The sequence below is a fragment of the Spermophilus citellus genome (assembly GCF_964194105.1).
Source record: "Spermophilus citellus genome assembly, chromosome: 2".
Taxonomy (NCBI): Eukaryota; Metazoa; Chordata; class Mammalia; order Rodentia; family Sciuridae; genus Spermophilus; species Spermophilus citellus.
The window spans coordinates 22,164,971-22,276,314 of NC_138183.1; the positions used below are offsets into that span (position 1 = coordinate 22,164,971).

The 111,344-nt window shown below is 37.0% G+C and overlaps 1 protein-coding gene and 1 long non-coding RNA gene across 2 annotated transcripts; one reads left to right on the top strand and one right to left on the bottom strand.

Annotated features, from left to right (window-relative positions):
- Positions 1–377: 377 nt before the first annotated feature.
- On the bottom strand, positions 378–38,144 carry UGCG (UDP-glucose ceramide glucosyltransferase). The gene is made up of 9 exons (XM_081281648.1): positions 37,501–38,144; positions 17,854–17,995; positions 10,616–10,718; positions 9,475–9,576; positions 7,841–7,953; positions 5,306–5,484; positions 4,265–4,351; positions 3,381–3,570; positions 378–2,913 (listed from the first exon to the last, which is right to left on the bottom strand). The coding sequence occupies exons 1-9, from the start codon at positions 37,596–37,598 to the stop codon at positions 2,743–2,745; spliced, it is 1,185 nt and encodes a 394-aa protein (XP_081137774.1). The 5' UTR covers positions 37,599–38,144; the 3' UTR covers positions 378–2,742.
- Positions 38,145–38,636: 492 nt separating this feature from the next.
- Positions 38,637–61,498, top strand: LOC308642663. Its single transcript, XR_014020603.1, has 3 exons — positions 38,637–38,865; positions 39,941–39,990; positions 60,224–61,498. It is a non-coding gene; the product is annotated as an uncharacterized lncRNA (long non-coding RNA).
- Positions 61,499–111,344: the final 49,846 nt, after the last annotated feature.

Consider the following 111,344-nt stretch of genomic DNA (forward strand, 5'->3'; position numbering starts at 1 on the left):
TTCTTATTTTTTTAAAAAAATAACTTTATTTTGTTTACTTTTATGTGGTGCAAGTGCTTTGCTACTGAGCCACAACCACAGCCCTAGTGATTCTTATAGTAGAACCAGAAGTTCAGGCTCCTCCCAGAATAACTATCTCTATAGGCAGGGCCCAGGCATCTATAGTTTCTAAGAAGTTCTCCAGGTGATTCTAACATACAACCAATGTAGAAAAGTCCTACTTTAAGTTACAGGACTGCTTACAGCACAAGTAAAAGAAAGATTTCAAAATCAATACTTGACAGAATCCTTCTAGTAATTCTGATGAGAATGGTGGACCATGTTAGATTACTTATAAAAATATAAAAGGAAAGAGTAAGCAAAAAAGTACACTTGAGAATGATTTGATTGTATTCAAATTTTTATTTTTTGAACAAAAAACTTAAGACAACGATTTTAAATAATAAAACATGTATATTCTAAACACTTATTGGGTTTTTTTTAAACACAGTTATTAAATTTGGACTCCTACAGTTCTGTTGTGATGCTTTCTCCAACATTTGTATTATTTTTTTTACCATTTTATCTGCACTCCAAAATTGCTAAACAAAGAATCAACTCTGCTAACATGGAGTATTCCACTGCCACACAGAATACATTTATAGAACAGTCATTTTTATATTTACAAGACACAAGAAGTCTGTCCAGCCATTTTGGTTTTGTTGTTACTTTGCCCATACTGAGATCAGCAAAAAAGCTACATAAAAGCAAGATTTCACTTCAGCGGTGCAAAGGATGGCATCAACCAAACTTCATAAAACACACCAACAAATGACAAACATGGTCAAGCAAAGCTCATCTACGAGTGATTGAAAAAATAAAGTAGTGGGTCACAACTAGACTGGTTTTCACTGTGCAACTTTCCTTAGGGAACAAAATTACTCATTTCACATAAAGAAAGGAAAATGCATCCAAGCCTTTGTTCGCAAAGAAAATGCCCTTCAAACAAACTCATCATAAGGCAAAAAAAAAAAAAAAAAAAAAAAAAGGCAGTTTGGCCCAGAGAAAAATTTCAATAAAATGTGTATGTAGAATATACACATTTATAGATATATTGCAATTTAATGTGTATAGTTATTAGACAATTAAATGAGTTGGCTCAGTAAAGTGAAGTTTCTATAAATATGTAGTTATTGCTAATATGCTACTTTTTATGCTTTGACACGGAACCTGTAGTAACTTAGAATTCGAAGCTGCCACATTGCCAGTGTTAGCCCTGCAGTAGGCATCATATAGACAACATGCCACCCAATCCTGAAGAAAAGCAGACCACCATTACCAAAATAATAATAATAATAATAAAAAGGCTTATGCACTGTCCCTTATATTTTTAAACAAAAACAAGTCCAGTTCACCACAAGTTAAGAACAACCTGACAAGCAAGTTTAGCTGCAAGACTGGGAGAGAAGAGTGAAGTACAGCATGCATTCACAACTAGCACTGATCTAGTCTATTTTGTCATACAAACTGGAATACAAAAATCCAATTTAAATAAGACTAGACTATCATAGTAAAAAAAAAAAAACACACAGTAGACTTAGTTTGATACTGATTGAGTTTAAGAGTAAAACTCATCCTGTCCCCTCTTAATTAATACTCTACTGCAATTTATTTATTGATGGCTAGAATATTTACTTACTTAAAAAAGATATTAAATACCTGTATCATGAAATTACATTCTTATTAACAATAAGACATACTGTGTAAGAAAATAGCTCATGTGTGAAATGTATCTGAAATGCATTTTTCCTGACAACTATCAAAACATCCACTCATACTAAAACAAAATCACCCCAACCCCCCCCTGAAAAAAAAGTTAAGGAAAGATGGGGTGGGCCCAGCAAGGAGCAGGGAAGGAAAGATTCAGCTATACTAATTACAGCACAGTGATTAACAATGGTTCAAGACAGAACCAACAAGAGTTGGTCAAAAAGATGCCTTCAATACATGGCTACAATTAAAAACCAAACTCAGCCCCTTTTGGTTCATTGCAGTGAGACCAAAAAAAAAAAAAAAAAAAAAAAAAAAACCTCTCACAGATTCCATATAAATACTAGTCTCCAGCTCTTTTATTATAATTATTTTTAAAAGTTTTCCCATTTGTTTCTGTAAGGCCTAGCTACCTTATTACAATTTATATTTGCTCTGCAACAACTACAAGAGGTAGGCATAAAGCATGAAAAAGTTTCTCAGTTAGTACCTCACCATGGGTGGTTCACTGCATGACACCATTCACTTAAGATGTGAAAGCTCATGGCCTTTCTAAACCCTCAACAACGCTGCCATCTGCTCATCCATGAGCTGAGAGAGAGGACTCAAATAAGAAACTTTCTCTACTGAAGGATACTGTCATAGTGTCTGTTGCAGAGCATTCATATACATATATGTGTGTGTATATATACATTTATATATATTTATTTGTTTAAAAAAATAAACAACAAAAAACAAACCAAGGTTCCTAGAACCAATTCTCTTGATTCTCTACTTCCACAAAATAAAGAGTACCATTTGGCCAAGACTACAGATGTGTTTTTTTTTTTTTTCCTTTTTCACAGATGCAAGTGCCATGCAAAATAAATTAAAGAACAGATACGAAAACATACATGTGATAAAACTACTGAAGGTAGATCTTTAAAAGCATTTATATAAACATAATTTATAATACTTCTCTTTTTTCTTTTATATACAGTCACAAAGCCATAGTTATACATCTAGGATTTCCTCTGCTGTACCTCCACAGCGCAACCTATAGCGACCAGTTCTCCAGCTTATAGTAGGGTCCCATAATGCCGACAAAAAAATGTATATTGTCATGGATTCTCGGATGAACCAAGCAACTGCATAATCAAGTTTTGAAAAACACAGTGTGCCACCCTAGGAATTAGAAAAGAAAAACCAATACATAAACTAATTTCCTCATTGTCAGACTAAAGACACAGTTTTAAAATGAAATTTCTAAGTATATGACATAAAATCAAATCTGTTTCATTAGGTAATTTAACTGCCATGCAATACCATTTAAGAAAATGCTGATTATCAGTAAAAGCAGCATTAAAATAACTACTACCCCACTATATGCTTTGTTTCAATATTTTATTTACTGATTTCCTTATCATGATTTTTTTTCTGGAACTTAATAAAAGTAATTGTATAACCAATGGAAAGTTGCAAATCAAGTTAAATTTTGCGTAAAAACATTCCACTAGGGAAAGTAACTGTTATTAACCTTCACGGAGAAGCTGAAGAATGGCGCTTAGATAGACTTCCTTCAACCTTTTCTAGATTGAAATAGTTTTAGTTCTACCAAATGAATCATAACTTTTTCATGTCTGTCCACATACCTGGACACCCCTGAGTTGAATGTAGTCAAATATAAACCATGCCAGGCAATGACACATGAAAAATACCATAATGTCCCATCTGAATACATGGTGGGCAGCCCATCCGATAATTAAACTGGCAACAAAGCATTCTGAAATTGGCTCACAAATAATTGTAGCAGGAAGCATGTTAATTCGCAATTTGGTCCACCTAAAAAAATAAAAAGGATTTTCTCTAAGACAACAGGCTAGTGACAAAAACTAGTCAATTATATTTCCCAAAATAATCAACTTTTCACCCTGTCATATAAAAGCTTTCTTCTTTAAAAAGTTTTGTGTGAGGGGAGGGTATTTGGTTTTGTTGTTGTTGTTTGTATTTATGAATCTCTCTTTATTTAGTATATCAAAGAGAAAACTATAACTTCATTTGCATGGCCTACACTTTGATGAATACAGATTATAAAGTTTAATTAAAGTACTGAAAGTTAGACAACAGAAATCAGCATATAAAAAAATTCAAAGTTTCAACATCTTTTTTTAATATTTCAGTGTTATACTGGGCATGGTGGTACATGCCTGTAATCCTAGCAGCTCGGAAGGCTGAGGCAGGAGGACTGCAAGTTCAAAGCCGGCCTCAGCAACTTAGTGATGCACTAAGCATCACGTAGAGCTCACAGAGAACCACTCTAAATAAAATATAAAAAAGGGCTGAGGACATGTAATCGCCAGTACCACCCTCCCCCCCACACACAGATACCAAAATTCAGTGTTACACAGTAAAAAAATTATATTTAGATTCAATTTATTTTAATAAAGAACCTAAGCCTATTTTCTGGAAGCAAACAAAAATCTCTCACTTTCTGCCTTTCTTTTAATAAAGTATAATAAGACAACAGTTGATTTACCTGATCATTCTGGATTGAAACTGAGAAATTGAATATGAACCAGAGTTTTGCATTGCAACTTGAGTGGACATTGCAAATCTCCAACCTCTGAAAATGAAGATAATTATAAAATGAACCAGGATGATGAACACATGCAAGCTTGACTGAGTATGCATTCACTAATCACCATAAGAGTGAGCAACTGCTGGCATTCAGGGCGAGCCCAGCCCTCAGGATTAGCACACTACTCACGGATGTTTGAGCAATTACATCGGCCCAAGAGAGCACCATCTACAAACTAGAAGAAACTATAGCCCTCTTATTTCACAGTTTAAGATAACATAAAGGGCAGTCATTTGGAAAGTACTTAATGGAGAAGGCTCTGTATTTGATAGTTTAGTCCCTGACCACTACTTCCTGCCTTCCCCCAAAAGGCATGTCTGTATTCAAGAAGAAATATAAACAAAATGTGGCATTATATATCTCATGGGAGACATTAGGAGACTTTGAACCACATGAACACCATTGTGAGAGAATTTTTAAAAAACACTTCAATTTTAAAAACCACATTTTAAATAAACTATCATGCAAAGCAGTGATGTCCTTTAAACAAACAAGCCTTTTGTGATACAGAAATGCTAAGTCAATCATATGAACCATTAGAGGTTTCTTAGCAAATCATCAAACAATCTGCTAAGAAATTTCAAATGCTGAACTGATACTTTAAGCCTAATGGCTTATGATTACACTGATAGCTTAAATTCTTTTAAAAGAAATTTAATTGAAATTCCTATCTATACTAGTGAAAATGCACAATCACAGAGAAGCTTCCTGTTCACCACTTCAACTGTACTAATTTGAAAATAGAGAAATCAGAATATGTATTTGGCTTCATTAGTACATATCTATGAATAACTAATATAGATGCTTTGCCAAAATTATTAACATATCTTGTACTCAATGACAAAAGATAAAATAGCTCTAATCCATGATTTGAACAGAAACATTAAACCAACAAAAGTTAGGTATTAAAAGTAGTACAGCTTAATTTAGCTTTCTTACCGGTCAGCTATTGCTTTGGCCATAAAGTAATCTTCAGCAATGTACTGAGCAAAAGCTATAAGTCCTCCTGCTTGATCTAACACATCCTTTCTCATTAAACAAGACATGCCTGTCACACATTTGAAACCAGTTACATTGGCAGAGATATAGGACCTTGGATGTGAAGTTCCAAAATACACCTGTCCAGAAAAACACAAATATATATGATTAGAACTTGACATTAAAAATATGGTGTTCATAAACTTTTTTTCCTAATGATTTTCTCTGATTAAGTGAATATCCTATTATTCTTAAACTACCTGAATACAAAGCAGGATATGAGTATTTACATTTAGTAGATGATAAGTATTTTATTTGGTTGATTAGTTTTGTTACCACTATTACAAAGAAATCTTTACTTCTAGAGGGAAAAGCATATCTTAAATACTGCCTTCTAAAACTGAGACTCAAAAATTTATCCAAATAAAACTTAATCTGGATATTAAATCAAACAGGTACAATGTTATTAACTGGCATATAAGTATTAATAGTTACTTAATGTATCATGTTTTTAGGATGTTTAAAAAAACCTACACGTCTTCTTGTTTTATTTGATCAGTGTATCTATATATACATATGTTTCCATGCACACATGTACAGGTATGTGTGGGTATATACATACAGAATTCTACGTATACACACATCATCTATAGTTGCATGCATACAGGTACAGGTGCATGTGTGTATATACATGCAAGTCTCCTGGTGCCAGGGTATGGTCAGTTCAAAAGTAGGTAACACCAGTATATACAAGTCTGCATGTATATACACGCATTATCTATAGTTTTATCAACCTTCAGGACAGTCCTACTTCTTAATTCCTTTTCTGGCAACCTTTCATTGCTAGCTACTTTCTGTCCTGAATCAGTGAGATTCTTCTCAATTTCTACAATTTTGCTTTTCACTGTACTTTTCACAAATAAGGTGGATACTAACATTCTGTCTTCTACATCTTACTGCCTGTTCTTTACATAGGCTTTCTTGGTACACATTCTAAGCCCAGAGCATACTGAAGCCATGGTGTAAGACTGAATCAAACCTAACTTCTGAGACCAGAGGCACACATCTTAATCCTTTAAGCAGTGAGGTTTTAGGGCTAAGTGGAACTTGGGACTGGGTTGAAGATTTCTTTTAGAGTCCAGAAGGACTTCTCTGACTGATCTTCACTCATTCTAACTATGGCAGAGTGACTTTTATGGATTAAACCTACATAGAGAGTAGATGTGTTCTGGGAAATGTTTATCACTGACATATACATCAACTTGGATATTTCTTAAATGAAAGTACAATATGGCATAAAAGAATATACAGTGTTTTAATTTAACACAGCTACACACAGAGTTTCTCTTACTAACCAAAAAAGCTCAGGAATTTAAAACTAACAACCTCCTGCAGTAGGAGAAACATTCATAGGCAATATTAAGAAAAAGATCATGGCTCAAGTTGCCAAAGGTCAAATGCAAGTTCTGACAATGTACCTTTACCCCTTCAGATCTGCAGCTATCATAACACTGCAATTCAAAGACTATAAATGCAGATATATTTAAAGACTGAAACCATGTATCCTTCTGTATAACATGAAGATAAGTTTTTCTTCCTAAATGTTTATTGGTAGAGGAATTTACATATGATAGACTATGATACAGGTAATAAAATTACCTTTATAAAAGATAATTAAGTTATTCAGATGGAAAAGGCCTATAAAGTGACAAAATGAAAATTACTTTTAGAATACTATCAACTTTGTTGTTTAAAAGGCACATAGAAAAAAATTAGAATTCAAAGTACTAAAATGTTAAAATGAAAACAAACTTTAATTTTGAAAAATATTCCCTCTAATTAGTTGAGTGATAAACTGTTTGTTGTTATTGTTTGTTTACTACTTCAACTTTTCTATAGTTTACAGTTGCCTACACACAAGTTAATATTTCTTTTATAAGTTGAAAAAAAGGGCCTGGGAATTTAGCTCAGTGGTAGAGTACTTGCCTAGCACACAAGGCCCTGGGTGTGATCTCCCGCACCAAATGCAAACAAAAAGTTGAAGCAAAATAGGGGAAATCAAATGGATTGTATAAGGACTTGTACAAACACCTTTTTTGTATATATGAAATACTTCATGATATGTAAAAAAGGATTTTTCAGTTTGAATCTTTGAAAGAAGATTCTTTTATGTAAATCAATAGTCTAGAACAACTTGTGGAACTAGGTGAGGATCATAAGAAGAATATACTGTGTTCAGCTGGCAGAAGGAACACAGGGCATTTCCCGGGCACAGCTCCTGGTGCCAGGGTATGGTCAGTCCAGTAGGAAGTAACCCTAAGGGCCAGAGATGTCCTCACTAAAGAAACAGCTTCTCTCACCTTGAGGATTCTAGTTCTCAGCAGGTTCCCAAGTAGATGAAACTTCAGGTAGCCAATTCTAACTCTCAGAACAATCTCAAGCTTCTAGGAGATTAGTGATCTGATAACCAATATTATTTATAACCACCATACTTACCTGTTCTAACGTGGCGGCAAAGCCCTGTCTGTCAGCTACATAAGGCAGCCCATGAACCAAGCCTACTTTTTCTGTCATTTGATTAACCATGTCAGTTAGTGTGTCTGGAATTACTAAAATTAAAAAATAAATAAATAAATAAAGATGAGGAGAAGGGAGAGAAAAAGTTACTTTTTAGTAAAATGCTCATTAACGTAAAATAACTCTTATGAATTGTTATTAAATTAAAATAAAACTTAAACATTTGGATTTAATAAGATTAATCAATCACTTTTCTACGAGCAGGACACAAAATTTTGAAAAGGCATACTTTATCATAATTTCCTCTATACATATTCAGTACAGTATATATCTAATACATATCACACTCTAGGAATACTTTGCAAATGTTCCCCCACTCCAAAAGGAATAAGGGCAATGTGTTCTATGGAAAAGATTCTGGAGGAGGTAAAAGGACTGTAGTTCTGGTCTCTACTCTCCAACCCATAAGAAGTGGGACCTCACCCTTTCTCAGTGTTATTTGTACCTGATCTCTTAGAACTGCTAATGGGAATGGAGTAAGAGTATATTTAACCAAGATTTGTACTTTGAAAGGCATAACAAAAATATGAGTTAATAACATAAGATGGCAAATGTGAAGAATGAGTGGAAGAAGCTGAAAGAATGAACATAAGGACTCGACCAGGTGTTGACAGGTTTGTAATGATCCTGAAATTTGTAGGAGTATCGCATGTGTTAATTTTCAAATTTGCATTTAAGCTAATAAAAAAATGTAAGTCTTTGCCCTATTTTCAAATAGCAAACATCTAATTTTTCATGACCTTAAATGTTTCCTTCTAGTGTTTTAGAACTAAACCTACTATATATAAAACAAAATTGTGCTTGGACCTTAAACAAGAGGTCAGTGTTCTCTACCAGGAGCAATTCTTCACCACAGGGGATTCTTGACAATGTCTGGAGACATTCTGGGTTCTTCCAGCTGAGAAGTGGGTTCAGGGGGCATTTAGTGGTTTCAGGCCAGGTATGCTGATAAAACATCCCACAGGACAGACCCCACAACAAAAAATTACTAGGCCTAAAATGTCAATAGTGCTGAGGTTGAGAAACATAAGGTAATTAGAATATGGCAAAATATTGTAGTAACTAATGTAAGTATGAGTGTTTAAAAGTGCAAATTATAATTTCAGTATATAAAAGGCTTCTTGTTAAAATCATCTAAGAACACATGGACAAACCCTAATAAGTGTACTCTAGTACAACATGCACTTAGTGGATTTCTGTCCCTTTGTGTGAGATAGCGTATTATGCAAACCACGACAGACTGAAGCAGAAGATATGCCTCACACAAACAAGTGAGAACTACACACGAGATAGTTCGTTGATTGTATAATGAACTGTAACCACTTTTTTTAATGGTTGGAATTTTCTCTTCAAAATGAAAACACTTTGATGTGTATAATATTCTGGGTTAGGATAAGAAAAAAATCAAAATCTAAGTATAATAACTGAACATACTATCATGAGATAATGATGAAATAAATTATTAGGCAAACAAAAAGGACTGATCAATTTAGTTTTAGATTTTTTTTAATCATTAAATGAATAGTTTTATAAAATAAATAAGAAAACCTCACCTCTTATTCCACTATCACAAATCCATATAAGATCATACTTTGCAACTTCATATCCTGGCATTAAATTATTAATTTTAGGATTAATGCCAACCTTTTTGCCACCTAAGAATGTAAAGGTACAACAGTAAAAAAAATTTATAATACTGAAAATATTTTTATTATAAAGAAAGATGGTAGAGAGAAGTTAAAAGTATTTTCATATTTAATAATTTAAGCAAACATACTTCTACATTTTTTACATTTTCTATTACTCATAATATCTAAAAGACATGTTTCATTTTCAAAAGGAAAATTATATCACTTAGCTTTGAAGATTCACTGTTTTAGTTTAGTTCTTAAATTATTACATTAATAATATGAATCAATATTTAGTAGCAACTGTACAACATGATAACTATGGTTAAAATAACAAAGTGTTGAATATTGGAAAATTACCAGGAGTAGATTTCTCACCACAAATAAACAAGAATGTGAAGTAGTTCATAGGCTGATTAGTTTGATCTAGTCATTCCCCAAAGTATACATACTTCAAAACATCATATTATACACCATAAATGCATATAAATTCCTGTCAATTTAAAAAAGTGATAATAAGAAACAAAAGCTTTAAGACTCATTTTGAAGCTATTAAAACAGCATACAGAAACTGACCATTAGGATGAAACAGTGAAATAGAATGGAATCAGACCTATGTTTAAAAATAAAAAAAAAATTAATGGTAAATATACTTCTACTAGCCTCAAGAATAAGCCTATAGGCTTTTGCAAAAATATTCATTTTGCAATATAATAAAATGATTTGTTTTGCTTACTTCCAATTACAGTCAATGATACCCAGAAAGGGTTACACAATGAAAATATTGCCAAAAGAACATTCAAGTGTCTGGTGAGTAAAATGTCATTTTTTTTTTTTTTGGTATGTTTTGTAAATCACAGGTTTTGGGAAAAAAAACCAAAATCCTTTGTTTTGATAACTTTTCTCAAAGGAATGTAAACATCTTTCACTCCTCAAAACACATGCTTAGAGCAAACATGCTAATAACATCACTGGGTGGCAAATACATAATCCATAGTTTAATGCAGAAAAGACTAAGAATATTAACAAAACAAAATGGTTGGTGTAGAATTAACTTGTTGCTTACCTATAAATAATCTAGCATCAACATTTGGATATTTTCCAAGTAGCTTCTTACATACATCAATGGCTGGATCATCATGATCTTGTACACAAAGGAGTACTTCATACTAGTCAAAGAAGATGTTTTATATAAGTTAACCTCTTCAAAAATAAGCAGTTATTGATAGCATTTACAAATGATCAAAAGCATAAGAAAAACAATCATATATACAAAGTTTACAAGTTAATAGAGTATTTGCAAACACTGATGGTAACGAGTGTTGCTTAATGGAGGGAAGATCATCCAAGACAGGGACCTATTTGCAAGCTGAAGGAATAGGGCAGAGGCTGGCAGTGCCTAAAGTTGAGGTCTTGCCCATTCCCAGACAGGCAGGCTCTAGTGGGTAAACTGGCTTTTCCAGGGCCTTCGTCACTGAAGGCTAAATGCTCACAGGGCACCAGCAGAATAAAAAGCAACATTGAAAGGAAGCAATATAAATACATCCTCTATCCTCTGGAAGCTGTGTCTTGAAACTCAATATTATTTCATAAAGGTGCTATAAATTACAAGTAAAAGCCCATTATGATACACTTAAAGGACAAAATGAGATGAGATCTTTTTTATTATATAATTTTTTTGAAATAAAATATAGTTTTATTTGATTGAACATTTACTATCATGAAAAATCATGCTTTGCCAGCTTTATAACTATGAAAATACTCAGGATTTCATTTTGCTCAGTGCTACGTTTAGTCAGAAAGTCGTTTCTTCACACTTGAATGGCTGTGTCAAAATTACCCTAGGACATTTATTTTAAAAAAGAGGATTGGGTCCTATTCTTAGACTTCTGAACCAGAAGCTCTGGGGGGTGATTCTGATGCGTAGCCAGGTTCATAACATATTGAGCTGAAATTCTCAGTTACCGGTTAGTAAACTACTAAATGTGAAAAGTGCTTGCTCTCACATATAAAGATGTTTATTTTGTGGGATATATATTCTAAGTATAATATTACCATAAGTGGTGATAAATTCATGCTGACTCAACGACAAATTTCCTACCAGATTCTCTTTCTAAAACTGGTTGAACATTTTTAAGCACAGAAAGGAAGCTAATTATGTCCATGAAAAAAATTACAAAGCTGTGTGTTCTAAAAAACAAAAAGAGCTACGGACATAACATTTTAAGTGTCTAATACACAGGAACTAACTTGGATTAGACATATAGGAAGGACTATTTTATTTAAGTCTACTGATAAGTCTATTGATTATTTAAGTCTATTGATAAGCACACACAAGTAAAAAGTGGAAATGAAATGTTCACAGTACTGTTGAGCATAATAATTAATCACCACTTGCTAAATACACCTTATTTCACCAAAGGTTGGCAATAAAGAAATTTGCAGGGCTCAGGATGTGGCTCAGCCTGAGTGCTTCCCTATAAGCACAATGTCATGGGTTCAACCTTCAGCACTGTGGGGCTTAAGCCCAGAAAGACCAGGACTAAGGTCAGTGAAGAAGGTTTAGCTAATATATATATATATATATATATATATATATATATATATATATATATATTTTTTTTTTTAAGGGACGTACAGCTGAACTGTATTTAGATGCAAGGTTTAAAGTTTTAAATTTTTATTGATGACACCTCTTAGGCTTAATTCCAAAATATAAACAAATACCTTCCGATTAACCAGAGTGCAAATGAAACTCAAAATCACATTATCCAAAAAATGTGCAGACTCTTAAGACACATAGATTTGTATATGTTTCTGATATTAAAAATAACACCAAATTGGAAGAAGCATTCCAAGTGTTTTCTAAAGTATCAAATTTTAATGAGGACTCTTTGCTTTTCAGCTATGATAACCACCCCTTTGTCTTCAGTTTATTTGATTTGCTAGAAATCTCTGTATTAAAATAGTTAAATCATTCCAACTACACTGTAACTGACACAAGATATTAAATTGGTGAGAGGCTTTTTAGCTCATACAAAAATAACTTTCAAGTATTTTTACACGCTCTAAAGGATTAGGTATAAATATATATGTTAAAAAACAGTGTCTATTAAAAAACACTTTTAAGGTGTTTCAAGAAAACATTTACTTTATACATCTGCAAGGGATCTAAGAAAGTAGATTCTACTTTAAATAGATACTGTTTGAATACATGAACTCTAGACTTAAAACTCCAAACGAGGCATAAGGTTATTTTCCATTAAATCTTTAGTAAGATTGCTATGCAAATAGCCAAACAAAGTAATTCCCCCCCCCACTCTGTTTTCTTTAAAAACAGTGAAATGACTAAAAAGCTGAGAACAAGATAGGCATAAAAAAATCCACAAGCAAGAACATCCAGTCTTTTAATGTTTAAGAACTGAATATATAAAATTGCAATAATGATGACTTTTTTGCATTTATGAATATATTAAGCTGCATAAGTAACATTTAAATGTACAAATATTTTAAAAATCCCATTGATTCAGTCTTGTAGACATTAGAAAAGTAAACGTTTTACTGTAATAAACAGGATAAAATATCTCTTTAAAATAGAAGTTTTGTGTTTTTTGTTTGTTTGTTTTTTGTTTTTTTCCAGTGCTGGGGATTAAATCCAGGACCTTGTGCAGGTTTACCATATGTTCCACCACTGAACTACACCTCCGGTCCTAAAAAATGTTTTTATGCATGGATCAATTAATTGAATTATCAAGTAGAAATACCTTGAAATAGCTTAAGTTATTATTTACAAATAACTACTTCTCACATCATATTTAAAATTTTGTAGTATTTGGGTTACAATAGAACATGGATCCTATGACAGAAGGTACTTTAACCCCAAATGCCTAGAACATTTACTGGCACAGAGTCAGTGGTGAATAGATTTGTTAAAACATTTGTCTGGGGTAACTTCTAAACAAAACAAAGATGCCAGAAAGAAGATGTTTTGTAAGAAAACTGCTCCGAATTCAAAGTTTTGACAGGTAAGGTTGAATATTTGTTATCTAGTCTCAAAAAACAGATTGTTGATACAGTTTTTCAAATTCATTCGATAAATTCTTCATCTTTCAGACTTCATTTTACTACATGTATTAACAACACTTGTACTTGAGCTTTCAACTGATCCTATTTTTAAGTCTTTTTCTTAAAATATTTTTTTTAGTTATACATGGACACAATATCTTTATATTGTTTATTTATTTTTATGTGGTGCTGAGGATCGAACCCAGCGTCTCTCATGTGGGAGGCGAGTGCTCTACCATTAAGACATAACCCCAGCCTCTATTTTAAAGTCTTTTAATTCTTTGTTAGATGACTACTGCATTAGAAAAATATTCCTCATAAGGATAACTGCACCACCGACAATGAGGAATCTAAAACATAGCTCTGAACTTGTAACATTTTAAACCAACTCTACATTTGCAAAAGACAGAGAGAGAAGAAAAAAAGTCCAATTACCATAGCTATATTGTTAAAAACTGACCATTAATTTTAAAAGTGTTTACATGGCTGAAGTGAAGCTAGCAAGCCACTTTAGATGCATAATGCTGAATCCTTCTGCTACTGCTGGATCTCCCCCAAACCTCTCCTATGATGATGCCAAATGAGCATTCAATTTTGCAGAAAATGAATTGTATCATTTCTTTTTTCATTTTTGTATCTTCTCCTAAAGAATATGCATCAACATGAAGGTGGATTTATAAGACATTTCAAGCACAGAAATCTTTCAGGGCAATTAGTATAATCTTACCAAATTGAAACCTAGAAATTCAGAACAAATACCACTAATAAATATTCTTGCAAATGCCCAAGATTAAATAAAAAATTAAAACTTCAACATATGTTCTACCCTTTTTCCCCAAAATGGCCCATGAGGTTCCAAATCAAATAGCAGAGGAAAAACTTATGTCCAGAAGGAAGATATTTCCATACTTTTGTAAAATGACCTTCACACTCAACAAAAAGCAAACACTAAAGTGTGCTGGGCCTGGCCGTCATGTGACTGTTTATTTTGTGATTACTTGCCTCCGGTGACACAAGCACTGCATCTGTTCACACTCAGAATTGTGATTTCAGTGGTCTAATTTATTACTGCAAATGTTTCACTACAGACAGAACAAGTAAAACGCGTGACCAAGCACAGTAGTACCTAATTCACACGCACTTTGCACTTTTCCTCTGGTTTCCAAATATTCTATTTACACAGCTTTTATAATTATAAAATAAACTTGTTTGCCTTAGAATAGGAATAATCTTCTGCATATGCTGGTTCTCATTTCATAAAGAGCACTAAAATAGTTTTCTCTTCAACTAACTCAAATACCTCAATGATATACTGCAAATGGTAAAAGACCTAAGTGAAACTAGAGCTTGAAATAATCCTGAATTATAACATTTTTTAAAAATTTCATTCAGAAGAAATCAATTACAGATTCACCCCAAGTGTTCATAATTAATGGAACATATGTTCCCAGGGTTATTTTTAAGAACATGTTCTATAACTAAAGGCTGCACAAACTTCCTCAACTATTTAAATCCCATGACTTATCACCTCAGAAAGGCTGCAACATAAAAATTAAATAACCAAGGCTTAAAAGTGATTGAAGCAAAGCAGTCAAATCAATGTTGGTTGAGGCAGCATTTCATGTATAGATCAGAGGTGACTTTGCACAAAACATAATCTTGTTTTTAAGCCTGGAATTGAAAGGTTACTAGAATTCTAGAATTCAAACTCCTTTATTTACACTTGAACATGGTCTTAGTTATTAAGTGACCTGCAGAGAGACAACTACAGTAATTTAACAAACTTAGTACTTATTCTGGGCATTTTATGATTCAGTGAATTGGAGCAAACCACTTATCCTCCCTGTACCTTGGTTTGCTAATCTGTCAAATAATATTATCATTTGCTTACAGGACTGTATCATATGTAATGGTTGGGAAAGAGCTTTTGGCCATGTGAAGGCAAGGTAGTACTATATTTGGTCAAAACCTTTTTCAAAAACAAACAATTTCTAGGAAGTAAAGCAAGAAAAGAATGAAAACACTATGTCACAACATATCCCACTATTATGTATAATTATGCATCAATTAAACAATTGCAATGCATGGAAAAAAAAGAGTGACTCAATGTGGAGGAGGGTGGGATGATTGAATGGGGAAAGGATAAGATGATGGTTAAGAAAGTAAAATATGAGATCACATTCCACATCAATAAAGGTATATGATTTGTAATTCTAAGCTTTGCCCTAATACTTATTCATAATGAATGAAAATATTTCATTCAGAAAAATAGATTTTCCTTTGCATTTACTTATATAATGTGGGTCTTGAAAACTTCCATTTTTCTTCTTGTAAAAGTTACTTTATTATTCATTTAATCTTATTTCTACCATTTTCCAATTTGCATCTCTAGTCAGAGGGGGAAAAATATAATTATCTTATTTTTTGAAAATGACATATTTATTTGACTATATAATATACACATGTAATTCAAATCTCTAAATTTTTAAAATATAAACACACAATAGGCCAGAAGAAAATTTTGCTTTAATTAGTTCTCAATACATAAATCTAAAACTCACAAAGTTATAATATAAAAATAACACTAAAAAACCTGAAAGATACTCATGTCCCCATACTTACTAAGAACTATATTAAGGCTACCATAGCTGTGTCTTTGCTATTCTTTTCATTGGTGCTGCACCAAGAAAAATAAGGGCTAAAAGAAAGAGCATGAACACTGATCCCCCTAAGAAGTGTGGTATGTTCATCATCACCTGATAGTGCAGATTATAGAGTACTAAAGAAACAGCAGGGAAGAGCCTCCAAGTAGCAAAAATAACTAAAAAAAAAAAATTTGAGGAAATGGTAAAAAATCGAGGCAAGTGAGTACTGACAAAGGGAAAATTAAGCTGTACTGAAAATCAAGCATGTAGAAATTTAAAGACACTTTGTTCTTACAAGTAATCTACACCCTTTGAAAAGCAGTGTCTCAAATAGGCTATTAAATGATTATGATTTTATTTGTTCTTATTAGTTATACATGACAGTAGAATATATTTTGACATATCACACACACATGGAGTATAACTTCCCATTCTTGTGGTTTACATTATTTGGAGTTACAATGGTCATTATTCACATAAGAACATAGGAAAGTTTTGTCCCATTCATTCTACTGTCTTTCCTGTTCCCATCCCCCTTCTCTTCCCTTCATTTCCCTTTGTCTAATTCCATGAACTTCTATTCTTCCTCCACTTATTGTATGTTAACATCTGCATATGAAAGAGAACATTCCACCTTTGGTATTTTTGCGATTGGTTTATTTCACTTAGCTCAAATAGGCAATTTATAAACCTTCAGTAAAGCTAAATATGAAAATTCAACATGTATTAAGTTTTCCTAAAAAACTCAAAGTGAATACTAAAAGGAATCTATAAAAATAATACAGATCTATCTTAAGAAAACTGGAAGTTCTCCAATGAAGGGACACACTGAGTTGTAGATGCAGAGTATACAGGTAAGTGATATGAGCAATACAATTAAGCATTAAAAATCAGAATAAAAAAATTAAAAATTAGGTAAGATGAGACCTCTGCTTGCCACTAATCATATCCCCTTCTAGGCTAAAAGCCAGTTTCTCAAGGGGATTCATGTTAGTCCTAGCTGTCTTCATTCCATTTCAGACCACTACACCCTGTTTCTCACTCACATCCTCCTCTTCCTTCTGTTTTCATATGAATCTCACGGAACAAGAATTTTTTGGGGGGTGGAGGTGGGAGGTACCAGTGATTTAAACCAAGGGGCACTCGGCCACTGAGCCACATCCCCAGCCCTATTTTGTATTTTATTTAGAGACAGGGTCTCACTGAGTTGCTTAGCGCCTTGCCATTGCTGAGGCTGGCTTTGAACTTGAGATCCTCCTGTCTCAACCTCCCAAGCTGGGGATAACAGGTGTCCATGCCCAGCTGGAACAAGATTTTTATACTCATACCACCAGCACCTGACCATGTCATAAGTTCCAGGAGGCTCACTACTTTAGATGGACATACAGGTGCTTAAGACAAGGAATTTACACCCCTTGGTCATCCCTACCGCTGTCCTGTGACAACTCCTACTGAAGCTTAAATGTTATGAGTCCAACATCTCGTGAATTTTCAAATCTTTCACTGTATGCAGTGTGAAAATTCCTAAGTGTTTATGAGAGAAGAATAAACACATGGTCCAGCCCATTTCTAGTGAGTACAGTGTTGTACTTACTTTGGGATAATCCAATTCAAAGAATGTTTCCAAGTTGTTGATGAGGTTAGGATCTACCCCTTTCAGTGGTTTCAGAAGAGAGACACCTGGAAGCTTGCTATATGGCTGTTTGTCTGTCGCCTTCTTATTGAGGTGTAATCGGCTGTAAAGCAAATAACACATAATTTATTTCTAGAGAATATATTAGTGTCAAATCAAAATAAACCTCATTGCAAACTATCAATAAATTACTAAATCCTAAAATGAGATTTTTAAAAGCCGACACCTTTCCAAAAAAGAAGACCTGAAAATGAAGAAAGTAGAACCAATTAAGCTTTTGGTTTAGGAAAAACAGAACTAAGCAGAACAAATGTTCCAATGAAGAACTCAGATGACTCTCTGTTTATTGTTGTGTTCTCGGTGCTTAAGAATTATGCTGGGCATAGAGGAATGACATGGTGAAGAAATGAGTGACAGTGATAGCCCACATGTTATTGCTCTTCCTCTTGAACTGCCATCAAGGTGGGCAAAGAACTGTAGGTAAAATAAATAGCAGGTAAAATAAAATTCATTATCTATGCCAGAAAAATATGAAACAAAACAAGAAAGTTTTGAGAAAATTATAAACAGTCCAGATAATATATAATTGAAAGGAACGTCAAACATCTTAAGGGGAAGAAGAAAATGGGAAAATGACTTTTGATACTAATAAGCTCAGAATGGCAGGAGTAGAATAAGGGAAATTGAAAATAGGAGAAAAATTCTCAATGAGAAAAATGTCTGTTAACAACACTGGAAGATATGCCAGTGTCAAGTTGGCCAAGGTTCTTACTAGTGGTGCTTCAGCACAGGGCCCTTGCTGAAAAAATTCCCTGCCAATCAGTGTTCCACTGTACCTCAGGCTGTCGAAACAAAAGATGCCACATGAGACAGAGTGGTGAGGTTTCTAAAGCAGAACACTAAAGACTTCCTCTCTGCTTCTCATAAGTACATTGCAAGTACTTCTCAAAAGGAAGTCTCCAAGTGTTAACAGTAACTAGATGCTAGAACAATCATGGGTCCCCTGCAAGATATCCTCAGACACATTTTCCCACATTTTACTGTGTCTAAAATTAATGGCATCTTATAATTGCTGCCAACCAGAGGGCAGTCCTGACAGAATTGTGAAAAACAATAATAAGACCTTTGAGAAGATCAGTAAAACAAAACAAAACAACCCCCCCCATACACACACCTTGTGTCAATGCATCTTTTAATCAAAGAATTACACTATGACCCTATGAATGACTTGGAAGCTCAGCAGGACGAGCAGCCAGCTGCAAGCTCACTCCCAGCTATTTAAGGCAAGGATGTGCTAGGATAAACACCTCATGTTTCAGAAATGGCCACGGAAACATCTTTACAGGAAGAAAACAGGCTACATACAATGGAATAATTTTTAATTGGTAAGAAATGCATAGAACACGGTGGTGTTAATTTCTGATCCACAACATCAAACACCAGAAAATACGGAACATCCTTTACAGCAGTGCTATTCAGAGTGTGCTCTGGTCCACCAGTTGCCTTTTGCTGGTCTGCAATGAGAAGAAACTAACAGAAAGCTTAAGAAACGTACAACAATTTATTTTCACTGTAGTTTGGCGAACTTATCAGTTCACGGCAGTCTGGAAAATATAAGAATGAATCTTTTGCCACAGACAGTGGGGAAACCACTCATCTCCAGAGTGCACCTAGAGGGCCACACAGAGGCAAAACTAGGATCTACGGAGCTGGAATACCACAGAAATCACCCTTTGCCCATTTCCAATAAAACAGCAGACCAGCAGTCTGGGAAAACCTACCCGAAACAGGAATTTGGATGGCTGAGGGGTAAAAAGTTCGTATCACACATTTTGATTGATTAAATCAGTAACATGTTCATATGGTTGAAATCACTAAAAATATTAAATGTTCTCCTGAAAGAAGTCTCCCCGTCACCCTTACCCCATCTGCCCCATTCTAATCATTACTTCCCCCGGGAATATTAGTTTCTTACTCATCCTTCCAGAGATTTAAAAAATGTGTATAGAAGCCAAAACATCCAAACTGTGTGTATGTATGCATGTATGTATGAACAAAATATAATTTTCTCTCCTCCCTTTAAATTCAAACATGTTAAAAATAAATCATGTTTTAAAATACATGATTGAACTGTTAGGAAAATATTTAAAAGGCCTCCTATGTCAGAAACAAGAACTTTTCAGTGAGTATGTGCCGAGACCAATGCTCACCTCCAGGCCATCTGCTGGTCCTGGGTGACCTAGAGATGGAGACAAGCCTGACATAAGAATGACAGGCAATCTGTTCTGAAAGCCTGGTATAAATCTAGCATCCCTGAAAGGCAAGGCAGAAAAAGCCTGGCCCTAAGAGGAAGCCGGGGATGCTGCTTATCTTAGATTCAGTCCTAAGTGTTATAAAATAAAAGGAAAAATCTTTTTGGAAAGCACCCCATCATGTGGGTTTGGGGCCCAGAATGCAAAGTATCTGTGTTGCCTGAACAAAACTCAAGAGAAGGAATGAGAAATCATCAACTAGGACCACGAAGCTATGAAAAGAACCACGCAATACCTAAAAAGGAAAGTTGTCTCGTTGACATTAGGAATTCAATGGACAGGTTAAGACAGAAGTTCACATACACCCAGTGTAAGAGAGAACTAGAAACTAGATCTGTAGCAATCACCCAAAATACATCACAGAGAGACTAAGAGGCAAACACACAGAGAATCATGAAAGAGTTTAGGAGTGGACAACAGAACTCTGAAATCTCATTAGTTTTTATCCATTTTCCCCATTATGTGACCATTAAATAATAAGAAACTGTCTCAAAACACTTACATTAAGTGCTGACCAATTTATAGTGAAACCCAGCCCACTGATAATTCCATTGCATTTGGCAGACATTAAATTAAGAACAGAACAGCAACAAGGGCCATTTAAACTACTCAGCAGTCTTACAGTTTTCAATTTGTGAAAATGTTGAGAGTGAATCCTATTTTCCTCTTCTTCTTCCTCATCTTAAAATATTTTACTTCAAATATTAACATAGATGCACCTGCTATCCTTTTAAGAGCTTTTCATATTGAGAATGCAGTATTTTATCATAAACTCATTCTGACCCTCCAAATAGCAGTGAAAGCTTGTGGGTAAAGAGAATTGATAAGTAGTATATCTGAAATTTCTACTCAAAAATAGTTATAGGTCAGACTATATGGCAGAACCCTCAAGATTCTCATCTGCAATCGCTCTTTAGTAGGATTTTCTTTCCATAGCCCAAGGGTGAGCTTGTCATGTACCCCCCCATGATATAAGATTCTACTTTGCAGAATACTGTTTTGACTTATGAAATAAACTGACAGAGGCCCATAATACAAATTACATAAAATGTTTACCAAAATAATGAAAGAATACCCATTAAATCACAAAGCATGTGATTTTGATTAAATTACAAAACTTGCATGGTGTTTGGCATATAGTGATGCTCCACGTTATTTAGAGTTCACTTAGTGAAAAATCTATTTTGAGCCCATTCAACATTATCCTATAGACTGGAGATACAATGAAGAACAGGCAAATTATCTACAGTCAACAAATTGTGGTTTAATGAGGGGAGTTGCACAAATTCTTATAAAATTCTTCTGGATGACAAGAAAGCTATGGTCTGGAGCAAGGATGTAGTAACTCTGCCTGCCCCACACAGAAACGAGACCTTGGCCATGATCAGTGTGTTGTAAATCAACCTACAGCTGTATGTTTCAAATTGTGATCAGCAGCCCATTTATACTTTTCTCAAAAGTGGTCTATGGGGCTGGGGATGTGGCTCAAGTGGTAGCGCGCTCGCCTGGCATGTGTGCAGCCCGGGTTCGATCCTCAGCACCACATACCAACAAAGATGTTGTGTCTGCCGAGAACTTAAAAAAAATAAATATTAAAAAAATTCTCTCTCTCTCTCTCTCTCTCCTCTCTCACTCTCTCTTTAAAAAAAAAAAAAAAAAAGTGGTCTGGGGTGGAGTCCTCCAAGTGGGCCATTTTTGATTGACTGATTGATTGATTGTTTTGTACTGGGGATTGAACCTAGGGGGGCTTTACCACAGAGCTACATTCCCAGGTTTCCCCCCCACCACCTTTTAAATTTTTTTTTTTTTTTAATCTTGAGACAGTCTTGCTAAGTTGCTGAGGCTGGCCTCAAACTTGTGATGCTCCTGTCTCAGCCTCCTGAGTTGCTTAGATTACAGGCATGCACCACTGTGCCTGGCTCGCTTGAGCCAGTTTCATGAGTGTTTCTGACAAAGTATTGCAAGGTTTACTGGTTTTGAACCAGTTTTTATTTCAGTATCTCAGATCAGGACTTCCGCATTAGGTACAGTATGAACTTGAGCCTAAGGCTCCTACACGTTGACAGTTTTTCCTGGTTACCCGTTTCCACTCTCAGGCTAGCACAGATGACTTGCTTTCTGCTAGGATTGTGGGCACACACTGCTCTCTTGACCTTTTTATTAAGGGGTACTTTCTTGTTGAAGTACAACACAAGTAAATTTATAGTCTGAAGAATTTCCCAAGGTAAAACTCCCTGTAACCTGAACCCATATCAGGAAAAGAAAGTCTCACCAAAACCCCCAAAGTTCATGCATGTCCACCTCTATGGACTCCCTCCTCTCCAAGTTAATTGCTATCCTGACCAACAGCAGATTAATATTGCCTGATCAAATTTTATATAAATGGAATCCCTTTAGATATACTCTTTGTGTCTGGCTTCTTTTGCCTAACAGCATCTCTGTGAGATTTATCCACATTATTACATTCAGCTAAAATTTATTCATGCTCAATACAATGTAGTATTCCTTGTACTGATATGCCTAACTTTATCTACTTTTGGTTAGTGGACAGTTGGGCTGTTTACAGTTTGGAGCTATTAAAAACAGTATGCAGACTTGTGTGCTTACACAAGTACTGCACAAACATTAAAAAACAAGGCCCCCTTCTTCCAGACTTCAACTTTTGGACAAGATGATAGATTAGAGACTAGATTACTCTTCCACTTGAAGCAACAAAAAACAGAAAAAAATCAGGTAAAATATAGGGAAGGATGTCTTTGAGATACTGGACATTAGATAGAAGAGCACATTCTAGAGACTGGAAAAAAAAAAAAGTGTGTGGGAGGATGAGCTCTGCAACTTACCCTGTTTACTGCTTCAGGCCATTTCCAGGCCACAGTACAGGAAAGGGGAACCCAGGCAGAGTCCAGCGGACTCTACCACTCAGAGGGGATGGTATGAGTCCAGAAAAACATTCAGCACCCAACACGAAGTGAAATCCGAAACACGGGGCATCTTAATAAAAAATTGCCAGATATACAAGGAACCAGGAAAATACAACCAATGATGAGGAGGGAAATCAATAAATAGAAGCCAACGCAGAAATGTCACTGAGCAGGTGACATGAGCAGGTACAGCAGACAAACTGCTCTGCATTCCTTCTTTGTTTGTGAATCCTGATGGAGATTTTCCTTTCTTATTTTCAGGGCTGCGTGTGAACGCGCATGCTCATTCTCAATCGAGCATGCATGTTATATGACCACAACATCATCTCCATGTGTTTAGAATAGGATTGGTGGTTGTCTCATTTAAAAGTAATTTCTGCCCAAGTCTCTGTACATACATGGTACACGCTATCATTAAAGTATGTTTAGGCTGGGTGTGGTGGTGCATGCCTGCAATCCCAGCAGCTGGGGAGGCTGAAGCAGAAGGATGGCAAGTTCAAAGCCAGCCTCAGGAAAGGCCAAGGTCCTAAGCAACTCAGTGAGACCCTGTCTCTAAATAAAATACTAAATGGGGCTAGGGATGTGGCTCAGTGGTCAAGTGCCCCTGAGTTCAATTACAATACCAAAAAAAAAAAAAAAGTATATTTACACACCCTGGAAGGAGAGAGAGGGAAGCATCTAACATTCGACAGATGGCATTCCTTTAAGACTGTCACACTCCAAGTGTGGTGCACTGACCAGCAGCCCTGGTAGCTCCTGGAGCTTGTGAAAATATCTGTCTCAGCTCCCCTACCCCTCAGAACTATTGAAACAAGATTTTAGCAAGATCTCCAGGTGATTCGTGGGCACATTCAAGCTTGGGAAGAAATACTTTAAAATTCCTTTGTACTATAGCCTCTTCCTCCACTTCACAGACAATGCTGAAAAGGAGCCCAGCCTCTTGGCAAGAAAAAAACATGAAAGACTAAAAGGAAGATAACAAGACTATTTTTGTATTCATAGAAGAAAAAAAAAGTACAAGTATGGGAGAAGGCAGGGGGCAATATTCTAAAGGTCCCCCCCCAAAAAAAAAAAAAAAAAAAGACAGGTACATAAGCCAAAAAAGCAGCAGAGGGAAGAGCAGGAAATAAAAAGTCAAGGGAAAAATGAAACTTCAGAATTCATGGGGTCTGGCCAATGTTCAATGAGGGGTGGAGGAGGTGATGAGGACGTGCACAGATGACTCTCAGGTTTGGGCTTGGGTAACTAGTGCCATTCATAAAATTTGGCCACAATCACAGATGGAAGAAAGCAATGAACATTATTTTGAACACAATAAAGTTACTCTTTAAGACATGAAGTGGTATTCTCTTTCTCAGGGGGCTAGTAGTTGGCCACTGTGAGTAAGCTCAGTGCCCACAGGAAGTGAACACAATTTAATGAACTAGCCTGAGCCTAAGGTATGCATTTTCCTAAACATCCAAAGTGATTCTAACACAGGATGACACTGCACAAGAGAAAAACCACAGTAAACTATAAATTCTCCAGGCCCCAGCAAAACAATGTTAGAGAGTACACTCTTGGTATTTCTTTAGGTTGTTGAATAGATTACAGGTAAATAAACAGATCCAGAACTCAAAAGGTAAGACTGGTCTAGAGACAAAAATATGGGAGTCATCCATATACTATCTACAGGTGGTCAAGAATGAATAAAATATCATGCTAATCGAAATAAGCCATCCCAAAAAAACCAAAGGCCGGAATGTTTTCTCTGATACTCAGATGCTAACTCACAATAAGGGAACAAGGGGCTAGGGAAGAATAGAGTTACTTTGGATTAGGTAGAGAGAGAAGTGAAGGGAGGGGAGGGGTATGGGGATAGAAAAAGTAGTAGAATGAATCAGACATTATAACCCTATGTACATCTATGACTACATGTCGGTGTGATTCTACATCACGTACAACCAGAAAAATGAGAAATTATACTCCATTTATGTATGATGTGTCAAAGTGCATTCCACTGTCATGTATAACTAATTAGAACAAATTTCTAAAAAGAAGTAGAAAAATTACATGAAAAAAAGATGAATATAGCTTATATTATCAAACTAGTAATGTATGAAGCAGATCAAGAGTGAGTGGTGATCAGAGGTAGAAAGACAGCCAGGATGAAAGTAAAGTAACAGAAAGATTTATGTGGGTGGCTGTTTTCTTCTTCAAGGGATCAAGAAAGAACAATATTAAAAGTTGCCAAGAGGTCAAGACAAGAACTGAAATGTCCACTAGATTTAGTATGTACTTGATGACCTCTGAGCACTTTTGGCAGGGATGGACTAGTTGATGGAGCCTCGGGGTACACGGGCTACAAAGGAAACGAATGGGAGGTGGGACATGATGATAGTGAATAAGATTAGTTCCCTGAAACCCTGCAGGGAGGGAAAGGGCCAAAGAGTGACTAGATGAAGCACAAAGATTTGTTTGGTTTTGTAAGAATGCCTGAGGACACAGGCTAAGGGGAGAGAGCTTGTTAAAGAGAAAGAAAAGAAAAAAAAAATTAATGGCATGATAGGATCCACAGTGTGAAGTAGGAATTAAGATAAATCTGCCAAGAATGTGGTAGAATGGTGAAGATTTAGAAGAGGTAATGGATGACAGAGCTAAATAAAGAAACAAAGTACTGCCAGATAGCACTGTAGGCTTGGCTGAGATCTGAGACCATGAATGTGTAGTAGTACTAATCCACATGGCGTGTGATTACCCTCTGCAGGATTTGAAAGTTGAGAAGCTATAAATTATTGGATGGATTCAGGATAGCAGGGCAGACTGATATAAGGCCAGGCAAGGTGAGGCGAGGCAAAGCGCAGGATAATAAAGTGATGAACTGCAGGTTCGGGCTACGGGGAGAACTAAATGAAGCCAAGAGGTAGCACATGCAGGAAACAACTGTGGATCAACAGTCTAGGGCAGCTGTTCTCGGTCCAAGCTATACATCAAAATCACCTGAGGAAGTTGATTTTTAAATCCTGATGCTGAGACCAATTAAATCAGAATCTCTTGGGGTGGGGTCCAGGTGGCAGTACTTTTTAAGCCATTCATGTCATTCCAAAGTGCCATCTGGGTGGAGAACCACAGACCCAGGAAGACTAGGTTACTACTGTAAGAACAGAGGAGGGCCCAGGTGGAAACTTAAAGACTAGCAATTATGGGATGGACTGAAAATGTGAAGAGTAGGAGAGGTGAATGAGCAGGGGCCTTCTCCACCATAATCTAAGTGTTTCCAATGCCACAAACTAAGACAGCAAGTGGAGAAATCCTCATTTAGATACCCTATCCCTATGGATTACTTCCGGGGTTATTTTGAAGTCACCTCTGGCAGTATATAGCATAGTGATTTAAGAGCCTGGGCTGGTGGCAGACTGCCTAGGTTTCTATCCCAGCTTACTAGCTGTGCCCTTGGGCAAGTTACTTCTTTAAGTGTTTTTTAAAGTGTGTATAATAGGCCACAAGCCAGGTAAGGTGGTGCACACCTGTACTCCCAGTGGCTTTGGAGGCTGAGGCAGGAGGATGGAGAGTTCAAAGCCAGCCTCAGCAAAAGAGAGATGGTAAGCAACTCAGTGAGACCCTGTCTCTAAATAAAATACAAAATAGGGCTGGGGATGCAGCTCACTGGCTGAGTGCCCCTCAGTTCAATCCCTGGTACCAAAAATAAAAAATAAAATAAATAAAAGTGTGCATAATAGTACCTATCTTACAGGGAAGCTGTGAGAAAGACATGAGATTAAAGCCACAAAGAAAAATATACCTATTACTATCCATAACTTTAAAATAAGACCTATGCTATAATTTCAAAGACTTTTCCACCAAAATATAATTTCTCTGAAGTATCATAGTTTTGATTAGGGATTTAGAGACGTCAAATATTGCTGAGACATATGCCAAATTGGAAAGACTAGAAATTCATATTTCCAAAAGATTCATATATATTTATATTAAGCCATTATGATGATTTTTTGTTTTCATTTTTTTATTTCTTTCCAAGTATAATCCTTGAATGCTTTAAAAAAAAAAAAACATAAAATAAACTTGTATGTACTAAGAAAGATTAAAAGGGGAGAAAAAAATTATCCAAAGCCCCCAATTATGGTTGAAACAAAATTAAGTCAAAACATGGCATAAAACACACCTAATGTACAGTTTAAATCATGCCCACTATTTAGGTTAACATTGTATGTAAAGCTAAAGTCACACCATATATTTAGGAAATTTAAAGTGCTATAGACATCCAGAAGCATAAAACCATGCAAGTTTAAAAGTAAGGAACACTGAATATCACAAATTATTTTCCAACAAAAATGGCCTGTTACTGTTTTGCTCATTTGTTTTTTAGCCATGCTCTCCTCTTAAACCATGAGATGGGTTCTTAGCTGGGCAGAGATGCTGCATAGTCCTGGCTTCTCTTAATGCTCCTATCCTCAGAGGCTGACTCAAGACACTGGGTAACAAGAACCCCTGTCCCTTGGCTAGTACAGGCAGAAAGTGGCACCCTCAGAGCTAAGACCAGCAAGGCAGAACTGTTTCCACTCTGCAGCAGATACAAGGCAGAAAGCAACTGCTAGTTATTATGTAACTTCAAGCTACTGCCTTTTAGTATGAAGATGTTGAAAAAATTCCAGAAGATACTGTAGCGACTATGTTTGTTCTATTGACCATTATATTCCAATGTCCAGCACAGCCCCCAGAGAAGCTACCCACCAGCTTTCCCACCCCACTCAGGGTGGGAGAAAAAGCCCCTTCCCCTAGTCTCTAACACCTAGAAAGCACTCCGTGGCAAGGCAAGCTCTCAGGCATTTGGACCACAAGTGTTAAAATCATTTGTGATTTTTAACAACATTCTTAGTTCTCTTGAAATATAATCTGCCCTCCTAACACATATATCCATTTAATTTTCAGAAATTTGATTTTATTACACTTTCAGAAATGCAGTGGGTATATAAAGGGCATAGCCTTCCTATACAAATCATCAATGACTTGATTCCATTTTTCATGAAGAGTAAAGTGATCCTGATACAGGTAGGCAATTCTGGGGAGTTAGAAAGCATAGTAAAATTCCAATAGATGTATCGTTTTCCCAAGGAATTGTTTTTAAATTAAATTTTAAATCAGGAGCTAGATTCACCATCTAAAAAAAAAAAAAAAGGCATTCATGTGTTCTAAAGACATTAACACCCCCAAGGACAGGGACAGGTAAGTAAGTGCTCAGGACTGGAACTGCCAACACTGGTGACAGAGGAGGAGTGGAGGCACCAGAGTGGTGCTTCCTCAAAGCAACCTAGTTCAGCCTAAAGTCCAAAGGTGGTGAGCCATGAGTCAGAGGCAAAAGAGAGAGACCTTCAGGGTCCTGCTTTTTCCATTGTGAGCTAGAAGGACATCTATCTATTCAGGGAAGACTTCAAAGAACTTCAAGTGACAGTAAGAAATATTCAGGGGTTCTGCCAGCATTATACCTGCCTTAGCTTAATGATCCTAACTGCCTCGGAATTGATGGGATGGCCTTATGTTAGTTTAGTTGATTCTCCAACTCCACCCCCCCCTTTTTTTTTTCATGGAGAAAGGCAATTTTATTCTTTCAAGAGAAGATACCAACAGAGGTTGAGAATAGGAACACCTAGCCCTGTCCCCTGTCCAAAGCAGGAATCTGAGATAAGGTCATACCAGAACAGTTTGGGGAAAGCCAATGGGCTTTCTCCCTGTGGCAGTGGAGAGGGGAAGGCAGGCCCAGGAGTGGGACTTTGTTCTGTCAGTACTAGGAGCAGCCCACACCTAGACTTGATGACAGGACAGAGTGTGACCCTTCTGTTGCCACCTGAGCAATCTGAAGAAGGGCTGGCAGAAGGCTCCTTATAGGTCCCCTAAGTATGACTCTCAAATCAGACCTCTCCACCCATCTGCCCCACTCCTGCAAACATGAGAACAGGCAGGTGCCCAGCTTTGTTTTCATTTCCTAGCATCCAAGTCTCTAAAATTGTTACTTTTTCATCATGTTAGCTGATTGTTTAGTCTTTTCATCTTTTTACTCTCATCAACCACGATGATTTTTCAGTTAATGCTTTGTACCATTTTTAACTGGTTTCTTTTATAGTTTTCTATTCTAATTTAGTTTCAGCAAGAGGGAAGCCTGATAGAAGGGGAAGCCCTTGAAAAGAGAAGACAAACTTGAACCATGGCAGTGGTGGGTGGTGCTCTTTCCCCTTCAGGTGGCTGGCAGCAGGCTCTGCAGCAACCTTATATAGCTCTTCTCCACCAGATGTGGAGCACAAGACTTGCATTTAACAATTCCAAGAAAGAATATGGATTCCACAAGGACAAAGGTCACCTTGCTTAACAGATCCAGACTGCTATTTTATAGTTCTGCTATGGAATTCAGTTAAAACAATTTATCTAACCCCAGGAATTTATCTCCTCTGCTCCACGCCACCACGTTGGTTAATATTTCACACAAAATTAGGTTGATTCTGATATCGGCAGGCCCATACTATACACAGTCCATGTCAGCAGTTCCCAGTGATTAAAGACTAAAGGCCTTTGTTGTTGTTGCTGTTATGATTTTGTTCTGGAAGGTGGTGGTTATGTGATTCTGGTTGGTATGTGTCATGACTAATATTATTGACACAGTACTTATCATTTTAAAATGGCATTGCAACAAAATGGGCTTCAGTAGCAGCACAAAGCATACCTTCCAGTGCAACCTTGACTCTCCGGACAAGATTCCCCAGAGAAAGAAAAATAACTGACAATGAGTTAGCTGTACAGGAAAACACAACTATTTCCACTGGACAATAAACACCAATATTACAAAATATAAAGGAGTCCACCACCATCGAAAACAAAGAGAAGATCCTTATTAAGTTCTCAAACAGGATCATAAGACCCAATTCAATAACCCTTTAGTGACAACAGAATTAGCTCCAGTGTATAGAAAACATGTAGAACACAGCATTTTGCTGATTCCTTAGTAGATCTGCACTTCAAAACACAGCACCCACAAACACACCACAGGCCCAAAGTCACCTTTGCATCAAAAGGAAACTAATGAGACTGTCTCTATACTCTTCTACAAAATCCCCTAAAATTACTCTTTTAAAGTGAACTTAGGGCTGAGGCTGTGGCTCAGTGGTAGAGCACTTGCCTAGCATGTATGAAGTATTGGGTTCGATTCTCAGCACCACATATATAAGTAAATGAATAAAAGTAAAGGTCTATACATCAAAAATATATATATATAAAAAAGAAAAAGTGAACTTAATGTTTAAATTAAACTATTCATGTATAAAATAAAATTCCATGACTGGAAAAAAAAACATTTGTGATCCAAATCAGGATAGCCCTGGGCTATGACTGCCCCAAAGACAGATCTGAGTATCAAGATTATTTATGGGAAAGACAACCAGTCCATTGGAAAAACCTTTGGAGGAAAATTCAGATTTAACGAAGAATCTGAAGGTAAACAAGTTATTGATGTAGCCCTATTCCTATTTTAACTTGTAACTAGTTAGAAATAGTGAGTTAAAGATTTTACTTGTGGGGCTGGGGTTGTGGCCCAATGGTAGAGCACTTGCCTAGCATGTGTGTGGCCCTGGGTTCGATCCTCAGCACCACATACAAACAAACAAATAAATAAATAAAGGTCCATCAATAACTAATAAAAAAATATTTTAAAAAAAGATTTTACTGTTCTAATCAGTTTCATTAAAATCTATGATCACTGAAAGCATCCCAAATTCTATGATGTACCTCAAACCACAATGGCCATCAGAGACTGAATTAATGAATAAATAAAAATCCAGCATTGCTACTGGAGAAACCTCAAAGATCATTCATTTAACAGGTAGTAACTGAGTACTTAGTAGACCCTGAATACACAGTAGTAAATAAGACATCATCTCTATCCTCAAAAATCTAATGAGAAAAGAGACATTTATTTACAATTTAGATGAGTAAATCCGAAGTACTATGAAAAGACACAGAGGGAGCATCTAATCCAGTAGGGAGCTACACATAATATGACAAGCCAGGGAGCCAGGCACAGTGACACATGCCTGTAATCCCAGCAACTCAGTAGGCTGAGGCAGGAGGATCACAAGTTTGAGGATATCCTCAGCAATTTAGTAAGGCCCTGAGCAAGCTCAGTGAGATCTTGTCTCAAAATAATTAATTAATTAATTAATTAATTAATGGTTGGGGTGTGGCTCAGTGGTAAAGCACCTCTGGGTTCAATTCCCAGTACCAAAAAATTAATTAATTAATTAAAATATAAAATGACTTGAATGAGCAAGAGTTATAGAAAAAGGAAAAAAGAAGAGAGAGTTCTACAGAAAGTCCATCGCATATTCAGACAAACGCCACCAACTCAAAAAGAAGAAACAGGTAGGTACAAGGGCATGGTATGCTAAGGAGCTGTACATGTCTTGTTAGGGAGTCTGATTTTTAACCTGAAGGCACTGGGGAGTCACAGTAAGTCTTTAAGCATATGAACCAAGATTCGTGTTCCAGAAGGATAAACTAGAAAGAGAGCAAGGATGTAGGTAAAGATACCAGTGAGCAGAAAGTTTCCATAATCTAGGGTAGATAGAAAGGTGTATGGGGGACTGGGGTTGTGGCTCAAGCAGTAGCGCGCTCGCCTGGCATGCGTGCGGCCTGGGTTCGATCCTCAGCACCACATACAAACAAAGATGTTGTGTCCACCGATAACTAAAAATAAATATTAAAAAAATTCTCTCTCTCTCCCTCTCTCCCTCTCTTTAAAAAAAAAGGGTGTATGGAACTAATTATGTAGCAAAAGGGAGGGAGAAATTAATCAATAGAATTATCACTGAATATTGAAACTAAATTATAATTTTCATTCTACTCCTTAAAGGTAATATACGATTGTTTCTAGGCTCAGGTTAAAGAGGCTGAAATGTTTAATTCATTCATCATGAAGTGGTCCTGCCACTTTGACTGATCAACTATTTTTTTTCAGGTACTAGGGATAGAGCACTCCTGGGTTCAGTCCCTAGTACCTATCACTGAGCCAGCCCTTTTTATGTGTTATTTTGAGATAGGATCTAAGTTGCCAAGGCTGGCCTCGAATTTGTAATCCTCCTGCCTCAGCCTCCTAAACTGCTGGAATTACAGGCATATGTCACCACACCCAGATCTGATCAACATTTGACCAAAGTCCAAGCGCATCTTCAGGTTTAAACCAGAAAAGAAGTTCTTGATTTTTATTTCATCAAGGTTTAGAAGACCAATGTATATGTGAATTTAAGCCCCAAATCATACCACCTAAATATTCTAAATACTAAAATTTAGATTAAAAACACAACTAGCTTCTGACAGGTAGTTTATTGCAATTGTAATCACAATGAACACATAACCTCCATTCAAAAGTTATGCAAATGGTATAAAATGCTCTTAGAAATGTATTTGTACAAGGCAGAATTCACTTGAAAAAACCTCCAGGAAAAGGACCTCTGCTTTACTAGGACAGTTAGTACCTGTGGATACAAGAAGTTACTACCACACCAGCCTGGCACCTCTAGTCAATGAACAGGAAACAGAATCTAATGCTAAACATTAGGACATTACAAAAGAGGGGGAAAGTGATAATCAGAGGGTCAGAGTTGGGTGGGGAAAAGAAAGGAGAAAAAGAATAAAGGGCAGTAAAAAAAGGAAAGGTGTCCATCCTGCTTAGATATCCTCATCATCCCGCAAGATGGCTCTGAGGGGCTAAGAGGGAAGAAGACACCTAGTTTCAGACCTGTGTTTGCTTTCCCCTCAGTCCCCAACTACCAATGAAATGGGGGGGACAGCGCGAAGATCACCAAATAACTCGGCCTGCTGAGGCTCTCGTCATCAACTATTTTTAGGAAATCAAAAATCTTGGGAATAAGACCCTTCCAACAAGTATCTGCCATCTAAAATGTTAGGAAATGACTAAGCCTCGGTTCAGTATTAAAATTGGAAGGAGCAAAGCGGCTGGTGGAGATATTGTCACGTGAAGATGGTTCTAAACACTGGAAATATTGGTTTTCTAGTTTGTAAGTTATCACGGCTTTTAAAATTGCAGGGTTACAGCCTCAGCACCTTATGGAGGCCCTAGTCTAAGGAAGTCTCTGTCTCAAAATAAAAATATAAAAAGGGCTGGGGATGTGGCCCAGTGGTTAAGCATCCCTGGGTTCAATCCTGATACCAAAATTTTTTTTAAATTGCAGGCTTAAATGAACTGTAAGACATCTGTAAAATCAGAATAACCTCACTAAATAATAGTTGTTTATTGTTCTAAACAACTTCAGCTCTATTTTTTTAAAATAAAGCCCAATCCTTAGCTCTTTATTTGAAAGAAGATACAAAAAAAACATCAAGACTAACTTAAGTAGATGCCATTATACACTGATATACATGGTGTTTAATATTTCTAATATAACCAGTTTTTAAAATGCTTTAATTTTCCTTGTAATCTCTTTACAATATTTATATTACTTACACATTTTGATTAAGGAGAAGCCATGCTCCTTGATCTGACACCTAGATAGAGAGCCATAAGTTTTTAAGAATAGGTTCCATTTCTACCAGTGGCAAGCATACATTTTCAGAAGTATCAATACCTGCTAACTGGTATGCTGCCTTACTTTAAAAAAGGATTTGAGGGGATATAGAATATGTATTCAGAAAACATATCCTTTAATAAAATATAAACTATCTAGCACAGTATTTTAACCAATATATTGTTGCCAAAGTTCTTTAACCTTATTTGTCAAATGTTGAGATTCAACTGCAATTTTACTAAATACAGGGAGGCATCTTTTAAGTCAATAAAAAAAAGTATCAAATCAAAAATCCTGATGGTGGAATCAGACCAGAAAAAAAAAACACAAAAACTTATCAAAAAAGATGAGACTTAATTTATACACAAATTAATCTGTTGATTATCTACCTTCCATCAGTTATTTAATCATAAAAATATTCACAGGTTTACTGTAATTAACAAGGCCCTCCAAACTGTAACAAACTAATTTTGTTTTCTTTGATTTTCACATGCTTTTCAGGAACCTGTTACTATCAGTAAAAAAGGCAGTTTTGTGGGGCTATAGACAATACAAAGCCTGTCTACATTATCTCAACTAAGCTAAAAATTTGCCTAAGAGTAAAAAAACTTAAAAAGTATTTTAAGAAAACATCTGTTGTTTACCATTAAGCCAAAGGAAATAAAAAAATTCCAGAGTGGTCTCAAGTTTAAGAACATTTTCAGAAGCTTATCTGAAATGGGGTTAATTTTAATTAAAGAGGTATGATATTTATAATTACAAATATATAATGGAGGGAGGCAGAATATCATGGTCCCATGTGGAAATTCAGGCTTTTCCAAATGAAGCTATAAATTTAATTTCAACCAAAACAATAAGAAAAAAGATTACTTAAGAGTCTGAAATAAAGACTTTAAAGTTCCCCTTTAAGTAAAAATGTGTACCAATTCAAAACGTTTTGCAAAAGAACAAGGAGAGGTTTGCCTCACCAGTTAATAAAATTTCATTAATTAAAAATGAAAACTAGATTAATAAATCTGTGAAATGCCACTGAAAGCCCTCTAAAATACCCAAGTATAAAGAAGAAAATATAAAGATGGTATTTTCAAAAGAGTGGAATTATCAATAATTTGAAAAATGATTTTGGGACAAATCAAACTAAAATAATCAGGGCTCTAGAATCTCATAACAAAACAAAATATCAGGTGCACTAAAGAGTAAAATTAAAAATTTAAGAAAGAAGCAAGGCATGGAGGCACACGCTTTAATCCCAGTGTCTTGAGAGGCTGAGGCAGGAGGACTGCAAGTTCAAAACCAATCTCAGAGACTTAGCAAGACCCTATCTCTAAAATAAAAAAGTACAAAGGGCTAGGATATGGCTTAGGGCTTAGGTGCCCATCCCTGGTACACCCCCCCCCCCAAAAAAAAAAAAAACAACTACTTAGGAGCAGGTAGTATATAAATACATGAAAAATATTTGACAGGACTGGTAATTAATAAAACAACAAAAACAAAACACAGTGAAAAGCCTAATACTTTGTAAGAGAAATGGGCACCATTATACAATGTTACCAGGCCTATGAATAGATACAACATTTTTACAGAACAATTTGTATTACAGTTTAAAAGATACACCACTTCTACTGGGTGTGGTGGTACACTCCTGTAATGTCAGCTACTCAGAAAGCTGAGGACCACAAGTTCCAGGCCAGCCTCAGCAACTTGGTGAGACACTGTCTCAAAATAAAAATTGAAAAAGGTCTGGGGATGTAGCTCAGTGGTAGAATCTTTGCCTAGCATCCATGAAGCCTTGGGTTCAATCCCCAGCACCAAAAACAAAAAACAAAACAGTGTTGTTTTATAAACTGCAAACAACCTAAATGTCATCAATAACAACGAATAAAAATGTTAGACTCTCATAAATCTATTAGAAGTAATGCAGAGATGGGTGCAGCGGAACACTCTGTGAACCCAACTACTTAGGAGGCTGACACAGGAGGATCACCAACTTGCAGGCCAGCTTGGGCAACCTGGTGAGACCCTGTTCCAAAATACAAAAATAAAAAAGGGACTGGAGCTGGAACTCAGTGCTAGAGTACCCCTGAGTTCAATCCCCAGTACCAAAAAACAAATAATTTTAAAAACTGCAGAGATATTAATTATTGACATAAAAAGAAATGGTCATGACATTTTACATGTCAGCTCCACTTCAACAATGACCTTGGATGTTTTATTTCTAGCACCTTGAACAGTGCTTTGTACTAAACTGACTCTCATAACCATTTATTAATTAGATGAATTTGAAAAGGTTTCCCCCTTCTTTTCTTGCTCTCGCTGTCTCTCTGACACACAGAGAGATATAACTGGAATGACAGTCACAAAAGATTAACAAGGTAATGTTTGGGTATACATATTTTTAACTCTATTCCTCTCCATATTGCCTAAATTCATTATATAGTGAGCATTTTTATTTTTATGATTGGGAAAAGTAACACTTTTTTTTTTTTAAAGAACCCATACATATACTTAAAATGAACACCAGTACATGTTCAGTACCTACAACTCAAAAACTCCAAAAACCAATATCAACAATATGGAAGTGGCATGTTTTCTTTCACTTTCAAAGAAATATCAATGTATACTGTACAAGGAGCATCTTTCTATAGCCATCAGGAAGTGCCACACTCTATTAATAAAAAGCAATGTTTTCAAAAAGAAAAGCACACCTTTTTTTTTTTTTTTTCTGTAGTAAAAAGGGGAAAAAAACCTAGAAGAAACAAATTTCTTCAAGTCCTCTGGTCTCCTAAGAGACTCCCTGTTAGGATAAAGTTTAAAAATGTTCTTTGTTTTTACTTTTTTCCTCCCAAGCTAAAAGCCAAGTGCATCCACATCAGTAATGTGCGCTACACAATTCTTTCATTTATTTACGCAGCAAACTTAATTTTAGAGACACTGAGTGAAATATCAAAACTAGCCACAAATCGCATGTCTCCACCTTTTCACCCTATTCTGTTTTATTCACAGGCTTTATAGCTACCCGGAATAAACTTCTTTGGATTTTTGTCATCGTATTTTCCTTCAAGAATGTAAGCTCCATGAGGACAGGAATTATGTCTTGCTCACCAAATTATGTCTTGCTCAACCAAGAACAGTAAATGGTATCTTGTCGGCCTCAAGAAGTATTTGTTAAATACTGTAGAGATAAGGAGGGCAGGAGAAGGGTACAAATCTACACAAGACAATAAAACAGGAACTAGAAGAAAAAAAGAAAACCATACTGAAATGTAGACACTAAGAATGACTCAAAGCTATAACAACCAGATCGGAGGTTTAGTGGACATTTTTCAAGGTGGACAGGTGCTTCACACCTATCAGAGCGCACTGAACACTTCCAGGAAGAAGAAAATCCACAGGAAGATCTCCAGGTAGCTGTGAGCAGCTCCAGTGGAATCGATCATCACCGTAACAGAAATGTGGTCCATGCCGAGAGAAAAAAACAATACACCATACATCTTGGCCCAGATGAAAAAAATCACACGAATCCCAGTACAATCAGTACAAGCAACCTGATATGTAAGGAACAGCCTTCTTTCCCCCTGGCTTTTCAATAGCCTGCAACCCCTTCACTGGTCACTTTTCCTACCCAAGGACCCTCGCTCCTCACCCCATCCTGTATAAGGGAAGAGGGGATGGAGGGAAGCGTCTGAGAACTAGCTTTCTTCACCCCTCCCAAGCACAGTCCCCTCCAAAACACAAATACCTCCCACTCCTGCCTTTCCCCGAGGCCCAGACCCTAGCCGCGAGCCCCTCCGGCTGCCCCTCACTCACGTGTAGATGATGGCCATGAAATGCATCAGCCACAGCACCAAGAAGAGGACGAACCCGAACACGGCCATTCCCTCCAGGGCCAGGTCCAGCAGCGCCATCCCCCGGCCCGCCGGCCCGGCCCGGCCCGCTCCGGCTGCCGCCGCGGACAGCGCTCCGGCCGGAGGAGGACAGGGTGGGCGCCCGGTGCGGGGGCGCGGGAAGCGAGAGGAAGGTGGGGAGAGGAAGGGGCGGAGGGGGGTGGGGACGGAAGGGGCGGGCAGTGCCTGCGCGCCCCCGCCCGCGGGCACTCGCCCGCGCGCTGTCCTCGGCGCGCTCGCGGCTGCGGGCGCTGCGGTGGGCGGGCTCCGTGATCTGGGCTGCCGCTGCCCGTGGCTCTGATTCGTGTGTCCAGACCTTTGCGGCCGCTGGCCGGACCCTGCGCACCGCCGCCGCCCTGCCTCCCCGCTGCCCTGCTTCCTCGCCGCTGGGCTCCGGGCGGTGCAGCTCCGCCGTCCTGCTCCGCCGCCGCGGCTCCGCGCACTAATCGAAACCAGCGGATCGCGCCCCGACTCCTCGGCGGTGCTCGCCCCGCCCCCGCCCCCGCCCTCCGGAACCGCGGCTCCCGCCCCTCGGAGGGGCGGTGCACCCTCTCCTCCCCGCCTACCCCGCCGCTCGCGCGCCCGCTGCGTCGCCGGCGCGAGCGCGCCCCTGGGCGGCTTGTGCTGGACTCGCGCCGGGCTTTCCCCAGGCTGCTCTGTCCAGATGCCGCCCACCTAGCCTCCAAGGCGCCGGGAGCGGGCTGCCTTACAGCTTGAGCTGTGCTAGTTCCTTGGCGGCGGCGGTGACTCGGGAACCGGGTGCCGGGTTCGGAGGCTGCTCCTCCTCTCTCCGGCTCTGCAGTCCCGTGGTTCCCCCAGAAAAAAGACACGGTTAGCTTCCCGACCTTGTCTCGAAATTCATCTCAACGCCGCGTCTGCAGCCTCCCCACCCGGCGTCGCTCCGAGCGGCTAGGCCCTCCTCCAGCCGTGTTCAAGGACCCGAGGGTTTCCCCTAGACTACCCCACCACCACCGCGCGTCACCCCCTGCGCTTAATGCTTAGGAATTTTGGTTCCAAACGAACCCAAGAATTAAATCTCCGTGTGCCTCACAGATCTTTAAGCATCTTAGGGACATTATGTAATAAAATTCTCAAACTCAAAATGTACAGAATTAGGTTGAAATTGAAATCTCGCAGGACTGCACTGTTGCGGACGGTAGCCACAAGAGGTTAAGTGAGCGCTTGAAATGCAGCTGGTTCGAAAGCGGTTGTGCTGTTAGTGTTGACAATACACCGTGCATGTAGATCATCTGGTTAATAAATCTTATATCGATTACACGCTGAAATGGTAAGTTTGGGATATATTGCGTTAAGTTAGTTTCACTTTTTAAAAAACGTTTTTTAAAAAAACGTGACTAGCTACTAGAAAAATTTTATTGAACATGTGGATTGCATTGCTTTAGAATGGAAAAAAGAGTTACTTCAGAAAATAACGTAACTTAGTGTTTATCCTAAGTCCAGGGAGGTGCTAGTAATAAATGTTTCCGTTTATTTCTTTAGCCTAGATGAGTTTATATTGTTTTCGATTGTTCTACATTTAAACAGTGTTTATTATTTCAAGTGATTTCCTTTTAAATAATCCATGACCTCCCTTGAGAGGTTTTAGAATTGAATTCAGTTTCGAAAAGTAGTTATTTATTTCATTATTACTACTTATTGTAGTTACTAGTGATAGAGCTACTGCAATCTTTGATTAAATGATAAACTACAGTTTTTTACAGATTTACTAAAAATAGTAAATCTGTGTTGAGAACCAATGCTGAATGCTCGATGCCCTTTGTTCTTCTAGTGTAAAGAGAGACCAGTGCTTAGAAATTAAATTTTTATTGTTGAGAGCTACTGGTTGATAAAGTTATAGCAGAATAAAATCCTAACATTGAAATAACTACAAATAGAAATTTTAGCCTGTAATCCCAGCGCCTGGAGAGGCGGAGGAAGGAGGATTGCAATTCAAAGCCAGCCTCAGAAGTTTAGCCAGGCCCTAAGCAATTTAGCAAGACCCTGTCTCTAAAATAAAAGATAAAAAGGACTGGGAATGTGGCTCAGTGGCTAAGCACCCCTGGGTTCAATTCCCGGTAACCCCCCCCCCCCCAATTTAAAATGTCATTATTGTAGTTAATCGGGTCTAAGACACTTTTTTTAAAAAAATGTATTTTAACATTTCTGAAATGCGAATGCATCTCACAGTCAATGGCATCTTACAAAAAATAGGATATTTTCCCCCTTTCTAATGTGCATCTTAGTGATATATATAATAATTTTGCATCTTATAATTCATGTCATCTTTGATTTGGTGAACTCCATCAGTTGCTCCGTTTAAACATTTTGTTACATTCTGCATTTTTCCAAAATGTTTTCCGCAGACTTAAAACAGAGTTGAACAATAACACAGAAAGTGAAGCCAAAGAAAGTTGTAAGTAGACGTGCTTAAGAGTTAACCAGAATTGCTGTAATGGAGTGTAATCAGCTAGAGATCAGCTTTATCATACTTGACCCTAGTTAAATTAAGTCTGCCCAAACCTGGTTTTTAAACAACAGCTTTAGAATAATAATCCTAATATTCTGTAGATTATGTACTTTCCAAAGCCTAAATTTCCTCCATGTAGTGTGGCAGCAAAGACCCTGATTGCTAATCTCCCGTGGGACAGTTAACTTTTTAAAAATATGTTTGTTTGTTTGTTTGTTTAAAGGGGCTTCCATTCCAGAAAAACAATTCCATCAAGTTCAGCACTTCTGACTTTATCCAGTGGTGATTCAGTAACATTTGATATATATTAGATTGATGTATATTATAGAGCAAACAAAACCCAAGTTCAACTCTTAATGACCATAGGTAGTTTATCAAACCTTAATGAGAAAATAATTCAAAATGTCTGGTTCAAACCAAGTGGTTGAAGAACATTTTTGGCTTGAACCAAACCCAAACCAAAATAATTTAATTATAACCAATTCTAAATTGTAACTGAAATGAAACTGTATTGGTTTAATATCCCAGAAAAGAGAACACAGGTTCTGGGAGAACACAGGTACATAAGTTATTTCAGAGAAACAAAACAATTTAACCTGCCATTTGATATGTAGTTACATTTTGCCCAAAGTGCCTATATCATGTTATATTTTTTAAAGGTTATCCCATTTTGGATAACTAGGATTCTTGATTTGGGATGTGTCTAAGAAAAATATCATCTGTGATAAGATTTCTAGAAAAAGCCAATATGAAAAGTTTATACATACCATATGATTTCAACTATATGACTCTCTGGAAAAAAAAAAAGCAAAAATATGGAGATAGTAAAAAATTAGCAGTTGCCAAGGGGTAGAAGGGAAGGGAGAATAAGCAGAGCACAGAGGATTTGGGGGTAGTAAAATTATTTTATGTGAGTCTATGATGGTGGATACATGCCATACAGTTGTCAGACCCCCAGAAAGTACACCAAGAGTGAATCCTAATATAAACCATGAACTTTAGGTGATAATGATACATTGATGTAGGTTTATCAATTGTAACAAATATAACACTTGAATAGGCCATGTTGATAGAGGAGGCTGTGGGAGAGGGAGGTATATATATGGAAATGCTGTAATTTCTAGTCAGTTTTGCGGGGAACCTTAAATCTACTCTTAAAAAAAATTATTTTAAATCATAGTGGCCCTTGCCTGTAATCCCAGTGGCTCAGGAGGCTGAGGCAGGAGGACTGCAAGTTTAAGGCCAGCCTCAGCTATTTAGCAAGGCTGTAAGCAACTTGGTAAAACCCTGTCTCAAAATAAAAAATAAAAAAGGCTGGGGATGTAGCTCAGTGGTAAAGGGCCCCTAGGTTCAATCCCCAGGACAAAACAAAAGGGGGGTATTTTTTTTTAAATTAGTGTACACTTATATACATTATATAAATAATATTTATCATATTTAAATATTTAACTTGATATTGTGTGTGTGTGTGTGTGTGTGTGTGTGTAAGTGCTGCAAGTGTCTGAATAAACAAGATAAACTAGTTTACCATGAGATCCCAGGGCTTTGCACCTTGTAGACACTCAAATATTTGGTAAATGCTTGAATAAATAAACTAATCTACATTGACAAAAATCAATGGGAAAAAATTTCACCTTGTAAACATTTTAAAAGTTTTTCTTTGTGAAAAAATAACCATTAACCACCATATTCCCTCCTTTAGCTTACAAAATTAAGTCACAGAGATAGAATAGAAGTAACTGTATAGGAGCTGGGGACTCTAGGTTCCATCCTCAGCAAAATAAAGTAACTAGGCATCTGTTCACTTAAACTCAGCCTGAAGACCTACAACAAAGCTCCTGCTCTATCTGACAGAGTCAGTAGCAGTGTTCATTTCAATATTGGACATATTTTCCATCTTTGTTATTATTATAAGAAACTTTCATATAAACATTTTAGAAATCACAGTTCAGTTTCTTACATTTAATCTGTTGTTTTAAAAAGGTAGGCGTGTTGTAAAACTTCAGCCCTATAAAAACATTTTAAACCAAGGTAAAAAAAGGTGATTCCCCAAAAGTGAGTAAATTTGAAGTTTCAAAAACAAAATGAGAATCAATTGCAAAGAGAAACAATGATTCTTGTCTTGCATTATTTTCTAGGCATGTTTGGAATCAGTAGAAAAATACCTTATCTATGTATCAGCTCAGGTGATTAACTTACATTGGTTTGTGGTCCATGAAGTAGTATCTTTGTAAAAACCTTCAGATCCAAAGATAAGTTACTACCCTGATCACCCTTCAGATGCTACAAAAGTTCCAGGCAGGTTGTTGGTTCAGGGCCTTATCTTGTTGATAAACACTTGGTGCTGTGTGTTTACATTTGTGGGCGTGGTCCTGGGCAGAGCCTGCAGGTCACTGCAGTTCACATCATCCTAGGCTGCTTTCCCAACTCTTATCCAAATGTTCCATTGAAATCTATTTTACCACATACTCATTTTTCTTTTAAAATGTCATATTTGAGGGCTAGGGATATAGCTCATTGTTAGTATTTGTCTAGCCCTGGGTCCAATCCCTAGCACCACCAAAAATTTTTTTAAAATCAGATTTGATTTCATTTTACCCCACAGTTTACTAGGTTGACACATTTATGTTCTTTCTTAAAGGAATCTAAATTTAAAAGATTTCCAAATATGACCCACATAAATATCAACTACTTTTTTAAAGATCTTTTTAGATAGATGGATAGTTATGCCTCAGTCCAGTTTATTTAGTACAGTTCAGAATGTTAGAATTGTCACCTTGGTTGTGTGTGTGTGTATGCGTGTGTGTGTGTGTGTGTGTGTGTGTATGCGTGTGTGTGCGCGTGCGCGCTTTGTGGGGGCTGTTAGGAAAACAAATAGTAAACTTATTGTGGAGAGAGAAAGAGACAGGGGTGGGAGAGAAATATTTATTAAATATAAGAAAAATTACTATGTGCCAGCAAATTAAAAAATATATTAACAGTCATGAAATGTATAATTAGAAGCTCAAAAGATTAAGTAAACTACCCAGTTGATATATCGATGGAGTTTGGACCCAGGTCTGTCAGACTTCGAAGTTAATGGCATATAAGTAAACATGACAGTGTAGAGTTAATTTAAACAATATACAGTAGATGTTCATCCTCAAAGTTCCATTTGCAAAGTAATGCTGTTTAGCATTTGTTAGTTTGGTAAGCAATGTTATATATAAGTTAGTGTCACTATCTGAGAATTAGGAAACTATATATTTAAATTTTTTTTTCAGCTAAGATGCACTGTTAATTTAAACATCTTGTTCTTTCCTTTTATCGCATCATTTACTTCAATTAAAAGGAATTTCATGAAATATATTATCATTTTAAAATAATTCATCTAAGAGAATAAGCAACAAATGGAAGAATTTTACAAAAGGATTTTTTTCACAATTTTTTTCATAAAATAATTTAAGAAAATACCAATAAAGCTGTTTTTCATTACAATATTTCAAAGAATTACCAATAATATGGTTAAAATGTAAATTTAACTTTTACTAAAGAACAGAGCTGTTAAGGTAAACTAGACTTCCTGAGTTTAGAATTTCTACAAAATATCTTCTATTTTAAGAATGTTTTGTTTTAGGATACCATGCAGATGCTTCGTTAAGCACATACTCCTTGAAGGGCAGACTGGCTGGGTTTAAATCCCAGCCCTGTGGTGGGCTTCATCTATAATCTCAGCTGCTCAGGAGACAGAGGCAAGAGAATCCCTCAAGTTCAAGAGTTCAAAGCCAGAATTTTATATATATATATATATATATATATATATATATATATATATGCGCAATATAGTGAGATCTTATCCCCAAACACTGAAGCTCAGTTTCACTGCTTACTAGTTACATGACAGAGCAAACCACTTAACCTCTTACCCCAGTGTTCTTGTCTATAAAATGAGTTGTTAACATATGTAAAAAATAATAGCCCAGGCTCATGTATATTCTATGAATTTCATTATTATTTCTTAATAAAGAAGATTCACTCATTTGGCCTCATCTCAATCACTCACTTTTGTTTTCTTGAATTCTTCCTTTACTATTTCTACCTGTTTTTAAAAGTTGGCTATATGTGCTGGGGTTGTAGCTCAGTGGTAGAGCACTTGCCTAGCATGTGTGAGGCACTGGGTTGGATTCTCAGCACTCCATATAAATAAATAAATAGGGGCTGGGGATGTGGCTCTAGCGGTAGCACGCTTGCCTGGCATGCCTGCGGCCCAGGTTCGATCCTCAGCACCACATACAGACAAAGATGTTGTGTCCGCCGATCTCTCTCTCTCCCTCTCTCTCTTTAAAAAATAAATAAATAAATAAATAAATAAATAAAATAAAGGTCCATCCACAACTAGAAAAAAATATTGAAAAAAAAGTTAACTATAGTTCTAAGGATATTTTTTAGCAAATCAGTTTCTCCATGATAGAAACATAGAGTACTTCATAACTCTTGTTTATTACACAGGCAGAATGTCCTATAGATTTCTTCCATTTGATAATATACCTGATTTGGTCAATCAGAAACAAATGCAATTAGATGACAATTGATTGAAACAGGAGAAATATAATTAAACAGTAAGGAACAAACAAATAGACTTTTATTCCATGGGAAAACTAAATTTCAGGCCTGAAATTATACTACACAACTGAAGTATAAGATTAGAAAGGTATACAAGTACTTTAAAACACACACACACACACGTATATATGTTGTAGATGGACACAATGCCTTTATTTTATGTATTTATTTTTATGTGGTACTGAGGATTGAACCCAGTGCCTCATACGTGCAAGGCAAGCGTTCTACCACTGAGCTATAACCCCAGCACTACAGGGACTTTTTGACATACAAGAAACAGTGATATCAAATAGATGTTAAAATTATTTTGGGTAATAAATGCCTTAGGAAATACTAAAAATAAAATATATCAGAATCAACACAAGGCAAAGTTTTCAGAGTCAAGTTTATACAAACTCTTTTCTAGTCCAGAATTAGCAGAAACCAATTAATAATATTTATATGAATGGTACCAAACAATGAATTTGTGAAGAATAGAGCCCTCTCTCAAGTCTCGTGATTTTAGGGTTCAAAAATCATGTCTGGAGGGGGGATAGTATAGGATAGGAAAGGTAGCAGAATACAACAGTTACTAGTATGGCATTATGTAAAAATGTGGATGTGTAACTGATATGATTTTGCAATCTGTGTTTGGGGTAAAAATGGGAGTTCATAACTCACTTGAAGCTTATGTATGAAATATGATACGTCAAGAGCTTTGTAATGTTTTGAACAACCAATAAAAAAAATCATGTCTGAGGGCTGGGAATATATCTCAGTTGGTAGAATGCTTGCCTCACATGCACAAGGCCCTGTGTTCAATTCCCAGCACCGCCAAAAAAAAAAAAAAAAAAAAGCCACAAAAAAATCATATCTGATTATTTTAAGCCTTGTGGTTATGCATTGTAGTATCATCTCCAACATGAAAAAGCATGCAACAATTCATTTTGCAATTCAAAGAAACAGGAACAATTATCAGGGCCTTGTGGATCATGTAAGTTCATTAAACTCAATTGCTCATCTGAACAATTTGGGATCATTTAGACTTGGGAGCCTTCTTTAATGGTCAATCACTATACAATAAAAAATATTGAGTAAAATTATTTAAACATTCTATTCAGATGATGAAGCAAAATAAATGAATGGACTTCTTATCTAGTTATTTCTTTTCCTTTATTCCTTGACCAAAAAAATATTAAAATGTATTACATTTTAGGCACACAGTGTTCTCATGCTTTGTGTACAAGTTAAAAATGATATAGTCCCTCCCCCCCAAAAAAAACAAAAAAAGTTCACAGTCTGCTGTGGAGGATAAATAAAAACATTATTGTAATGCAATGAGTGTTAATATAGAGGTATGGATGAGGAGAATTGTTTTGGCTTTGGGAATGATTGCTTTTATTTTGAAAAGTCTAGAAAGACTTTATGGAGAAGTTCACCTATGTCCCAGGAAAAAAAAAAAAAAAAAAAAAAACTTAAGATTTCCAGGCAGAGAGAGTGAAAGCAGATGTCTCCTGTGGTTACTTTTTGAATCTAAGTAACTTAAATAACTGAAGAATTCAGGGAGCCTGTTGGGAGCCAGACAGAAAACAGTCTGAATGGACACAATTTGAGAAACAGTTGACCTTGGTTAACGTTAACTACTAAGTTAATTGATATGTAGCTATAAACCCAGTTAGAGGGAACATGACCATATAAATTATTTATCTAAAACAGGATACTTTTGAGAAAGAAAGGGGCACTATTAACAATTGGGCTAGCAGAACTATTGTAAACTGAGACTGTCCCAGGCAAGCTAGTCATACAGTCACAGTCTATTTAAAGGACACAGGAGTCAGGCATGGCTCACCCGGGCTCTTGCTCCATTTTCTTGGGTAGTCTTGCCTCCCTCCTTCTCTATATATTAGCTTTGTCTTTCACCTGACTTGCTCATGGTTTAAAATGGCCACCAACAATTACACGTACTTCACAGTTTTCGCTTCATATTCAGGAAGAGAGAATGTGTTAGTTATTCTCAAGTATCTAATAAAAATCTTAATTTTCTTTTTTACAAATTTCATACCCTTGAATATCATTTGCTAATTAGCTTAGTCTATGGCAAGCAAGTTTAGAATGGTCAAATTAGGATCAATTGAAGCATGGCTGTAATAGATGAGGGATAAATAGCATTAGAGAGGAAACCACCAGGCCCACAACACTGAGTTTATCCAAAACAATGGAGAACTTGTAGGACATCTTAAATACAAAGATCTCAGGTAACCACTTTTGACCTTTGTATTTTGTTTTTAAAACAACAGCTTGCTAGGTGTGGTGGTGCATATCTATAATCCAGTGATTTGGAAGGCTGAGAAAGGATTGCAAGTTTAAGGCCAGCCTCAGCAATTTAGTGAAGCCCTAAGCAATTTAGCAAGACCCTGTCTCAAAATTTTAAAAAAAGCTGGGGATGTAGCTCAGGCCCGGGTTCAATCCTCAGTACCAAAAAGCTAATTAATTAATTAATTAATTAAAAAATAAACCATCTTTATTGAGATAGTTACACAGCATGAAATTCACTCTTTTAAAGTATATAATTCAGTGACTTTTAGTTTATTCAGAGTTCTGCAACCATTACCACCTATGTTACCCAGCTTTTGTCACTGTAACCAAAATACTTGAAAGCAAACTTAAAATGGGGGAAGTTTATTTGGAGCTCACAGTTTTGGAGACCCCAATCCATGGTTGGTTGATTCCTTTGCTCTGGGCCAGAGAGAGGAAGAACATCATGGAAGAAAGGCATGGTAGAGGAAAGGTGCTCACTGCATGGCAACCAGGAAGGAGAGAGACAGAGACAGAGGAAGGGGCCAGAGACAGAGTCCAAGGCCATCTAAGGCCATGCCACTTGGATGGCCAGGCCCCAGCTTCCTCCAACTAGGTCTACTTTCCTAGTAGTCCATTCAGGTATTAATGAATTATTCCAGCAAGTAGATTAATCCACTAGTGTAGTCAGAATATGAATCATTTCCTAAAAGCCCCACCTCTAATGCTTGCTGTATGCTTTCTCTCTGTGAGCTTTTGGAAACATTCTAGTTCCAAACCATAATATCACCTAATTTCAGAACATTTTCAATCCTGCAAAAAGAAACCCCACACCCCAAAGCAGTCATTTCTCATTCCCATTACACCCAGGCCCTGGAAACCACTAATTTAATTTATCTTTATAGAGATTTGCCTATCTTGGAAAATTCATAGAAATGGAATTATATAATAGGTAACTTTGTGACTTTTGTGACATTCTTTCACAGTATAATGTTTTTAAGGTCATTCATTCTGAAACATGTTATCAGTACGTTATTTCTTTTTATAGTCAAATAATATTCCATTGTATGGAAATACCACATTTGGTGTCCATTCATCAGTTGACTTGAATTTGGATGGTTTCCATTCTTTGGCTATTGCAGATAATGCTATGATGAATGCAGGTTTTGTGTAGACATGCATTTTTATATTTCTTTGTAATATAGCTAGGAGTTCTGGGTTGTATGGTAACTTTATAACCTTTTAAGGAACTGCCAGACTCTAGTTCTAAAGTGGCTCTACCACTCTACAATACCAGCAGCAGTATATGTCAGTTCTCATTTCTCCCCATCCTCACCAAAGTTTGTTATAGTCATTGTAGTAAGTGTGATATGGTATCTCACTGTGGTATTGATTTCATTTACTTAGTGGCTGATAACATGGATCATATTTATATGTGTTTATTTGCATTTGTATATTTTTTGGTAAAATGTCTATTAAAATCCCTTGTTGAATTTCCAGGGCATTTTTATCTTTTCATTATTGAGTTGTAAGAGTTCTTTATGTAATCTAGATACAAGTTCCCTAACAATTATATGGTTTGTAAATACTGTCTCCTATCTGTGGGTTGACTTTTCCCTTTCTTGATTCTATCATGGGAAGCACAAAGCTTTTTGTATTGATAGTCCAATTTATCTATTTTTTTCTTTTGTCACTTGTGCTTTAGTGTCATATCCAAGAAATCATTGCCTAATTCAAGATCACAAGTTTCACACTTATGTTTTCTTCTAAGAACTTTGTAATTTTAGCTGCTATATTTAGGTCTTTGTTTCAGTTTCAGTTGGCTTTTACATACAGAGTTAGATAGGGGTCCAACTTCATTCTTTTGAATGTGGATATCTGATTTTTCCCTAGCACTATTCTTTCCCTACTGAATGATCTTGGCACCCTTGTCAAAAATCAGTTGAATATAGATCTAAAAGTTTATTTTTGGACTTGAAATTCTACCTCATTGATTTATATATCTATCTTTACACCAGTACCACATGATCTTGATTTTTGTCAACTTGTAATAAGTTGAAATTAGGAAGTAATAGTACTCCAACTTTGTTCTTGTTTTTCAAGATCATTTTGATTCTTCAATGTCTCTCACATTTCAGTATGAATTTTAGGGTCAGCTTGTCAATTTCTGCAAAACTGCTGGGTTTTGTTGTTGTTGTTGTTGTTGTTGTTTGTTTGTTTCGTTTTGTTTTACAGTGGTTGCATTGAATCTGTAGATCAATTTGGTTAGTAGTGTATCTTAATAATATTAGATTTGACCCATGATTGTAAAGACTTATCTCCAGCTTTGGCATTCTATTAGACAGTTTCCATCACTGACAAAATACCTGAAAAAATCAACTTGGAGGAGGAAAGATTTACTTTGACTCACAGTTTCAGTCAAGGGTCAGCTCTTTCCATTGTTTCTGGGCCTGTGGTGAAGCAGTGTATCATGGTGGAAGGCCGTGGTAGGTCAAAGCTACTCACCTCTTGACTTCCAAGGAAACAGAGCGGGAGAAAGAGAGCCAGAGAGAAAGGGAGAGGAGGGAGCTAGGGAGAAGAAATACCCTTCCAGGGCATGCCCTCAGTGGCCTGCTTTCTCCAATTAAGCCCCTTCTCCTACTCTTTTCTCTACCTCCCAATGTCATCAGCTAGAAAACAACCAATGATTGGTCCATTGATGAGGTCAGAGTTTTCATGATCCAACTGCCTCCCAAGAGCCCTACCTCTGAACACTGCTGCACTGGAGACCAAGCCCTTAGCTTGTGCCTTTGGGGGACATTTCATATCCAAGCCATAAAGTGTTTTCATACTGGCTAGAGTTTATTGGAAATTCTGTTTAACTAAGTTCTAGGTGTAGAAAAATAGTGGGTAAAAACAGTTCAAAATAGTTTAAATAAAAATAGTTTAAACAAATCCCACTATTATGTATAACTATAATACACCAATAAAACTTGGAAGTTATCGTCAATTAAGTTTAAAATATACTGTTTATTTTTCTTTTTCTCAGCCCGTTAGCCTCACTATTTATACTCTAAGGGTAAATAAGCCTTTAGAAAGTTATTCTAAGGGTTAAAAATGATGATGGTAATGATTTGTCCAAATCCATCATGCTAAAGGAAGAGGAATGAATTCTTATATAATCTAGAATGCTCGCATATAGATCAGTTATTTTTACCAAATTTCTTTTATGTGCACATTAGGCATAATTAATAAGTTGTTAAGCAATTTTCTATTTAGGTTGCCTATTTCCACAGTTGTGGTCCATAGGGAGGCAATCTTATTCCCCACAGCTCAAAGCAGAGCCCCATCATTAGGCCTTGTATTTATTCCTTTATAAGTTATTTTATAATGAGGTAGATCAAATAGATTAAAGTGAACTGTGTGATGAACTGTATGACCATTTGACAGGGCAGTGAAAGAGGAGGGGTATTACAAATAATCCATAGAGTTGGCAACTAGAGGTTTTTGGGTGCCTTACTGACATATTAATGAAGCACAGGGGAGTAAAATAATTTACCCAAGTTCAAACATAATAAATAGATATGAGGCTTGGATTTTTAAAAATTTGTGAATTGATAACATCATAGCAAAGAGGGTCTTATTTTAACAACTTGAACTCTCTTCTGGGAGAGTTTTGAAATTCACTTTGGCTCTTCAATCCTCATTATTGCTGCTCCAGGCCAAAGGTTCTCAGACTTCAATATGCATGGGGGGAATCTGCTGGGGACCTTCACAAATATAGATTCCAGTTCCATGGGTCTGGGGTGGAGCCTGAGATTCTACATTTTTATTAGACACCCAAGCAATGTCTAAGCTGGTCTATAAATCTTACTCCAAGAATTGAGGATCTAGCCACCTGTATTATCAACATCTGGATTAACAGTAAGATGTTTCTAAATGGTCTGCCTTCCAGGTGATCAGGAGAATTTTGCAAAATGTTTTTTTTCCTGTTTATTTGGGATTTTTGGTTTTGTTTTACTTTCTCAAAGTTGCTCCCAGTGTCCCCTCATTCCTATTCTTATGTTTCTCTTTCCATACTCCATCATCCAATCTTTCTGTATCTATGGCATGTTGGCATTATAAAAAGAATGTCTTTTTCTTTTTTCCATGCTGGGGATTGAACATAGGCCCTCACACATGTTAAACAGGTACTCTACCACTGTTATATCCTTAGCTCCTAAAATTTGAACTTTATGTTAATTTGGGATATTTTACTGGCCACTTAGCATATGTGGAATAGTGATCAATGTCCTAATGTAAGGCTGACAAGGAAAGAAAAACTTTCACTAGCATTTACAAACTCCTTGATTTATTCCTTGATCTGTAGCACTAACTAGCCTTTGCTTGTACATACATTTAACAATGAAACTGGATTCTTACCAGAGGACTATAAAATGTACAGGCAAGAAAGAGATAGCAAATAACCTTACATTCTAAAGAAACAAAAAGCTAGTCATTGCAATATGTTCGGCAATTCACAATTGTACAAAGACAGTCTGTTATTAAATCACTAGGCAAAAATGAATGAAAGGTAAATTTGAAAAATTTATGCCTTTCTTTGATTTGCATTTGAATTACTACATGACTAATGTTAATGAAGCTTCTGTTCCATACTGAATCAAATTATACCCTAGAATTTATTGAACATCCTTTTTTGGCTCCCAGTGTTGGAACACCCAACAGACTGACTAAGCCCATTTGTTTATTTATTACTTCAACAAATATTTATTGAGAATCTGTTATGTCATAGGTACTGTTTTGAGTGATGAGGAAATAGCAGTAAATAATACTAAGTTCCTATTCTCATCTCATATTCCAATGGAGCAGGTAGGCAATGAAAAATAAATACCTAGGATAGTGTGAAAGAAAGAATAGAGAGCAAACCTAGATTCTGTAGTGATAAGTAGGGTTTTCTGTAGAAATGACTTTTGAGCCAAGACCTGAACAAAGTGAGGGACAGAAGTCTGAGTAGACCCCTCTCAAAAATAGGTAATAAGTGCAAAATATATTGAATTGCAAAAGAAGTTAATTATATTGGAATATCATTTTACCCACAATTCACTAAATTAGTATGTATGGGTATAGATATACATTCACACACACTAGCACACATATTACCCAAATAGAACATTTTATCCAATGAAATAAAGACAATCATTAGATTGTTTAATCAAAAGACTAAACAAAACCAGAAGTCATAAAATGATATATTTAAATTTTTTTTTGTACTAGGGATTGAACCCAAGGACATTCAACCACTAAGCCACATCCCCACATTCCCAGCCTTTTTATTTTTTATTTTGAGACAGGGTCTCATTAAGTTTCTTAGGGTCTGGCTAAGTTGCTGAGGCTGGCTTTGAACTTGTGATCCTCCTGCCTCAGCCTCTCAAGTCACTGAGTTTATAGATTTGTGCCACTGCGACCAGCTTAAATGTATGTTAAAAATTTTATTTTAACTCAAAATCTTTTATTTGGATTTGAATTTATTGATTAATCTCATGTTCTGTTTCTTGCATCAACTAGGCATAAAATGCATTTTCTAAGCCCCCCATTTAAAATGAGACTTTAATTTTTGAAACATTATTTATGATTTGTTAAGTAGAATGAAGAAACCTGAACAATTAAATAGCTTGAAAATAACCTCAACACAAACTCATTTTTGACTTTTTAGTTTTCCTCCAAAAATTTTTAGTTGCTTCTCTCACAGCTAAAGAAAATTTTTAAAAAATCACATTTATTAAGTTTTTCCAAAAAATTTTTTAATAAATACTGACCTTTTTGCACTAATTTTGATCAATTTATGTACAATTTATTAAATTACTTGAATATAATAATAACAATTGATACAAAAAGATTCCGAATAAACACAACAGACTTGGAAGCATGAAACTCACCCAGTAGAAGTGGACTTGTGGATGCTGTAGTCTTTCATTGTGTGTATTCCAGAGAAAGTGAACAGTGGTGGTTAATCTTATGAGTCAGCTAAGTGGAGGTTTGCTTTAGAAAGCATCTATTTTGAGTAAAGGTATATGTTTGTGTGTGTATGTGTTTGTATATGCAGAGAAACTTTCTGGCTGGATATTCAGGAAATTGCAAACTATGGTTGCTTCTAAGGAGGCTGACCAAAGTCTGACTCAGCAAAGAGAATTACTTCACATTGTATACTCACATACTGTTTGAATTTTTTTTCCATGTGTACATTTATTTTTCATTTAAAATGTTTTTAGAAATTATCTATATTCTATTACAGATTGCTGCTTTTGTTAGTTAGACATTCTTTCTACTCCTTCCCCTGGTAGGACACCCTGAAACTCTTTCCCCATCCCATTCATTCTGTCATCCCCTGTGGAGAGTGACTGGTGCAGGGAAGAACATATGATATAGGTCAATTATGACTAGGCCAATCAGATTCTTTCCTGTGATTTTTTTCCTAATTAAAGCATCTTTCTGGTGAAGAAGCAAGTCCCAAAATAACATAACTCCCACTATCATAACCAAAAAAAAAGTTCAGATAATCTATAAAACATGTCTTCTTGAACCTATCATCACATAAGCCCAAAAGGAAACTGAATAAATTTAATTCCCATAGTGACAAACTCCTTCAAGGGGAGATGAAACACAAACTCTTCCACCTTTGGCAGATATTAGAGAAAGAGGTTGCTGCCATAAAAACAAATAAGAAGAATTTATCTAAAATGTTAATTCTTAAAGGACGAATGTGAACTAGTATATCATTTTGGAATGGCTAGATATTGGAGGAATTTGTACTCACTGGCAAAACCTATTCTATGACCTCCTTTGATTACTCACAAGAAAGATGAGTACAGAGCAGGATACTTATGAGAGCCCTCTTACGTGTTCCAGGCATGAAGAAGATAATTAGCTACTATTAGGGAACAGGTACAAAAATCTAACCTAGTTTCCTAGATCTTTCTCTCAAAGGAATAAAAAGTCTTAAGCCATTGGGAAGGGATAGTAATTTGTGGAGAGTGGTGATTTGGACCAGAGTCTTCTACTGCCTCAGAGCTGTGGCTGCACTTTTCCCTGGGAACATTCTGTGCAAAGGTGTAGGACAAGATTTCCAAGGAGCTATAGCAGTGCCCTGCCTGAGGAAGATCCATGCAGAGATGCAGAGTGTTTCATGCAAAGGCATGGAACAATAACAGTCTTAACCTTGAGCTCAGACAGCAGCTGCCAGGGATACAGAATTCTGAGCATAGCAAGATAACCACAAGATCTTGCATGTGCTGCAAACTTCAAGCCTGTCTGCTTTACAAAAATTTTCCCACAAATAATCTTTTGATGATAAAACCTATATAATAAATGTGCTGTAATAGCTCTGGGTCACTGTTCCTCCATCAGAGGTCATAGTCCCACCTGGTCCAGCTTTTTCTTTGTAAATGCTTAGGTGTCTTTCTTAATCTGTATCGCCCCTCACTGGTTTCTAGGGTTTGGCCACACAGGTTGCGGCAGTAATTCTTTTTCTTTAATTTTATTTTTAATTGGAAAATGCTAATTGTATATATTTATGGAGTACAATGTGAGGTTTGATATATGTTTACATTGTGAAATGATTACATCAAGCTGATTAACATATACATCACCTAACATATTTATGTTTTACGGCAAAAACATTTAAAATCTACTTTTCTTAGCAATTTTGAAATATAATTATTTACTACAGTGGCCATTCTGTGAAATAGGTCTCTAAAACTTATTCCTTCTATCTAACTGAAAGTTTGTACCCTTTGATCAACATTGGTTTTTTTCCCATCTACCTACCTCCCCCAGCCTCTGATAACCACCAGGGCCAAGAAAAATACCATTGCCACTGGGAGAGGAGTAGAAGAAAATCATCTTACCAATAAGACAAAGGCAAAGACCTATTGCTGAGGGGGAAGGGATAGAAGCAAAAATTCTTTGCCCTTGAGGAAGGAAGAGAAAACTTCCTATGGGCTTATTATTGTTCATTGAAATGAGGTTGAGGTCTGCTACCCTTAAGAAAGCACCAAAAAATTCCCTCATTCCCAAGACCAACCATAGATACAAGGTAGAGTTTAACTGGCATGGGAACTCAAGGCAGAAATAGGAAGAAGAGACAGGAATGTGAAAGAACTAAAACTCTGAGCACAAGAGCTTAGGGCCTGGCTGAAATGGAAGCTGGATCAGAACAACAGAGAATGCTGCTTGCTCCTATGAACCTAGTGTCAAGTAACAAGCAACAGCAATCTACCTCTTAGGGAAGTACAATAGCGTAAAGAGAGACCCTCTCTGGGCATAGGCTGTACCACTTGCATAAGGTAATAGCAACAAACTGCCGGAGGAATATGAAGACTGTGGTTCAGCAAAGATACTAGAAAAAACAACAAAATCCAAACTCAGCTCAATTCAAGACTAGGTTGACTCAATTCTCCATAATATTAGCCTGACAGAAGAAGAGCTATACCCACTTTTTGGCACATGTACCATCAACTCATTCCTGGCATATGTACCATTAACTCATTCTTTTCTATGCACAGTGACTAGCATTAAATTTTAAAAAAATGTGGATTACATGGAAATCAAGAAATTAAACTATCCATTACCCAGAAGTAAAACACTCAACAAAACCAGACACAGAGATTACATAGATCAGATGAAACTATCATGTAGGGACTTTAAAACAACAGGAATAATTATTCAAGAATCTAGTGAAAAATGGTACACAACATGCATGGACAGATGGTAGATTTCATTAGAGAAATGGAAACACTAAGAAGAAAATGAAGAATTCCTTTAATGGTTCCAGCAGCAGACTGAATACAGCTAAGGAAAGAATTGGTTAATAGAAGACATGTCTGCAGAAATTGTCCAAACTGAAACATTGAAGGGGAGGGGGAGAAAAATACAGAAGAGAGTATCTTAGAATTGTAATATCAAAAGCTTAATATAGGGGCTGGGGATGTGGCTCAAGCGGTAGCGCACTCGCCTGGCATACGTGAGGCCCGGGTTCGATCCTCAGCACCACATACAAAACAAAGATGTTGTGCCCGCCGAAAACTAAAAAATAAATATTGAAATTCTTTCTCTCTCTAAAAAAAAAAAAAAAGCTTAATATATGTGTAATTAGAGTACCAGAAGAAGAGAGAACAAGGCAGAAGAAATATTTGAAGAGATAATGGCCAATAGTTTTCTGATAACAAGACATAGATCCACAAATCCCAGAAAAACCACAATCAGGCCAATAAAACCCTTTATAAGTCCTGGTAACTTCATAGTCAAACTTCTGAAAATGAATGGGTAAAGAGAAAAATCTTGAAAGTAGCAAGAGGAAACAAATTGCATTCAGAGTGTTAAAGATGAGAATTACAAGAAAAAAATTTAATTAGAAAAAAATTACAGCATATTTATCATTAAAAACTATGAAAACCAAAGACAACGAAACATCATGTTTAAAAAGAAAAGTAATAGAAATAGAACAAAACAAAAAAACAAGAGTGTAAGTCTAGAATCCTACATCCAGCCAAAATATCTTTCAAAACTAAAGGCTAAAGACTTTTTCTCAAGAAAAAGGATGAAAGTGTTACTGCTGTTTACCGGTGATGAGTTCTTGCTTCCCCAATGCTGAAGTATAACACCAGAGAAGCAAGGCAAGGTTAGAGTGGAAAATAGAAGCTTTATATTAAAGGACAGCAGAAAAGACTTCTTCCCGGAGGAAAAAGGGGACCCAAGAGGTGGAATCCATGGAAGGGGGAGGTCTTCCCTCTTTTATAGCTAAGGTCTTCTTTCAGCTTTCCCTGCATTCCTGTCGCCTGCGTTTCTGTCCTTTGTTCTGTTATCTTGCAGTGATGAAATGTAAGTGGGAAGGCCCAAAAGGTGAGGGACAGATGGGCCTGAGGAATAATCTGGGCAGGAAGGGCCTGGGGCTGTGGCTTTTGATTAGCACCTTTTGCTAAGAGGTTTGCTGAGAGCTGCTTCATTAACATTTCCTTAGGATGGGCTCTGGGCCTTGGGAACATTAACCTTTCAATTTCCCCAAGTGCTGCTCTGCTTTCCTGGGCTCCATTCTCCATTTGTTTACCTAACTACACTAACTACCTATCTTTAACTCTGGCTTCAAAAGGATTTATTGCCAGAAGTTCTATGGATTAAGAAATGTTACAGGAAGTTCACCAGATGGAAAAAATATGATACCAGATGAAAATCTGGACCTACACAAAGAAATGAGTATCAGAAATGATAACAATTATGATAAATACAATATTTTATTCTTGTTTTTAATAACTTTTTTTTAAAAAACAATAAGACCATTAGTCCACAACTGCTGTTCATTTTCACTGGAGAGGCTTAAGAGAATAGAATCAATAAAGAGTAAATAAACAGAGATGACAGATGGAGAGGGACTGTGTATGACAACATTCAATTGCTTTGCTCCAGTGACCCTGAAAAGACAAACGTCATCTCTTTCCCATGATTTTGTTATGGGAGCTCATAAATTCTTTTTCTGCTTGAGCTAGAACAGGTCATATTTCTGTCACTTATTTATTTATTTATTTTTGGTACCAGGGAGCACTTAACCACTGAGCCACATCCCTTTTACATGTTTTATTTAGACAGGGTCTCGCTGAGTTGCATAGGGCCTTGCTAAATTGCTGAGGCTGGCTTTGAACTTGCAATCCTCCTTCCTCAGCCTCCCAAGTCACTGGCATTTCAGCATGCACCACTGAGCCTAGCTTTCCTATATATTTGTGTTTTTTTTTTTTTAAGAGAGAGTGAGAGAGGAGAGAGAGAGAGAGAGAGAGAGAGAGAGAGAGAGAGAGAGAGAGAGAGAGAGAGAGAGAATTTTCAATATTTATTTCTAGTTCTCGGCAGACACAACATCTTTGTTGGTATGTGGTGCTGAGGATCGAACCCGGGCCGCACGCATGCCAGGTGAGCGCGCTACCGCTTGAGCCACATCCCCAGCCCTTTCCTATATATTTGTAGCAAGGTGACTCTGGGTAAGACTGGACACCAAGATTTTTTAATATTCAATAAAAAAAGGATTGAAAAGGAACAAAGATAAGTTTTACAAAGACTCAGAGATGACTGATGTTGAAACTATTAGACTACCAGACTTCACCTAAACTGAACACTGACTTCCAAAATATAAACATTTTTTAAAGAGGTAGGGATTACAGACTTTGTGCACTGTGTCTTATTGGTTCCAAAGAACCAGATCATGCCTATGATTCCCTCCAGGCAATCCACTGACAATTGTCCACTGACATTTATGTTAGGAAAATGGTGTCCTTTTTTCAGTTAAATATAGAAGACATAGGGCTAGGGATATAGCTCAGTGGTAGAGCAGTTACCTAGCAAAGCATGAGGCTCTGGGTTCAATCCCTAGTACGTCCACCAAAATAATAATAATAATAAAGACAAGGAAGACTTACATAGTTTTTAACAATGAAATTGGAGGGAAAATGGCCCTTCTTTCTGAGGCTAGAGGGTCAGTTTGGCCTTGACTTTGAGATGTGGGATGACCAGGAATAATTCCAGTGGTAGAGCAAATTAACCCTCCAGACACAGAGGCAGTACTGAACCAAGCTTGAAGTTAGTCCTGTCAGGAAAAAAAGGCCTCAGGACAGATTTGGGTTTGTAACAATGGTTATAAGTTGTTCTCATTATTGCACAACCTTTCCACAATTCCTGAACCTTAGTCCTGTGCCATTAAAAGTCACAGACTCATCTCTGAGCTGTGGTAAATTACACAATTTCCAAAGTGTGTTCTGCACTTTAGAAAAGTGTTCCTTACTTTGAGGGTCTCCTGGTGATACCAGGTGTGATTTCCAAGAAAGTACCCTGTATACAGTGGCTCAGCTATTTAATAAGAGTTGTAGCACAGGGTGCAGTGTGGAAAGTTTAGGAGGGGACCACAAGGAAGATCATAATAAGCCTGTTCCTGAGCACTCTGGAGCCTGCTCAGTGATTATGAAGACTATGCTTCCTTTCAATGGATGCCCCTGAAAGCAGAACTTATAACTGCGATTTGGAGGCAGGAATCTTATTTGAGAGATGATCCAAGGGAGCAGGTAGAGTGAAACAGAGCAGGCTTATCTGTACAATGGGGTAAAATTTGATTTAAAATAATGTGGGCTATTTTTTTTCTCTCTCTCTCTTTTGCTCAGATCATTCTCCCCACTATCCAAGAGCAGGAAGAGATTTTTACACACACACACACACACACACACACACACACACACACACACACAAATTACTTAGATTTGAGCTTTTGAGGAGTCCTTTATAAATTTATAGCAGAGACAATTATCTTGACAATTACGGTTTTCAACTTCATAAGCTTGATGCTTAAGATAAAAAAAAAGTATAAAAAATTGGCCTTAAAAAACAAAGGCAAAGCTCAGGGATTCATGGTAGAATTTTACCATAAAACTTCTATATCATTGGGCTGGGGATGTGGCTCAAGCGGTAGCGCGCTCGCCTGGCATGCGTGCGGCCCGGGTTGGATCCTCAGCACCACATACAAAACAAAGATGTTGTGTCCGCCGATAACTAAAAATTAAATATTAAAATTCTCTCTCTCTCTCTCCCCCTCTCTCACTCTCTCTTTAAAAACAAAACAAACAAAAAACTTCTATATCAATGTGGGATCAATAAGGATAAATTTAAGAGCTGTTGGACTGATTAGCAGAGAAGGAAGGGGATGTGACTAGACCTCAGATATTGAGTTCCTGGGAAGTTTCCTAAGAGTACCTGTTGGAGGTACAATGTTGGTGGTGGAGTAAAAGAAGGCTCAGGGCAGGAAACCCCTGATAGGGTTAAGGATATCCCTGAAGAACCCAGAAAATGCAAATCCCATAAGGAAACCAAGAGTCCTGTGTGGGATGTAAGAGGCAGTTGAATGGGAAGATGAGCCTGAGGGTAGTCAGCCCCACCTTGATCCTGCCCTCTTCAATGCATACTGGAGAAACTAGGTAAAAGGTCTTGAGTACTCAAAGGTGTTGCACAAGGAAGTCCTGAGTTAGGTCACTATTCTAAAAAGGGCTTGGAATTAGTGGAAATGGGTGTAGGGTAGATGAATGACCCCCCTCCCAGGTCATCCCTCTTTCTCAGGTCAACCCATATCCAATGGCTGATATGGAGATATGAAGACCCAGCCCTCTCACCCCAACTTGGATAATTCTAATGGTTTTCCCAGTTTCAGATAGAAACAAAATGGCAGCTTAGGCCTTTGTTGAGACTATATCACAGTGTAACTTCTTCCTCTGTTCAGTTTACCTTCTTCCCCTTCCCTTCACAGATGAAACATGCAAGAGGACTCTGAGAAATCTCTGCATGCTCATCTCCGTCTAAGTCTGCTTCCTGGGGAATCCATTTGGCAATAGTCTTTCAAGCTGCTATGAGTATGAAAGACTTCATAAATCAGATGAAGGGTTTGGACTTTATTTTGAGGACAATGTGGAGTCATTGAAGGGTTTTAAGTAGGAGGTGGAGGGATCAGTTTGGGGTATTAGATCACCTGGATACAGCATGAAGAGTGGACTCAAAAGGGCCTGATTGGAGGCAGGATCACCACATGTATGGCTACTGTATCACCCAGGCAAGAGAGAAGTGGCATGGATTTGTAGCTGTGACAATGGAGATGGAGATAAGCTGACAGATTCTCAAAATATTTAGGAGGTTCAATCAAAAGTACTGTTAGGTGGGTTTGAGGTGGCTGAGGGAACAAAGCACCAGGCAACCCGTGCGTGAAAGTGAAGTGGCACCCCCTTTCTCCACAGAAAAGTCTTAACTGTGCCTCTCCAGAAATCTTCACCCAGACTGATTTTAGGACTGTCAGCAAAAGGCTCTCTGCAAAAGAGTCCATTGTAGATAAACTTCCTATTTTCGTGTTGCCCTGTTTTAATTGGCCACTGGCCAAGAAGATACCAGCACTCCAGGTACTGGAACCCTTACTAGTTTTTCACAAACATATCCAGTATAATACTTTGAAGAAATGTGCAAACAAGGCCTCTGGCCTTGAGCTGGGGCTTCACAGAGATGTCTATGTTTTTAAGATAAGTTACAATTGGGCTCCATGGTAACAGCTGGCAGTGGGAGGAAAGAAAGGGGAGAAGAAGCTCTCCCCTTCTCAGATATTGTCTTTGAAGGTTAACTTGCCCAGAATAGTGAAAAAAAAAAAAAAAACAACTGCTTTTATGTGACCTTCTGCAGACTGTGAACTTCTGAGCCCTTCCCCTTACATGCTGGGTATAAAATTTTGAAACTCCCTGGACTCGGGGTTCAGGGGATTGATTACAGCAAAAGCTGTGCCCTCTGAACCTGGCTGCAGCCAAATAAAGCCTTTTTCTGCTATCTTCGGTGCCTTGCCTCCTCTGTCCCTACAACAAAAGACCAACCAATCAGGGGCCGACAGACAAGCAGTGATGGTGCCTCATAACCACCTGTCAATCAGCGAGGTCTCCTGACCAATCCTAGAAGGACATGGATCTCAGCAAGATCCCTCAATGAACTCCAGGAGGATAAGGGACCCTAAAAACCTCCCTTTCCTGTCTCAAGCCCTCCCTTCCTGCCCTAAGCCCAATAAAATTCCAATCTGGCTGAGCCTGGGCCCCATTCTCCTGGACCCGCTCTCTTGGACTGGAGGGTCTCACCGGGGAGTGAATCTCAATAAAGCCTTGTTCAGCTGCTTTTAATCTGCCTCCTTTTGGTCACCAGTGCCTGACCTTACAAGTACTAACTGATTATATGTAGGAGTGACAGAGAAGAGTCAGAGATGATGTTCAGGTTTCTGAATTGGGCAACTAGTGATGCCATCATTGACTCCAATCCAAATCACAGCTCTTAAAAAGGGAAGGAGGATACTTCCTACTTGTACGGTGTCTGAGCCCAATAATTTTCTAGGTCTGTATGTGACAACTTTTCCTACTCATTCCTGATAAGAGGTGTAGCCAGAGTTCCTCCTTCTACTGATCCCTGCAACTAGCAGAGAAAAGTGGGAAAACTGAGTCCTACTATTTAAAGCCTCCAAAACATACACATAATTTTTTATGCCAAGAAAAGAAAGCTAATTCAACATATGGGGAAATAGAAAAGAAACAATATAGTATAGAAGTTATAAGCATACATTCTGGAGTTAGTCTGTCTGAATCCAAAGCTTGGTTTTATCATTATGACTTATGTCAATTTGGGCAGTTTAGTAATTTCTCTCTGCCTTAGTTTCCTCCTTATCTGTGAAGTATGGGTAATCCCAAAGGATTGTTATAAATCTTAATTAACACAAGTAAAATTCTTAAAACCATGTCTGCCATTTAGTAATCACTTTAATAAATGCTATTATTTCACTACAATGTAAATGCTATGAAGATAGAGATTTGTCCTTTCTCTTTTTCCCTTGATGTTCAGAATAGTGACTAACTAAGGCCATATAATAAATATTTGCTAGATGAATGAAATACTTGGGAGGAGAGTACTAGTTGCCTACCTCAATATGTATTCTCCCTTCACTCCTTAGAAACAGAATCCAGATTTTTGTCTGGGCATCTTACCACCTGGAATTGTTTTCCAGCTCTCCTTGAAGCTAATTTTGGTCAGTAAAATGTAAATTTTTAAATTTAAAATCTGAAATTTAAAAAAAATATATTTATTTTTTAGTTGGAGTTGGACACAATACCTTTATTTTATTTATTTATTTATATGTGGTGCTGAGGATTGAATCCAGGGCCTCATAGGTGGTAGGTGAACACTCTACCACTGAGCCACAATCCCAGCCCCTAAACTGAAAATTTTTAGTGGAACTTTCATAAAGGCCATTGTAAAGAAAGTTGTCTCATCCCTTAATTACCCTTAATTGCCCTTATGCATTTTTCCTTCTTCTGGCTAAGCTAAGACAGCTAAGAAAAAAATGCCTGGAGCTGTGGCTGCCATCTTGAACTGCAAGGTAACTTGAGGATGAAAAACCCAGATGGTGGACAGAGGACATACAGTAGCTTAAGATCCTTATGTTACTAAAGAGCTGCCAGGCCAACCTAGGAAGGCCTGCATCCAGACTTCTTAATGTAAGTAAGGAAAACATTTCTGCATTTTTGAATCACTGTTGTTTTAAGACTTTTGGTTAAATGCCACCAAACTAATCCTGATACATTTTAAAATTATTTTAGACTATAGCATCAAGACCAAAGATTCAATCTCTGGGTCTTAAAAAAGTAGCTGGGCACAGTGGCACATGCCAATAATCTCAGTGACTCAGGAGGCTGAGGCAGGATTCCAAGTTTGAGGCCAGCCTCTCAATTTAGTAAGAGCCTGTTTAAAAAAATATTTAAAAGGACTGGGTATATAGCTCAATGGTAGAGCAGCCCTGTGTTAAATCCCTAGTAACACAAGTAGTAAATAATAATAATAATAATAATAATAACCCATCTTTAATAGCACTTTAGTGGGAGAAAGATGAAAGTTCAGAGATGAAATGGACAAGAACAAAAAGACTTCCTACAATAACTAAGAGTTACTCTTTTTATACTATACATTAGAGGGAGAAGATGACTATTTGACACAATTAGGAAAGATTGTAGAATAGAATTTGGAAAACCAGACAGAGAAAATATAGTTGTCTATGGAGAAGTAGTTGGAGTAAGTCATTACCCTTCAGGATTGATTACATGACTTGAAAAGGGGGCACACACTTTGTACATAACAAGAGGAAAGGGGAGCTCCTATATGTTGAGTATTCATACATGAATTTGTTTAAACACCATTTCTAGAAAGGTGGGTATTATTTGCAACATTTCACAAAAAAAGGGGAGGGAATATGGGTGTTTGATTGATAGGATCTGAACCTGTCTGGCTCTGAACCCTCATTCTTCCCCACTACTCCTCATGCTAGACAACCATGTAAACAGGTGCATTCTCAAAGGCTCAAGAGATGTGTTCCTCACCATTTAGATAAAGATAGTATATTTCTTTCCTCTGCTATAATCTGCCCTTACCTCTTCATTACCTGACATCTAGGAAAATTTAAAGCCTATTGCTTTAAATCCGTTCTTTTTCACAGACCTTGTTTTCAAAACCAGATTTCTATTCACAAGGTGACAGTGACTCCTTAATATTTCCCTCAACTACTCCAACTGGCTCAAGCCTGTTCTTCCAGTGCCAATAAAATATAGCTGACTTAAATTAAGATTATGAGCATCTCATCAGACCAACTAGAGAGAGTGGATGGCCTAAGTTGGCCACACCCAGTTTTTCTTCTTCCCAGAGTTTTTCTCATTGACTAAATATGAATTCAAGCCTGTTTTACCTCCTATACTCCCTTTTCCAGAATGTCATCGCTATCCATCCTGTTGCCTAAGCCAGGATCCTCTGAGTCACTCTTAACACTTCCTTCCCCCTCATCCACCATGCACAGGAAGTGCCAAGCCCCCTTTTCCTTACCTTTTTCTGTGCAAAATTCACCCATACCATCAGGCCACCACCATCTCTTACTGAGATAACTGCTACATTTTCTCCTTGCCTTTCATCTATTCTACAATTAGAATAGCCACTCTAAAAAGCAAACTTTGCTATTGTCTTCCCCTTTTTATTTTTATTGAGGTAAAATTTATGTATAAGAAAGGGCCCAAATCTAAAATTATGGCTTGATATGTTTTTAAATATGTATATCAGAGCAAGTATAGAACTCCAGAAGTTTTCCTCCCTATGGAATCATACCCTACCCATGAGGTAACTACTTTTCTGACTTTTGTCATCATAGATTACTTTGCTTACTTCAAAAATTCATATAAGTAGAATTATATAGCATTCACATAGTACATGGCATGTGCAAGTAACTCAGTATTTCTTATTGCTATGTAATATTTCATTCTATGAATAAATCTCAATTTACTTGCCCTTTTTACTGTTGATGGATATTTGAGTCATTTCTAGGTTTTTAGATTTTATGTTATGAATTTTTTTTGGTACGTATTTTGCTGGATACCAGCTTCCATTTCTGTTAGGCACATAATCTACAGAAGAATAGCTGGGTCATAAGAGCATTAGTAGACCTAGTACTAATCACAATACCTCCACAACCTCTTCAGATCTTGGAGTGTTCAATCTTCTTAGTAGTAACAGTTTCAGTGACTTTTAAAATCTTTCTCTGACACTCTACCTGGATAAATTCCAAATACTACAGCATGATACACAAGGCCCTTCATGGTCTGACTTTTACTTACATGTTCAGTCTTATCTCTAATCATTACCCATCTTGAATTTTAGGCTGTGGTCACACTCAATACTTGTGATCTTTGAGTGTTCTTTGCTTGTTTGATTTTGGGCCTTACTCCTCTTGCCTTTGCAGTTACAGTTCTTTTGAGTCTTATCTTCTTTTGGTCTAAGTTCTTCTCATTCACCTTAGACCGTGCCTTGAAACACGTTCCCAGTCTCCAAGATTCAATTAAATGTTCCACATGCTTACTCCTTTCTTCATGTGGGTCACACTATATTGTAATTCCCTGTTATCTTATCAATTTTTCCTGAGGGCAGTGACTTGGATCTTGTTTCTTTTTTGCATCCTCAGTGCTTAGAAGAGTATAGGCACATAAAAGATGCTTAATAACATATTGATTTAATGAACAAACAAATAAATGAAATTACTGTCTCAATAGAGTTAAAGTATTATTGTTTGTAGGAACTAAATTATCAGGACTCTTCAAGATTATTAATTTCTAAATTTGCATTTCTTAGTTTGGGCTTTTGATAAGGAAAAAAACCAGAAAGACTTATTCAATCCATAGAATTAGAAAATATTAAATCTTATTTTAGTAAACAAAGCTTAACTAGTTGGAAGGGATGGGGTTTTTCAAAATACACATGCCTCAATTCAGTTCCTGCAATCCTCAACTGAGGCAGAACATTAAAATAATTTGGGAGCTTTAAAAAAATACCTATGCCCAGAGCCTCACCTCTAAATTTTTTGGTTTAAGCTGGAGTAAGTATTTATAAGGCTTATTCAAAGTAAAACAATATGGTCTGTGATCAGAAAGTTCTGGGAAGAAAATTGAGTTGTTGGTCACACCCAAAGACATAGAAAAGCCAGTAAAAATTCACCTTTGAGTTGTTGGTCACACACAAAGACATAGAAAAGCCAGTAAAAATTCACCTGGCATGCTATGAAACTATAGAATCTGTTTAGTTCATGCTGAACCCTCATTTCCCATTGGAAACCTCCTTTAATGTGAGGTCAGGTGGGAAGAAGAGAATCATTTATGTAAGGGAATATTGCAAACATCTTTTCTTAAATTGGAATGTCTGTTATCAAAATTAAAAACTTGGCTGTCCAACTGAGATCTTGAGCTTGATACAGATTCTAAATTTTTAAATGTGACATATTCTAAATGGGCCAAATAATAACCTTAGGTGTGGACCTCAGAGAATTGGGCCCCCAAGTATTTCAAATAACTTTGTTGAAGTTATGGTTGGTAGCAATCTGATCAATTCTTTCTTCCTCCAACTTTTCTTTTGGATACAATTAGAATGGACTTGCAGGATTCTCTCCGCTCTCTTCCGTGCAGCCCACAGGACATTCTAAACAGGATGTATAGCTAATTCTAACCTGGATCTCAGATGTGACCTTCCTGATCCTTGAGAACCAAGCAAAATAGATTCATCTGTCCCCATTCCAAAGGACAATAAGAATCCAGAATTCTTTGTAAGGTTTTTGAACAGCCCAAGAGGATTACTCCTCATAGTGTCTTCTGCATCCTGGGCTTCTGCCTCCTCTGTCCCATTTTTCATTATGAGCTGACCAATCTATACATGCAATTCAGCCCCTCCATTGGCTTCCACACCAACCCCTCATTCACTCGTAGAATTTATTTTAGAATGGAGTTTATGGGGGAGATACTACATCACAGAATACATCAAACAACACTTAAAATTCATGTTGGACATTCCTGTTTTATTTAAAAGTCTTTTGGGTGTCCCTCCCCATTTGCTCATTCAGGGGATCCCTCTCTCGCCATTCTCCCCAAGCAGAACCTGGTCTCATGTCTTCTCCAGGTTCTCTCTTTTCCCTTTTCCATCACAATTAGCTGTTTTATTCTGTTTTACTGTCTTCTCCAGATAAATTCCCCTCATTGACTAAGGTAGCAAGATTGATACTACAAGCCCAGATACCAACTGATACATATGCCCTTAGTTAATACCTTCTCCATTGAACCATTTGGAGATACTTTCACTCTCCAAATTTTTCCCTTAGGAATTCAGGTGCCAGTTGTTAATTTAATATTGCCTTCACCTTATTATAAGACTTTTCTGGATTAGAGGTGGGCCTGAAATAGAGTGACTTTGCTTTGCTCCCCCTGATTAAGCTTAGCTACCAAACTGTTTCTCTTCCTCTCTCACACATTCTCCACTATAAACTGTGGAGAAGAGGAAGAAAGGGAAGAAAGAGACTTGAGAGGACGTTAAGGTTCTCAGGGGAAAACTGGTGCTCATAACTTGGAAAAGAAAAATGAACACTACAAACAGGAAGTGTGCTGTTCCTTCTTGCTGCATGTGGCCCCACTTCTTCCTTCTTACTGATTCTCAAGCAGTATCTGTGGTCCTTAGACCTTTACTTTCATTGAAATTAAATTTTGACATTTTGTTCATCATTTTTGTGTAATTTTTTATAACAGCTTTATTTTGAGATATGATTCACAAACTATAAAGCCCATACTTTCAAACTGTACAATTCAGTGGTTTTTAATTTATTCATAAAGTTGTGCAACCATGGCTACTATATAATTTTAGAATATGTTCATCCCCCCAAGTATTCATTTTTATTAAAAAAACACATTAAATATAATAATTTATCTTGATTACTAACAGTTTGGATATCTCCTTAAATTATGTGCCTAAGAAAAGTACCCCATTCATTTCACCCTAGTCTTGGTCCTTCTGGGGTCCCCTGGCAGATGAAGTCTGGGGTGTTTTCTGCCTTCAGTGACTTTACTGGACAAATGGTATTTGGCATAGCAGGTAAAGGTAAAAAAAAAAAAGTATGTGTTAGAGAAGGAAATAGGACTCATATTCACTTACCTGTTTCTTCTGGGCCATGTATTTAACATATACTATCATTCAATTTTTATAACTTTATACAGTAGTCAGTATTATAATGTTTTATAGATGGAGAAACCGAAACTCAGAGAAGTTAAGCAAATTTCCTAGGGTCATGAGGTAAGAGATGGAGCCAAAATTTACAGAAATATCTACTTACTTCTAAATTATGTGTTCTTTTCCATTGTTTCACTTTTTGAGCAGGAAGAGGAATAACCTTGGGATCAAAGAAAGCAGAAAGGAAATGACAGATAAATTAAAAAGGTTCAGAGAATTATTATCTCTAAATTCTCTAGCTTAGATCTGAAGGCCATTGTAAAGAGTGAGGGCAAATTGGAGAGGCAAAAAGGACAGAGGAATCCTATTTCTTATTTTTCTATTTTTTCTTAGGCATATTGATTCATAATTTGGGAAGATCAGAGTCTCATCCTAGATCACATACTGATGCATTAAAATGCTTTTTCTATACCACCTGATATTTTTATCCATTATGAATGCATATACCAGAGTGTCTTACTAATGTCATAATGCTCATCTTTCAGTGTTTATTGAAACTCAGGTAGTATATTTATGATCTCCCCCATGCCCCACATTTTAATGTAGTACATCATTGTCTTTGTCTAATTAACCTCACAAAGAATGCTTCTTTAATTCAGGTGCTGTCTTCAGGGTTGGACAAACTAAAAAATGTTAATGAGTGACCAGGTGCAGTGGTGCATGCCTATAATCCCAGCACTTGGGAGGCTGAGGCAGGAGGATTGTGAGTTCAAAGCCAGCCTCAGCAAAATCGAGGTAATATGCAACTCAGTGAGACCCTGACTCTAAACAAAATACAAAATAGGGCTAGGGAAGTGGCTCAGTGGTCGAGTGCCCAAGTTCAAGCCCAAGTTAACGAGTAACAAAAGGTTACTGTCTTCAATGGTGGCTCAGAAAATCTCAAGGTAGCAAAATCCATGCTGATGACAATGCTGTTTTATCTTGCCTGGATACCTACCCTTTCTGGTTCTTAGGCTATCTCTTCTAGGAGAGGGCTGGCCCAGAGCAGTATGGTTTTTCAATTAGAGGAGGAAGGAATGACATCCAAATGATGAAAGGAGCGGGTTTTTTTTAAAGAACTGCCTGGAACCTGAACCATCCTCCCATTCCCACTCTCAATCAGTCTTAGATTCTGTTGTAGTCACTGTCCCTTCCCCTGTTATCCTGAATGGGAACCAGTAGCTAGAACATCTCTGAGGATCTTTTTGGATCCAACACACTATGGGCCCAGACATTTTCAGGACAGAAGTGAATAAAATTTTAAGAGAAAATTTTGAGAGAATGATGGCACAAAACCTCTGGGTGAAAACATCTTGGGGGCATCCTCTCCACCCACCCAGGGCAGAACTGAGGAAGCGTGGTGTTGAAATCTCCCTGCCCACTTGTCTGTTGGGTATGATTAACCCATTGGGAGGGGGCTGAAGGTCCTCTTTCATTAACAATCAGTACAATGGAAATAGAATAAGCAGGTCAGAGAGAGAGAGAAAAAAGCACAGTTGTGACATGGTGTTCCTTCTAGGGTCTCATTGTCACTATGAGGTCTGCACTACACACACATTTACCAAACAAAGTTATCATAAACACATTTGTACTGATCTACCACTCACCAATAGGCTCTATCTGCCACACATATACTTTGTCCTAACATACTTGTGCATTAGTGCATACGAACACATGCACACACACTCTCTCTCTCACACCTTGTCCAAAGCATATGACCTGCCACATAAAAGTAACTTTTAAAAAACATATCCTATCTATAATTAGGCACAAACATCTAAAACTACTCCCCCCACCAACACAATTACACTCTGTTCAATTCAATACACACATTACATCAAATCCTCATTTCTTTACATACCCTGTCACATACACTTGCAGACTTTGTCCCCACTTCACACTTAGATTCCACCAATAGTTTTTCTCTCACACACAAAACACAAACATGCTCACACCAAGCCCATTCACACAGACATTCCTCTTTTATATTACACTCTTAGATTCCCACACCATACCTACCCCACCCTTATATAAATCCTGACCACATATCCATATACTTGCCCCCCATTCTATCAGCACCACACCCCTGGTTTCTTCCACCATCCTTATTCTTACACATGTATATATACATTTACTCAGTGCCCTTTGCAGCCTTCACAGCTGACACAGGACATGCTGAGCCACCACCAATTCCTCATCCTAAACTCATGGACATCACACCTCTTGCCCAAACCTATATACCTCCATGTGTACCACATGCTCTGCTCAAATATGCACAGGAACTTCACCCCATATCACTCTGCCCCTTTCCCTCATGTATTACAACATTAAAAGAATGGTGAGAGACAGCTGTGATACCAGTGGCTCAGAAGGCTGAGGCGGGAGAATTGCACGTTTAGGCCAGCTTGGGCAATTTAGTCTCACTAAACGTGCAATAAAACTTACAAAAGGGCTGGGAGGTGTGGCTCATGGTAGAGGACCTCTGGGTTCCATCCCCAGTACTACAAAAAAAGAAAAAGAAATGGGGAGATTTATAAAAATTTCAGGATTTTTTGGGGGGGAATGATTATGCTTATCACACTTACAAATTTTTCCTTCATTGAAGGACTACCTTGGGGTTTCCATTAGTAATGATTTTTTTTGTGAGTGTGGGGATTGAACCCAGGGCCTTGTGCATGGGATACAAGCACTCTACTAGCTGAGCTATATCCCCAGCCCTGTTAGTAACTATTTTTGAGTAACACTCCAAAATATAACATTTCCCCTACAGGCCCATAGTAAATTACCACACATTTTCAATTGTTACACCACTTTTGTTTTGAAAAAGGCCAAGAGAAACCTGGCTACACACAGAGTAACACATAAATCAAAGATAATCTGAAAAGTTAAGGGCTCTTTACTTCTATTAACAGAAACCACTTCCTTGACCTTGTGTTCTATGAGATCTGAAACCAAAGATAACTGGCACATCACGAACATACGCATGAACCTATTATACATCCCAAGTCTCAGAAGAGTAGGACTCAGTAACACACAACCTTTAAGCTGGAAAAAAAGAAATGGCACATGTGAGGAAGTGCATTAGCTTCCTTGACCCAGGCTCACAAATAGTCTAACAATCTCACCATCCCCTGTCTAGGAATTCAGTCTGTGGTAGTAGCTACACACCAGGTAGAAATTCAGTTTCCTCCTGATGGTTGCGGGAGCAGGAAGCTCTAGATATTTCAACACCTCCCTTGACCTCTGATGCTTGGCATTGAAGTCAAAATGGTTTTCCTGGTTACTAATGTTTTTGGCCCAAGTTCTTTGCTCTGGGATAAAATAGAACTGTCTGTTCTGTCTGTCCCAACAAACAGTCTGTAGAGGAATTATACTTTAATTAACTCATTCAATCAATTGACAAATGTTTACTAACTCCACTGTATTCTATGTACGTTAGTGGTTACTGCGGATAATAATGGCGACAAAACCAGTTACCATCAGTTGCAAAATCTAGTAATAGTGGCATCTCTGTGTATACTTGGAAGTAGAATTATGAAAGTCAAATTGAGTAAATGGGAAGAATTGGTAAAGTGAATTGGGGAAGATACATGATTGTTCAATAAACTCATGCTGCTAGTCATTTCTGCTCTCTTATTGTAATGGAAACTAGAGAGGAAGCAGAAACTGTAGGAGCACAGGATTTGCCATTATATGAGGCCAAGTGACAGGGTTTTTTTTTTGTTTGTTTGTTTGTTTTTTTTTTTTTGGTCTTAAAGAAAACTGAAGAGAGGGGCTGGGATTGTGGCTCAGTAAGTAGACTACTTTCCTGGCACGTGTGAGGCACTGGGTCTATTCTCAGCACCACATAAAAATAAATAAATAAATAAAACAAAGGTATTGTGTCCGCCTACAACTAAAAAAAAATTTTTTTTAAAGTAAAGGAAACTGAAGACGTGGCAGTGGATGCTGAGAAGAGCATGTAGTAGGCATCTCCTGGATGTTTGGGGTCTTTGTGATGCTAGGTTTCCAAGATAAAAATGCAAAACATTTACTATGTTTGAATTTCAGGTAGATAAATAACTTCTTAGTATAAATATGTCATAGAGTATTTGAAACATATGCTAAAAATGTACCTACCATTCTTCTGTATCCTGTTTTTAATTAGCTGAACATGACAAACTCACATGATACCAACAAGAGCTAAGGAAGACAGCATTCTCCAATTTGTGTAACAGGCCTTTTCAATTGCCTAGAAAAAATATACAAAGTAAATGAAATTACACTGAGTAAGTCAGAGCCCAGAGATCTCTAGTGGGTAGAAAGAAGTAGAAGGAAACAGGAAATTGACAAGATGTGATGGAGGTAGCCACGACTGTATTATCTGGACCCTTTTAACTATGCCAACCAATTGCATTTTTGACCAGGTTTCAGTTTACTTTGTGATTAATCTGAAATTTTATTCTTGCAAATTATAACTGTAGCCCCAATTGTTAGCTTGCCACTTGATTTTAATAATAAACCCTTTTTGGAAAATTAAATTAAGAAAAATATATTTTTTAACACCCAGTACTGACAATATAATATGTGGGACTCATGCAAAATGAAAATGTCAGATTCGTTGTTCAAAACTTATCAAGAATTTCAGAAAGTTTCAAGAACTTTGTGACTATAGTTAATAACAATGTACTATAAAACTTGCAGATGGCTGAGTTGATTTTAGCAAAAAAAAAAAAGATAAGTATGTGTGGCAATAGATATGTTAACTTGATGTAGCCATTTCATAATGTAAATACATATTAAAACACCACACTATCTGCCATAAATATATACAATTTTAATTTTTCCATTAAAGAAAATAAGTTTTTAAGGGAAGAAATTTCAAGAAGAGATTAAGCTGGGGTCCTTCTAAGTTTCTGTGCAAAGCACAGACCAGCATCTATGAAGCTGATCCTGTCCATACCTTGGTCAAGTTAGAGAGATAAATTTGTATACTCAGAAACAGAGATGATGATGGGAGAAATTTAGACTCATTTCAAAACTCACAGGAATAGAGCTAGGCAGAGAGAGGAAACACAGGTAGGAGAGAGAGGAAGGTTAGCAGAAGCTATTGCTATGTTCTTGATCTGTTCTCTGGCTCACACTGATCTTGGAATAGTGAAGACATCTAGCAGGTCTCCTTCTACTTGTGTTTTTCCTTTCATCTGAAATGTCTCACAGACCTTCTTCTAGTTTCATTACTTCTCACTGGCCTTTCCATCTACCTACCTTCCCTGTTCTGCCTCACCACAGATAGCCATGTTTCAGATATGATACTTTTAATTCACAGTCTGATAATATGTTAATCTTTTCAGCAGCTTTTTTATGTTTTGGGCTTATACTAGGCTAACAGTCTAGTAAAACCTATCAAACTTATGTAGGATTTGAATTTTTAAAGGTTCTCTTTAAATTCAGCACACTAGAATATATATCTGCCTGATTTAAATTTCATATTGTTGATTTCATACAAGAATTCTATCCAGTTGAAATCATTTTGAAAATTGATTCTGTCATCTCAACTATCCTTCCTGGCTTTCATCACCTATAGATTTGGCAATTCTGCTCCTATGTCTTCATACACATTCCTGTTTAAAATGCCAAACAGGACGGGACCAGGGATAGACTGGATCCTCCACAAGAGACTTGCACCTGAATGACACAGAAGAAATAATCCCATCATTCCAGGTGTGGCTCTGTCAACCGCAGGAATATGTGAGAAATCATAAAAAGAAACTATGACCTTCCTCCTAAAATGAATAATCTGGAGAATTATTTGAAATTGTTTTTATCAAATGTTTTAGAAAACCAAGTATCAAAAAAATTTTTAAATGCCCAAGGAGAAACTGGAAGTTATAAGACATACATTAAGAAATTTTTTAAAAAATGGACCAAAAAAAAGGAGAATGGGCAAAGAGGAAGGAAGAAGATCAAAAGGAAGGATAGAGAGAGATCAAGAGAGATAGATGGAGAGAAACTCTCAGTATCCTCAGTTTAAAAAGTTATGTGGCCTTGTTAGGATTGTCACTTCCTGCCTCTGAATGCTAAATATGACTAACAGCAAGTTCTTAAAGAGCCTTTCTTATGAATATAATAAATTTGACTTATGGGCCACATCAGATAAAAATCAGGATTCCCTGAGGCTGATCCAAGATGATGTGGAGCTCTTTGAGGTTTGGAGTCCACTTGACTCAGCTGGTCATGCTCCCCTATCTTATGAAAAATAGAATTAATTTCCTTCTGATTTGCATGAAATACTGCCAGGAAAATCAGCTGAGAATAATTGAGAAATTATTCCCTTGACTATTCCTATTAATAACTATTGCCCTCAGCAAATAGCAAGAGTAACTGCCAAATGAAAGTTAAACAGACAAAAAATTTCCTTTGAGTTTTTTCTCCCTGAATTTGGTACTTATACTCTGCTGATTAAATGACAAAGAATCAGATTTATTTTTTTTAAGCTTTTTAAGGATTCTATTACCGAAGAGGATTAAGTAAGGGCTAATTTAATTTTACTGAAATATCATCATCAGAATAAGTGACCGGGATTCTCCTATATCTACATGCACATATGCTCCTGCCATACCACCATTTACAATTTCCTATATACTATCAGTCTCCCATGGGGTTGCTTGTGGTGTCTCTTCTGTTGCCTACATGGCTAACTCTACTCACACTTGGCTAACTCTACTCATCCTTTAAAAAATGAGTTTAAGCATCATCTTCATAGAATATTTCCTCACCACCCTGTTGAGTTAAGGAATATAGATATCCTCCCATCTGGTTCCTTGGATGCAGAAATATCTCCTTTTTCCTGTACTAAGGCTTAAAAGCAGACTTGATTCCAGTTCATTATTATATCCTTAATACTTAACATAGGACCTTGAATATTGTGGGTACTCAGTAAAGATTTGTTTAAAGAAAAGGAAGAACAGAGCAGAGGAAAAGGAAGAACACAGCAGAGGAAAAAAGAAAGGCAAGGGAATAGAAATAGATTAATACATCCTCTTTTGGTCTTATAATTTTAGTCTATCTTTTTATTTATTGGTTATCATCTATCTTAGCTTTTTATGACCTGTGATTCAAAGAGAAGACAGATGATCATTTGGCAGAACTGCACTGCAGATATTCAAGAACACTCAGGCACGTCATTCTGTTAGTTCAAGGAAATCTTCAAGTTTCCGATGAATGTTAAAGTGCACTTTGTGATAGTATTTAAAACCAAAGTGTGTTAGAAAAAGAGTGTGTTGATTATGGTATTTGAATCAACAAAATTTTAAAATATGTAATGAAGCCATTGAGATTGACAAAGGAATTATCCATCAGAGAAATCAAGTTCAACTTTATCAGAGGGAATTTGGAATATCATAAACTTTCCTGAAGTAGTTTCAACCAAAAAACAAAGGCATGATACCCAAGAATTCATCGGCTCTTCTCACCCTCTGCCTTTCCCTGATGTAGAAGTAGCAAGTATTCTGTTAGGAGCTCACTTTGACTCTGGGAAATAGTAAAGTCATTCTCTAAAGAGTTGGGGGAGCCTTTCTTTTAATAAATATGACTTTCTTTTGTCCCTAAGTGGTTTCCCAGGGATGTAAAAATATAAGAATTTCTAATAATGACCCAGAGTAACACCCTCTATCCTTTCTTCTTCAGTCATAAGACTGGAGAATTTCTTCTGGATTTAACACTTGGAAGTGGGGATGAAATTCAGAGTTGTAACATCTGTGTCTTCAACATCACAGAAATCCCATTAAAATAATTGTGTGTATATGCCCCAAACTTAAAGATCCTTCGGAGAAAAAACTCATGGAAAAGAGAGAGAAAAACACCTAGGTATACTCCATCTTAGTTACATACCTTTTTTAATATTTATTTTTTAGTTTTTGGCAGACACAACATCTTTGTATGTGGTGCTGAGGATCGAACCCGGGCCGCACGCATGCCAGGCGAGCGAGCTACCGCTTGAGCCACATCCCCAGCCCCTTAGTTACATACCTTTGATGTACCAAATAAAAAAGTTGGAATTCTGAAGAAAGTTGAATGCCCAGGGTTTATCTTTCTCCTAGAAACACATGTGTGTCTTCAGTCCTCCTATTTGACATGTCCACAGGAATGGCTCATCAAACCTTGCATTTAAAAAAGTAAAGTCCCAGTTTCTAATTTTCATTCTTAAGAATCATTTCCCTTTCTCCTTTCTTCTGTCAGTGTTTCTTCTGAAAAAATACTTCAAGAGGATATTTCCCAGGCATGGGAAAGACCCAGTGAACAGCAATTTACCTGGGCCAGATGCTTCTGAGAGGCAAGTGAAGACACCAGCGAGTTAGTAATGCAATTGGGTCTATGAGAGAGGACACAGGGATAAAATCCTGGAAAAAAAGTGAATTTAGTTGTATATTAGAGGAAGGAGGAAAGGACTTGAATGGATCAAGGAATTGAGCACTGGAATTGAGGGATAGACTTAAGGTAATTACATTTTAATACTTCATTTTCTCTGTGAGGTATTAAATGAGGCCATCTTAACAGAAGAGGTAGGGTGGGACACAAAGGGAGGGAGATTGAAAATTTTGAATAACTGGGATAGGGCAATAGAAATAAAAATGACCAGGGCTATACATTTTGGAAAGCCAAGATGTTTTTCCAAGTGGGTTAGACAAAAGGTTAAGGGGACAAAGAAAAGATGGTTTTTCCAATACAGTAATTGATCTGAAGAACCAGGAATTCAGATTGGATAGAGGAGGGATAAAAAAAAAAAAAACAACTAGAAGACAATGGAAAAATCAAAGACTGGACAATTCACAAGAGTTAAATTATGGAATCAACCCAAGTGCCATTAATAGATGCATGCATTAAGAAATTGTCACACACACACACACACACACACACACACGCACACACACAATGGAGTTTGCTGAGGGCCATTACCAAGTAGGAATGACGCATCGATTTCCTTGCCAGCGTACCCCATGTTAAATTTGCTGTGACCTTGCATGTGTGTTTGAGAAAGATGACCCTACTCAAGGACGAGGGTGGATCCAGGTTTAGGGTGTATCCTGCAGTTTGAGGAAGTATAGTATCCCGGTCCTTGGGTTTAGGGCGTTCCCAGTTTAAGACCTTGGGTTTTAGGGAAGTTCATGTTGAGGATTATTGCTGCTGGAAATAGGGCGTTCCTGCTACCTGAGCTCCCGTTGAGTTCTCGTGAGATTCAGAGAGCATTTTTGGGAAAAAAAGCCTCGTGGAGTAGGTGAATTGGGTGGCAGCAGAACTGGGATTGCCCCAGAGCGTGTGTGGAGGCCGGTGTGAGTTCGGGAATAAAGAATTGCTGTTTGAATCTACAAAGCTGTGTGGTGGCTCGTGATTCTGTGCCCAGCCAAGACTGCGGCATTTGGTGCCAAGACTGCGGCAGGAGTTCTATTCAGCCATAAAAAAGGAATGAAATTATGATATTTGTTGGTAAATAGATGGAAATTGAGACTATTACACTAAGTGAAATAAGCCAAACTTAGAAACTCAAAGATTGGATGTTTTTTCTCATATGTGGAAGCTACAGTAAAATAAAGGAAAGGGAGAGGGAAGGATAAGATACCATAAAGATAAAGGCAAACAAATAATGTAGAAGAAGGAGATCAAGAGGCAGAGAAGGGAGGTAGGTAAGGAGATGGAATGCAGAATGAATTCTTTAAAAATCATGTTATGTGCATATACAAATATACCATACAGAATTTCACTTTTATGCATAAGTAAAAAGAACCAATCAGATACAGATAAATAGAAGATTGAAAGGAAGTCTAGTAGAGGAAGGAGAATGGGGGAGGGGAGTAGAAGGAGGACAAAAAAAGGAGGAAAAGAACAAGGAAAAGGGGACTCATAAACTGAAATTGAATGACATGCATGCCGCGTCCGGCGAAATGGACCGAGTCCGGCGGGAGACGTCGGGATTAAAAAAGACACAGGAGTCCGAGGTCCTTCATCCAGGGGGAATCTGACTTTATTATCTCAGCTCATACTTATATATTTCTTTCAGATAGAATGGAAAGTCACTAGTAGGCGGGAGCAAGGAGGAGGGGAAAACAGGTGGTTCATGTCGACTCATAATGAGCCTTCAACCAGGAACCTTATCAGACCCAAGCAGGTCAGGACGTTCCCACATGACCATTATAGGCTGAATAATATGGAAACAGACACCACAAATCCTTCAAGGCCTTGTGAGCTCCTTCAAGGCCTTGTGAGCTGGCCTCTTTGACGTGCACAACAAGAAACCAGGGCTGGGCCCAAGCCCCGGGGGCCAGGGGGAGTCCGTGCCAGCACATGCATATATGAGTTTTTGGGGGGTGGACCCAACTACTATGTATAACCATAAAGCTTTAATTTAAAAAGTATAAAAAATTAAAATCAAAGGCTGGAAGATGTTAAGATTGAAGATAAGGTTTAGAAGAAGCAAGGAGAGAGAAATGGAACACTAACCCAGAGGGCAGGATACCACAGTTTAGAGTGCTTTGAGGTAATGACAAGATCGAAGATTTGTCCACAGACAGCAATGACTGAAACTGCACGGAGGTCACACCACTGAGTAGGTCAAGGAGCTGTTGGACAGGCCATCGGCCTGGACATCATGATCACTCATGATGATTGTGGAGCTGGAGGAGAATCAGGGGCTGCAGGTAAGGGTGAGGGAGGGGCTGGTAAGAGAGTAGTCAGAATCAAGGAAGGGAGCTAAGGCATAATCTAGTGACCTGAAATTCAACAGGGGAAATGTTTTTACTTGAGGGCATAAACCTTCTTACTAAGAAGAAGGTTTGGGGATGTAAAAAAGAATACCCGCCTTTCTTCTGGGCTTTTCAATAGATGGAATATGGAAAAAGCAGTAGGAGAAGTAGTTTCCTTTGATGAGAACCTTTCAGTTCTATCAGGAAAATGTTGAAGGTATAGAGGGCTTTAATTTATCATGGCATGGATGGTTCAGGCGTGGGACTGAGGGGAAAGTGAGAAGCTGGCCTTAAAAGTAGAAATAGAAGGCTGAGGATGTGGCTCATTGGTAGGGTGCTCGCCAGGCAAGCATAAGGCCCTGGGTTCAATCCCCAGTATCACAAAGGAGAAGAAAAGAAGAAAAAGCTGTAGAAGTAGAGTAATGACCATTTCCTGCAGGGAACCTTTCCCAACCCATCCAGTCTTTATTTATCCTTCATTCTCTGCACTTCTGAAAATTAGTATCTTCAAGTTCAGAAATTAAAAAGGGCATGCCTCAGTACTGAGATAGCCTGAGTCACTGTAGAATGCTGCCTCCTAGATTCTGAGTTACACAACTCCCTGACTGCAAACTGTGAAAACCAGCTTTCCTCACTGGTCTTGCAAGTTGAAAAGGATCAGGATGGGCAGTGATTGCACACTCTGACCGCCAAGAAACCTCAGTCGGTCTAACTCATCCTGATTCTTGTTTTTCCCCCACTTCCATTCTTTCTTCCTTTCTCCCTTCTTTCCTTCCTTTCTTTTATTTTTTATTTCTTCTCTTTTCCATTTGGCATGGCAGAATAAACCAAAAGTTAGAGATATCCTTGCCAACAGTTTCTCTGCTTTGTTCTTTTTGAGGCCTTCAGCCAAAAGCAAGTGTGCTTTTATGACTGGTTAAAAACATTTGGGCCTTTCATAAAGCATGTCACTGGTCATTTTTCTCTCCTGTTTCCCCATAGCAGTCATTTCAAAATTTTCTCTTAAAATATTCTATACCCTTTATGTTATACCCTTCTTCTTCTTACAAAAAAAAATGGCTTTACTTAATACCTTACAGGAAAAAAAAGTATTAAGGAGTAATTAAGTTAAGTCTCTGTCCCTCATTTCCAGTATACAAAATAACCTTGATCTGTTTGAACAGATCTCTTTTCTCAGATTTAAAGCTAATCTAAAGTTAAAGTCATTTGTACTCTGAATTTTATGCCTAGAATTTGTGTGTGAGGTTACAGCCAGAACCTGACCTTTGCCTTTTCCTCCAAAAAATCCTCTCTATTGTGGATTGGGGATTACTGAAAGAAATTGCATGTACCATGCACAGCAGCAGACTGAGGTAAAGGCTGTGAACTAGAAGGTGTAGGGGATGGTTGGGTCGTAGCCATCAAACTAACAATGCAAAGATAGCTGATGATCAAGAATTCACAGCCTTTCTGTGCTTGGGTGTCCTACCTGGCAAGAAGAGGAACCTGGGCTCTCTCACATAATAGAGCAAGAGATTAGCAGACACGAAGCTACCTTTCACATTGAATAGTCATGTCTTCCACCTGCTACCAATTTTTTTTTTTTTTTTCTAGTGACAATGGAAGCTCCGGTTTCTGGGACCAGTAGCTGGATGTATCTCTGAAATGGGTTGTTTAAGTTCTAGCTACTGGCTCCTTTCCACCCAACCTGTTCTGCTTTAGTTAACCAGGCCATTCTCAGCTTTGTTCTAGAACATGATGATTTATCATGTGAAGAGATCATTATCATTATTAATTATAATAGACACTTATAAGAAATTACTATGTACTCAGATGCTTTATATATTGACTCATTTGGCCTTCACAACATACTTGCCAGGTTGGTGCCATTTTCCAGTTGAGGAAAAACTGAGAAATTAACGAGTTTACTGAATGTTGCAAAGCTAGCAAGTAGCACAGCCAGTCTGAATTTGGAGGCCTTGCTCTTAACCAGGACATTATACTAACTTCCTTATTTTATATAAAATAGAAACTTATGGTTTCTGCAGGTTGTACATTTCACTAAAATAAAATTCTCCACAGATGCTGGAAGACTTATCAGAGGGCTCTGAGGTTGAAACTTATGGGTACTTTTCAATGTCATTTGAGTGGACCTATTTATTGTCTTTTCCATGTACACACATGTGGAATTATCATATCCAATATAATTGGAGGTACCCACTATTTAAGAGAGAAAATACAATTTTTTTGTCATACTAATGAAACATCTCTTCAGATAAAACTTACAATGTTACGAGTGATATTTTTCAAGCTGCAGACAGTCATGTCTGTGTCATGTCTGGGCTTGTCATTAGCCAATCTACTCTGCTAGGGTGCAAAATTGTAATAGTTCTTAAAGACATGTGCATGCACTGGTACACTGGCGGGGGCGGGGGGGGGTAGAAATAGAGAAGTGAGGGAGCAAGAGGAGAGAAAAGGAAATTAAGATGTATCTGTTGGGTCCTGCACTAGATGTTTTTTACACATTTAATCCTTACAGCAACTCTATGACATATGCATTATTATCTCCACTTTATAGATTAGGAAACCGAGAATCAATCACATAACTAATAAAGGGTGGGACTAGGACTTCAAAGCTTCTGGTTTTTACTGTAGCATTCTGCATACTCATGACCAGGTGGAGGGATGGTAACTTCCACAAGGGCTTAATGAACAAAAGAAGAAGCTATAGGTGAAGTAAGTACAGTAATGTTTGGTATGCCAAAGCCAATTATATCCTTGATAAACTTGTCATGAACTAAACTAAACAGGGAGGGGACATAGGGCTTTTTGTCCTGGTGGCTCAGTCATGATCTCTTGATCTCCTGCAACCTCTTCCTCCTACACGTAGGCTATCCCAGGGCTTTTTTTTTTTTTTTTAATACTTCCAACCTCTGGAAACCAAATAGGTATAATCACAGCATTACAGGCAAGCCCAATCCTTTCATCATACAGATCAAGAAAATGAAGGACAGAGACACAAAAGGATTTATATAAGAGCAGGCTTTATTCATGCCATGACTGGAACCTAGATCTTTTTTTTAGGAGGGTTTTTTTAGGAGATAAGGTTGGCCCTGGAAAAATCAGCATTCTATACTTCACCTCCTTAAATTCTTAGTGTAATCTAGTTGCAACTTTCTGGAATTCTTTTTTCTTTCTTCTTTTTTTTTTTTTTTTGTACTGAAGATTAAAACCCATGGATATTTAACCATTGAGCCACATCCCCAGCCCTTCTTCCCTTCTTATTTTTTATTTTGAGACAGGGTCTCACTAAGTTGCTCAGGGCCTCATTAAGTTGCCAAAGCTGGATTTGAACTTGCAGTCCTCTTGCCTCAATCTCCTAAAACCTCTGGGATTACAGATGTGTACTATCATACCCAGCAATTTTCTGGAATTTTTTAAAAAAATTTTTCTTAGTCGTAGATGGGCACAATACCTTTGTTTTACTTATTTATTTTTATGTGGTGCTGAGGATCAAACCCAGTGCCTCACATGTGCTAGGCAAGCATACTACCACTGAGCTATAACCCCTTTGGAATTCTTTAGACCTTTCCCAAAAGAAAATTTAGTGATGAGGAAGAATATATATTTATTTCTATGAGATATATTTTATTTGGGAGATAAAAAATCAATAGGACTAATTAACGAGGAGTGACTGAGAAGAAAACAGAAGACCCATTATGAAGATGGAATCACGAGGTAGAAATGTTTCAGGATCTTATGAGGTATATTCATAAAAACCCTGGCACCTTCTGTTTCAAAGCAGGGTGCTGGACACGGATTTGTACTTTCTATCTTGCCTTGAAAAGCCTGCTCCTCTGTGCCATGTATCTACACTGTGGTTTGTAATCCTGACTTTCCCACCAGAGAATTACTATCAGAGAACAAGAATCTACTTCTTAGAACATACAATAATGAGAAATGAGAAAAAGGTGTCCTGTCCTCTGGGCCCCTAACCTCATGATTCTGTGAACACAGTATGTGCTAGATTTCTTCCCTGACTCTCCTTTGCATGGCCCAATTTGTACAAGCATCTTGGGCAATGGCCCTTACTATTCTTCCCTCAAAGAGTGCAGATGAAGCAGGGAAACATTTCCATCTCCAAACTTATGATTACCCACAAAATCCTATCACCCAAATCAGACGTAGGAGAGGGAGTTATGCAATTAGATGCAACCTTGATGGGAATTACTCAGTTTTAATTGACATTTATTGTTTTGTTCTTCTAGTGGAGTCTGACAAAAACTCACCTCATCTCCTGGTATTGGGGTTTTTCATATGTTCCTAAATTTAAAATTGGCATAAGATTTTTGACATCTTACTGGAGTACTGTCTGGCACACACAGTTTAAAAGAAGAAGGGAGGAAGAAGGAGGATGAGGGAGGAGAAGAGATGGAGGATTCTCTGCGACAAATACCATGTCTTTGTGATAAATTATAATGGAATTCTACAATCAGCCTTAGGCCAGGCTGTATTCAGACAGCTGATGCATGATTAATTGGTCAAATGGCATGTCTAGGTGGCAATGATTTCCATATGTATCTCCCCACAACCCCTGAGTGCAGGTCTGCAATTACCAGACAATGTTTCAGTGGATGTATTTGTCATTGAAGAGACAAGAACACATGATTTAATAGCATGCTTTCTGCACCTGATGCTTTGCTTGACTAGTGAGTATTAATAGCTCCCTGAAATGTAGGTTCCTCCCAAATACATGGGTCACTCTCAAACACAGCACCCACTACTGAGTGGAGAGAATTTAAGTTAGGACTCTCAAATCTGATGAGATATTAGGAAAACTCACTTTGGGAGATGGAATGATATGATGAGAGTGCAGAAAGAGGCTCTATAGCTAGTGTTAAGCCTAGTGTCCAGCCTTCAAGGAAGTTGGCAATGACATTGTTGACATGCCATTCTGGAAAAATCAGGGTGTTGACTCTTCACAAAGCTCCAGTGCACTGACTTCAGGAGTGACAAAACAGACTCTTGCTCATCTGATCATTGACACTATCATAACCATTATCATCAACAACAACACCAACGTCCACAAATATTTATTGGGCTCCTTCAACTATAAAATTGTCATCAAGGTCTTTGGACCTAGGCTCTGAAAGGCCTGCTCATCCTAAAAACCTTACAGAGACAGTCTTAAAAAATGAATAAGATAGGGATGGGGTTGTGACTAAGTGGTAGAGTGCTCAACTGTCCTGCGTGAGGTACTGGGTTCGATCCTCAGCACCACATAAATATGAAATAAAGATATTGTGTCCACCTAAAACTAAAAACTAAATATTAAAAAAAAGAATAATATGTAGGGGCTGGGGTTGTGACTCAGCTATAGAGTGCTTGCATAGCACGTGCAAGGCGCTGGGTTTAATCCTCAGCACCACATTAAAAAAAAAAGTATTTTGTCCATCTATGACTAAAAACTATATATTAAAAAAATCTTCTATCATATCAAATGTATGATATGTCAAGATCATTGTACTGTCATGTGTAACTAATTAAAACAAATAAATAAAAAAATATTTTTGGGAAAAAAAATCTTCGCCAGGTCACCCACAATTTCTGGCCAGGCTTCTGATTTATTAATCAAGAATAAATCCTAGCTGGGCCTGGTGGCGCACGCCTGTAATCCCAGCAGCTCCAGAGGCTAAGGCAGGCAAGAGGATCACAAGTTCAAAGCCAGCCTCAGCAAAAATGAGGCACTTAGTAACTCAGTGAGACCCTGTCTCTAAATAAACTACAAAAGAGAGATGGGGATGTGGCTCAGTAGTCGAGTGCCCCTGAATTCAATCCCCAGCACTCACCCTGTCCCCCAAAATAAAAGAATAAATCCTAATGATTGTTGACTGCTGCCTCCTAGCAGGGAAGCAAAAATTCAAGTGTGTCATTCATGATAGGAAGGATCCCAATACCAATGGCCTCTGTGTTGGTTGATCTGAGAATTTGTGGTTGTTATTGATAATGGTAGAGCCAAAATGCCAGTATTAAAACTAAAAAACAGGGACCCCCCCACACACACAGAAATCCCATAGAGATGTAATTTTTCTCTAGTCATATATACCCAATGGTTCCATTTCATCCCCAACAATTCATTCAGGCTGCATGAGTTCTTCTGGATAGGAAAATGAAGAGCAGCCCAGGCCCAAAGAGAAAGAATTATTCTGTGGTACAGCTGCTATATATTTAAATTCTTTTTAATTTTTACTTTATTGAAATAACTTACTGATATGCTCATCAAATAGTTCTGCTTATGAAGAAGTTACTACTCCTCTACTTCAACTCCAGTTCTGTTCTCCAGAGGCAGCCTATTCTAAGAGTTTAGAACTTTTACTAACATAACTTCATTATGTTTTGTGTACATTCTTACACCTCCTTTTCTTGATTCATCAATTTTAGGCTTTATCTCTTGATTCCATTTTACATTTATGTCAATTCCTATATTAATTCCTGTATTGTTTCTTCCCCCTTCCACCATCTGTCTTCACACTTTTATTTTTACTTTGTCAAATTGTTAACATATGCATTCTGCCTGCAACTACAAACAAGGCTTCCTTGGTTTTCTTTTTTCCCCCTGAGATGATGCTAAAAGTTGCAAACCAACTGACAGTTGTTTTGATTGTGTAAATACTGTCCAGTGCTGGGCCAGGTAGCATAATAGGATTATATTTCTCCTCCAATGTACCTATATACAAGGAATTGTCATGGTTAAATAATATCTCTTTTCCTGCAGTACCTTCAGTTAAAATCATGTCACATTTTGGCTTGACTTAAATCTTATTTGTCTTATGTTAGTATTGGTACCCTAGTTTTTATAGGGTTAATATTTAAATAACCTATTTCCATCTACTTATTTCCAGCCTTTCTGGGTAATTTTGTTTTAGATGTGTTTCCCCAATTAATCAAGCAATTTTTTTATATTTATTTTTTAGTTATAAGTGGACACAATATCTTTATTTCATTTTTATATGGTGCTGAGGATCAAACCCAGTGCCTCACACATGCTAGGCAAGAACTCTACCTCAGAGCTACAACCCCAGCCCCTCAAGCTAGATTTTTTTTAAAGACATACTTGCATACTTTTTGTCTTTATATGGTGAGTTTGATTCATTTATACATTTTGATTGACATTTTTAACTTAATTCTACCATCTTAATTTGTGTCTGCTATTTACTATTATTTTTCTTGATTTTTCCTATTGATATTTGATGGGATTTCTGATGATTGCCTCCCCTCTATTAATTAATTAAATAATTATTATGGATATTTCTATTCTTAAAACTTTCCTATACATCTTGAATTATAAATTTTTCTAAGGAAGTCTATAGTAATTCAACATTTCTATTATACTTCTGACCCAAACACAGTTCTTAGGTTGCTTTAATGACCCATTGAAAACAGCAAACTTCTTCTTCTTATTTTTTAGAGTTGTAGTTTTAACTTTATTTAAAAATACACAGAAATTAGGGTTTTTTAAAACAGGAAATAGTTAAACTTATTGATATATTTTATTCAGTTTTAGCAGATATTTTTATTTTAAATGATATATAATAATTGTTCATATTAAAGGAGTACAGAGTGATATTTTATGTTAATTTTTGTGTGTGGGTGGTACCAGGGATTGAACTCAGGGGCACTCGACCACTAAGCCACATCCCCAGCCCTATTTTGTATTTTATTTAGAGACAGGGTCTCACTGAGTTGCTTAGTGCTTCAGTTCCTTATTTTCAATTGTGTCCCATTTAGAATTATCCTTAAATATACTATTTTTTTATTCCAATGATGATATAATCTTTAACAACTTCATTGTGGTTTAATTTACATAGCATTTATATACCATAAAATTCACCTAGTTATAAGTGTAAATTTGAATATTTTTAGCAAATATATAGAGTTGTAGTTCCTTCTCCACCATCCAGTTTTGAAACATTTCCATTATCCCTAATAGATCTCCTTGTGCTCAGTTGTAGTCAATTCTTGTTCCATCCCCCAACCCCAGGCAATCATCAATTTAATTTGTATCTCTATAGATTTGCCTTTTGGGGACATTTCATATAAATGAAATCAAACAATGTATGGTCTCTCCATCTGGTTCTTTTCATTTAGCCTAATGTTTCTGAGCTTCATCCATGTTATATATTTATCAGTTTATTCCTTTCTAAAATGATTATTGTATTTTTTAACTTCCAGATTTTAAAATTGTTTCTTTTAGATAACCACTGGCTTTAATTTCATTTCTACCTATTTTGTTTCATAATCTTGTGATCTTTTAATAGGAGAAATTACATTCTAACTTATATTTTTAAAAAATCTTCAATATTTTTATGATTAAGGCTTTGTCAGACCTTTCCATTAAGAATTTACCTGGATTGAATTCCTCTTCTAATTGTTTATTTATTTATTTATTTTTGGCTATCTTCATCAGCAGTTAAGTGTGTGTTGTGGAATTTTGTTTTACAGATTTAACTGAGAATTTATTATTTGTCTCTGTTTTTTTCTTTACCCCTCTCCTGTCTCCTCACTCTTCCTTGTCTTTGAGTTTTTAATTAACTTCCTTATCACTCTGGGTCTATAATTCAGAACTATGTCTCACAGTAGTGGATCAGAGGTGATATTAAGGATAGGGCGGATCTGGTTACAACCATTGGTGTCTTGGCTCATCTCCTGGTTACAAAGCCATGATTTTGACCTTGCCTCCTAAAGCCTGCAGCTCACTAGAAGTTATGTTTCCCAGACAGCAGTTAGGAGCACCTCATTTTCATTCTTACTTCACAGTTGTTGAGGGTCCCCACCACTGTCCAGGCCTTTGAGCTGTGTGCCTGTGCCTGGCTCCAACTGGAGCCTATGCCTTAAATAATATTCAATCTCTGCACCCTACAAAACCAAACTTCCAGCTGCCCCACCTTTGGTCCTTTTCACTGTTTTTTGTTTTGAGTTTCTATTCATTTTTTGATTTTATGTTTTTTATCTAATATGTGAGCCTGGTTATATCTTTTGATTTTCTTTCTCCATATTTTATTTTTATGATCCCTAGGTACAGGTACTGTAGTGCATTTTTGTGGTATAAATGCACTGAAACATTTTCATTGGAAGTTCTGTTTGCTTTGATTTGGGTTGTGACTTTCTTCTGTATTTCTTAGTACTTTTCCTGGAATTTATAAGAGCTTTTCTCTCTAATTCATTTGTATTTGTCTTTTCCTAAAATTTTCCAACTACCTATATTTTATGTGGAGAGATACATTGTGAAAGATGTCACAGGATTATTCAGGAACACAAATAGATGAACAGTTCCTTCAGGCTTTGGGGGTCTGTCTTTATTTCTGCTTCAAATGTCATTAATGTGTGTACAGTAGAAGGTGACATATAAATCTAACACATGCCTCTCTATGGGAAGCAGCCAGTGTTTTGGGTGGTCTTCAGAGGTTGGCTGGGTTTGTTTTCAGACAAAGGCAAAACACCTGGTTATGATTTCTTTGGCCTGGATATATAGGCTGTTCCTAGTTAGAATAGTTTCTCTTTGAATTCTGCATATGCTGCCAGGATGGGATGGCAAACTCAGATGTACAGCATTTGCATGTTTCCTGAACCAGTCAGTATCAGTTTGTTCTACCTAGGGACTAGATTGCTGAGATATCTTTAGGGCAGAATGAATGAGGAATAGAGAAGTATTTGCATTTTTATTTCCCTTTTATTTCCATTGTTTGTGAAATTAGGCATTATCTTCCTGTCAGTCTAGTGCCCATAGGAGAGACAAAAGCAGGCCATCTTTTACAAAATGAGGTATGTTTCTATGTTTATCGTAGTTGACTTTAGATCATCCAGCTTTTAGCTATTGTGAGCAATTCTGTCATGAACATGGGTGTACAAATATTTTTACTGTTAATTCTTTAGAGTATAAGTTGTAGGGGCAGAAAAAAGAGTGATTCTCTTCCTGCCCATTACAAAAGGTAGAATCTGACACCCCTTTACCAAAAAACAGGTCAATAAGAAAAAATCATAACAGATCCATCTGATCATAGTTGTATAGGACCCAGGAAACTTTAGAATGAAGTTTTTAAAACCATTAACTCTCACTCCCACATGTTGTGGAAGTCACAGTTGTTAGATTCCTGGAGGAACAAGATAACCCCCCCTCCATACCACAGGGATAGAAGTAAAGCTTCCAATGGTATGGAGTTGGGAAACATTTGGGATGGTAGGAGGTTTTTATATTTTGAAGATGTAGCATATCATTGCAAAGTATTCTCTTTCGTGAGGTGGTCTGAATAGAATTGGGGAACTAACTGTCTATAAAGCTAGTGAATCTCAATATATACTGAATGTTTTTCATAATTTTAAGAAAGTCGTGTTTCACAATTTTAAGAATGTCCTAGGGGCTGGGGTTGTGGCTCAGTGGTAGAGCGCTTGCCTAGGATGTGTGAGGCACTGGGTTCAATTCTCAGCACCACATATAAATAAATAAAGGTCCATCAACAACTAATAAAATATGTTTAAAAAAAGAATGCCCTATCAAGCAGAAGGTGTTTGTATACGTGGACCAGTCAATCTGTGAGTCCTCAAAGAAAGATCTAGTTGGGAAGCCAGTTCTGCATTCAGGAATATTCATGTCAGTGATATGTGTAAAACCAGATTTTAGAGTAGTTTAGGAAGATGTCCTCAAATAAGAAGTAATGTAGTGTCATCATTAGAACTTGAGCTCTGAAATTTGGTTTCTAAGTTCCTCCTAGCTGTGCCACTTACAAGCTGAGTGACCTTGAACAGATTATTTACTTTCAGTAACCTTTAGTTTCTTTTTCTGCCAAATCCAACTAATAGGAGTAGTTCCTTCAGAGATTTGTTGTGAGGACTATTCAAGATCAATCATGTGAAGTATGCAACACAGTGCTAACTAAGAGTAAGCAATTATTACTAGCTACTAGTTCTGGAGACCCTTCTAAATCATTATGATTAACTACTGGAAGAGGATGGTTGGAGGGTCTGCCAATAATTGAAATAGTATAAAGATCTTCTCAAAAGGAACTTAAGACATGAGAAGTCATATTTGTTCTTTGTTTCAATTGTAGTTGGTACCCCAAAGATCCAACTTAACAAACATCCACCTTCTGAGGTTGGGCCAGAGGTTGGCTATCAATGAGACTATGTGGCCATCTCAGATGGTGAATTCAAAGATACAGTAATCCTGGAGTTGGGGTTGTGGCTCAGTGGTAGAGCACTCGCCTAGCATCTGTGAGGCTCTAGGTTCGATCCTCAGCACCACATAAAAATAAATAAAATAAAGGTATTTCAAAAGATGCAAGCATAAAAAAAAAGATACAGTAATCTTGAACCAAGCAAAACTCCCTCTCTCTCACAAAAGAGCCTATTATTGCTGTATATTTGAAGAGCACCTTAGTTTTAGGATATTAGCATATAGCAATGTAATGGGAAAATGTTTCATAGCCACACACATTCTGTGTGCAAAATTAAAATAATTTCCTTATAACTCACTTTAGCTCAGGAATTCTTATTTCACTTATAATGGAAAACTTAACTCTGTAATCCAAAATAACCTTAGTTATCTTAGTTTAAACTTTTTTGGATAGTCAAGTTAGAATTTTTTCTTTTACCTTTTCCTATCCATTTTTAGGAGGAATCTAAGTCTTGAATGATGCAAGACCCTGGTGACCTATCATCCTAACTTTGGTAAAAAGAAATAAGGCTCACTGTCATCGGTAAACCACCTAGTTGAAAAGTAATTCATTTTCCCTGTATTGGTTGCCTGTCCCCACTATAACCATGCTGTGTCACTGAGAAACTAATGTGACTCCATTTTTAAAAATAAATAAATAACAGCAGCTTCTAACTCAAGGCCTGTCCTAAGGTAGGGGGCGTGACCCTTGTCCTTGGAAAAACCCACAGAGCACTCCTAAGCACATACCCACCCTACTGAGTTGTTTGTCTGTAAATAACAGGAGAGGTCTGAGGCGCCAGGTGTCCCTGACTCAGTTAGGCTAGGTGAGGACCCATAGCAACCCCCCTAGCAACCTCCAATCAGCATGAAACAAGGAAAATACCTGGAATGCCAGATGACCCCCAAGTAGTTTATGGTGGTTGATAACATGTTGGGAAACCATGTAGTTTAGCATGTACACTCCTCATGGCCTAAACCAATCAGTTAAAACAAATCCCCTTCTTGCACTAACCAATCACCCCTACCCAACTTGTTCCCACCATTGAATGTGCTAATCAATGTTAAGAGTTGTTGTTTGATTTTCCTGCAGTATGGAATGATTTGCTGTGTGATGTTGTGACACATAGAGTATCCCCCCAAAACCTATAAAATCTCACTGAACAAAGGACCGGGACTCACTCCCTGGGACTGCTGCATCGGAAACAGTTGTGAGTCCAGGCTCGAGCTTGCAATAAAGACTCTTGTGTGATTGCATCGGATTCGGCTCCTGGAGGTCTATTGGGGTCCCACGAATCTGGCATAACATCACCTTGGCTTACCAGTCACTAGGATGTCTCAAGCCAGTCTATGACCACTTTGTACTAACCACTCCAGGTCCACTGGCCTCACTTTTAGTCATTTCATCCTTTTTGGAGCCACAGGAATTTTTAATTTGACTTTTAAAAATTGTGGTAAAATATACACAAGATAGCTTTTCCATTTTAATCTTGTTAAGTATACAATTCTGTGGCACTATTGCTCATATTCATATTATTGTGCAAACATCACCACTATCCATTTCCATAGTTTTTTCATCATCCCAAACTAAAGCCCAGTATAAAACAATAACTCCCCATTCCTTTCCTGCAGCCCCCAGAAACTGCTGTTCTACTTTCTGTCCCTATGAATTTATTTGACTATTCTAAATATCTCATCTGAGTAGACTCAAACAGAATCTGTTCTTTGCATCTGGCTTATTTCACTTAGCCTAATGTTTTATAGGTTCATTCATGGGGTACCATGAATCAGAATTTTACTCGTTTTTAAAAAATATTTTTAATTGTAGTTGGACACAATACCTTTATTTATTTATTTTTATGTGGTGCTTAGGATCGAACCCAGGGCCTCACATGTGCTAGGCGAGCACTCTACCGCTGAGCCACAATCCCAGCCCCAGAATTTCACTCTTTTTATAGCTGAAATGATATGCCATTATATGAATATACTACTTTTTGTTTATCCATTCATCTGTCGATGGACATTTGGGGTTGTTTCCCGATTTTAGCTATTATGAGTAATTCTGTCATGAATGTGGGTGTACAAATATCTTTATTGTCAGTTCTTTAGGATATAAGCTGTAGGGGCAGAAAAAAGAGTGCTTCTATTCCTGCCCATTACAAAAGGTAGAATCTGACACCCCTTTTCTAGAAAACAGGCCAATAAGAGAAAAGCATAACAGATTCATCTGATCATAGTTGTACATGACCTGGGAAACTTTAGAATGAAGACCCAAAGACCCAGCAGACCATGAATTTTTATCCAATGAAGCAGTCACAATCAGATGGAAAGGTGATTGGACAAAAAGAGTATGATCAAATGCTAATAAATTAAGTGGAGAAACCAAACAAGGCCTGTCTGTTCAGATTATTCTTTGCCTCTCTGTGTGGCATTCCTCCCATTCAGGTATGGGTCTAATGATCTACTATTAGACAAGGTAGGTCAGAGAATTTCTTTATAGTCAGCTCCAATACAGAAAGGTAGTGAAGATTAACATAATATTTTTAGCCTTATGGCTTGTTTCAGAGAAGTTTGTATGACTTGTCTTGGCGAAGAGAAATGCAAGTCTATATACCTTGCTTTGAAAGAGGAGAAAGAGGATGAGGAGACTGGTCAGAGAGAAACTTTGCTTCTGAGAGCTTCACTTAGGGGTATGGTTTTCTGAGTCCCAACAATACCTAGAAGTGAAATTAATGAATCATATAATAGTTTCATTTTTATTTTTTAAAGAAATAACCATACTATAGCATGGGAACATCATGCAAGGGTGTGCCAGACCCTGAGAAACTGCCCTTTGACCCTGCTAGACACCAGGCCTCACCACAAAGTGTGACATCCGATCAGGCCACACTCTGAGATAGCTTGATGAGGTTCTCCTGCTTTGATAGACCTCTAAACCTCAGCAGAAGGGATGATGCATTTTTTTTCCATATCCCTCTTAGGACTTAGCTTGAAGTGTACAAAGATAGAAATTATACCATGAGACCATTCCTTCATGTCCTTTCCTGCCAAGTGGTAAACATTTTATTCTTTTTATTCAGTAAACTGCTTCTTATACCATCATATATTCTTCCAGAGTTTGATAATTATGATCTGAACTTTATATCTGGATTTTGGCTCTTGGTTTTCAAAGCCAAACTTATGAACTTAAAAATATTTCTTCTTTCTTTTTTTGTGGGAGGGGTGAGTGTGGGTGGATTGTATGACTTGTCTTGGGGAAGACAAGTTGGGGATATAATACAGGGTGCTTAATCACTAAGCTAAATCCCCAGCCCTTTTTATTTTTTATTTTGAGACAGTGTCTTTCTAAGTTGCTTAGGGCCTTGCTTAGTTGCTGAGACTTGGCTTTGAACTTGGGATCCTCCTGCCTCAGTTTCCCAACCCCTGGGATTACAGGCATGTGCCACCACACGGGGCAATATTTCTTCTTTCAAACAGCTCAATTATTGCAATTTAAAAGTCTCTGCTTTTAAGCCAATTGTCTTTCCTATGAATTTCAAGAAGCTTCTTTAGAATTCAAAACCAAGAATTTTACTTTTGTTTTTGGCTACCTAGACAGTAAACTTTGTTGTCACTCAGTTTATCTGAAGATGTTTAACTTGTTCAAGAAAGCACAACAGTCAAAAGGAAAACAGTCTTCATATCTCAAAACATTATATAGCAGTAGCTTAGCCATAACAGAGATCATGGGTAGAAAGTCTGTTACTTAGTATTACTGAGAGTATGAGAAAAGTCAGTCAGAGGAGGGACTGAGATAGTTTCTCAAAACCACAGTATAAATCTGAGGATATCAGAGTTCAGACAGCTGAGAACTCAAAAATAACAGGATTCTTATGTAATGTGTGAGGGGATTGTTAGCAAATGCTAAGAACCTAGGCAAATACCAATAATGAAAGCAGGTACTGGTAGCTAGTTTTGATGTGATCTCTGTGAACTGGCTAAATGGAAAGAGTGGGAATAGGGCCACATGCAAAGTATGGATGTAAACCACTTTGCATCTTAAAGTGTTCCTAGGATCCCTGTATAGCAACTCACCTCACTTGTTCCTCTGGGGACTCAACAAGATCATGTACTATGATGTGCTCATCCTTTGATTATCTAATAGTACTTTTTAGTAATGTCTATCAATCCAAACCAGATTTATTTAAGGTCTCAGGAATTGCAATTCACAGGAGATGGGTTCAGACATTTCTGAAACAATATTCTGAGAAAGGCAAGAAAAGTAGGAGAATATATGGGCTATTGAGTGTTGAGTGTTGAGAAGGAATAGGGGCTACATAACTGATAAATGAATGTATAAACAAATTAGAAATGTCTAGAAAGCAATAGTCTGTTAACTTCTTGATATGCCCCTTGAACTTCTGGGCATAATGTAATTGTTCAGTTGTTCCAGTCATTTCAGGCATCTACAATCTAAAGATGGAGGTGACCAAGGTTCACATTTCTTGGCAGCAGCTGGAATTGTGCATAAGTCCTCTTTCCTCCTGGATAGCTGAGATAACAGGCAGGCACCACCATGCCTGACTCCTAAGTGCATTTTTTATATGCTCTTTCAATGCTATTTTCATCATAGCTTTCTCTCTCTCTCTCTCTCTCTCTCTCTCTCTCTCTCTCTCTCTCTCTCTCTCTCGTTAGGTAGTGGGGATTGAACCCAGGCCTCATGCATGGTAGGCCAGTTCTCTACCACTTAACTATCCTCGACTTTTTTTTTTTTTTTTAATTTTGTTTGGAGACAGAATATCACTAGGTTGCCAAGGCTGGTCTCAAATTTGTGCTCCTCCTGACTCAGCCTCCAAAGTAGCTGAGATGATATGATATGATGTTTTTGCTTAGTTATCATTTTATTTTCACATTTTCCCCCTTTTATCACAATCTTTTTGATAAGAAATATTGATGATCAATCTCTGGGATGTGTGTTGATTTTTATAGATCTGGTTCTTTGGATCTGGGAAGATTCATTACCAGGAAGTAGTGTCCCACAGAAGACAAAAAGAGGCATTGTGCATAATTTCTACCTGTGACTATAGATAGAAAGCTTAAAGCCCACATACAAGCAAGAAAGAGATGGTTAAAGAACAGAGCTTAGGCAATATCTTAATTTTTTTTCCATTGGAGGGTGCCCTGTAAGAATGATCAATTGCCTCAAGTCATTGTGTAATCATTACTTAACCAGTTAAACAGTGAGTTACACAATGTGCCAGGATCTTGTAGAAAATATAGAAACTAGGTTTGATCCTCAGCATTACATACAAAAATAAATAAATAAAACAAAGATATTTTTAAAAGTTAAAAAAGATTAGCAAGTATTCATAATACCATCATTAGTAAGAATTTTAACCAAAAACCACCTGTTTAATTACTCTCCTAAACCCAGAGTAGGACCACTTAAAGAATTAATGTATTTCTTCATATGATTTGCTAGGTGGATGATATTTGATGATTCATTAGGTACACAATATTCCATAAGAGTAATAGCACAAATGCCACTTTGGAGGTGGTGACATTAAGTGCCATGTAGTTTTGTAACACTACTTTTTCCACTAAGGACATTTCAGTATTTACCAAACTTAATGCTTGCCAGCTGTCAGTTAATTCTTGTTGGATAAATTTAGCTGATGCTTCTACATTGGTTATTACATTTTTGACCATAAATAAGGGATGGACACATAAAGTAAATTATCATACCATTGAATCACTGATCTAACCCATCTATCCTTTAAAAATGGAAAACTAGAGGTAGGGCCATATCTAGAGGGGATCAAACATGTCCCTGTTCCTAGAGAAAACCCAAATGAAACATCTTACCCAACCTCGGGTGAGCCAGGACTCAGAGTCATTCAATTCTATTAGAGGCTATCCAGTAAATGTAAGGTAATTTTGTTCCCAATTAATAGAATAATCAAAGGTTTTAAAAGTTAATGGAGAGGCACAATGGAGATGGCAAGTGCTACCTGGTTATTTCATTTTAGTATAATTACAATGCTACCAACAGAAGGGAGCCTTAGAACTCACGTGTCCATAGCCAGATATAAATTACATAAATCCAGCTTTTAATTGGAGGATAAAATCACCTTAAGTTTTCTTTTAGTCCTTTTTGTTCTGGTACAGTTAAGGACAGATAAGGTTGCTCTTATATCAATTGGGGCTCTAGCAACCTATTCCCAATTGTTAAACCTCTGTTCCCCCAAAATGGTTTTGTGTTGGGAAAATCCAGTCATTACTTGGAGAAACCTCACTGAAGGTCAAAATTGAAACACATAAGGCAAAGCTGTTTATTAAAGCTCTTCTGTTGGCATTGGATATACACTGTAACTTTTTATAGTCCCTCTTTAAATGCCGAGTTTTTTGTTTTTTGTTTTTTGTTGTTGTTGTTGTTGTTAGGATAGCAAACACCATTTGGAGAGTTTGGTTTAGGAGATGATTGTTTCATCTGAAGCCTCAAGAGTTGAGCAATCTGAATTTGAGAATCCATACTTTTAGGTCATTTTGTTCCCTGTGATTTTTTTCTTTAAATATTTGAACAGTAGTTTGGGACAATTGTTCAACTAGAGTAGCTAACTCATGAAGCCTTTTTGAGTTCACATCAGGAAAAGTTTTTTTTTTCTTTTTAAAAAATTTGTTCTAATTAGTTATAAATGACAGTAGAATGCATTTTGGCACATTGTATACAAATGGAGCACAACTTCTCATTCCTCTGGTTGTACATGGTACAGAGTCACACCGGTGGTATAATCATACATGTATATGAGGTAATAATGTCCATCTCATTCCACCATCCTTCCCACCCCCACATCCTCTCCCCTCTCCTCACTCCCCCCTGCCTAATCTAAAATTCCTCCATTCTTCCCTACCCCTTTCTCCATTATGGATCAGCATCTGCTTATCAGAGAAGACATTCATTATTTAAATTTTGGGGTTTGGCTAATTTTGATTAGCATGATATTCTCCAGCTCCATCCATTTACCTGCAAATGCCATAATTTCATTATTCTTTATGGCTGAGTAATATTCCATTGTGCATATATAACATATTTTAAAAATCCATTCATCTGTTGAAGGGTACCTAGGTTGGTTCCATAGTTTAGCTATCGTGAATTGAGCTGTTATAAACATTAATGTGGCTGCATAACTGTAGTTTGCTAATTTTAAGTCTTTTGTGTGTAAACCAAGGAATGGGATAGCTGGATCAAATGATGGTTCCATTCCCAATTTTCTGAGGACTCTCTATACCAGTGGTAGCACCAGTTTGTAGCCCCTTCAGCAATGTACCGTTTCCCCCACATCCTTGCCAACACTTATTATTGCTTGTATTCTTGATAATTGCCATTCTGACTGAAGTGGGGGGAAATCTTAAGAGTAGTTTTGATTTGAACTTCTCTAATTGCTAGAGATGTTAAAGATTTTTTCTTCTAAGAAGTGTCTGTTCAGTTCCTTAGTCCATTTATTGATTTTTGTTGTTGTTGTTGTTTTGTTTCTTTGGTGTTAAGTTTTTTGAGTTCTCTATACATCCTGGAGATAGTGGTCTATCTGAGGTGAGTATGGTAAATGTTTTCTACCATTCTATAGGCTCTCTCCTTACCTCATTGTTTCCTTTGCTGAAAAGAAGCTTTTTAGTTTGAATCCATCTCATTTATTGATTCTTGATTTTACTTCTTGCACTTTATGAGTCTTGTTTGGAAGCAAGTCTTAAGCCAACATGGTGAAGATTTGGGCCTACTTTTTCTTCTATCAGGCACAGGGTCTCTGTTCTAGTGCTAAGTCTTAACTAAAGTGCTTAAATAATCCTGAAGACCAGCTGAGAAACTTAAATTGAACAGACTATTAGTTTTATCTTCCAGGTGTTTCATTCCAGAATTTTGAAAGAAGGTTGTCTCAAACCAGGCATAATAATTATCAATGGGTTAATCTGGCAACTGAACGCACTATTGGATAATGAATCAGTCAAAGCATTTGGGAAACAGAGTAGGAATTTATTTATGAAAATCTTGGGTTAGTTTTTGAGCCTCCGCCTGACCTCTTGTACCTATTTTAGAAAAATCTCCAATAGGAGCATATACTTTAACCTTTGTTCAAGAAATAGTTTTAGAATTACCCCCATTAGAGTTTTAAAGGGTGTTGAGAGCCATGGCCGGTCAGAATGACGCCTGGCATTTGCCAGAGGGAATGTTTGAAAGGTGACGCCAGCAAACCATTGAGATGATGATTTGAGTTAAGCCATATATAATTGCTGTGATGCTGGATTGATTGTATTGTATATTTGACCTTTACTGTCGGGCAATGGGGCGGCTCTTGCTGCCTCGGCGCCGCTACTTTGGAGTTCTCGCGGGGATTCCCGGAGAGTTCCTATTGGTTGGGGAAGTGCGGGAGGAGGGATTTCCGGAGGAGGGATTTCCGGTTGGTGTGTGGTGTGTCCCAGGGGAAGGCCGTGTGGGTGGCATTGGCGGAAAAGCACGAGTGCAGTGCCGGTAAGAGTTGAAATAAAGTAGCTGCTGTTTGAACTTACAAGGCTTTGTGGTGGCTTGGTTATTTGTGCCCAGCCAGACTGCGGCAAAAGGGGCCATTAAAATATTCAAGGAGTCATAATTGGGTTTTTGAGGGGACTCAATTCTAGTACTATTTTAAAAAGGAAACTCAGAAGGATAGCAAAGAGGAAAACAAGTTAGGGGTAGTAATTAAGGAAAAAGATAAAGTAGAAGGCAATGGAGAAAAAGAACTCTCAGAAACCTCAGAGAATTTCTACAATTTAGAAATTCTATAAGACAACTGTTAATTTGTTTCTCAAAGCAATAGTAGAATTATTATTATAGGGGCTTGGGATGTGGCTCAAGCGGTAGCGCGCTCGCCTGGCATGCGTGGGGCCCGGGTTCGATCCTCAGCACCACATACAAAGATGTTGTATCCGCTGAAAACTAAACAATAAATATTAAAATTCTCTCTCTCTCTCTCTCTCTCTCTCTCTCTCTCTCTCTTTAAAAAAAATTCTCTCTCTCTCTCTTTAAAAAAAATTATTATTATAGTTAGTGACCTCAAAATATCAATTAAGATATGCTTTTCATTTAAGCCTTTCAGTTTTATAAACTTTCTTCTAATTGAGTATGCAAATAAACCAATCCTGAAATATCAAAAGAAATATCAAAATATATCAACATAATTTCAAATATTGTGAATAATTTTAGCTCATCATGACATAAATTTGCAAAAGGAGGAACCCAGAGGTTTTACCCACAAAAGAAGCTGGAGTCCCAGTGGTAGGTAGTCATCTACCATTTGCATTCATAGAAAAAGAATTCTCCATCATTTCACAAGGAAACTTCTTTTATTCAAAATTGAGTACTCATCTAAATGGGGGATGTCCCTTCTAGGCCACCAACAACAAAAGGATGCTCACATAAAGTTTCAGAACTTTGGCCACAGGAAAAGGAAGTTTGGAAATCAAGAGGACTTATTCTGATGACAGAACCGTGGGGAAGACTATGGAGTACAAAAGAGCTTCCTTTACTTATAGACACCTTTACTTGTGTCCATAGTAGTGGAGATACAGATCACTTTCAATCCCATAAAGGGACACACTATAATGTTGACCAATCCAAACTCAGAAACTGAATAAATGATTATAGGTGGGGTGTTAGCAACTGCAGTACAGGAGTCATGGGTTTAGAAGAGACATATCTATCAATCAGTGTTTTGAGGCAGATAGGAAAAGAGGGAGCTAAAATAAACTATTGTATATGAGAGAAAACAGGGATACATAACTCATAGGAGAAAATTAAAAAGAATATATATCCAGGTATGGTGGTGAAGGCCTGCAATCCCAGCAACTTGGGAGGTTGAAGCAGAAGGATTGCAAGGTCAAGGCCAGCTAGGCAACTTAGTGAGATCCTGTCTGAAAAAAAAAAAAATAGCTGGGGCTGCAGCTCAATGGTAGAGCACCCAAACAGAGACATGAGATGGGAGGGAAAGGGAGAGAAAAGGGAAATTGCATGGAAATGAAGGGAGACCCTCATTGCTATACAAAATTACATATAAGAGGTTGTGAGGGGAATGGGAAAATAAACAAGGAGAGAAATGAATTACAGTAGATGGGGTAGAGAGAGAAGATGGGAGGGGAGGGGAGGGGGGATAGTAGGGGATAGGAAAGGTAGCAGAATACAACAATTACTAATAGGGCATTATGTAAAATTGTGGATGTGTAACCGACGTGATTCTGCAATCTGCATTTGGGGTAAAATTGGGGGTTCATAACCCACTTCAATCTAATGTATGAAATATGATATGTCAAGAGCTTTGTAATGTTGTGAACAACCAATAAAAAAAATAAATTAAAAAAAATTAAAAAAAAATAAGTATGCAAATTTCAGTTTGCATGCCAATCATCTGGTTAAAGCATAGTCTTACAGATGTCAGAAGTTTGATCTGTGAAAATGTTCAAAAGCAAAATGCAATGAGTTGCCAGGAAATAAAAATGTTGCTGTAACTTTAAAAAAAAAAAAAAGAAAGAGGGGCGGAAGGGAAGAGAGAGAAAGAGAAGTGGAGAGGAGGGAGGGAGAGAGAGAGAGAGAGGAAGGAAGGAAGGAAGGAAGGATAGAGAAAGAAAAGAAGAGGAAAGAATACATAAACCAAATAGAAATGCAGGTAAACAAAGTGATAACCTCTTGAACCTCTGGGTACAATGTAATTGTTCATTGTTTTGGTTGTTCCTGATGCCTGTGGTCAAAGAGTAGAGGTAACCAAAGTTCACATTCCTAGGCAGAAGCAGGAATCATTCAGAAGTCCTGTGTCCACAATGGCCTCCTGACTCCATTTTGAGAAGTTCTTTAATTGTTGCTTTCATTGTAATTTTCCATTTATTTTCTCAGTAGGTCACTGTTTGCAAAAAAGTTTACTCAATAATGTGTGTGTGTGTGTGTGTGTGTGTGTGTAATTTTAAAGTATAATTTGCTTTGTTTTTGTTAATTACGTTATACCAAGGAGCAACAATAATAAAGCCCACTTTCGAATCCCACAAGCACAACCACAATAAAGAACCGTAAAATTACTGAAGGTTGACAAAAGTTTATTGGACAAGGCATTGTGATTTGAGATTTGATGTTCATTGATTCTAGTCTTTAACCTTGCCCTTTAGCTGTAGCTTTGGCTAGGTCCTATAGCCTCCTATGTTCATATTCCTTCTTTTGCTTGTTTAGCATGTGTGAGGCACTGGGTTTGATCCTTAGCACCACATAAAAATAAATAAATAAAGTGAGGGTAATTTCCATCTACACCTAAAAAAAATTTTTAAAATTAACTACAAGGATCAGCCTCAAACTCAAAGCAATTTCCTGGTTTTACTCTAATTAGTAAGTCTTCTAGAATAGACTTGAAGGAGAACATAAAAAATCCACACTCCTTTGGTAATAATCATAGCTGCAAATGTTGCAAAGTTTGAAGTTTTTGATAAAAGGAAACTATGTAAGACACACTCTAAGGAGCACCAGTTCACAAGAAATAAATATGCGACTAAGTTCAGACTTCAGATACCTCTCCATGAAGGTCCTTCCAGGAAAATAAAATCTTAAATCTTAGGACTCTGAAATGAAAGGCAAATTAACTCTTAATGGATACTACATATAAATAGTCTTTGCCATTCTCATTATGTAACCTTTGGCTTTGATGAATCCTATCAAGCTCCTTGTTCCCACACTTCTCAATTTTGTAGAAAGCAGGTCATACAAAGGGGATTACTTTTTCCCAAACATAAAGAGGTGCATGTATTCTTAAGGTTGACGAGCACCGGTGGCAAAGTCCCATGTTATATAATGTTTGAATGCCTACCCACTCAATTACCTTCAAACAATCTTCACCAAACATCAACTTGTGTCATCTAAAGCTCATAAAGGGGTTGTAGCTCAGTGGTAGAGCGCTTGCCCTCATATGTGAGGCACTTGGTTTGATCCTCAGCACCACATAAAAATAAATAAATAAAGTGAGGGTAATTTCCCATCTAAAAAAAAAAAGATTAAAAAAAACCAAAAAAACCAAAGCTCATTGAATGTCCAGCATAAGAGGAAAGGGATCATTATGTGCCAATACCCTACTGGTGCTTGTGCATAACTGACCTAATCTATTTCTGTGACAACCCTAAGAGTATTTTACATTTGGAGAAGCAATATTAGAGAAGTTTAAGAACCTTTTTCCTCATGACTACATAGCTGTAAAGTCAAAGAACCAGAACTCAGACTCAGGTCTGCATGACTCCAAGCCCAAATTTTCTTGAAATAATATAGAAAAGTACTCATAACAGTCCTTGATCCTTAGTAAATATTAGTAAATGTTGGCTTTAGATCATTATTATTATATTACAGTGTCTCTCGAGAGTGCTCTCTCTTTCTTCTGACAGCGATTCCCATGGAACTGGAATAAATGTGGAGACATTACTTGAATATGACTTCATTCCCAGATCCCTTTTATACAGGAACTTGAGGACAGGTATTTTTCTAAATTGTGGGTAAAAACATGCTATTTTCCACTTTAAAAGTCAGTTTTCAAAAGTTATTTGAAAATATATCTTCCTCCCATCATTTGTCCTCCCTCTCACCTTTCTGTTGAGGATATTTTCTTGAAGCCCCCAGAGGGCACTGGACCAATTAAAGATCTCTTTCCTTAACCTTGTGGAGACATGATTTTGTCTTGTGATGTGCATGGTGTGTGCATCTCAAAAATTCAGCATGGATCCACAAATTTATGAATAAGTAGACTTGTTCTACATTTGCTTCAGGGAGACAGGAGAAGCCATGTGAGTGTCACATAGGATAAAGAGGTTTATTGATTGAGAAGCTATCCTGCATAAAACCTCATTCAACTTATAAGTAATCTCCTAACACTTCTGATTTTAAATTCTAGAAAGGGGGCATAAAGTTCCTTCTCTAAAAGAAAATAGGGAATGCAGATAATATCTTTTACATAAATGCCGTACTTCCAGAAGCTATACTGTTAACTGCTCTGGAGTTCCACTAAAAATACACTCATTTTCCTGCCAAGTATAGATAGCAGCTAAAGTTCAAATATGTATGAAACTAATTTTAGTATTTATTTTTATGTTGAATTCATCCCACATTCTAGTGGATAAAAATGAGGAATAAGTGGCTAAAGATATTGGAGGAGATTAGTAAACTCTAGGGGAATGAGGAAGAAAAGTGAGAAACTAGATGCAGATAAAGAAACTCTCCAGCATCCCTTCTCCTATCACTTGGGAAATCCTTTACTATGTTTGTTACAGGAAAGTAGGGAGCTGAACCTCCAAATCTTGGTTCTTGTATTCCACCAAAACGAAATTTAAATTCAGATACCAAAAGCCATGTAGGAGAATTTCATTATAGGTAAAAAATAAAGTAAAAGTAAGGTTTAAGCAGAGAGTGGGCTGTCTCTGTGCAGAGAACATCAACGGAGACAATACTGTTCCCAAATTCTATTTTGGGAACAATACTGTTTGATGTTTACAAGAAGAATTGGAGACCGCCTTCTCTACTCTGCCAATTAGGTGTTCAAATCCTCCTTCACGTATGGTGGTGAAGTTTTTGACCTTATTTGGTCCTTTCTGGAACTGTCATGGTGGCCATGGGGGCAGGGATTCATCTATAAGTCAATCTCATGTTAATGTGAGTACTGAGGTTGATAACTGGTCAGAAGTTCCCATAGTGCACCTGCGCTGCTAAAGGAATCTTCCTTTCCAGACAATTGGAGACACTAATAGCTATGATTCTTAGCTTTACATCAACCTCAGTGGAGTCGGTCAAGAGTTAGTCCCATTAATTCTTTTCTCTTGACGTGATTTCCAATTAGCTCCCTTGCTTCTGTTGATTTTCTACAAATTAAGTACCACCCTTTGCTTTCTTATCTACTTTGGAGGTTGCTTAAAGAAGACCCTAAAGTAATTTAAAGAACATTTATGACCTTGCCTACATTTTACTGCTCATTGCTAGCTACTACCTAACATGTTCACACAAAATTTCTGGTTTTTAACTAGAGTAACTGTCCCCTGATTGGTCTGGGTCAGCCTCAGTTTATTCCTGCTGCTCTGGTGTGATTATTAATTTGCTTCCTTTATTCTCAAAAGTGCCAGTTACACAATTACCTTATTAATAATCTAATCCCCCAAATTCTGGCTTCATATCAATGTACTATTTTTTAACTATCAAATATTACATTTTATTAAGTCAAAATTTTCATTTATACCAAAACTTCCTCACACCTAGGTGACAAGAGAAATATTGTTGACACTACTCTAAGTAGGTTCTGACAAGCATTCCAAAATTAACTTGAAAAACTAAATAGAGTAGAATTTTTGAAATCATGTGCTGTTCCATCATGTAAAATGCTATGTTTTCTTAGCTTGTGATATGAAATTCAAAATCAGATTGTGAGGAGAGTTATTCCAAGAACTCCTAGCCTTGAGGATCTGGGTTGAGAGATCAGCTGAGATACAGATTGGTTTCTCTCTAAATGTTACCTCTCATTTTTTTTTTCCTGGAAGCCTTTAAAATTCTATCCTTAATCCATGTTAGGCATTCTGCCTGATTCTTAATAATCTGTGTACCCAGGTGTTTGCACCTATGCATTAAAAGGAGTAACATCTCTTCCTATCTTTACAAACTGGTTTAGGCAGGTAAAGACATTTGGATCTTCAGGCAGATGGAATTGCCTCTGGGATCACAGTCAAGTGTGGTAGGAGCTAGGTCATGTGGTTACTGTTGGATCTACAGTGGTGCCTATGGCTGGAAGGCCTATTACTAGGACTCAAACAAGCATGAATCCTATCTGGTCCCTGCGTGGACAGGACTGCCTCCAGAACCTTGGTCAGAAGAGCTTCTACTATGAACAAGGGTCTGCTTTTGTATCTACAAGTAGGATTGCAGAAGATGAGACTCCTGCTGAGTCTCTAAAAGAGCTCATCTCAGGTCACTAAGTGGCTGATGTCACTCCCCACTAAACAACTAACTTTGTGCTTCATTTGTTTTCTCCATTGTTTTCCTTTTCTGTTTCATCAATTTCAGTTTTATTTCTTCTACTGCCTGATTTGGGTTTAGTCATTCTTCATTACCCTGTGTCTTGAAGTGGAAGGTTATTGGTTTGAGATTTTTTAAAATTGGCATTTACAACTATAAAATTCCCTCAAAGTACTTGATATTTAAGGTACTTTTTAATTTTTTATTTTAAGATAAGATCTTCCTAGTTGCTTAGGGCCTCACTAAATTGCTGAGGTTGGCATTGAACTTACAGTCCTCCTGCATCAGCCTTTAGCAGTCTCTTTTCCTGGCTTGCATTGGTTAACAAAAGGGCCTATTGTTTGGCTTTTTGCTCTAATGGAGCTACCAGTCTTCCCTTAATTGCTTACCATAAAAATATTCATTATTTTTGGGAGCATTTTTAGGCTTATACTTCTTACAATCAGTTTCAAAGAAGACAGTTCGTTTGAAGAGAGCTTAATAGCTGTGCTCTTTGTTTTCCTAGGCAAAATCTCTAAGCCCCTGAGCTAGATATACAGATAAGAATCACGTCCTGGAGATGACATCCCTACTTTTATGGATCTGAGTCCTGGGTGGAAGTGGCAGCCTTGAATCTCTGCAAATGGAATTTCTACCCTATGAGCAAGGTGGGGTAAGAGTAATCAGGATCCCAGCTGAAATCTTTGCCTGCCGTGCTTGTGGTAGAGCCTTACATGATGAATAGGAGCTTGGTGGAGGATAGGAACCACTAATATCTTGGCACATTTGCCAGAAATTTAGCCTGTACAACTCAAAACTTGGCAGGTGGGGAGAGGAGGCTGAAAAATGTTAGTTGCCTTCTCCTCATGATAATACTGTGTCCCTTGACTGGGGGCTTAAGGAGAGGCAGCCCTATTTTTAAAAGTAGCCATAGACAATATATAAATAAATGGGCATGATTGTGTTTTAGGAAAATTTTCATTATAAAAACATTATAAAAAACAAACAAAAAATATACCTAGATTTGGCTCATGGGACATAGATTGCCAACTCTTTACTTAGATTAATAGAAGATAATCTAGATGGCAATGTTGATTTTAATAGTATAATTATCAATGTTGCTGAAAGAAAACAAGATGTGTAAATATTATATAATAATTTACTATTACACAAGTCTTTATTTTATTGTTCATCCAAATATCACTGGTCCAAAATAGATCACAGATGTATGCATTAATAATTAAGTTCAGCCATCTCTTATGTTATTGTTTGTCAGTTAAATAAAGTTCATAATTCCACCTATGTTTTCATTGTCATGATTAAGATATATTTTGACCTGATCTATTAAGAATATTTCATAAGTGCCATATAATCTTTCTCTTTAATCCTCCCAGGCTCTATAAAATTATTCACATTTAATCTATAAAAGGTGAATTATTTGTTTAAAAGCTACTTTGAAAGATTAAAGACAGCTTAGAGTAAAAGCATAGTTACTGTTAAGAACAAAGGCCATATTAATAGAGTTGGTCATCCAACCATTTATTAAAGCACACTATTGTGTGTGCAAGGCATCGAGAAAACAAATAAATTGAATCTTATCTCAAAGAGCTCAAAGTCTGGTGGGAGAACCAAACAAGTTAACTAGCAGTTACAAAACAATATGATAAGTGTTATAATAAAGGTAAGCAAAAGGTACTATGGGCACTGAGAAAAGTAGCAAAAAAATTCTCAGCCCCAACTGGAGAGGGGTCAGATAAGACCTAGAGCTGACACTTGATTACTCAGAGGTTACATGTTTTTTGAGTCATTTAAGGAGTTTGTTGGATGCATGAGAAAAGTAAAATGTATTCTAGGCAGAGATGATTAAAGAAGCAATGTAAGCTAATATTAGGAGAAAAAATGATATAAAATGTTTAGATATCACTTAGCTACAAATCACAAGCAACTCTTAAAACACTGGATTATCTTTGTACTTCTGGAATAAAATCTATATGTTCATGATGCATTAAGTTTTTAAACTGTTATTGTATTTAATTTGCTAATGTTTTTGAATCTTTCCATTTATTTTCATTACTAAAATTGGTCTAAGGTTGTTTTCTTCTTGTATTTCTAATTTGTTTTCATGCTCATGACTGCGTTATAGAATGTGTTATAAAGTTTTCCACCTTTTTTAATGTTCTGTGAATAAAATTATCCTTAAAATTTTTCATAAAAATCAATGTTTTGAAGCATCTAGACCTGGTACTTTTTTCAGAGGTAGAACTTCAATAGCATTTCCCATTTCTTCTTCAAGTTTTTTTGCAGTTCCTATCAATATTCATATTTTAGATATCATATTTCATCAAAATTTTAAACTTTGAATATTTTTTTTATTTTGAATATTCTTATAAACTTAAAATTTTCTCCTTAGATGCTACATTCTTCTGTTGATTTAAATTTCTTTCTTTTTTTTCTTTTTCCTTTTTTTTGCAGTTTTCACTTGTTTTTCATCAGTTTTGCAAGAGAACTGGTTGTTGGACCAGCTTTTGATTTTACTTATCATGTTTGACCTTTCAACAGCATCAGATACTCATTTTCTTTTTCATCATTTGGCTCTAAATAATAAAGGTTGTCTCCTCCTCCTCCTCCTCCTCCTCCTCCTTTTTCTTCTTCAGGGGGCTTTTAAAGATGTGATTCAAAGGCTACATTCCACATATTCTCTGTTGGAGTTATAATTCACTTGTTAATTTGGGAGATAGTTTCTAAATGATAAAATTCTTAGAAGAAAAAAAAACAGTGGAAATGACAGTATTTCATGGGAATGGGGAGCCCTCTGGAGGCTAAAATATCAGTTTAGTTTTACTGAGATTATACTTCATAATAAGAGTCAATATAATAACAAACAATAATAGGAAAAATTTCATTTGTTAAAACAGCAAATAAGCCATTTAGAAATAATAAATTCTTGTGAAATGTGGATCATACATATGACATACACACATATAACAACAGGTAGTATATGTATGGTACTTACTATGTGCTACAGTCTGTTTTATAAACTTCACATAAATTAACTCATTTAGTCTTCACAGTAACTCTAGGAGGCACTACTATTTTCATCTCTCATATTGCAGAAGGGAAAAATTGAAGCACTCAAAGGTGAAAGAACAAGATCACAGAGCAAGTAAATGGCAAGGCTGGGTTTAGAACCCAGGTAGTTTGACTTTAGTATATACGTTCTATAACACTCTGCTAAAGTGTGCATACTTACACACACAAACACAAACATACATACACAGAAAACTGAAAAACTCCTGGGAGAAATGAGAAAAGACCTGAATAAATAGGCATCATATAAGGTCTTTTGATTTTGAAAACTCTATATTAAAATATGTCAATTCTCCAAATAAATCTATAACTTTTATTCCATCTCAATCAGAATAGCAGCAAAACAAATGTGGGATGCTGACAAAGTATTTATGTATATTTTTAAGAATAAATCTTAGTAGTAGCCAGAAATTTTTTTAAAAGAAGTGAATGAGATTGCTGTACCAGAAATTAATGTTTTAATAATATATAGTAGTATTAGCTCAGGAATAAACCATCAACAGAGCAAATTAAAAATCTGGAAATAGGGCTGGGGATGTGGCTGAAGCAGTAGCGTGCTTGCCTGGCATGCGTGCGGTCCGGGTTTGATCCTCAGCACCACATACAAAGAAAGATGTTGTGTCTGCCGAGAACTAAAAAAAATAAATATTTTTTTAAAAATTCTCTCTCTCTCTCTCTCTCTCTCTCTCTTTAAAAAAAAATCTGGAAATATACATGTACGTATATTTGTGAATTTAGCATATGGGAGTATATGACAAAGATGTAATTTAAAATCAGGAGGAGAAATTAATAGTGTTAGGATAATTCACTAAACTAATATAAAAAATTAAATTATAAATATATTCCATACTTTGTGCATGCGTGTGTGCACGTGCATGCGCACACACACACACACTATCCTCATGGTTCTAGACGTAAAAGATAACATGATTGAAACAGAAGAAAATAGGGCTGGGGATGTGGCTCAAGCGGTAGTGCGTTCGCCTGGGATGTGTGCGTCCCGGGTTCGATCCTCAGCACCACATACCAACAAAGATGTTGTGTCCACCGAGAACTAAAAAATAAATATTAAAAATTCTCTCTCTCTCTCTCCTCTCTCACTCTCTCTTTAAAAAAAATGTTTAAAAAAAAAGAAACAGAAGAAAATATATTTGAATATTTATATAGTCTTTGGGATGGACATGTTTTTCCTGAACATGGCCCTAAAAGCAGAAACAGTAAGGAAGACAATGACTAATATTTTTTTTTTAGTTTTATTGATTTTATTTTTTTCTATACATGACAGTGGAATGTATTACAATTCTTATTACACTATAGAGTTCAATTTTTCATATTTTTGTATATAGCGTATGTTCACACCAACTCATGCCTTTATACATTGTGCTTTGGGGTTTTTTTTGCATTACAATTCTTATTACATATATATACCACAATTTTTCATATATCTGTTTGTATGTAAAGTATGTAAGAATGGTGGAATGTGATGTACATTATTATCCAAAGTACATATATGAAGACTTGAATTGGATGTCAACATGCTAATTTTTTTAAAAGAACATTTTTTTTTAGTTGTAGGTGGACACAATACCTTTATTTTTTATTATTCATAAGTGGTGCTGAGGATCGAATCCAGCACCTCATACACACTAGGCATGCACTCTATCGCTGAGCCACAACCCCAGTCCCAACAATGATTAATTTTACTACATAAAGATGAGAAATGAAAAATAAAAAAGTAGTCTTTCAACTTTCTTACTACCTACTGATTTAAATTGTTTGTTAAAGGTGTGTTCTTAAATGAATAATATAGACTTCAATATAATGTTGTTTAAGATATTTTATCATAATGGGAGGGTTTGTTTTCCTTCTCTCTAAATGAACAATAACTATTATGTGTAAGGATGAGTCATATCCTAGAGTACACTTATTTTTGGTGACCAATAAATTTCTCATGATCTCAACCTGAAAGAATATATTCTTAACATACATTTAGTCACCAGTTCAATACTTTTTCAATAACTACTAAGATCAAGATAAAGAGCTAGGATATGTCGGGGTGGGGGGAGAGGGACAAAGCTCTGAAACCATAGGTAATATAACAGAAAGAATCTCAACTGAAGATAGAACTTTCAGGTTGGAGCTTGGGTCATCTTGGAACAGTTGTGTCCCTGGGCAGGTCACTTAACTTCTTTGAGCCTCAGTTTCCTTATCTGTTAGTAAAGTATAATAATATCTTAGAGAATTGTTATGAAGATTAGAACCAAGCAAGCAAACAAATACTTTTTGCCAGGTTCTAAACATATATGAAAGAGTGCAAAGTGCTATAAAAATGTTACTGTTGCATAGCAATTTTACTATTTTAAAGGAGGTAAGAGTGGAGGAAGAGCATAAAAGCATACATACATTTGAAAGTGAGAAAAGTCTGCCAGGAAAAAAAATGTGAAAGGATCAGAGAAAATCAGGGAATTCAGTTAATAAAATTGAGCTGAGTTTTGGAAGATAGGTTTTGAACTTATGTAGAAATGTGTGAAAAGGATCAATATGTAGACAGAGTAATACATGAGGGGAATCAAATAGAAGAAAAGAAAGCAAATAATGTACAGAGAAAACAACGATAATCTTATAAGAATGTGAGTTGGATGAAGTCAGAAGTAGCTGAAAAATTTGGAGCCAGATCACAATGCATTGTGAAGGGCAAGCTCAGGAGTGTGAGTTGGTTCCTTAAGGAATGAAGAGTTTTGTAACATGTATGATTTTGGCTTATGACTGATTCATGTTTGAATTCTGAATCCTCACTTCCTAGCTATACAGTTCTCAGTAAGTCACTTAAACCTGTTTTCTATAAACTGGACGTACTAGTACTAACTGAAGTACCAAATTTAGTAATTTGTAAATTAAAGATGCTTAATGTATCATAGCTATTATGCATATATTGGTTAACTACTAAAGTAATCTGAGAATAGTAGTAGACATTATCTAAATTCTACAGCACTATGAAGACTAGATTAAAGGCTAGAAGAACAGCTCAGAGAAATTACAGTAGTATAGGCAAGGAGCAAAAGGATCAAAATGAGAGTTTTAGAGACTACTTTGGAATAGAATACAATAAAACACTTTTTAGGCACAGAGAAAAGCTGTTACTGCATATGGGAGAGAATCTAAAGATGTACATAAGAATAACTGATGACTAAATTGTGGAAGAGGTAAGTGGGGATGAGACATTGAACTCAAGGGAGATGTACTCTTTGCTTGCTTCCTTACGTATATTTAGGTACATAGTGGTGCTATATTATGGGTTTTATGGCCCAAACAGCTA

What these genes read in the sequence shown, in the direction of transcription:
- UGCG (XM_081281648.1), bottom strand. Translation starts at nt 37,598, where the DNA reads ATGGCGCTGCTGGACCTGGCCCTGGAGGGAATGGCCGTGTTCGGGTTC. An exon ending in TTTCAATCCAGAATGATCAG is followed by an intron (nt 3,571 to 4,264) that starts GTAAATCAACTG and finishes TTATTTTTTTAG; the next exon opens with GTGGACCAAATTGCGAATTA. An exon ending in TTCAACTCAGGGGTGTCCAG is followed by an intron (nt 2,914 to 3,380) that starts GTATGTGGACAG and finishes TCTAATTCCTAG; the next exon opens with GGTGGCACACTGTGTTTTTC.